The sequence below is a fragment of the Mustela erminea genome, chromosome 1 (assembly GCF_009829155.1).
Source record: "Mustela erminea isolate mMusErm1 chromosome 1, mMusErm1.Pri, whole genome shotgun sequence".
NCBI classification, from domain to species: domain Eukaryota; kingdom Metazoa; phylum Chordata; class Mammalia; order Carnivora; family Mustelidae; genus Mustela; species Mustela erminea.
In genome coordinates this window covers 216,572,673-216,694,568 of record NC_045614.1, presented here as the reverse complement: position 1 = coordinate 216,694,568, position 121,896 = coordinate 216,572,673, and the positions used below count along the sequence as shown (strand labels likewise).

The 121,896-nt window shown below is 59.0% G+C and overlaps 2 protein-coding genes and 1 long non-coding RNA gene across 10 annotated transcripts; 2 read left to right on the top strand and 1 right to left on the bottom strand.

Annotated features, from left to right (window-relative positions):
* Nucleotides 1-307: 307 nt before the first annotated feature.
* Nucleotides 308-61,356, top strand: PRDM15 (PR/SET domain 15). 7 transcript variants are annotated; one of them, XM_032355728.1, is made up of 25 exons: nt 308-388; nt 14,207-14,440; nt 20,660-20,702; nt 21,249-21,342; nt 23,394-23,547; nt 25,261-25,513; nt 30,832-30,933; nt 32,289-32,513; nt 33,907-34,036; nt 35,342-35,523; nt 35,659-35,753; nt 36,125-36,212; nt 38,922-39,089; nt 41,385-41,479; nt 44,225-44,356; nt 45,916-46,050; nt 46,612-46,775; nt 47,591-47,670; nt 48,002-48,121; nt 52,689-52,820; nt 53,760-53,843; nt 54,212-54,387; nt 56,250-56,330; nt 57,590-57,799; nt 58,743-61,356. In XM_032355728.1, the coding sequence occupies exons 2-25, from the start codon at nt 14,261-14,263 to the stop codon at nt 59,220-59,222; spliced, it is 3,603 nt and encodes a 1,200-aa protein (XP_032211619.1). In that variant the 5' UTR covers nt 308-388; nt 14,207-14,260; the 3' UTR covers nt 59,223-61,356. The 7 variants fall into 7 exon arrangements, with proteins under 7 accessions (XP_032211619.1, XP_032211629.1, XP_032211647.1 ...); XM_032355738.1 differs by having other exon boundaries at nt 32,289-32,498; nt 58,743-59,222; XM_032355756.1 differs by having other exon boundaries at nt 326-384; nt 58,743-59,222.
* Nucleotides 61,357-79,119: 17,763 nt separating this feature from the next.
* LOC116597677 lies at nt 79,120-80,799 on the bottom strand. Its single transcript, XR_004288736.1, has 2 exons — nt 80,373-80,799; nt 79,120-79,537 (listed from the first exon to the last, which is right to left on the bottom strand). It is a non-coding gene; the product is annotated as an uncharacterized LOC116597677 (long non-coding RNA).
* A 6,799-nt stretch (nt 80,800-87,598) lies between these two features.
* RIPK4 (receptor interacting serine/threonine kinase 4) lies at nt 87,599-113,397 on the top strand. Of its 2 annotated transcripts, none has more exons than XM_032355700.1 (8): nt 87,599-87,827; nt 97,596-97,887; nt 102,651-102,799; nt 104,456-104,505; nt 106,757-106,915; nt 107,694-107,797; nt 109,128-109,389; nt 111,135-113,397. In XM_032355700.1, exons 1-8 carry the CDS (start codon nt 87,646-87,648, stop codon nt 112,292-112,294), a joined length of 2,358 nt encoding a protein of 785 aa, XP_032211591.1. In that variant the 5' UTR covers nt 87,599-87,645; the 3' UTR covers nt 112,295-113,397. The 2 variants fall into 2 exon arrangements, with proteins under 2 accessions (XP_032211591.1, XP_032211599.1); XM_032355708.1 differs by lacking the exon at nt 87,599-87,827 and adding an exon at nt 87,892-88,318.
* The last annotated feature ends 8,499 nt before the right edge of the window (nt 113,398-121,896 follow it).

Here is a 121,896-nt window from a genome sequence, read left to right as displayed (position 1 = left end):
GCTCCCCGGTCCGCGCGGCTTCTCTCACTCCTCGTCCACACCGCCTGCGACCCGCGGGCCGCCGTGGGTCTACGCCGCCCGCTCCCGGGTCCGCACCCCGCGCCGTTCACTCCCCCGCCGGCGCGGTCCGCTTTCCCACTACCCGTCCACACCGCCGGCGACGCGCTTGCTGCCGTCGGTCCACGCCGTCCGCAGCCGCCGCTCCCGTCCGCGCCGCCGCTCTCCGTCGGCCCCCGTCCGCGCCGCCCGCGCCGGCGCCTCTGCCCCGCGGACTACAACTCCCACAATGCCCCGCCGCCGCCCCCCGGCTTCCGGTGCTGCGCAGTTTCCGGAGCGGATCGCAACCCGGAGTCCGGATCCGAGCCCGCTCTGCACATTCCACAGGCAGGTAAAGCCCGGGGCCCCGCGCCCGCCGCCGCCCCCGCGCGCCGCCCCGGCTCCGCCCGGCCCGCGCCCGCGCCCCGCGCCCCGCGCCCGGCCCGCCGCCCCGGCCCCGCCCGCCCGCCGCCCGCCCCGGTCCAGCCGCCATGCCGACTGTTCTTTGTTACATTCGCCGGCTGCGGGCTCCGTGGGCGATCGGAGTCAAAACCCGGCTGGATTTCGCGGAGCCGCTCCGGGATCGCCCTGCGCGCCGCCCGCCCGCCACCCCGCGGCCCGCGCGCTCCGGGCCCGCCGCTGCCGCCGCCGCCCGCCGCCCGCCGCCGCCGCCGCCGCCGCCGCAGCCGCCCGGCCGCCGTGGGCCGCGCTCGCCCGTGGGTGCGGCGCGGGGGCTCCTCCGCCCCCGGCCCCGGCCCGCGCTCCCCGCCCCCGGGCGCCCTCGCCGCCGACGGCCCGGCGTGATGTCACCGTCCCCGTCGTCGGGCTCGGCCCCGGGGCGCCCCGTCCCGGCGGTTAGGAGCGCCGACCCGGCGGTCCGGGCGGCGGGGCTCCCGCGGCCCCCCGGGGCGCCCCGCCCCCTCTCCTGCACCCCCTGGGCGGCCGGGGAAGGGGGTGGAGCCCGTGCGCGGTGACCCGGGTGGGGGGGCGCGGCTGCGCGGGGAAGGGGCTGCGGGTCGCGCAGGTGAGGCCCGGCCGGCGCGGGCGGAGGCGCTGGCCACGCGGCCTCCGCGACGGGGGCAGGTGCGCGGCGGGGGTCGGGCGTGGGGAGCCAGCGTGGACGCGCGGGGGACGCGCACCTGCCGGTCCCCCAGCCTGGGGCTCGCCTCTGCGACGCTGTTGAAGTCGCGGAGGGGGCTCCTCCCCGCAAAGGCGCGGAAATAGCCCCGACCCCCCCCCCCCACGTTAAAATGGTAGAAACAAGCGTGACATCAGAGACGCTGACCGCGGCGCCCGCACAGAACCACCTTTGCTTAAGCCCCTTGCACGAAGTCCGGACGCACCAGGTCCATCGGGGGCCCCGCGTGGCGCCCCAGCGCGTTTGGGGATGAAAGTAGGGAAGCATCTGGTTTCCCGATAAGCCTTAACAGGCCTGGGGGCGGGGGGAGAACTGCCCCAGAGGTGCCAGGAGGCAGCGGCTGCGGTGACAAGTGCCCCGGCCCCGGGACAGCACCTGGGATACTTTGTTTCCCAGCCGCGGTGACAAGTGTCCCGGTCCCGGGACAGGACCCGGGATACTTTGTTTCCCAGCCGCACCTTCTCCCATTGTCCGCGGCTTCCCCGTCCACGCAGTTTCTCCGAGTTTCCTTGACCTCTGGGCTTTGCGGTGAATGGCTGAGTCGGAGAGCTGGGGTGTGGGTGTGGAAAGGGAGAACCGGCAAAGGCCTCCTTTATGGGGCTCTCCCTGTTGACTTCTCTGATTCATGTTTCTGGCAGAAAAAGTTCCCAACAGAGGGTTTAATGGTATATTCTATTTTGGAAGCAGAAAGGACGGTTATTCTTTCCCAGGAGACAAATAAATAAATTTTAAAAATCAACCCCAATTCCAAGGCTAATACCTTTCCTTGGAGTAATTATAGTTGAGAAAGAGCTCTGTTTGCCTCAGATCAACCTCTCATTATCATTCTTTTGATATCGTTATCCGGGGAGAACGCCAGCAAGAGAACACTCCTCCCATTTTGCAGACTTAAGGGAGATTTAAGGTACTTTTCTGATAACGCGTGATTTCAGAGGGCAGGTTGGTTCCGCAAGGGCTTCCGTGCTTTCCCAATCTCCTCGTCGGGTTTGGAAGGGGAGGCTGGCACCGGCCCCCGCCCACCTCCAGCAGTTCACGCCGTGCATTTTCGTCCCTTTGGCCATTCGTTCCACAAATATTTGTTCGGTGTGGGCCTGTCATATGCTGGGCACTGCAGAGAACAGGGGAGAAGGCCCTGTCTCTTGGGTCTGATATTCTGGTGGGAGGGCAGCATTGACTGAAACAGTCGAATCTGAACTTGGTCAGGTGGACCACAGTTAGAGCACGTAGGGGACAGGAGGCAGATGGACGCTGGGTGTGGGTGGGGGTAGCCACACATGCCGTCCGAGCAGGGGACACCGGGGCTGAGATCAGTGCCGCAAGGCCCTCCTAGAGGTCTGGGGTGAGAGTGTCGTGGGTAGGGGAGTGGCAGGTGCAGAGGCCTGGGAGGGAACGAGCTTTGTGTGCCCAAGGGTGAGCCGGTCAGTGTGACCGAGGGGAGAAAGCACAGGAGGGCCACACGGGCTATCCACTGTTCAGTGTGTATCCCCAGTGCCCAGCGGATGCCACCGACGGTCTTTGGGCAGGAGTGGGACAGGATCTGTGTCTTTTTCTCGATGACCCCGTCCTTGCCCCGTGGGGAATCCGGGCCTGACAATTACAAACAGGGTGGAAGCAGGAGGCAGAGGAGGAACCAGGACAGAGTTACATCCAGAGCCAGGAGGCCGTGCTGTGGGTTTGGTTGGGAAATGTGGTGGGTGACTGGAGGGGCCGCTGCGGAGCTGCAGGCGGCAGGTGGGGAGGATGGGGTGCTGATGGGGGGGAATCGGCCCCGCAGACAGCAGCATCTTCTAACCACCCCTCTGGGGTGAGAGAGACCCTTGCTCAGGGCCTAGAGTCTGGGTCCTCACCTCCCCGACGCACTCTGATCCCAAGGAACGACCTTCCACTCAGAGTCCGGGAGACTCTGAGACAGGCAACCCCATCTCCGTTCTTGGGCTGGGCCGCGGCCCCAGGTGCAGAATCCTCAGGAAACAACGGATGTGTGGGTGTGGGGGCTGTGGCTTCACTGTGGGTAAGAGACCTCAGGCTTTCAGCAGATGTGGAGCTGGTGGGGACCTGTGGAGGGTCACAGCGGTCGTTGCCAAGTGGCTGCCTTAGACGCTGCGGTAACAGCTGTTACCTCCCTCCTGGTCACTCGTTTGCGGAACAAGGCTCCCGGCGCTCACGTTGACAGCAGCGGAGAGTGGGAACAGCTGCGAGCGCGTGTCCGTGACAGGTGAGCCGCTGGGGAGGGCCTCAGCCTCATCAAGGCCGTTAGAGGACAGTTGATCGAACGTGTGCTGTCATTGCTCGGTCCGCGGGGTTCCAGTGACTGCAGTGCCAACTCCACCCGGAGGAAAGGATCCCACGCTCTGGTCCTGAGGATCAACGCCGATTTGATTTATGTGCATAAACGGATTCGCATACTGGCAGGGTGGGCTTCGGCAGGAAGATGGAGCAGGGGTTTGGCGTCTGCAGGGAGGGGCGTGGAGATCCCAGACGAGGAAGGGCCGTGAACTTCCCGACTGCGGAGGGAGAGCTCGTGCCCGTGCCTTGAGACAGATGGCTGCGCATGTCACACTGTGGCGCTTGATTCCAATAGACGTGTTTAGAAGAGTGACCTAACGGTTTTATTTTAAGAAGCCAATATTTATAATATGCTGGAAATTATGTCCCTTGCAGCTGTTAAAACTAGGGGCGAGCCGTTCAAGCCGTCAGCTCCCGCGTAGGGCGTGTCGGCAGAGAGGTGGGCGGTGCCTGGAACCAGGCATCAGGTGGGGTCCCCGGCCGAGGGTGGCCCGAGTCTGGACTGGGGACGCGGGCCTGGGAGGCGGTGTGGGGTAGGTGCTGGGTCTGGAGGGAGAGGGGACTCGGGGGTAGCCTGGGTTCCCCCCACACCACCGCCACGGGGGCTGGATTTAGACGGAAGACAGGAAGGGAGGGAGCTCGGGAACGTGCCCCCAGAGAAACGAAGGGGGAGTGGGAGTTTCCAGAGGGAGGGCTCCAGAGCCATGGGGGAGCTGACGTGAGGAAAGCGTTTTTGAGTGAGCTCTGGTTGAGGCTGGTGTGGACGGTCCGGGGCCCTAACTTGCTGCAGAGAGAGGTATGTGCTGAGGAGGGCGCCGGTGGCCTTGGGTCTCTCAGGGGAAAGGGGGCGTGGCCGGCCTCTTGGGGGGGGCAGGAGGGGTGTGGCCAGGAGGGCGCCCCCAAGGGGGGGCCCTTTGGATGACGTCCTCCAGATCAGGTAGGCTTTGACAGAAGGAGTTTCTGGAACAGGAAGCAAGGGTCGCAGAGGCTGCAAGCTGGCCGTGGAGAATTTGGGGTGTTGAGGAGCCCTTGGAGTGGTGCAGGGGGGCAGCTCTGGGTCACAATTGGGGGCCCAGCTGAGGCCTCTCACCCTCCTAAAATCCACAGAATCCCAACCCTGGGCCCTCCCCCAAGCCTTCTGGGGCCCGCGGGGTCTCAGTTCCACGAACTCCCATCAAAATGAAACTTGGATTTCTCCGAGATGATGCCTTTCTTTGCTTGGTCTGTGCCGGGGGACACCAGCTTGTTTGGTTGATTTTTGGTGTTTCACGTGATCGGCGTCCCCAGCTCACAGCTGTGAGCCTTGATGGGTCACTTGCGTCCGCGGAACTCCGCTGTCCGACGGCCGTCTGCCCTTGATGCGGTGGGAGGCACCGTCCCCGTGAGTCGGGGGTCCTCCTGTCGTGGTCTGCGCGGGGCTGGTGCTCGGGATAACGGAGCAGGACCGTACTGTCCACTCACGCTCTGGGGACAGGACAACAAGGAGTCCCCTTGGGACTGTCCCTGCAGGACAAGGACTCTTACAGGAGGAGCGGGCCACGTGTGTCGCCTTGCGTAAGGCTAGAGCACGCAGAGTACTCAGAGTACATTTGCATCTCCTTGTGACCCAAAACACAGGAGTGACTTCAGCACCACGTCAGTCCCGAGGCTGGCAGAGGCCTGGTTCTGAGCCGGCCGCGTCCGTCCCGCTCACTGATTCTGTGTTCTCAGTCTCCGCGCGTCCCGGGGGCCCCTCGCCCTGGCACGCCTGACCTCCCGGACCCGCGCTGTGGCCCCAGAGCTCCCCAACCTCCTGCTGAGAATGCCCGAGGGTCTTTTCATCACCAGAGCTCCCAAGGGGGCCCAGTTGGAAAGCGTCAGCCGCCCGCATAGAAACGTGCGTGTGCAGAAAGACCACTGTGGGGGGGCTCTGATCGGCACAAGAAAGGCCATCCTTCCTTGGTTTACATTTTGGGGGGGCAGAGTGCAGACCTCTGTCTCCTCTCGTTGCTCAGAAATCCTCCTAAAGAACCAGATGCACATGCCAGAGATCCAGACGTTGTCTCCGATGAAACGAAGGGGCTCAGGGCGAGAAACAGGAGAAACTGTAAAAGAAGGAACACGGGAAAATCTGCAGGCTGGCGGCGGGGCGGGGGGGGGGGCGGACCAGCGCTCAGCCCTGAAGCAGGCTGGGATGCGCAAGGGCAGTGGAGGGAGGCAGAAGGTCTGAAAGTTTCTGGGGGCAGAGGCTGGCCAGCGGGGACAGTGTCCCCCCTCCCCTGTGACGCTGGACGTCCCGCCTTCCCGGCCTGCGTGTATAGGACCACGGGCCCCGCAGACCAGCTGTCGTCAGAGGCATGAATGAAGACATCTGCAGACACGGCAAGTCTTCTCAAAAGATGGGCCTCCGGCGCAGCCCTCCGAGGAGACCACAGGGACGCGCGCCCCAGACGGAGAGAGGGGACCTGAGGGTGGAGACAAGGGCGCCCAGGAGTCCGGAGCTGCTCACCACCCAAGCCCGGGCACCGCGGAGGGACGCGCCTGGTCCCAGCCTGTGTCCAGCCTCCGGGGCGGGTGGGCCCCCTGCACCCTGGCCAGGGCTTAACCCCAGGGCGGACAGACAGACAGCGCAGGGAGGAGTGGTTGCAGGACACGGGGGTGTGGCCAAGGGCACCTGGCCCCAGCGCCGTCGCCACCAGCAGCGTCCGCACACGTACACACGCTGTGGGACCACCACGCGGCACGAGCCCCACACGACACGTCTACACACAGATGACACGAGGTCTACACACCAGCACGCACAACCAGATCTGCGCACAGCACAAGGCCTGCCGACAACAGCAAAACACAACACCTACAGAGACAAGACCCCCGCCCTCCACACACAACCAGAGCTACACGTAACACGGGACCGACACACCAGCACACACAACACCCACGTGAACCAGTGCACCAGGTCCTCACGCACAATGTGACCGACACAGAACAACAAAGTCTAACCTACGTACCCAGTGACCGAGTGTGTGCAGATAATAAGAACTAAGGAGATATGAAAAAGTAAATCATTACCTGCCTACAGGTCACCCTGCAAGTGTGTGAATAATAAATGTGCTCGAGCAAGCAGTCGGTGCAGTCGCTGGTGTTTCAGATCATTCATGTCATGATGTTACACACTGATTTCACCAAAATGACGTCGGGGGTGCTGGGGGGGGACAGAGTGGGCCGCCGTGAGAACTCAGGGTGCAGCCCCCAGAGGGAGCCGTCCGGGATTTCAGCGAAGCCCGTCCTTCCCAGACGCGGAGGCCGATGTGGCAGAAAGACAGGAGACAGGCCGGCCTGGGAGGCACCGTAGGAAACCAGGCAGAGCAGTTGTCTCTTGGCTTCCATGGTGTGTGTATGGTTTGTAGCTGTTCACTTTTCCTTTTTTTTTTTTTAAGATTTATTTATGAGAGAGAGAGAGAGAGCGTGCGCACAAGCAAGCGGGAGGGGGCGGAGGGGCGAGACAATCTCTAGCAGATTCCTGCCTGAGCGCAGAGCCCAACGCAGGGCTCAATCCCACGACCCTGAGATGGGGAGCTGAGCCGAGATGAAGAGTCAGACGCCACCGACCGAGCCCCCCCAGGCGTCCTGTAACTGTTCACTTTAATAGAGGGGAAAGTGACCTAGGATGAGAACAAGAGGAAGACGTGGGAGTGAGAGGTCTGGGTGCTCCATCATCTAAGGGCCCCGCCCTGAGAGGCGGCTTGAGCTAGGTGGGGGACAGTTTTCTTCCCGCAGGTCACCTGGGTATGTGCCATGCCCCCCCGGGGGGTGCCCTCCTGTTCCCACATTCCTGGTCCCGGATCTGGAGACACTGTACCTGTTGGGGGACAGGGGCCACCCGAAGTCAGGAAGCTGCTGATAAGGTCCTGTGGCCACAGCAGAGGCCCGTGTTCCGTGTCCATCCCACATAGACACACAGAGAGGGACTGGCCTCCCACGTCTGCTTTCGAGAGCCCCTGTCAGCCTGCAGATTCCGGAGCGGGAACCAGCGGGCGGGTGAAGCGGTTCTCGGGAGTTAGTCTCCAGGCAGTGAAACACTCCCCGAGTGGTCACGGAGCCCCGGGCGGCACGCAGCTGTCCAGTGGCCTGTGGCAGTCAAACTCGGTCCTCCTGGTGGCGTCATGGTGGTGGCAGAAAGGGGCATGGGCATGCACAGTGGCTACCTGGGGCTTTAAAAGCGGTGCCTGCCCAGAGAGAGCACGCACGCCACACCGGAGGGAGGGGGAGATGCACCGAGAGGAGGCAGAGGCGAGGCAGTGGGGCTGGCGGGAGGGCGGGTGAGGGAGGCTCTGGGAAGGTCCCGAAATGAAAACTCTGGGGCGTGGGCCGTCACGTCACTGGGCCGGAGCGGAGGCACGTGTGATGGGAGACAAGGTTGGAAAGCACTGGAGACTGTAACCGGTGCACAGAATCGTCGATGTCAAGTTCACGGGTTTGAACTAAGCAACCAGGCGTGACTGCTGTATGGTGCTGCTTCTCTCTGACACCGCAGGCTTGTTTCCAAAAAACAGATGCAGGCAGGGTCATGGGGGGCGTGGGGTTGTGCTGTGGAAAGTGCTAGGGAGCCACTGTCTTACGGGATTGTCACGATGAGCTAGAATTTCAAAGCCGTACCTGTGCGGGTTGGCAGGGGCTCCTTGTGCAAAGGAGGAAATGGAGGCCCCCGGAGAGGAAATAGCTAATACGGAGGTGTCTGACGTCCAGAACAGGGCAGAGCCAGACTCACACCCTGGTCCCTGGTGCCTGTGCCCTGCAGCAGGACCAGCCCCTTCCCTTGCACTGGCACACCCAGTCTGTGCTTTGGGCTGCGGTTCTCTAGCACATGAAACAGTGTGTGCACAAGTGTACCAGATAAGCTCAGACCCTGCTGGGCTAAACACTTTCCAGCAGATTTTTTATTACAGGACTTCTCAGGGCCTTTACTGTGCCATTGTGAATCAGGACTCCAGATTGGGAATCTGCAGTGTCTCACCAATTTACTGGCCACACAATTCCTCTCTACCCACCTGCTACTTCCCGGGGGTCCACACCCCACCCAAGACCCGTCTTTCAGGAACATTCTGCAGCACGCGTTTGTCAAGATGGCTCGTTTGTTTGCTTTTCTCTTTTCATCATTTTTTCCTTAAAGCTGTTAATATTTTATGGCACATGGGCCCAGTGGAAAACATCCTTCTTGCTTAAAAAATGTTCCCTGAGCCTCTAGACCAGGGCTGAGCACTTGAAATGGCTGATCTGAGTGAAGATAGGGTATACGTATGAAAAACATCATTAATTATTCTTATATTAATTACACGTTGAAATGATAACATCTTGGTTATATTCTGTTAACTAAAACGTTACCAAAATTACCTGTGTGAATTCCAGCAAGACTTGATGTAGGTAAAGGTACGGTTGTTCTAAAAGTTTGTATAGAAGGTCAAGGGATGAGCATGGCTTAAACCATCTCGAAGGAGAATAAAGTGAGAGGAAACAGTCTACCACGTTGTAGGACTTTTTCCAAAACCGTGGTCCTTCCGCCAGCATTGCCTGCTGTCTGCCAAGCATGGTGCTGGCCGGGGACAGACACCGCGGCGGGCGTTGGAACAGGAGAGAGAAGGCAGACGTCCAGCCGCACGAGTAGGGACAGCTGGTTCTGGGCAGAGGCGCAGAAGCGTTTCCGTGGTACCGGCCCACTGCTCGTCTGTGGGCAGAATGACCCTCGGCATCCCGTCCTACACAGACATTAACTCAAATGGGAGAATGCAGCTTAACGTGTGAAAGCGGAACGCTCTCCCAAGAAAGCTCGGAGGAAATCTGGGGAGCCAGGGCTCAGCGCACGGGTCGTAGCCAGGACACCAGAAACACAATCCACAGAAGCGAAGATCGGTGAGTGGGGCTTGATCACGTGAGAAACCTTTGTTCGGCCACGCCCCCGTTGGGAGGATCCCAAGCAGAGCTGTAGGGAGGGAGAAATTGCCTGGGAGCCACGTTTCTGACGAAGGGGCTAGATACGTGGGGACCCTCGAGATACAACAGGGAAAACCCCAGGCGGTCTGAGGGGACACTCAGCGATGAGGTGATATACACGGCAGAGTGGCCGCGAGAAGGTGTCCAGTGACCTTCGCCATTCGGGACATGCGAAGGGAAGCCCCCGGGAGATGCCGGGTCCATCTGTGACGGCGGCTCCAGTCAGACCCGGTGGCGACCCCAGACGCTGGCGAGGACGCCGAGACACTGGGCCTCTCAAACACTGTGACAGCTTCTTAGTCAATGAAGCGTGCACTTGTCGGCGACCTGGCCTGACCCCTCGTACTCCAGGGCATGGATCCCAGGGAGGTGACAGCCGTGTCCACACAAAGCCATGCACGCTTGTTCACAGCTTCGTTACAAGCAAAAGCCTCAAGTGGGGGAAAGCCCGGGGTCCCCCGGCACGGGAACGGTTAAACCAACCGTTTCACACCCATGCCTCTGAGTGTTACAGCTCCACACAGGGATGCCCCGTCCTGGTGACAACCTGATGGACCTCTGGGGCATTTTGCTGAGTGAAAAAAAGCCAGCGTCTGAAGGTGTCGTCGTCATGCACGATTCTGTCCGTATGATCCCCTTGAAACGACAGTGTGTCAGAGACGGAGACTGGCTTCGAGGTGGCAGGCGGTCAGGGGTGGCTGGAGGGGGCGTGACATTGAGGGGGCCCATTGGCAAGGTCTTCTCCAGATGGAGCAGTCCTCCTGCATCTGGATGGTGGGGGAGGCCACCCAGAGCTGCAGCTGTGGTGCTGGTGCACGGAGCGACAGGGACACACTCCGCGCGGTGGCCTCGTGGGAACCGTGCCGTCCCCCATAGTTACGTAAGGCAGACCGTCGGGGAAGCGCGCGTGGAGGGTGCTTGGGGCCTCTCTGTGCTCTTTTGGAAATTTCCTGTGATTCTATAATTATTTCAGAATGTAACACAAACAGCTCCCAGCGTGGAGCGTGTGGCTCACCCGAGACTTGCGTTGGAGAGCGAGGCCGGCTGGATCCAGTCCGTCGTCCCAGCCGGGAACGGACTCGCGGTGTGCCATCGCCTCACTTCCGGAACCCTCCCCCAACACCTGTCACATAGATGGTCCCGGGAGGGGCAGGGAAGGCCCCGCCAGGCCAAGAAACCAGAGAGAATCTTCATTTCACACTTACGTCACCGGCGGCCCTGAAAACGCCTCTTCTCGGAGTTATTTTTAGCTGCCTGCGTTCTAAGGTTGTGATGTGTTCATTGTGCAACACTTCCACCCGGGTTGCTTTTTCTGAATCGGGGCTTTTGCAGGTCCCACTAAAAGATGGTCTTTCTCCACCTCCCACCCACCAGGATGGTGACTACAAAAACAAAGGAGCAGAACAGCAGGCGTGGGGGGGCGCGGGGCAGCAGGAAGCCTCGGGCACTGAGGGCGGGACGGACGGTGACCCAGCCGCTGTGGGCGCCGTATGGCGAGTCCTCAGCCCATGAGACAGAGTCCCCTGCGATCCAGACTTCCGTGTCCAGGTCCACACCCGGACGGGTGGAAGCGAGGACTCCGAGAGCTGCTTGTACCCTGCGTTCACGGCAGCAGGATTCGCGATAGCCGAGGGGTGGAAACAGCCCTGTGTCCGACGGCGGGTGAAGGGCTACGCACGGTGTGGCCGGTCTGCGCAGGGGAGGGGTGTCCAGGCCGCAGGAGGAGGGGCACTCTAACCCCCACTGCCCTGCTGGGGGGCTTGGAGGACATCGAGCCTAGTGACACAGGCCAGACACAAAAGGACCTGTTCTGTCGGATCCCACCGGCGAGAGGAGCCTCCAGTAGTCAGACTCGCACAGAGCAATCTTCGTAAAAAGCGTCCACACCTGTCCTCCTGAGGGAATTTGAGTTGTGTGGCCTGTGCTGCTTCTCCCCTCTCCAGGCCGGTGTTTCCCTAAGGGTGGGCTGTAGAAGCTTCTGGACGGCAGGGGTTCTGTAGAGCCGTGCTGTGTCCTTATAGAACATTCCTGCAAATCTCAGAGTAGCCCGATGAGGCGTCTGGGCTTTCTGAGTGGAGGGCAGTGGTGGGACGTCTTCCCCGCATGTCAGAGTTCTGGCCGTGAACACTTGTCACCACGGAAATGAACTCTGGTCCCCTCCCCACCTTCCCGAGGCAGCCAGGCTCAGGCCCCGCGGGAGACCAGTGGCCATCACTGGGGAGATGTGGCTGGCTTGGTGCCCTCCTGCAGCCGGGCTTGGGTCCCAGACGGATTGTGACCTTGTGATTGACCTTGGTGGCGGAGAGCTGCCTGGTCACTCAGACCTTTCCCCCTTCGTACTGAGGAAGGCGTATGCGGGGCTTCCCTGGGGGCCGGAGCACCCTCCCCGGAAGCGGAGGGTGAGGAGCCGTTGGTTTGGCCAAGCCCGGGTCCCACACGCGGCCCTTCCAGGCTTCCTCCCAGCGGGCTACGGGGGGCACCTGCCGGGTCGTATGTGGTGGCAGGGGAGAAGGCTCGTACCTGTTCTGCTGCCTCAGACAAAGCAGAGCTTCACCATGCGGCGCCGGCGGTGCCTGTGGATACTGGGGCAAGGGACGGATGTGGCCCCGTCTGAGCCGCTGGAATGTTCTCACGGGCACCAGCTGCCGTCCTGAAAAGCCTCCATTTCCTGTGACGGCATCATAGTTTGCAAGCTTTCTTCGCTAACGCAGATTATCTGTTCAGACTTTCTTTCAAGTGCATGGAGCTGGAAACCCTACAGAGAGGGTCCGCGTCCGAGGGAGAGGGAAGGGGCAAGGCAGGAGCCCCGGGAAAGCAAGGCCAGGCCCGCACCGCCCCCCAGACGGCGCAGGGGAAGGGCCTCGTGGCGGCCTGTGTGGGGGGACGGAGCAGGCGGGCCCTGGGTCCTGGCTGGTGGGTGGCTGAGGCTGGCAGGAGCAGGTGCTCTGAAACACAGAGGAAGTGGGATGAGCATTGGATGGGAACGCGGGGAGTCTCTTCCGGTCTCCCCACTAATCTACCCCAATTTCTGAAGTTCCCGTCCTAAATTTGACAAATGAGGCACCTGAAGCTTTCCGACCAACTCTGAATTATCTGGCGGCACCGAGGAGCCCAGGGGAAAGACACGGAGACTTACTGTTGGTGGGGCGGGCGCACCAGGGACCTGAGGGTTTGGAAAGGGAGAGAGTAGGAAGATCGTGGTTCTGTTGGGAATCTGGGTGAAAAACAAACAGACAGCCCACAGACACTGGCCACGATCTATGACAACCTGAGACAACTGTTTAATAAGAAGGTCAACCTCGCGTTGGGATTCGGCGGGGAGAGGAGTTGATGGGGGGGGAGGGGTCTGGAGGGTGAGCCTGGGCTCTGTGGAAGGAGCCGGGGGGCTTGCACGGGGTGGGGGGTCTCCAGGGGAAGCAAACGACGGAGGCAGCACGATCCCCTGGAGGGGACCTCGGTCCCCAGCGGGGGGGGGGGGGGGTACGTGCAGGGACATTCGTGGAGGAGCAGATGGCTCCGTCAGCATTGCCACCCCTCCCTGGGCCTGGCCTGCACGGGCCCCAACACGGCCGATCGGTGGCTCTTGCCCTGTGGATCCTGTAGGGTCACCGGATAAGCGAAACACAGCAGTGATCACCTCTGTAAGGTCAAAGTCGCGGCGAGGGAGAATCGCAGGTGCTGTTAGAACGGTTACGAGGCCTTAGTTTGGACCGGCGGACCAGGAAACCCGTCCCCGGAGATGTGCCAGTTACCTCAGACGTGAAGAATGAGTAGGAGTGAGCCCACGGCAGAGCCCGGGGGGGCCCCAGGCGCAGGGAGGAGCCTGTGGGAGGCCGGGGCAGGAAGGCGCTGGGTGCTTCTGGGAACTAGTGGGAGGCCACAGAGGCCTGAGAGGTCAGCGAGGGGGAGGTGGACAGAGGAGCCGCTGGGCTTGCTTTCGTCCCGGGGACAGCGGGAGGCCATCGGCCTTCAGGGTGACCGACGATATGATTGGGTCCCAGTTCTCCATGAAGCTCCCTCTGCAGCGTGGGACGTGGAGGCCGGCCGCGGGGGAGCAGGAAGAGTCTTCGGGGGCCCTCGCCGCCTTCCAGGAGGGAGGAGGGGGGGTGTGTGGGGCTGCTGGCCCCCGGGCGGGACGAGCGCGTCTCTGACCACCGTGTTCTGAGATGTGGGAGGCCCAGGAGGGCCCCGTTGGGCAGGGAAGCCAGGAATGGCCCGGCGCTCGCTTCTGGCATGTCCGGCTGCTTGTGGCCTCCAGGCGAAGGTGTGGGGGCAGCTGGACATCCACATCGGACTCCTCGGAGCAGTACCAGCCGCCGATGGTCTGCACGTAGGCGTGGAAGCAGGTGTGGCTGCCCGGGGAGGGGTCCTCCGGAGGAGCGGTGAGAAGGGGCGCGGGCTGTGCCCCAGGAGAGCCCAGACTAGATGGAGAGGAGGAGGACCCCCCCCCCCGCAGGGGAGTGGCTGGGGAGGACAGTGGCTGGCCGAGTCCCAGGTGACCAGCCAGGTGAGGTGAAGAAAAGATGCCTGTCCACGGCCAGAGCAAGTGGAAGAGGAGGCACGGGACGAGCGCGCATGGGCGCCATTTACGGGTAACCTTATCATGAGGAAATTGAGCACCCCAAACGGTGCTCAGGCCGGCTGGCAGGCCCCGGCCCCCGCGGACCCATCACCCGGCTGATCTGCCCCATGTCCCCATCCGGGAATCCCCACGGGTAGTGCACGGAAACAGAAGGGGCCAGGCTCCGGCCCCAGGGCTGAGTGTGTTTCGGTCCGCAGCTCTACAGAAGGAGCCTCACGGGAGCCACGATCCCAGCCCCCTGGGAACCTCTCATGCTGGTCCCTCAGTGTGCTCGGAGACCAGAGTTCCGGTTTCCAGCTGCCCAGCGAAAGCCACACACGCTGTTTTCATTGGAATCTGGCCCCAACCCGCACACTGTGCTTAATGTCGCTTCTACGGGGCTCCTAGAGGGGCTCAGTCGGCTAAGCGTCCAACTCCTGAATTCAGCTCAGGTCATGATCCAGGGTCCTGGGATCAAGCCCTGCATCAGGGCTCCCTGCTCAGTGGGGAGCCTGCTTCCCTCTCTCCTTCAGCCACTCCCGCTGCTTGTGCACTTTCTTTTTTTTTTTTTTAAGATTTTGTTTACTTATTTGACAGAGGTCACAAGGAAGCAGTGAGGCAGGCAGAGAGAGAGGAGGAAGCAGGCTCCCCGCTAAGCAGAGAGCCAGATGCAGGGCTCGATCCCAGGACCCTGGGATCGTGACCTGAGCGGAAGGCAGAGACCTGAACCCACTGAGCCACCCAGGAGCCCCTCCGTGTCTTTTCTTAATTGAACTTTCAATTTTGAGGTAACTGTAGATTCCCGTGCAGTCGTAGGAAAGACTGCACCGTGATCCCCCGTGCCCTTTGCCCAGGTCCCTACCGTGACACCCTGCAGGCGTCCAGTGCGGGGTCACGTCCAGGACGGCGGCAGTGACACAGCGCAGTACAGAGCATCCCACCCCCCACAGGTGTCCCCCCTGCCCCTTTACAGCTTCACCCGCTGTCTTCCCCACACCCCGCCAGCCACGACTCTAGGCCCCATCCATGTGTCGCGACATGTCAGGGAGGTTACGTGAATGGAGTCAGACAGTAGGTGACGTTTTGGGACTGGCGTTCTTAGCACCACTCTGGAGAGTTCCCCAGAGCCCAAGCGTATCAGTGGTTCACTCCTTTCATCGTGAATGAGCCTTCCAGGTGTGGGTCCCTCTGGACCACGGACCGGGATCACCCGTTGGGGGCCAGCCGTCTGGCCTGTTGTGACTAGAGCTGCTCCGAACAGGTGTGCGGGTTTTCGTGTGGGCGCAAGTGTTCATTTCTCTGGGGCAGGCGCCCCCGACTGCAGCGGTGGGGTCATAGGCCATGTGCTTGCAGGTCACAAGAGACACCACCCTGGTCTCCGCTCCGCCAGCCGCCCACGCGTGCCCGGGGTTTCCTGCGCTACTCGGACGGGAGCGCGCCGTGTCCTGGTGCCGTGCTGACCACGTTTCCCTGGCGGAGGCTGACAGTAGCCACCTTTTCCTGCGCTGGTCAGTTGTATATTCTCTTGGCTGAAATGTCTTTCGGGTCTTTTGCCCATTTACTGATTGTCTGGTTTGTGTTTTACTGTTGGGTTGTGAGAGTTCTCTGCACGTTCAAGGTTTGGGTGTGTGGTTTGCAAAGATGCCTCCCGGTCCGTAGCCCGTCTTCTTGCCCTCCTCACCGGGGCTTTTGTAGAGCAAAATTTTTGAATTTTGATAAAGTCTAATTAAATTTCTGTTTCTAGAGGATTCTTGTGGTGACAAGTCCAAAAACTGCCTACCCTAGATCCCAACGATTTTCTCCTATATTTTTCTAAAAAATGTTACTATCCTATGTTTGAAGTCTAGGACCCATTCGGAGTTAATTTTGTGTGAGATGTGACGTCACGCACAGCTCACTGACCCGTCCCCTCGTCCACTTGCCCCAGCACTACTCCTTCACGAGCTGCTTTTACGTGCCCCGCGAAAGCCCGCTGAGCCTATCTGCGTGGTCTGTTTCTCAGCTTCCGCTGACCTGTGGGTCTGTCCCCCTCACCACCGGCAGCGTCGGGGTGGACTGGGTCCTCCCGGAACTCTTCCTTTTCAGGGTTGAGTCATCCCTGGGGCCTGCCTGTGAGCTCCAGTCCCCACAGAGAGTGTCTGTCCAGAACGGCCCTCGCCCCACCGCCCCCCAGCTGCCAGGTCCTGGTCTGAGCCCAGCTGCCGTTCGTGGAGATTTGGTTCCCGAGGCTATTGGTGTGCTCCCCCGTGACCCCGGCCGTGGCTCGTCGGCTCCGGTCGCTGTGCCAGACAGATGTGCGGGTCGGCAGCGGCGCTCAGACGTGGGGTTCAGCAGAACGACCTGGGGTTTGGGAGGGCGGCATGCAAGGACCTGTCCCAGAGGGTCTGCTCCAGCAGGTCTGGGAAGGGGCCCGAGAATCTGCATTCCCGAGAAATTCTCAGGTGCTGCCGGTGCTGGTGCAGGGACCACCCTTGCAGAACCCATGGCCTAAGGTGACTTTTCCCAGGACGGGGGTTCAAATGGCCACATCTCTCGCTTACGGGCTTTTGGGTTCTTCTCCCTAAAACACTACTTATAATCCGTCATCCTGGGATTTCTTGCGTGCTGCGAATGTCCAGAGGACGGGCGTCCCTGTGCAGAGGGACCGTCGGAGCACTAAGGGGATTTTGCGAGCCCAGCACAGACGTCAAGCCGCCCCCTTCCTTCAGGCCTCACTTGCTGTGTGGGGGTGGCTGTGATCTCTTTTCCTGGCTTCAGAGAGCCGTTTTAGGGGACGGGTCTCGGGGATCAGATGCTACTAAGGAGGGACGTTCGTTCCCGGCATGCGTGTGTCTCAGTATATCCACTGCGCGGGCGGTAGAAGGCTAAACGCCCGTTGTTTCCTGCCCCTCCTGTTTCCCTCTTGTGGCCGCGGCTCAGCGAGTCGGCCGGGTTTCCCAGCTTTGTGCTTGGAGGAGTCACTTCTCTGGGGACGCTCAAGGGGCAGGAGACGGTCAGCTTTGCCTCCCTGGAGGGGTGCAGAACAGAGGCAGCCCCCCGGGGCTCCGTGGGCCCAGCCAGGCTTCTGCAAGTCCTGCCCGAGCCAGTCGCCCTCGTCTGCGCTCGCCCATTCCAACAGGTTCTGGGGACCCCATGTCCTTTGGGCAGCTTCTGGAGAGCCTGCCCCTGGGGCACCCGGAGGCTCAGTCAGCTAAGCATCCGACTCCTGACTTCGGCTCAGGTCATGATCTCAGGGTCCTGGGATCGAGCCCTACATCAGGCCCACACTCAGCGGGGAGTCTGCTTGAGGATTCCCTCTGTCTCTGCCCCTCCCCCTAAAATGAATCAGTTAATCTAAAAAATTTCAAAAAAAAAAAAAAAAGACCTGCTCTCGCCTTTGCAGAACTTCCTCCACTGGGAGCCAGTGCCAGCTGGGGAAGGTCCCAGTGGCAGGTAGACCTCGGGGCCCGACAGCCACGCCCTAGAGAGGGTTTCCCCATGTGTGTCTTCTGTCGCTTTGTCCCTCTCCACCTCCTGCTCAGTGACCCGAGGCTGTCCCCATTCCAGACCGGCTCCTGACCACAGCCGCGGTACCCATCCTGGCTGACCACAGCCGCGGTACCCATCCTGGCTGACCACAGCCGCGGTACCCATCCTGGCTGACCACAGCCGCGGTACCCATCCTGGCTGACCACAGCCGCGGTACCCATCCTGGCTGACCACAGCCGCGGTACCCATCCTGGCTGACCACAGCCGCGGTACCCATCCTGGCTGACCACAGCCGCGGTACCCATCCTGGCTGACCACAGCCGCGGTACCCATCCTGGCTGACCACAGCCGCGGTACCCATCCACCAGGAAGCCCCACGTGAAACTTGCGAGGGCCACGTGAGATGCCTTTTAGCTTCAGTGGGTGTTCCAGGAGCATGCTGCGCTGTGTTTGGGAAAATAAACAGCCTGGTTATTGATCCTGGCACTTTGTTTTGGGTTTTGTTTTTTTTAAGAGGGGTCAGGGGAAGGCAGAGGGAGAGAGAGAGAAGGAGAAACTTGGGCTCTGTGCCCGATGCGGGGCTCCATCCCAGGATCCCAAGGTCATGACCTGAGCGGATACACACGTAAAAACGTATATACCACATCTTCACCCACCCCTCAGCTGATGGACACTGGGGTTCTCCCCATGTCTTGGCTATCGTAGATAATGCAACTGGACTGCGCGTGTTCCTTTGAATTAGTGTTTTGTGTTCTTTGGGTCAGTATCCAGTAGTGGAATTACTGAATCGTATGGTAATTCTGTAATTCTGCTTCTAGCTTGAGGACCCTCTGTACTGTGTTCCAGAGCGGCTGCCCCAAGCTTGCGTTCCCACCAGCAGGGCGCGAGGCTCCCCGTTCTCCGCATCCTCGCCGACACCTGTCATTTCTCAAGCTGCTGATTTCAGCCGTCCTGACAGGTGGCAGGTGACTTGCGGACGATGAGCAATGGGGAGCGTCTCCCTGTGCGTCTGTTGGCCGTCTGCGTGTCCTCTTAGAGGAATGTCTGTTCAGATCTTCTGCCCATGTTTTAATTGGACCATTTTGGTTTTTTGGGTGTTGAGTCGCATCCGTTCTTCCGGATGCTAAGCCTTCATTGGAAAGGTCATTTGCGAGTGTCTTCTCCCGCTCCGTAGGTTGCCTTTTGGTTGTGTTGATTCTCTCGCTTTGCAGAAGCTTTTCATTTTGGTGTAGTCCCAGTAGTTCATTTTTGCTTTTATTTCCCTTGCTTTACGAGACCGTCACCACGGCCCATGTCAGAGAAAGTTCTGCCTGGGCTGACTTCCAGAATTTTTATGATGTCAGGTCCCCCCATTTAGGCCTTTCATCCCTTTTGAGTTTATTTTTGTGTTTGGTGTAAGAAAGTGGCCCAGTTTCATTCTCTTGCACGAGAGGACAGTTTCCACAACACCGTCCCCTTCCTCTTGCCTGTTCTTGCCTCCTTTGTTGAAGAGGAGTTGACTGTACAACTGTGGGCTAATTTCTCGGTTCTCTGTTCCGTTCCATGACCTGTGTCTGGTTCTGTGCAGGTCCTGGACTGCTCCGATCGTGACCGCTCGTAGTGTATCTTGCAATCTGGGATCGCAGTTCCTCCAGTTTTGTTTTTCTTTTTTCTTTCTTTTTCTTTTTTTTTTTTTTTTTAAAGATTATCTATTTATTTATTTGACAGACAGAGATCACAAGTAGGCAGAGAGGCAGGCAGAGAGGGGGGAAAGCAGGCTCCCTGCTGAGCAGAGAGCCCGATGTGGGGCTCGATCCTAGGACGCTGAGATCATGACCTGAGCCAAAGGCAGACACTTTAGCCCACTGAGCCACCCAGGCGCCCCAAGTTTTGTTTTTCATTTCACTATTACTTTGACTGTTTGGGGGTTCTGTGGATCCACACGTTTTAGGATTGTTTGTTCTAGTTCTGTGAAAAATGCTGTTGGTACTTTAACAGGGACGGCACTGAATCCGTAGATTGCTTTGGGTAGTACGGACGCTGTACTGATGTGTGCTCTTCCGCTCCGTGAGCGCGGGGTGCCGTTCCTTCTGTGTTCTCTTCAGTGTTTCCGCGGGGTTTTCTAGTTTTCGGAGTCCCGGTCTTTCATGTGGGCGAGCATCTTTATTTCCATGTTGTAGGTAAAAGAATCGAGGCCCCGGAATGACTGTACCCGGATCATCTCTCCAGTAGGTGGGGTCCTGCCTCACGAGATGAACAGAACACAGAAGTGACTGACCCAATCAGAGTTTTGCGAGGTGAGCAGGGCGCTGTCCTCCACAACGCTGTGTGCTGCTCTGGTCTCCAGGAGACGTGGGTGTGCGCTGGGTGTTGGGCCTAGGGTAGCCGCTGAATGAAGACCGAGGTCGTACTAAGACATGAGTTCCCTTGAGGAGCTGACAGTCCAGTGACAGAGGAAAGAGAGCCAGAGGTGACAGTGTGAAACCAGCTTTTAGAAATGGTGACATATTTGCTTTACAGGTGGAAACTGGTGGCTCATATAAAAGATGAAAGTCTGAGTTCATCAGGACTTTCTAATCCAGAGGACATTCAAATCAGTTGCTTTTAATTAAAAAAAAAAAAAAAACTCAAAGCTCCCAGCCTCCTCACAGTAAAGGGGACCCCACTGCTAGGTACCTTTAAGACCCCCAGGTAACATCCCCACACGAGCTCAAGGAACCTTTAACAGGACTTCTCTTTAAAAATTGCTCTGTGGGCCGCTGGGGTGGCTCAGTCATTAAGCCTCTGCCTTCGGCTCAGGTCATGATCCTAGGATCCTGGCATCGAGCCCCACATCAGGCTCCCTGCTCAGCAGGAAGCCTGCTTCTCCCTCTCCCACTCCCCCTGCTCAGGTGGTCTCTCTTGCCGTGTCTCTCTCTGTCAAATAAATAAATAAAATCTTTTAAAAAATTGCTTTGGGGGGCACCTGGGTGGTCAGTTGGTGAAGTGTCGGTCTTCAGCTCGGTCGTGATCCCGGGGTCCTGGAGTCCTGCATCGGGCTCCCTGCTCAGCGGGGGTCTGCTTCTCCCTCTGCCCCCTCCCCTGCTCTTGATCACTTTCTCTATGTCTCTCAAATAAATAAAAGCTTAAAAAAAAGAGAAATAAAATCCAGTTCTTTGGTAAATAAATAAATACCGCGTTTGCAAGAAGCTCGGCATTCACAGCAGACCCTTGTCTCCCGACAGGTGTCCGCAATGGCTGAAGACGGGAGTGAGATCATGTTCATCTGTAAGTAGCTCCGGCCCGACCTCAGGGGCCCGCGGGCGCAGCGCTCGCCGTCCCAGCAAAGCCCCATCTGTGTCGTGTTTCCACGTGCCAGAAAAGCTGCTGCTTTTTGCGTTGAAACGGCTCGTCCGGCTCTAGGAAGCGCGTTCATTGCGCGCGCAGCGCTGCAGGGCTGTGGTTTTAAAAAAGGATCGTCTTTCTCAGGACGCTGGGCCAAGGGCGCTTTGCGGGAGGGCCCTGGATTCAGAGCAGTAAGCCCCGGGGGTTGACAAGGAGGTTTATGAAATGTTCGATTTATGGTAAACAGGTTAAATGCGTGAGTTTTAGTGTGTCCTCGGGAAGATCTTGTTCTTTTCAGCGTGGAGTCACTGCGCACTCTGAAATGGGCCGCAGGTGGACGTCTCTCCCTGGGGGCCACGTGCTGTGCCTGCCCCGTGTCCGTGTGTGTGGGGAGCACCGTGGGTCACCCCCGTCGGGCACGGAGCCTGCGAGGTCCGGGGGACCCCCTCCCAGCGCTGCGTCCCCCTGACGCTGTCCCGTCTGTTGCAGGGTGTGAGGACTGCGGTCAGTACCACGACTCCGAGTGTCCCGAGCTGGGCCCCGTGGTCATGGTCAAGGACTCCTTTGTGTTAAGCAGGGCACGGTGAGTGGCCGCCTGGAGCCGGTGTTGGTCCTTCCCGTCCAGCGGGGCTGTCTGAACGTGCATCCTGCATCGGCAGGAAGGGGAGGTCTTTTACAGTCCCTGGCCCAGTTCCCACATGGGGGTTCCCCACACATGAATCCGACACCCCCAGGACTAACGTGAAGAGTGAGGTCCCAGGAAAGGGCAAGGCGCTTCCCTGCCCTCCCCCTGCACCCCACACCTCCACATGTTCACCGGCCGAGAAGCTCCCTGCCTGGTCCTTCTGGGTTTAGGAGTCTTCGTTAGGGAGGCATGACCGACCGAGTGGTCCGCGGTCGGCTGACCCAGCCTCCAGCCCCTCTCCCGCCCCGGCTGTGGGTGTGGGGACAGGATTGGAGGTTTCCACCCTCTACCCAGGTGGCTGGTCCTCCCAGTAGGGTCTGCAAGTCGCCTTTGTTAGTGACAAGACACCCGTTTCGCCTTTACGGCCCTGACGGGTTTTCAGGAACTGTGGACCGAGCGCTTACGGTCTGGGCAATGGATTTCGACATCGGAGTGACCAAGGGCATGTTTCTTGTAAGTCGTGCCATCACAGCAGGAAACTGCAGACAGAGAAGGCAGGACTCGGAGCACGCCGGTCCTCAGGGTGCGGAGGGCGTCCGTGAGTCCGTCCCACGGTGGACGGGGCAGCCTGCCGCCAGGACGAGCCGGGGCACGTGCTGAGGGTCCCAGGGAGGGTCTCGCTCCAGTTCAGGGCTCCTAGGGGCCGAGCACGGCAGCCGTGGAGGAGCCCATGGGCCTAGGCTGCCGGACTGCTGGTTCGCTTTTCCCCGTGGCCGGAACCCGGGCCTGCCGTCCGGCAGATGCCCGCCGCGGGCTGCGTGGGACCCGGGGCAGCGAGCACGGGTCGCCAGGCCAAGCCGTCCCTGGTCCTGGAGAAGCACCGGCAGTTGTAACCAGGAGGCTGGGTAGCTTTGCCGTTCCCCTTCTGGGCACCTGGGGGGCCGGGGCACCTGGAGCGGCCGTGGCCAGGCCTCTGAGGGACGGTCTGTCCACAGCCCGGGTCAGCCACGTGGTCAGCTTTTGGGACTGGGGCGAGGCAGTCTGTGTCCCTCCCTCGCTGCCTGGCGCGCAGAGTGGGGACAGCAGCCTGTCCCCCCAACGGTTGTGCTCAGTATTGTGTCATGCAGAGCACCTGCCACATGGTGGCGCCGTTGCTATCATCATGCTCTTTCTAGAAGCTTCCCCGCTGGTGTTCCCGGCCTCTATTTAGTGCCTTTTTCTCACGGTGACTTACCTTCTTACAAGACTGTTTTTGCCTGAAGCAGTGATCTCATCAGCTCCCCCCAAAACCTCCACTGGCTGCCGGTTGCCCACGGTGGCAGGTGTCGGTCCCGGGGCAGGAGCCCCTCCACTCGGCTCTGGGAGGGGGCTGCGCCCCAGGCCCGCTGGTGTCTGACCCACTCGTGGATGTGGGTTGGGCTTGCCCAAGCCTTGGGTCATGCTGGGGTTCCAGCCCGTGGGCCTTCCGCTTCCAGCGCCCCATCCTTGACACTCAGCATTTAGGTAAATGGACCGGCTCATTCAGCTAGCTGGGAACCCTTTTCTGCCCCCGGGAATGCCGTGGCCCTTTCCCCTTTCTGGTGGTGCTTTGAGCACGGCTTCTCGTCATGGAGCCCCCCCCCCTTTCTGGGCTCTGCGGCTCTGGGGGTGAGAGCTTAGTCCCGTTCGTGTCCACTGGCCCGTTGCGCCCCACACCTGCGACGTCTCCTGGGTGGGGATGTCAAACACATCCTTTAGTAAATGGCCCTTCCCTCTGTGTGTGATCTGGGTGAGTCGTGCTAGGGCCCTGGGGCCAGTCTCCTTTGGCTCAGGCTGGTAAGGAGCTGGGTGTGCCCAGGCCACTGGGCCCTCACCCCCTCACTCCTCAGTGGGAAGCTCTTTCTCACCCTCGAGGATGGTGTTTCAGTGACAGTGAGCTTCTGGGCCCCCTTACGCACCTGTCCCCGGGGTGAGTGGCTGTCCTCAGTCAGCGGCGCTCAGGGGCTGCGCGGCTGCCGTTCCATTTCCAGGTCCTCCCTCCCTTCCAACCTGGAGATCCGGCGGCTGGAAGACGGGGCCGAAGGAGTGTTTGCCGTGACTCAGCTCGTCAAGAGAACACAGTTCGGTCCGTTCGAGTCGAGGAGAGTGGCCAAATGGGAGAAGGAATCCGCGTTTCCCCTGAAGGTACGGGCCGGGGCCAGCATTGGGAGCGGACCCCAGCGAGGGGAGCTGCGCCTTCCGCTGATGGATGGTGTCTTCCGCGCTTCAGAGATCCGGGGTCCGCCTGGTTCTCCTTTATCCCCGATTGCTCTTCCGTCCCAAAGCTTCAGCCCCGAGCTAGTATTTTGAACTTTTCAGCTTTGCCGGCCCCTGGAGGGGGGATGGGGAACGCAGACCCGCCAGGCTGTCCTCGCCTCTCTCAGCCTCTCTCACGACCTGCGCTGGCGTGCGACCTCCCGGGCGCTGCTTTCCGCGCTTCCCGGAGCCACGGGGACTTGGTGGAGCTCTTGTGAAAGGAAGGGGTTTCGTTCAGGTGGCGATGGGACACGGTGCAGGGTTTAGCGGCTCCAAAAAGTGCATCAGACCAAGGAAAGAAACGGAACAAAACAGAATGGATGTCAGTTGCAGACAAGGCTCTAAGTTCTCGGAGGAAGGTGTGGACGTGCCACGAGGCCGGATATCCGGGGTCTGTCCCCAGGCCCAGCACGTGCCCCATCCACATGCGCCTCCAGAAACGTCTGACGGGAGCAGTGAGGATCAGGGGGCTGGTCTTGCTGTGGGGACCCACAGAGCGAGCTTTGCCTAGAGGCCCTCAGCAGAGACCCGCGGGGTCAGGACAGGTGTGAGGTGGCTAGTCTTGGCGGTTCTTGGAAAAGTTGAGCTCACAGGGCAGAACTCAGCAAAATGGGGAGGAAGGAAAGGTATTTGCCTTGTTTCCCAAGAGGAATGAAAAAAAAGGCTGTTTTATATAAAGGAGTAAAGATGCTGGAGGCCAAGCCCCACGAGGGCCATCGGCTGCCGTCCTTTCGGGCCCCGGGGCCCTTGGGTGCACATAGTTGCTGTGGGCACGTGGTCGGGCTGAGGCCCCCTTGAAAAAGTCCTCTGTGCCTGTTTTGGCTTCCTTCTGTGACTCGGGGCTCAGGGTCTGTGTCTGACACAGTTTTCGGTGCGGCCTCCGCCGCGAGCACCTGTGTCAGGGGGGCGGCTCTCTGCCCACCACAGCGAGGACGGAGGCTCACTGGAGCGTGTCCCCACACTGGCTGGGGCCCTGGGCACCCGAGGCCCCCTCTGTCTCCGAGGGCTTCGTCCTCAGAGGGGTCCCCAGTTCCTTAGCAGTGGGGAGCCCCTACGGGAAAAGCTTGGGAGAGGGGAGAGCAAGGAGGCAGTGACGGCATCGAACGGAGAGCCGGCCCGTCCTCTACTCCTGCGGTGACTTTGACCTTCAGAATACGGGCGGTTCTCCTGTTGCCACCCGCCGGACACTCAGGCTGCGGGAAGGTGTCACAGGCGAGGGCGCAGCCTGTCGGGACTGACGGGCGTTGGTGGACACGCCTGTGCGAGCAGGTGTCCCCGTGCCCGCCTGGGGTGGGGGGCGCTCAGGTGTCCAGTGATGCCTAGAGCAGATGTCACTACGCCCACTGGAACCTGATTAGACCCCGAGCGTCCAGCCTCTGGCCCCGGACCAGGACTAGGCCTGAGGTGTCCCAGTGCCCACCTGGGCTGCGCACAGAACTCGGGGGCCCCGATGAGCCCGGAAACGGGTTCTGTGGAGCCTGACCTGCCCTGCGATGCGGCCCTGTCTGGACCGGCTGCCCCCTCTGCCGGCACACACGCCGCCCCGCTGACGGGCGGGTAACCGGCTCCTTCCCCGGCCCCTTGGCGGCCGTGCCCCCGCAGGTGTTCCAGAAGGACGGGCACCCCGTGTGCTTCGACACCTCCAACGAGGACGACTGCAACTGGATGATGCTGGTGCGTCCGGCGGCGGGGCCCGAGCACCAAAACCTGACGGCCTTCCAGCACGGCAACGACGTCTACTTCACCACGTCGCGGGACATCCCGCCGGGCGCCGAGCTGCGTGTGTGGTACGCCGCCTTCTACGCCAAGAAGATGGACAAGCCCATGCTGAAGCAGGCCTGCCCCGGGGCCCACGGTACGCGCGGCCCGGCCACCCGGCAGCGGGGGGGCAGCTGTGCCGGCGAGCCGGTGCGGTGTCGGGCGGGACGGGCTGCTCTTCCCCCGGGCCTGGCTCTGCCGTTGCTTGTGCAGTGTCAGGGCTCGCCCCTGAGCCGGACGCCGGCGGGGAAGTCGGGTGCTGGAGCACGACCGGCTGATCCGCAGCCCCGTCCTCCGGGCTCTGGGTGCGGTGACCCCTCCCCGCCCACTGTCCTGTGAAGGGGGTTGGTGATCCGCTGTGTTTCGGGCAGAGGAGACGGAGCACAGAGAGGCTGGCGAACCCGCCCTGGGTCATGGTGCCTGAGATGCAGGAGTCGGGTTCAACCCTGGTCTCCTCCAGGACTGGGGGTGTGCGCAAGAGCGGGGGGTGCGTGCACGTGTGGTCATGTGTGCATGTGTGTGCATGCATGTGCATTCGCATGTGCGCGTGTGTGTGTGCGCATGTGCATACGTGTTCCAGGAAAGACCGGGCAAAGGCCGTGTGTGTGATTTGCCTAAATCCAGCATTCTTGTTGGAAAAGCAACCCAGACTGTGTGTCCTGCTGCCCCGGGGTGTGGGGCAGCACAGTGTGAAGGGGCCCATGGCGCTTCAGACCCCCCTGCCCGGTCGTGAGGCTCTGTGCATAGCCCGAGGCCACGTCCTGCCACACCACGTCTGTGGCCATTAAGCCCCCCATTCCCATCCATGCCTGATGCTGCCCCGGGCAGACGCCCCGTTGTTCCCCCAGGGACTTGTTCTGGGGGAGACGTGACCCTCTGTCCTCTGACCGCCCCCCGCGCTGCAGGTTCCTGACAAGAAGACAGTTTCCTTTCTCTTACGATCACGGTGGGCTACAAAGCGGGTCCTGACGTATTTGTGAGGCTCTGGTGTGTCCCGCGTGGTTGCGACCTTGTGACCCATCCCCCCCTCCTCGGAGCCTTCCTGGTCGTGCCTGCGCCAGCGTGTGACGAGAAGTGTCCGCAAGGCCGCCCACACCAAGCCCCCCACGACGGGGCTGCCTACATCCCTGGAGCCTGAAGGCCAGGACCCGGTGTTGGCGGAGCTGGTTCCTTCTGGAGGCCTCTCCCGGCTTTGGGTGTGGCCAGCAGCCCGTGGCGTTCCGTGGCTGGTAGATGGTGTCAGCCCAATCCCTGCCCCTGCCCTTGCGTGGCCTTCTCTCAATGACGTCTGCCAAGGTCCCATCCAGAGACTGTGGGCAGATGTGAATCCCGGGGGCCACTCTTCCGCACACTGCAGGCTGGGTGGCCATGGGGGGAGTGTGGAGCCACTGAGGGTGCCCTTGGGGAACGTTGGTGGGAGCCGATGGCCAGACGGCCTGCATGCCGGCTCTGGTGGTGTGGAGGGCTGGCTGCCTTCCCAGAGATATTTGCAGAGTAAGTCCAGGAGCCTTATGGGGTGGACTTTATTGTGGAGGGGAAGGCCACAGGAAGCGTTTGGAGAGATCCACAGCTTTTCACTCAGCTGCTCCCAAGCCCACCCTTTAGGATTTGCTGAAACCAGGTGCCTGACTTGGCCCTGGGGAGGCACTGATGTGTCCCGCTGGGCCAGGTGTCCCCTCGGAGTGTGGCGCGGCCGGGTGGTGCAGCTGGCCTCACCGGGGCCATGCAGGTGCTCCAGGATCGTCCTGATCTGGCTTTCTCTCGTTCTGGATTCCTTCCGGCCTCAGCAGCTGATGTGCGTGTCCCGGCCCTGGGACCAGCCAGCTGCACATTGGGTTTGTGTTATTAGAGGCTGACCTTGTCTGCTGTGTCCTGCACGGTGTCTTCCCCTGTCACGACTCTCAGGTCACAGTCAGAGCAAGGTTGCCGCCCCCTCCCAGAGCTGGGGTTCTGCTTGCTTTCCGTCCGGGACAGCTCTTTAAGCCAGAGCTGCATTTGCAAGGGAGGTTCTAATGGAATTAGTCTAGACTGTGTCGACCTGGACTGCCACTTCCTTATTTTCCCACAGGCACCGTCCTGGGGAGCCCTGGGGATCCCTGAGCTGTCTGTCCTTCGTTCTCCTGTGTGTTCCTTCTGAGAACACGGCACACGGTGGGCCATGACATCCCCATCCGCCGGAAGGCACAACCCCCCTAAATGAGTATTGAATCAGGAAAGCAAATAAGCGATAGAAATAACTTTTCATGGTTTTTCACTCTCTTTTGGGGGAAACGGCAAAAAAGTAGCTCGTAGAAATGTAGTAGAAGTTGTCGACTACTGTTGACTAGTGGGCTTCTGGGGTTCCTCACTTCTTACACCTGCTGAATGATGGCTTAGCTCGGGTGGTGCTGGGAACTCCCCAAAGGACACATGACGTCCACCGCGCATCACTCCAGGCCGTTGCTCCCTGCCTCCGCTGCTCTGTTCTCCTGCCCAGCCCCCTCCCAAAGCCCTGCCGCCCCCTCCCAGGGCCCACCCCCCGGCCCAATGAAGCCTCTGGAACCCCGCTCCAGCCCTGCCCGCCCTGAGTGGCTGGGGCCCCGCCGAGCAGTATTGGGGGCTCACCTGGCTGAAGCGTTTTTATGGGAGCCCACCAGGCCCGTGTCTTGGACACTGGAGGAGGGGCCAAGACCTGCAAAGAAGGGCCTGGGCGAGCCAGAGAGCCACACTCACGTCTATGTGACTGTGAGTCCCCAGCTCCAGGAGGTCGGGGGACGGGCTTAACCTCTCCTTCCCAGCGACCCGGCCTCCGGCCTGCACGCCCTTGGGACCCCTGCAGTGGAACGGAGTGGGGGCCCTTTGGGGGCCATCACTGTGCACTGGGCCCCATGGCAGAGGGGCGGAGCAAGCTGAGGGGCCTTAGCGAGCACCACCATATTCTAGAAGAATCATACTGGGGGCCAGCGGGCAAGGAGCTGTCTTCCCATAAGTTACTCAGAGTCTTTCTTGGTGAGCATCAGAACTGGGGAGACTCCTTCATTTCATTCTGTCTCTTTTTCCCATTTGCTTCAGAATACATCTTTGTTCTAGAAATCTAGAAATCAGTTTGCAGATGGCAGACCCAACTTCTCAACATAGCAGAGTTGGAGGAACAGACACATCCTCAAAAAAAATAACTTCTGTTTTTTTCTGGGTAGGAGATTGACTTTTCACCTTTTTTCTTGGTTTGACATTGAAGTTGGTTTCCTTTCTGTGCACGCGCAGGCCTGCCGACCCGCAGGAGGGACCCGGGACGCCTGGTCTGGACGGGCGGGCGCGAGGGCTCAGGTCGGCGGCTGTCCTCAGATGTCATCCGATTTTCCAAAACTACTTCTCTAATGAGAAGGATAAAACTCACACACATCTATAACATTCGGAAAACGATTTTCAATCCCCGTTTGAATAACTCTTGGCCTTTTTGACTAGTGTTTTACAGTATATTTTAAAAATCGGCGCAGTTGACAGACAGTCTGTGCACGAGAAGACTCGGCAGTTCTCGGCTCGCCACTCAGTTTCGATGGAGGCATCCGGTGGCCACAGCCGAGAGAGAGAACATCTCCTCGGCCCGAGGGATCTCACGGTTCCCTAGTGTGGCTTTGCGCTCAGTGCCCCGCAGGCTGCCTTCTGTCCTGCGGCCGAGCTGTGTCCCTCCTGGTCTCCAGGAAAGCCCCGCGTTTCCCCGCAGGCGAGGTCTCCCTCCGTGGACCCTTCTCTTACTTCTGTTTCCGGGCGTACTTGGAACTCACCGTCCCTCCCCAAGTATCCACGCCCCGTGGCTCCCTCTGTGGCTTCTCCTGGGGCCTTGTGGCATTACTGTCACCTTGATGCGTCTCTCGTGTTGGACATTTAGGTGACGGGCCATCAAGAACCGCCTTCTGATGGTTGGTTCATTTTTGTTCTTAAAAATTCTGATCTTTTAGCAACAATTTTTGGAAAAGGAGAGTTCTTCCCTTGATGCGGGGACGGGTCACGACTCGCTGGCCCTCCTGACTGGCCTCAGAGCCTCGTTGAGGAGAAGGGCTTCTTGTGTCCCGTTAGTGTGAATCCCACTCGCGGGGGTAGGGACCTTCCTGCTGGACGTGGCAGCCCCTTGGGACCAGGGGAAGTGGCCCGGGTTCACCGGTCCTTCCAGTAACCCCTCGTCATCCCTGCCTGAACCCGTCCCGTGCCGGTGTCTCCTCCCCTCCGTCGAGCCACGTCCGCTTGAGAAGGTGCGGGGGAAGCGGGAATTCGGCTCCGGCTCCGGTTCCTCCCTGACCTCGCGCCGACGGTCTTCAGGCGGTGGACTCGGCCGGCGGCGAGGGAGAGCAGAGGGCTGGCTGGGCAGTTCCCATCACAAATGTCCCCCTCACCGGCTGAGGAGGACTCAGGAGACGGACACAAACAGTTCTGCCTCTCTCCCTTTGAGTCTTTGCAAACTTGCTGCTCGCTGTGGATACAGAAAGAGGCGTGCTTGGTCCCCGCTCAGAACACACGCACAGCTGTGACTCGGGGTGATTTTTTTAAGAATGCAGGAGTTTGCTGAATGCGTGTCCCCCGGAGCGTTGGGTGACGGTCGTGAGTGCCAGCACAGGCCGTGCGGCAGTTGGGTGGGAGCGGTGGCGAGGGCGTGTGGGGCCACCCGACGGGGCCTGGAGAGATGGGCTGGGCCAGGAGGTCATGACCTGAGTCACGTTGAGAATGTCCCCAGTTTTTAGGTCCCACGGGAGCCTTAATAATATTCTTGGGAAAGGAGGCTGCTGGTCCCCTCTGCACAGCCAGTATCTCCCCCGTCCCAGGAACCCTGCCGCTTGTCTTTGGGGAGTGAGGAAGGGGACTGAGGGGCATCACAGAGCCCACCTGCCTGGGGTCCCCACTTAAATTCAAATGCAAAGTAAACAGAACTTAAACCTCGGCTCAGCTCCTCGGCTCCTCAAGTGGCTGCTACCCCAGACAGCCTGAGTGTTCAAGGCCATCGTGTCATCCCAGAAAGTTCTGGGGGATGACGCTGGCTGGGAGCCGCAGCCACACCAGGCCCAGGGCCCGCTGACGGCCGGTCTCTCGTACAAGCCAGAGAGAGACTGAGGAACTCATTCTGCTCCGTAGGGTGTTTTCTTCTCGAAGTCCTGGGAAGGCCCTGCTTTGGGAGGGAGGGAGGGGTCGCGTTCCTGTGACTGGGACAGACCCCGCAGCGGGGCGGCTCCAGTGCACCTGTCTGTGCTCAGTCTCCTCGCCTGTGAAACGGGGGAGTCCCTGGGGACCGAAGGTGTCCGCGCGTGAAGCCCCGGGAGCAGGGCTGAGAGGGGGAGCTGTGCTTCCCGCCTGGACGGCGCCGGCCCCGGGTGGACAGGCGCGTCCCTGGGGCGCGGGCTTCAGGGTCGCGCCCTGTGCATCACGCTTCCCTCCGCTCCTGTGAAGCTGCAGGCACCCCGGAGAGCAGCGCCGCGGTGGAGTCCGAGCCCAGCCAGTGGGTGTGCAAAGTGTGTTCCGCCAGCTTCCTGGAGCTGCAGCTGCTGAACGGTGAGCCTGCGGACGGGGCGGGGTGCGCCGGGGCATTGGGGGGGGCGGGCTCCGGGGGGCGCTGTCGCTTCCTTGTCCTTCTGGACCGGTGGCCTCCAGGGCCAGCCAGGAGGGCGTTCCCTGGCCTCGTGTGAGCAGCTCCCTCCCGGGCCACTACATAGACCCCACCCGTGTCTCCAGAGCCGCACGCACGGGAGCAGCCCAGGCCCTCCGGCAGCTGGTGCCGGGACCCCTGGCCTGGAACAAGGCTCCTGCGGGCCTGGCACCAGGGCTCTCGTCTTCTTGCCCTCTGGCTCTGTGCTGGCTCCCGTCTTTCCAGTGTGTTCAGCCGGGAGGGCTCGTCACTGGCGGTTCTGCTGTGTGGCCGACCTGCCGAGCCCTTCCTGTGACACACGTCACGTTCTGTTCGCAAACACGTGTTTGCTTTTTCATTTTCTTTCCCTCCCTGGACCCAGCTCCTCGAGGGCACTCGCCCAGCTCGACGGTCCCACGTGTGGAACCAGCAGAAGTCACAGCCCCTTCATGCTGGAGGCCTGGGCTGTGGTGGGGGGCAGAGCCCGGTCCCCGGCCCGATTGTGTGCACAGGCGCCGTCTGTCAGTTCCGGGTCGGTCTCCCTGTCTCGTGGGTCATTTCCCCTACCTTGCCCTTGAGCTGAGGTCCAGCCGGTCCAGGCCTTCATTGAGGGGAGCCTGTCTGCTCTTAGCTCTGTACGCACCCCTGCCTTTCTCCTGGGGCTCTGTGGTCTTTCCTTGGGAGACCTTGGAGGGCTTTCTTGACTTGAAAATAAAGAATTTTTGCTTTTGTGCAGCATTTTTTTAGATAAATTCATTTATCGTGAGTTGACTATTTCCCAGAGTTTCTCTTCAGAGGCTCCGTTCCTGAGTGTAGCATGACTTCATCATGAACGCTGGAAACCATGAGAGTAGGGAAGGAAAGGGGCCCGGCCCGCAGCGCCCCGTCCGGAGAGGGCCACAGGGCTGTGCCGGGAAACCATGAGAGTAGGGAAGGAAAGGGGCCTGGCCCGCAGCGCCCCGTCCGGAGAGGACCACGGGGCTGTGCGGGGCCAGCTTCTGTGTCTTCCTTGCACATACTTGTGTGCGCGCTTGTACTTCCTGTAAAACCCTGTGCCTGGGGAACGTGCCTGGCTTCTTCGCCTAATTTACCTTTGAAAATAGTAGTCCTGTTTGGTGCAGTGAAAACGCTTATATTTTCAAAAGCAGCAGAAATAAATTTTTATTTGCCCACGAAAGGGCCCACTCTCAGCAGATGAAGGTAAAAACAAAATGGGGGCAGGGCGCAGCCGCCGGGACGGGCCTTCTCACTGTCCTTGCGCATTTGCTTCCCTTCCCCGCAGAACACCTGTTGGGACACTTGGAACAAGCCAAGAGCCTGCCCCCGGCCAGCCAGCACGAAGCAGCGCCCGAGAAGGAACCAGATGTGCCCCGGGGGGAGCCTCCTGCGGTTCCCAAGAGTGTCAGTGCCACCAAAGAGCAGAAGAAAAAGCCTCGAAGGGGAAGAAAACCCAAAGCATCAAAACCTGAGCAGCCTCTAGACATCATAGAAGGCAAGGAGCCGCCAGGTGAGGGAGGTCCTGGGGGAGGAGCCACCAGGGGAGGGAGGACCTAGGGGAGGAGCCGGCAGGGGGGGGAGGTCCTGGGGGAGGAGCCGGCAGGGGAGGGAGGACCTAGGGGAGGAGCCGGAGGGGAGGGAGGTACTGGGGGAGGAGCCGCCAGGTGAGGGAGGGCCTGGGGGAGGAGCCGGCAGGGGAGGGAGGTCCTGGGGGAGGAGCCGGCAGGGGAGGGAGGTCCTGGGGGAGGAGCCGGCAGGGGAGGGAGGTCCTGGGGGAGGGGCCGGCAGGGGAGGGAGGACCTAGGGGAGGAGCCGGAGGGGAGGGAGGTCCTGGGGGAGGAGCCACCAGGGGAGGGAGGGCCTGGGGGAGGGGCCGGCAGGGGAGGGAGGTCCTGGGGGAGGAGCCGCCAAGTGGGGGCTGGTCCTGGGGGATGATCTGGCAGGTGCAGGTGGTCCTAGAGGAGCAGCTGGCAGATGGGGGCTGGTTCTGGGGGAGGAGCCTGTAGGGGAGATCCTGGGGGAGGAGCCACCAAGTGAGGGAGGTCCTGGGGGAGGACCCGACAGGGGAGGGTGGTCCTAGGGGAGGAGCAGGCGGGGAGCTGGTCCTGCGCTGAAAGCCTCAGCTGGGGGGAAACTCGGTGTAGAGAGGCCAGGTCTGGGAGGAAGCCAGCCTTCCCTTCCCCCCGAATCTGCTCTCTAGACCACGAATCCCTGTAACACAGTGGGCGCTGCAAAGCGTGCAGGTTGTGAACAGTGGCCAGGGTTCCACCTGTCACCAGCGCCCCATCAGGACAGGGACGTGGCCATCTCCCCAGACTTACCCTCCTTGGCTTGCAGGAGTCAGCCTTGCCCCTCCCGGGGTTTCGCGCGCATCCGTCTCTCCATGTCCAGGGTCCTGCTCGCGGCACGGAGAGCGAGACTCACCCAAGCCGGGTTTCTGGCTGCTCCTCCTTTGCTGCAGAGCCGGGTCATTGCTGGTGGGAATGTCCCGCCCTCCGCTCCCGCAGCACCCATATCACCGTGCACAGGCTTGTAGCTGGCTTCCGGGCCGCGACCAGGCTCATTCTCTGTGATGGTTTCCTCAGTTGCGTTTGGAGGGACCCTGGCCCACTTTCTTGGGTGTGCAGAGCCCGTGGCCCCTCCGTCCTCGCGTGGCCTCTGCCAGCAGCACCTGGTACCAGCAGACTCCCGGCGGGGGGAGTCTCTCGTATTGGGACCAGATAGGATGATGAGCCCTGGGTCCCTTCGCTAGTTTTTCCTCTTTCTCCCTGTGTGTGTGGTTCTTGCGATCCGTGCCTACAACCCTGGCCTGGCCGCGGTCTGCTCTGGCGTGTCCTCTGGGGTTGGTTGTGGTCAGTCCCCTGCCCTGGCAGTGACATGGCCTGTCCCACTCGTTCACACAGAGCCAGTGGCCGAGATCGTTACCGAGGTCCCGCCGGACGAGCCCGTGGCCGCGGCACCAGACGACCGCATCATGGAGCTGGTCCTGGGGAAGCTGGCCGCCAGCCCCAGCGACACCGGCTCCGTGCCCAAGTAAGTCCTGTCGTGGTGCTCAGGGTGCCAGTGTGGACAGCGCACCGCCCGACGGGAAGGCACCCCCGGCAGGGAGACTGGCTCCCTCCTTGTGGGGGGACACGGGTGTGCTTGGGAACAGCAGGATTGTTCCCAAACTCAGGACCAGAGTTGTATGTTCTCTGTGAAAATGGTTAAAAGCAAAAAAAAAAATTTTTTTATCCTAGTGAAACCTGCATCACCTAAAATTTTCCATCTTAACCACTTTTAAGTGCCCAGTCCTGCCGCATTAAGTCCTTGCACGTTGCTCTGTGCCTTTCACCCCGTCCATCTTCCCAGATGGAAACTCTGCCTTCCCCGACACCCCTGCGACCTCTGTCTCTGCGAAGACAGAGTGCCTTATAGGAGGTCGCTGGGTCCCTAGGTTCCTCGTACGAGGACAGCTGCCTGGTGTCTGTCCTTTTGCGACCGGCTCTCTCACTCAGCTGTCAGACTGCCCCCCCCCGGGAAGGCCGGACGTTATTGCGTCACAGAGACCTACGTAGGGGCCCTATCTTGTTACCTGTCCCTCCGGCGACGGACACTTGGTTTCCTCTCACGTGTTGGCTGTTGTGAGCAGTGATGCTCACGGCATTTTGTTTTATAAAACAAAAACGGGCTGTGTTTGAATCTCTGTCACTTTCACAATTTGTTCTGTGTTTTTCCTTTCATTTTTGTGAATAAGGAAAATACTTCAGATTCCAGAGCTTATTTTTGGGTACAACTTTGCTGTGATGCTGAATAAGCCAGTGGTAAATTTTCTTTTCTTTTTTGGCCTTTTTTGGCGTGCCTCTTGTAGTTCTCACCACTTGCCTGGTCCCGTTGCTTCTGGAACCCGTGCAGATACAGTGGGGACCAGTGTGCTGTCAGACACGGGCCCCTGTTCTCTGTCCGCCCCCTTTTAGCCATTTCTGTGGCTGACTGTCGGATGGACCTTTCATAGGGAGCAGAAGTCAGAGAAAAAATCAGGGTCAAAGAAAGGATAAAGCAGGGTAGAGGCCAGACCCCGTGAGAAAAACCGCACAGCTGGGGTTATTCTGGGCGCAGACCGAGCCGTGAGCTTCCTGGCGGCCAGAGTGAAGATGCAGAGTCACCGAGTGGCCTCCCAGACCACACGGACGCCGTTGTACACACACGGTGTCTGTCTCGTCTGGATGCCCGGAGGCGGACACGGCACCCGAGTACCTTCCCTCCCGTCTCGTGTCGCGCGAGGAAGTTTTGGCAGGAGCTCTTTCCGAGATGACGGTGACCTGGGACTTCCTCTCCCGGGGTGCGGTCTGTCCGCAGGTTCCCGCACCATCAGAGCACCACCATCACCCTCAAGAGGAGCCTGATTCTGTCGAGCCGGCACGGCATCCGGAGGAAGCTCGTCAGGCAGCTGGGCGAGCACAGGCGGGTCTACCAGTGCAGCATCTGCAGCAAGGTCTTCCAGAACAGCAGCAACCTGAGCAGGCACGTGCGCTCGCATGGTGAGTCCCGCACGGCCGCGGCTCGCAGACACGCGCTCGTGGACGGGCCGGGGGTGGGGCTGCCGAGGACCCCCCAGACGTGTCCCAGGGACACAGCTGGAGTTGCGACCCGGCTCCGTGTTGGTCTGCTCGCAGGCGACAAGCTGTTTAAGTGTGAGGAATGTGCCAAGCTGTTCAGCCGCAAGGAGAGCCTGAAGCAGCACGTCTCCTACAAGCACAGCAGGAACGAGGTGGGTGGGGCCGGCTTCTGGGGCTGGCGAGGGGCGGGCATGCAGGAGGGGGGGGGCAGGCTGCCGGGAGGAGGAGGAGGCGGGGAGGGCCTGGGGCAGCAGTGGGCAGTGGGCCCCGGGGAGGAGGCGGCAGGGCCCCCAGGCTGGCGTTGGCCCTGCGCTCCCGGAATGGGGCGCTCTTCCTGGGCGCCTGGACGGCAAGAGCGGAAACGGCTCGAGTCCCTAAACCACGTGGGAGAGAAGCGGACAGCGGCGCAGACCGCAGGCTCGGGGAAGGTGCCGGCGTGGGGGGCAGGGGGCACCTGTCGAGGTGGCCCGCCCCCCCTCCCCCTCCCCCGCCCCTCCCGCGCTGACGGTGCTGCTGTCGCCAGGTGGACGGCGAGTACAGGTACCGGTGCGGCACCTGTGAGAAGACCTTCCGCATCGAGAGCGCGCTGGAGTTCCACAACTGCAGGACAGGTGAGCGGGTCCTCCTGGGGCCGCGCGGCCACCGCGGCAGGTAGGACACGCCACCTCGCGTCTGCCGTCTCCCTCTACTGCACTTGCTTCAGAATAGCTGCTCCTTGTCCCGAAGGAGACCCGGCTGGAAACTTGCCGTGGGAAGGGGGACGCGCGCCTGCCGCCCTCTCAGTCCCCCCGGGCGGCCGTGTGTGCCCCCACCCAAGGCTGGCATGAGGTCGGGAGCGAGCAGAGGTGTGTGAGTGTCCTAGGACCCCGGGATTAGGACCTGTAGGGGGAGGTTCGGAAGGAGAGCTCTGCCGCCCTGCCGCCTTCACTGTCTGCTCTCCGTTAGCCGCGATGCCTGGTGGTGGTCCCGACAGCCCAAGGTGGCCGCCCGGCACAGACCAGCTGTGCTGGGAGCCCACTTCTGTCCCCCATTTGGAGCCTCACTCGCTCGTGTGCTTGGACAGCCTGTGGCTGGTGGCCTCTGTGGGCCGGGCGAGCATGTCAGGCCCTGTCTGCTTGTGGTCCCACTCCGTCCGGAGAGGCTGGGCCCGGTGGCAGTGGGCATAGAGACCCACCGGCTTGGCCCTCGGTCCCGAACTCCAGTCCTGTTGAGCCGTCTGTGTTGGTTCTTGGCCCCTCGTCTCTCAGAGACCCCACGGGCAGCCGGCACCTGCTCCCGGCATCCGCGGCTCCCTGGGTGTGCTCGGGTCTGGGGACTCCTGACGGTCTCACGGCTTGTCTCTTCGCCGTTCCTTGCTCCCGTGATGGGGCTTCTGTGCGGGGCGGGCGCGTCCCGTTTCCCCTGAGCTCCCTGCCTGCGCGTCCGTCTCTGTGCCGTCCCCACGCCGTCCCCACGCCGTCCCCACGCCGTCCCCCCGCCGTCCCCCTCCAGCGTCCGTGCCCTCGGCCACCGGGGGAGGAAGACCCACCAGTCCTCTTTGATCTCAGATTCTCTGGGCGCAGAATGAGCGGAGCAGAAGTAGTAAAAGAAGTCAGAGCCGCCACTTGTGCCCGCCAGCTTCTGGTCCTGTTAACCGGGCGTGTACCTGTTTTTCGTTATATGGAAATAGCGGAGCTGCAGTGAGTTACTCTCCAGGGTTAGGAGTTTCAGACGGAAAACAGAATAAACCAGGAAACCGAGGTCCTTTCTGTAACACATCATCTGCAGCCTCACACTTTTCCTCCGCACTCATGTTAAGGGAACGTGTCCTCCGTAGACTGTCAAACCGCGGATTTCTGTGATGCAGGCAGGAGCTTTTGGAGATGTGTAGACGGATGGGTTCTGCTCAGGCATGTGCTCAGCGGGACCTGTCCCGGAGCTCATCTCGGCGGTCCTCGCGTTGTCCCTGACCGTCTAGGCAGAGCTGGAGAGCAGCACAGGCTCACGCCCAAGCCCTCGGTCACAGCCTGCACCGTCAGCCTCCCGGGCCGCTCGGCTCCCCCAGACACCCACCGCCCCCCTGCAGTCTCCCCACACCCCCACCAGGTCCCCGGTAACAGGCATTTGCTCTTTGTTGCTGCATTTTGTGGAAACACAGGTAGAGACCTCGAGGGCGGGGGTTGCTGGTGGCAGGTTACAGTTGGGACCGGGCACAGGTCTGGCTTCCTGAGTTGGGGACGTGCCCGCCCCACGACAGGGAAGGCCGCCTGCACGGGGCAGACTGGCCTCCGGCCACTGAGCCCTCGGGAACGGCTGCAAGTGGGTTCTCCGCCTGCGCCTGCTGGTGCTCGCGACAGAGAAGGCCAGAGCCCAAGGACAGCACTGCTCCTTCCCCGGCTCGCAGGCCCCGGGATGCGGGCCACCTGCTCAGGGGTGGGGGCTCACCGCGGCTGATAAATGCCCCCCGGGGTTGGGGGGGGCATGTACGCGGGGTGGTGTGCGTGTGTGGTTGTACAGGATCGTGAGTGGGGCTTGAGAGTGTGAGGTGTTTGTCGGGGTGTTGGGAGGGTGAGAGTGTGGGTGTGCGAGTGTGGATGTGTGAGTGTGGGTGTGTGTAAGTGTGGGTGTGTGAGAGTGTGAGGGGGTGACTGTGGGGTGTGTGGGTGAATGTGGGTGTGTGAGAGTATGGAATACGTGAGAGTATAGGTGTGTACCTGTGAGTGTGGGTGTGTGGGTGTGTGTGAGAGTGTGTGTGTCAGGTGTGGGTGAGTGTGGGTGTGTGTCTCTTAAGAGGGACCTAGAAGGCAGTTGTGTGCCCGGTGGGAGAACCTGGGCATCCGTGTGTGTGGACGGGGACAGGTGGCAGGGAAGGGACGGGGCAGGTGGGCCGTGGCGGGGCAGGTGGGGACGGAGCCCAGGGCGGCGGGGGAAGGACACCACCTCCTCTGAGACCAGGGGTCGGGGCCGCAGTCGGGTCGGGTGCAGGGAGAAGGCCAGACCGGTGGTCATTCAGGCCTGGCTCCTCCGGGGACACATCCCCAGATGCCAAGGAGGCGTGTGCGGCAGAGGCGAGGCAGGGCCAGCGGGGGAGCCAGTGTTACTTCCCTCCGCGAGGACCCGCCGGCTCGGGCCCCTAGTGTGCTCCGCGTGTGGTCCCCAGTGCTCGGCCGAGGGTGGTGGCACCTTTCCCGGGGGGCTCGGCCCCCCCCGCAGCTCGGCCCTCCCCCAGCCCCCCGGACCCTGGGCCTCGTCGCCGCTCCGCCCTCACGGCCAGGATGCCGATCCCGTCTTGAGCGCCGTTTACCTAAACGCCGCCATGTGTCTGCTTGCTCTCCCGACAGATGACAAGACGTTCCAGTGTGAGATGTGTTTCAGATTCTTCTCCACCAACAGCAACCTCTCCAAGCACAAGAAGAAGCACGGGGACAAGAAGTTCGCCTGCGAGGTCTGCAGCAAAATGTTCTACCGCAAGGACGTCATGCTGGACCACCAGAGGCGGCACCTGGAAGGTGAGCGCCACCGCGCCGGGGCCTCGGGCGGGGCCGGGGGCTTGGCCTCGTGGGTGCCGCCTGCGATGCCGCTGTCCCTCGGGGTTCGGGGAGGCCCAGCCAGTGCTGGCGGGGGGCCGAACGGTGTCTTCGCGGGAACCCCCAGAAACATCCTGGATGTTCCACGCTGAGAAGAGTTAAGAAATCCGGACTCTATTATTACTATTTTTTTAGAAATCCGGACTCTTTTTTTTTTTTTTTAAAGATTTTATTTATTTATTTGACAGAGAACACAAGTAGGCAGAGAGGCAGGCAGAGAGAGAGTGGGGGAAGCAGGCTCCCTGCTGAGCAGAGAGCCCAATGCGGGACTCGATCCCAGGACCCTGGGATCATGACCTGGGCCGAAGGCAGAGGCTTAATCCACAGAGCCACCCAGGCGCCCCCCCCCCCTTTTTTTTTTTTTTTTTAGGAATCCGGACTCTCTAGGATTGAGGACTGCGCCGTCCTTAAAAGCATTTCTTCAGAGTCTCTCACTCTCTTGAGAAAATGCTTTTGATAGGAGAGAAAGTGGGGAGTAAACAGCGTATGAAATTGGGAGGGGGTGACCTTGCAGCCTCGGGCACAGAGCAGAATGTTCTGGGCAGAAGCCGCAGCTGGGGCCGTATGTAATTTACCCTATGCCCCTCAGGCGCTCTGCGGGCCCCCGATGGCCCCTGCCGTCTGCAGCTGCGGTGCTGGGGAGCCTCCCGTCCGCTGGGGGCTGACAGGAAGCCGGCTGCAGGGGAAGCTGGGGCGGTGGGTTCAGCAGCAGGTGGGGGGAGGGGCCGCACGATGGAGGGGTGAGCTAGGATGGGGCTGGGGGTGGCCGGGCAGGGCAGACGGGAGCCCCGCGTGGGAGGGCGCCCGGGCCGCGGGTGTGAGCCGGGCGTTCCCGCCCAGACTTGCGCGGAGATCTGGCCAGACAGATCCTCTTTGCATCAGCATCTTCGTTGTGGTCGTCCCGGTTAGTCCCCCAAAGCCACGTCCCCCTTGCAGACCAGCCCGCAGTAAGCGGCCCTGGCTGACCACAGCACCTTTCTGTAAAAGCTTGAGAGGAGCCATTTGAGAAAGAATTGCAGATGATGTTCAGGCGTGTTGAAAAAGAGAGCAGAGTCGCGTGCAAGGTGTGCCTGGGGCACGCGGCTGTGTGTAGACGCGTATCCCGCCTCTTCCGAGTAAGACGGGACCATCCTGTAGGAATTTCGCACCCACTTTTCTGCTCGGCTGTTGCCCACGTGGCTTCGGGAAATGCACCTCTTTTCTCTCTGTGACCCTTCGGGTGGGGGGCACCTGGGCCTCTCCTGCTGAACCTGGTGCCCACTTTGTGCCTGCAGGGCCCCGGGCAAGCCCCACTGTGCCTTGGTTCCCCCCAGGCTGGTGGGTGGCTGAGCCAGCCCCTGCTGGTGGAGCCCCAAGCCCCATATGCCACCTGCCAGCGGTCCTGCCGGGGTCAGCATCTCCTGACGGGTGGGCACATGGGCGGCATCTTACAACTGGTTTTCACCACGTTTGACAGCTGACACACGAGGCTGATCCTTTTCTGCGGGACGAATGGACGGGTCTCGTGGTTCCCCTTCCCGTCAGAGCCTAGTCTCAGCCACTGCTTCTGCTCTGGTGCACCTTATGCCGCTGGAAGCCTTTGGGGATGTTGGGTTTTCACGTCCCCTTGACTGGGCGTTCTTAAGTCCGGCCCTGTGTTCCCTCGGTGGGATGCAGGAATGTTCCAGAACGGGTCCACTGGGTGGAAAGGCACTGAGAGCGAATTTCTCTTTTATTGAACGATACCCTGTTCCTGTGAGCTTCTAGAAATCCATTCTGATCCCAGGTATGAACTGTGAGGTCTTCAAACCTTAAGGAGTCCCTTGTCACTTGGTTTTTCTCCCTGATCCTGATTGACTGATTTAATTTGCAAGGATGAATATTGGTATCTTTTTGACCAAAACGGTCATCCCTGAGAATCCTACTTTGGCCTTGGGCGCTGGGATCAAAGGAGACTCCCTTCTTCAGCGTGAGCTGCTCAGTGTAGCTCCTTGACACCGTAAAACTCCGAACCCCCTTGGGTTTTCACACGCTTCGGGAGCATGAGTTGTGCCACGGTTTGCTGGGGCGCGTGCAGCCGCTCTTGCCTGGTGCCCGAAGGAGCGCTGGTTCCCGTGGTGCGTGCTGGGGGCGCCAGCCCTGCCCCCGCCGCCCAGGCAGCCACGCCGGCCGAGCGCAGGTGCCCAGCACGCGCGTGCTCCTGTGTATTCACTCTCTCGCTTGGGGGGGGCATTCCAGGAGTGCGGCGGGTGAAGCGGGAAGACCTGGACGCCGGTGGCGAGAACCTGGTCCGCTACAAGAAGGAGCCCTCAGGATGCCCCGTGTGCGGCAAGGTAACGCTCTCCCTTCTGGAACCGAGCTGGGAGCCCCACGCGGCCTGCAGCTAAGGCCCCGAGCTGCAGGAGAGTTTCTGAGTGCGCAAACAGAGGCACGGGTTGTCGAAAGCGCCAGCGCCTGCGCGTGTCTTACACTATTGTCCTCGCATTCTGCTGAGATGCGTCTCCCGTGAGTGAGCTAAGACGTGTCTTCTCCTCCGAGGCTGGCTTTCCCCCTGAGCCCCTCCTGGAGCTCGCCCTCTCCTCCTCAGCACCCCTGCCACGCGTCCTTGTGGCGGAGGACCTGAGTGCGGGGCCCCGAAGGTGCAGGGAGGCCCGAGGCCTTGCCTTTGTCCAGGCAGAGCCGGTCTAAGTGCCGACCCGCCCCATGGCCGTGGGCGCTCCGGGTGAGCGAGGCGGGACGCCACCCTTAGGGGCAGGTGCCTCCGAGGCGGGCCGTCTGGGCCGTGTCCAGCAGGGTGGCCTTCAGTCAGCTCCGTGCCGGGACCCGGTGCCGGCACTGCCGTCCAGGGTGCGCCAGGTTGCACGTAAAATGGAGCTGTTCTTTGTGAGCGAGTCGAGAGTGTGGCTGCTCCTCCCTCAGACTCGCACCCCAGGACTCAGGAGTCTGCAAAGCTCCTCGGTCCCCAAGGCTGGAGCTCCCATCCGTCCCTTCCGCAGAGCACCTGCTGCCAAGCGGTTCCTGGGGCGCCCACGCGGGCTCCGTGCTGCCACAAGGGGGTGGTGTGTGACCACCAGTGGGCGCGTGGGGGTGGGGTGGGGGAGGGGCACTGTTACCGGCTCAGCCTCCTCCAGTCCTGTCCCCCACCCCAGAGCCCCAGGGGCCGGAGCCCTGAAGCCAGGGTACAGCCCGCTGCCCCCGGGTCTGGACACCAGAGAGGTGAAGGTTACCAGCCCACGGCCAGCCGTGACACGGCCCAGCCCACAGCCACGGGGTGACGTGGCCACCTCTATTGACCTTTTCAAGGGAGAAAATGGAAATCCGTGTTTCCATGTGGAATTTCCTGACTTTTTTCAAACCACAAAGCAAACCAGTCAGCAGGATGGAATGGCCTGGGAGCCCCATGTTGGCATGTGCCCTGGGTGTGGGGGCTGGTGAGGCTAGAGGGAGGGCAAGCTGGTGCCGGGGTCTTCCTGTGAGCCCGGGAGCCAGGCCCAGACGTGCCAGGGGACGGGGGGGGAGCAGACCACCTGCCCCCCGTGTCCGTGACCGTGTGTCCTGCTCACCCTCCCTGCTGTCCGCCGGGACAGAGCCCGTGTCCGTGACCGTGTGTCCTGCTCACCCTCCCTGCTGTCCGCCGGGACAGAGCCCGTGTCCGTGACCGTGTGTCCTGCTCACCCTCCTGCTGTCCGCCGGGACAGAGCCCGTGTCCGTGACCGTGTGTCCTGCTCACCCTCCCTGCTGTCCGCCGGGACAGAGCCCGTGTCCGTGACCGTGTGTCCTGCTCACCCTCCCTGCTGTCCGCCGGGACAGAGCCCGTGTCCGTGACCGTGTGTCCTGCTCACCCTCCTGCTGTCCGCTGGGACAGAGCCCGTGTCCGTGACCGTGTGTCCTGCTCACCCTCCTGCTGTCCACGGAGCCCTTGTCTGTATCCGTGTGTCCTGGTCAACCCGCCCTTAATCACGGACTCTTGGGGAGCACAGGCACCATGTCCCTTCGATGCCCTTGGGAGATCACAGGTGTGAAACCACCTCGCCCTTGACTGGCGTTCAGACACATTTTATTCAGTGACGCGTTCATTGCGTTTGCGTGGAGGGTCTAGACAGGAAGGGAGAGCTCGGACGTTTCTAGCGCTGAAATCTCGGCTGCTCCCAGCGAGTCTTGTCTTTAACTTTGCCGCCTTGAGAAGACAGGGCTGTTGGCGATAGCTGCTGCCTCTGCCCCTCCCCAGGAGGCCTGCCCTGCTGTCCCGCCCTCCCACACAGCGCCCCAGGGCCGTGGTACAGGGTGGTTGGCCCCAAGTACCCTGAAAATCTGGGAAGGAGATGTCCCATGAAGACAGTAGCCTCCTGTGCCTCGTGAATCGTTTCTCTTCATTCATCTCTCGTGTTCTCCTGGAGCGTGTGGGGTCAGGCATCTCCTGGAGCGTGTGGGGTTAGGCATCTCCTGGAGCGTGTGGGGTCAGGCATCTCCTGGAGCATGTGGGGTCGGGCAGGCTGGAGGAGACCTGCTCTCTGGGTTACGTGCCCTTGGGACTAGCCATCCAGACGGGTGCTCTCAGATCAGCAGGGCCTGCAGGTGGCCTCTGCAGCCATTTCATCTCAGGGGCTCTGTGCCAGAGGGCACGGGGTCCCCAGCATCCTAGCCTGGCCCCCAGCATCCCAACTTGGCCCCACTGGGGGTGTATGGGGACGTGTGTGAGCCTCCTCAGCCACTGCACTAGACCAGAGACAGCAGGTTGGGGGAGTTGGCATGAATTGTGCCTGAAGCCCGGTCCCCACCCCAAGGGTGGCACTCTCCCTCGGTACGGACTTTCAGAAGATCCCGGCTGGTTCTGTGATTTTCCGGCTTCTTGAAAGGCCCCGTCCTAGTGAAACATCTAAGTGAGTGAATAAAACAGAGCCAGATCGCACTGCCAGTGGAGACGAGGACAGTTGGTTCCCGGGACAACACAGGCTCATACTGAGACCATCACTGGCTCACGTTCACACGTGACTCCAGCCCCGAGGCGGGTTGCGGGCAGGCGTCCAGTGTGTCCCTGCCCGGTCCCGGTCTGTGAGGTCCTGCCCCTCTGCCCGCAGGTGTTCTCCTGCAGAAGCAACATGAACAAGCACCTGCTGACCCACGGCGACAAGAAGTACACCTGCGAGATCTGCGGCCGCAAGTTCTTCCGCGTGGACGTGCTCAGGGACCACATCCATGTCCACTTCAAGGTGATGCCCGGCGCCGCCCTGGCCCGGGGAGCTCACGTGGCAGCGTGGCAGGCCCTCGTGGTCAGCGTCCCAAAACACCTGTCCACTTGGCCTGTCTTCCGGGGGGCGCTCGTGACCCCCTGCTGCATCTCGGGCCCCCGCGGCGGGGCTCACCTGACCGTTCCTCTGTTCTGGGTACTTCCTGGTGAGGACAGCGAGGAGTCGGGGGACCGCGAGGATTCAGGGTCATGGTTAAGGGCAGAAGGGCCGATCCAGGGAGCAAAGGGGGACATTCCAGGTGGCACCGAGGGCAGATGGAGACGGTGAGCGCGGGCCCCGGAGACGCACCACAGTGCCGGGACCGTTCCTGGCAGTTCCAGCCCCCGGTGCAGGCTGGGGTTTCACTGGGCAGGTGGAAATCCAAGGCAGGGGAGAGGCGAGGCAGGAGTGTGGGAGCCCCCCCCCCCAGTGCAGGCACTGAGCCACGTGGACGAAGCTGGGGCCAGAGAAAGGGCCCAGGAGCATGTGGGGGCCTTGGCCGGGGCTCGGGGCTCGGACTTAGACCTCCGTTTGTCCCTGCCTGAGCCCTGGGAATGGGGGCCCGGAGACCTGCCAGGGAAGGATGGTTTCCTGAGGATTCGATGAGATGCAGCGGAGGCGCAGGGCCTGGCCAGTCTGAGCACCCGCGGGGCACGGCGCCCGGCAGTGCCTGTCCTGGGGCAGCCTTCCTCCGGCAGGTGCTGCTGCTTCTCCGCTAAAGGGAGCCTGAGTAAGAAACACAGCAGTAGGCCCTTGTGAAAACCTCCCCTCTGCCCCGGGAGGGAAGGGGCAGACAGGATGGCGAACTTCCCAAAGGAAGCCTGTCCACCCTGCCCGGAATCCCAAGTCCTGTGTCAGAGGCAGACTGGCCGGCTGTGGTGTGCCCCCTGGCGGCCGTGTCTGGGAAATGGGCCGTGGCAAGGAGGTCCGCTGGGTCCCGGCGGAGGAGACAAGATCCAAGACGGGGAGCCAAGCCCCCCATCCCCCTCCCGCCGCAGGCAAGGCCTCTTCCGCCAGGCCTGTCCGCAGCCCCGCTGTGGGGCCCCTCAGCTGCTCGCAGGAGCTTCTCTGACCTGTGACGGGAAGACTGAAGTGTTCCTCATGGTCTTTTTCAGAGAAGTAATAACTTTTAGCACAATCCCTGCCAGGTCATATGCAAACAGGCCTTAGAGAGGACTGACCCCTTCCCAGGGGGCGAGGTGGGTGACCGGTCCCATCACAGCCGGGGACACTAGCATCCCCAAGACCAGGCAGCCCCAGGCCGGGCTCCCACCCAGGGATGCAGGGCAGAGGCTTGGTGGGCTTGGCTGGCCCCCGGCCGGGAAGGATCATCCGAACTCAGGCAGGAGGCTGGCGGGCTTCCTGCCGGGATGTAGGGTGCACGCAGAGGCCCAGGGAGCCCCAAGGGAGGCGGCAAGCAGGACCCCCACGTGGGACTTACGTGCAGCCGAGAGGCGCTGCTGCCTCCTGTGTGTGGGGCAGCCGCGCTACCGCTGGGGACGCGACTAACCCGCCAGCGCCTCTGCCGCCCTGTGCTGCAGGACATCGCGCTGATGGACGACCACCAGCGGGAGGAGTTTATCGGCAAGATCGGCATCTCCTCGGAAGAGAACGAAGACAACTCAGACACGAGCGCGGACTCGGAGCCTCACAAGTACAGCTGCAAGCGGTGCCAGGTAACCCTGCCCCCGCCCCCGCCCCTCTGCACCTGGCCTTCGTCCTGTAGAGAGGCCTGGGTGGGGGCCGGCCCTGCCACGCGCCTCCTGGGCGGGGCAGGAGTGGTGGCTCTCTTCCTGCGACCACGACCACGGTCTCAGACGGGGGGGGGGGGGGGGCGCTGCTGACCTGCACGCCGCCGAGGGGCTGGACCGGGTCGGGGAGCGGTGGCTGGAGGCCGGGCTGCACGTTTGCGTGGGTGGCCGGTGAGCGCAGATCCCTGTGTGAGGCTTTGGTGGCCGCAGACCAGGCAGCTCTGTGCTCGTCACGGCACCTGGTATGGAGCCATCAGGGCCGGCGGGTGGAGGTCCGCTGGGTGGGGAGCTGAGAGGCCCAGGGGTGGTCCCGTCTGGAGGGCAGGTCGGCGGACGCCTGCCTCCTGCACCCCCGCGCACTCCATACTTGGAGGCATCCCTCTCTGTCCGGCCGGGGCGCCTCGGTGCGTGGCGGGGCCTCGGGAGCTGGGGGCCGGGAGGCCGCTGGTGGGGTGATCTGGGGGTGATGGGTGTGCCCGTTGGCAGCTGACCTTCGGCCGGGGGAAGGAGTACCTGAAGCACATCATGGAGGTCCACAAGGAGAAGGGCTACGGCTGCAGCATCTGCAACCGCCGCTTCGCCCTCAAGGCCACGTACCACGCGCACATGGTCATCCACCGCGAGAACCTGCCGGACCCCAACGTGCAGAAGTGAGGAGGCCGCCCGGGGTGGGGGGCTGCAGGGCTGGCCTCATGCCATGGTGGGGGGCGCGTTCCCCGCGGGGAGGCAGCTGCTCTGACACCGAGTCCGTCTCCCCGGGGAGCCCCGCGGCCGGGCCTGGAGGGAAGCGGGCCGTCCTCGTGGGTCCTGTCTCCCTCGCCCTGCTGGCCTCAGCACAACAGGGTGCTTCCTGGCCTGCCCGCAGAGCCACCAGAAACCCCTTCTCTCCAACAAGGTCAGGCTCCTGGGGTGTAGCCCTGTGGCTGCTGTAGCCCACGCTCAGTGCTGGGTTCAAGAGCGGCGAGCCAGCCGCCCCCGGCAGAGGCTGGAGTAGTAGGCTCGGGCCCTGCCAGGCACAGGGCCCCCGATTCGCCCCAGCAGTGAGGTGCACCGTCTCAGTTCTGGGGGCCGAAGGTCAAGGGGTCGGCGGGGCCTGCTCCTTCTGGAGGGGGCAGCAGTTCTGGGCCTCCCTCCTCGGCGGGCAGACGCCGCCTTCCCGTGACTCACGTGGTCTTCCATCGTGCGTGTCTGGGGCCCAAGGACACCCTGTCCTACCCCGCCCCCATGACCTTGTGTCTCACACGACCTCTGTAAAGACCGTTTCCAAATGCGGTTGGGGTTTGAGGTGCTGAGTATCAGGGCAGCAGCTTGTGCATTTTGAGGGGCACAGTTCAGCCCTGTTGGAGGCGAAAGTCCTCCTGCGTCTTGCTCCGGCAGCGGCTTTGTTGCCTGCCCTGAGCCAAGGCAGGGCAGGGGGCTGGGGTGCTGCGGCCGCCCCTGTGCTGAGGCTCCTGTCCGCCTCCAGGTACATCCACCCGTGTGAGATCTGCGGGCGCATCTTCAACAGCATCGGGAATCTGGAGCGGCACAAACTCATCCACACGGGTAGGGCCCTGCCACGGGGACTGGGCTGGGCTGGGGTGTCCTCGCGCTCCCTGCTCTGGCACCCGCACACCCCTCCTCCGTGCCTTCCTCTGGCTTCTCCCGTCCTGGGGCCTTGTCACCGCTTCTGACCCCGGCTTGGACCCCTGCCCCGTGGCCCTGGGTCCCGGGGACCTTCCCAGCGCCCCGGAGCCCGTGGTAGGCTTCGTGCAGGCCGAGGGAGCGCCTGAGGCAGCGCACCGTGCTCCTGCCACCGCGCTCCTCCTTCGCGGCTCTTGTGCTGTGAGCGCGGATGCGGGCCTGCGGGGTCACGTTCGATGCGCTTGTTGCTCAGGTGTCAAGAGCCACGCGTGCGAGCAGTGCGGGAAGTCCTTCGCGCGGAAGGACATGCTGAAGGAGCACATGCGCGTGCACGACAACATCCGGGAGTACCTGTGTGCCGAGTGCGGGAAAGGTGGGGGCGCGGGGTGCGCGCGGGCGAGGTCCGGGGGCGCGTGGATTGGGTGGGCAAGGGGCACGCACAGGAGAGGTACGGTGTGGGGGCCCGGGGCCCGGCGGGCGCGGGCTGGATGGGCGCGGGGCGCACGTGGGAGAGGTAAAGGGACGTGCGATTGGGTGGGTGCTGGTCGGGCGCGGGTGAGGCACGGGGACGTGGGGCCCAGCAGGCACGGGGCTGGGCCGGCGCGGGCTCACAGGAGAGTTACGGGAACGCGCGATTGGGTGGGTGCCGGGCGGGTGCGGGTGAGGTATGGGGACATGCGGTCAGGCGGGCGCAGGGCACGCACAGGAGAGATGGGGGGGCACGGGCCTGGCGGGTGCAGGGCTGGGTGGGCGCGGGGCACGCACAGGAGAGATGGGGGGGCACGGCCCGGGGGGTGCAGGGCTGGGTGGGCGCGGGGCAGGCGCAGGAGAGGTACAGGGGACAGGAAAGGTAGGGGGGCACGGGGCCGGGCGACCCAGGGAGCGCCTGCCAGGACAGGATTTAAGTGAGAGGTTAGAGGAAAAATAGGACCCAAAGAGAGAACAGGATAAGTTTTCAAGTGGGGAAGCAGCCAGGCCAAGGGCCGTGGGAAGCGCGGAGTAATTCTAAGAATCCCCGGGTGTTCTGCGCACACACGCAGGATCCCCAGCTCTCACCACCTGCTAACCGGAAGCAGCGACGTGTTAAACAATGATTTATTGTGACCAGCGAGACTGTGACCCTCATTTTAGTCAGACGAAATTAGTTGAACAATAATAAACTTAACAAAATATCTCCCATCCCTAAGTAAAATGGGGAGAAAAGGTGATCCTGCTACATGGTAAAGGTTCAGCCCATTTCTGTTCAAACAAAACAAAATCGTGGAGAAGAAAGGGAGCCCGGAGCTTCTCAGGCTGTCACCAGCGGCCACCAGCGCCGTCTGTGGCAGGGCAGCAGGGCCGTCCCCGCAGGGACACGTGGCACATCAGGGCTGTTGGCTTTGCTGTTATATCTTTTAAAAATTGTGCATTTTTATAAAGTCTTTCTTTTTCCTTTACTTGGTTTTTTAAATTAAACGAAAAAAGACTGAAGAGAACACCAGTGTCTTATCATGCGTCTCCCTGGTAAGCCGTTAGCACGTGTAAAATTAGACCAATCCTAGAAGCTCGGAAGAGTGACCTGCCGGGAAAGCAAAACGTCATCCTCCCCCTGCCCCCCGCCCTGCCCTACCCTTGACCCTATCTGCCTCTCCAGAGGTGACAGTTTCTTGTCTGTCCCCCAGGGTCACTTTGTGCAAAGGATGCACAGATTCCTTCCCTGGAAAAGCAGTGCAGGCCCCTAGCCCAAAACAAAGTGGCGCGCAAGGTGAAGTTGTCGCTCCCGCCTCAGACCCTTTACGCTCTGGAGAACCATTGTCACCATTCTGCAGGAACATTCTAGAAGTCTCTGTGCTTCTCGTAGTGATATCCTGGCTCTCCCAGCCCCTTTCCCCACTTGCGGGAAGGGACAGTGTTGAGCACCACAGAGATAGGGAGGGTCAGAGGTAGACCTGGTAGGGATGCCCCCCACCCAGGGGGCAGACGCCACACCTAGGTTCCCCTAGGGGACCTGGAAGAACAGGGGCAGCTGCCCAGGGTGGGCACTGAGGTCAGAGCCACATCTCACAATGTTACATACTTGGTCATATCAGAAGTGTGCTTAAAATTTAGTTCCGTGATTTTGTCCACGAATTCTGAAGACTTTTTATAAATGCTGGTGTTAGTACTTGGACTAACATGTTATCTCACACGAATTAAATCATCGGTGTGGTCAGTTTGCTTTCAGATTAGTTATTGCCATGTACAAGCAAATGCTTGGGTTTATCTGGGGTTTTTTGTCCTTTGTTTTTTTACTTATTTAGAAATTCATTTCAGAGCATTTTCATGTCAGAATGGGTAAAATGGCCTCAATGTGAGTCTCGGAACCTGGATGGGACTCTGTCCTGGAGACTCCTGTAACCAGACCTTTGCTTCTGTATTAAGGGCTTTTTTGTCTTCTTTCATTACAAACAGTGCTGTAGAAGGACTCTTGATTATTGTTTGTTACTTTACTTCTTCTTCCCCAAAATCCGAGGCCTGCCTGGGATTTATTCAGGGGAGAGGCTGTGAGGAGTGACAGGAGTTTCAGCCCCAGCAGCAGGAGGAGTCAGGATACCCAGGAAAATACTGGGTTCCGAATCGCTCGGTGTGCCGTGAATTATTTGGGTCAGGCCCTGGGGAGGCAGCTGTGGGGCCTGCGTGCAGAAAGCCACGGGGATTTAAAGATGCAAAGAGCCCCCCCCGTTCCAGATTTGGGGATTCTACCCATTTAAAACCCCAGCAGCTGGCCCAGAGTAAGTTGAAAATGGGATGCAGAGTGAATCCAGATCCCAACAGAAGGAGGCTTCAGATTTCCACCGCGTGGCAGTCATGCTTATTTTAAAGCTGTTCGCAGATCTTTTTTAAAGTGGAGAGAGAAGTGTGGCTTGTCACTGATGCGGGCTGCGATGGGGGGTCAGAATGGGGAGTCTTTCCTTCTATGCATTTTCTTTTTATGACCGTGTGTTATTTTGTAACGTAGAATCCGTTCATTTTAGATGCATGTGGGGGAGATGCAGGTGTGGGGCAAGACGGCACGGACTGGTTCTCTTCTGTTCATCTTCTCTGCCATGGTCCCGTCAAGGCCAGTGCCAAGATGCCCCAGTGCCTGGCACAGCCTGGGGGCAGCCGGTGCAGGGAAGGGAAGGAGGCAGGCGGACTCGTGGACCTTGGGTGGGAGCGTACATTGCTACAGTTGGGCTGAGCTGTTGGGCACTCTTAGCTGCAGTTAGAAATGGATCTTGCTTATTTGGGGTACAAAGATCTATTTGCGGCTTAAACGTAATGTAGCACTGTTTGTAACAGAGAATGTAACAGGCTTGAAACGTGGGTGGCTATTTCCATTGGCCTCAGGGCCCTTGCACTGGCTGTTTCCTCCACCAGAAATGCTGTTCCCCCAAATAGCTAGAATTCAGTCCCTCCCACACTCCTTCCGGACCACTGTTTAGATGTGTTCTCTAAGGGGACCCCCGTCTGTCCCCCAGCATGAGCTAGCTTCTGGGACAGTCACTCAGACTCCTGCCTGTCTGCTGGCTCGGGCGGGGGGCGCAGTTCTTGTGGTTTCTCGCAGGCTGGGGTCGGTCAGGGACCTGGGCTGGCTGAGACCCAGCCCCACCTCCCTGGCACAGGCAGTCTTCCGGGAACCTGGTGGGGACTCTGGTCAGGCACTGCGATCTGCCACGGCTGTCACCGAGGACAGTCCTGGATGTGGGCTGCATCTGCCCCGCTCCGGTGCCCCTTTGGTCATCTGTGTGTGGTTCCAAGTCTGCTGCCCACTGCTCACTGACCCTGCCTGGTTCAGTTTGCGGCCAGCGGGACTGGACACTGCTGGCTTTGTGCATGGGAGCCACCGCCTACCTGCTCCGCGGCCCCCTTAGCACTCCCCACACAGCCCTGCCCACCTAGTGGGCATCCTGGACTGGGACGCCCACCGCGGACTCCCACCCATAGGGGACCAGCCCACCCCGCCTCTGACTCCCACACCATACCGGGCCCCCCGCCGCTGACTCACACCGTGTACCAGGGACATCCCTTCTCGACTGGCCTAAGTTGGTGAGGCTGTAATTTGTTGCCCGTCCTTTAGCAAAGGGGCGTTGGGCTAGAGGCGGAGGGAAGGTTGGAGCCCGCACCTTTCCGCACTGGCGGTCGGCGGTCCGGAGCACTGACTTCTCATCACAGTGTCGGCGCCGTCGGGATCCACAGCTGCTGGGGCAGGCTGACCCCCTCCCCCACCCTCAGATAACTGGGCTGTGTCACACAGGTCACATTCACGCCGTCTTGCTGTGAGCGCTGACCCTTAGGTCTGCGCAGGCCCCGGAGAAGGTGAGCTTCTCCACAGGGACAGTAAATCCCTAAGGGCCTCTGAGGGCGTCAGTTCCGTCTCGCCCCTGGTGGAGGGGGTCCTCTAGGAGAGACACCTCCACGCCCTGACCCCCACTTATCTTGTTCTATCCCCACCGAGACCTATGCCTGCCCGAGGGTCCAGGTCAGGCGGGATCCTCTGGGGGGTTCAGGCAGTGTGTGGAGTGGGGTGTGGACACTGTGGGGCGGGGTCTAGGTGTGCGGTGGGGGTGTGGGCACTGGGGGTGGGGTCCTGGCCCAGGGTTGGGGGGCAGGCACTGTTGCAGGCCTGCATCATGGGCCGTGTAGGGGTATGGGGTGCGAGCACTGTGAGGGGTCCTGGAAGCAAGCGCCGTGGGGGGCGCCTGGGGGTGCCGCGTGAGTGGTGGGTGGAGGCATGGGGGGCCGCGTGGGAGGCACAGGCGCTGTGGGGGGCGCATGGCAGGGCATGGGTGCCACAGCAGGGAACACGTGGGGACGTGGGCACGGGGCAGGGATGCGAGCTCCGTGGACGGGGTGCAGGCGTGGTGGGGGTGTGGGGGGGCACAGGTGCCGCAGGGGCGTGGTGTGGCGGGCGGCCGGCTCAGTGCGCGCGTCCGCGGCAGGCATGAAGACCAAGCACGCTCTGCGTCACCACATGAAGCTGCACAAGGGCATCAAGGAGTATGAGTGCAAGGAGTGCCACCGCAAGTTTGCGCAGAAGGTCAACATGCTGAAGCACTACAAGCGGCACACGGGTGAGTCCGCAGCGCGGCCGGGCCGGGCGGGGTGGGAGCTGCCCCAGCTTCTGCTCCTTGTAGCTGGGCTCTCAGGGGCTGCCTCGGCCGGCGACCGTCTCCTCCCAGGGGGCACCCCATCTGCACGTTGCCGCCCACGTGCCCCCACGGTCACCATCCACGCGTTTGCTGAGCTCTCCCAGGGCTGCCCTGCTCGTGCCTTGCACACAGCCGTGTGCCCGAGCGGGTGCCCACGAACTGACTGCACAGGCTTGGCTGTCCACCACCGCTCTGTCTGGGGTGGGAGACACTGGAACGTCCCAAGTGTCTGTACGTCCCCGAGAAGGAAGAGCGCACCTGTTAAAAGTTGCCGTATGCATTAATTTACTTAGAGGTTTGTGATGCGGCAGGGAAAAGACAGCCTGTGTATCAATTACGAGTTCCTTCTCAGGAGAGACGGGCGTGTGGATGAGCACGTGTGAGAGAGAAGCAGGGGACACGGGGACTGAGGCGGGAACCCTGCTGACCGGCTGTGTCTGTGTGAAACTTCTTTCCCGTGGTTCCCTGTGTCCCCTGCAAACTGGGTTTCGAGCATTGCCCTGTCTGGTCCAGCTTCCCTGCTCGCCCACCCCCCTCATGGCCCCCCTGGGAGACGGATGAGCTCTTGGGTCTGGGGCGAAACACATGGAATCCCAGAAAACTTCAGAAATGTGGTGCCGAGTGAGGCTGACCGCACTGGTTCTGCTGGTGCAGAGCGGACGGAGGGCCCGGGGCCTGGTGGCCTCACCAGCCCCACCGAGCGAGGCGCTGCTGAGCCGCCCAACTGTCCGGTTGAGTGCTCTGGGGTCCCCTGGCCCTCCCCTTGCTGCACCACGGCCTCTGCGCACACAGAGACCCTTGGCCAAGGGGTCCGGTTAAAACCCCGTGGGAGCCTCTGAGGTCAGCGCGCCTCTCCTGCAGGGATTAAAGATTTCATGTGTGAGCTGTGCGGGAAGACCTTCAGCGAGAGGAACACGATGGAGACCCACAAGCTCATCCACACAGGTAAGCAGGGCGGCGGGCCTGGCGCTCGGCCCCTCGCCCCGGTCCCCGGTGCGCCCCTCCCACCCCCGCGTGTGTAGGGCGGGGATAGTTGTCCACCTGCTCTTCAGGGCAGGCCTTTTTCAGTGTTTGGTCTGTCCTGCCTTTGTGGGTGGCCCCTTACCCCCTAAAGGTCAGCCCACCTGGACTCTCCAATGTCCACTCCCGAATTTTCCAACGCTGGAGCAGCATCCCACGCCATGCTCCGGGAGGAAGGCCACCGTCCTGCTCATCTTGGCCCGGGCCACCTGTCCCCCCGCCTGTCCTGTGGGTCGCGGGCCGACCCCGCTAGTGACCCGGGCTTGTGTCTTCCTCCCCGTGTGCGTGGGCAGTGGGCAAGCAGTGGACGTGCTCCGTGTGCGACAAGAAGTACGTCACCGAGTATATGCTGCAGAAGCACGTGCAGCTCACGCACGACAAAGTGGAGGCGCAGAGCTGCCAGCTGTGCGGGACCAAGGTGTCCACCAGGGCCTCCATGAGCAGACACATCCGGCGCAAACACCCGGAGGTGAGCCGGGGCGGGCACACGCGCTCCCTCCCCACCCCCGCCCTGCGCTCGCAGACCACATCACACTGGGTCGCGGGTCCCCCCTGCAGACCCAGGACTCCTAGGGACGGGTCCCGGCCCTTATGTTCCCTCTGCCTCTGGGAGGCGCCAAGCGAATGAATGAGTGAGTGAATGAATGAAGGGAGAGCCTCCCACACAGTTTTCGCTGAGGTCGTGGGTTATGGTCTCACTAGAATCACAGCAGGACAGAAGCTCGACCTCGGGCCCTCCCTCCGCCCTTCCCGTCAGGGTGGCTGACACGGCGCAGAACGGGGCCTCCCTGTGGCAGGGGGCCGAGGCTGGTCCCAGCACCGGCAGGAACAGTCACACAGGGAAGCCGACTCTGCCCACCTGGGCGCAGGCTCCAGAGGAAGATCTGGGGCATCAAATAATTCACGTGCTTTAAAGAGAAGCAAACAAAAACACAGATAGAAAAAAGCGCAGGTCAGCAGCTGTCCGATGACTCTGGGGGAAGGAGTCACGCATGAGAACATCCGTCGATCTGACGGGCCGGGCACCCCCGACTCGGGATGCCGTCGGTCCGGCCCAGGAGCAGGAGGCAGCCCGGGGGCAGGTGACTGGCGTTCCCGTCAGCAGCCGCTCTGAGCTGCTGGCAAGGGACGGCTGTTTGAGGAGGACACTGGAAGACTCGAGTGTGCGCACACGTGGAGAGGAAGCGCATGAGGCTAAAACTCAGAAAAGAACCTTCAACCTCACCAAATCCCAGAAACGGGAATGTTCGCTGAAGATGCCGTCCTTCGTCTGTTGGCTCAGCGGGGGAACTTGAGATTGGAAGTGACCGTGCTGGGCTGGCTCGAGGCGGGCACCCTGGTCATGGCCGTCCTCCTGGGGGCAGCGTGGCCGTACTAGATCCCTCCTCCCAGTGGGAGCCCTGCGGCTCAAGTCCTGACAGCGTAGCCGTGTGCTTGGAATCAGATACACAGTTGCGAGTGGCCACAGTTACACGTCCTACAGGCTGCATGTGCACGTGTGTGTGTGTGTGTGTGTGTGTGTGTGTGTGTGTGTGTGTGTGTGTGTGCAGTGCTCACAGGAGGGACAGAAGACGGCGTTGTACGGGGTCCTGGTGTTGAAATTGTCCGCCACAAGCAGCCAGCCGGGGTTTCGGCCTCTCCGAGTGTCCACCTGGTGGACCGCTGTCAGCCAGCTGTGGCACTGGGTCTCCGGGCCCAGGGCAGGTGCCGCAGGCTCTCCACATGGTGACTCTGCAGTCCGTGCGAGTTCTCTGTTGCTGTGTGGGTTTCTGTAGTTACCCGTGTTCACAAGGAGCCCGGGAGTCGGTCTCTGCAGACCGGAAGCATGCTGCTGGGTGCGGAGAGAGGCCGCAGCCGGCGCGGAGGGGCCCAGCGAGCCCTTTTCTCCAGCGAGTCCTTTCACCAGGATCGGAGATCACTCCCTAGCGGACTGATCACTCTGCAAGGTCCCCTTTCCATGCCTGCTTCTCCAGCGGGGGCGGCGTTCGCCACAACCCGCCTGAGCACGCCCACACTGGGCAGGGGTGGTGGGCAGGGAGGGGTAGGCTGTCGGACGAGGGGCAGAGGACGCTTGTCCGTGCCTTTTCTCAGCTTTGGTTTCCCAAGGCTCTGGGGCCATTCCTTGGGATCTTTTCACCCTTGTTTCATTCTGTGTTGTTCAGACGTGCACACACGAAGCTGCCGCTGGTGGGGAGCCCACTGTCCAGGATGCATCTTGCCCTCCTGGACTTGACAGTCCTGGACTCGAGCTGAGCTGGGTCGGGAGCAGGGGGATGCCTGTGAGGCATGCAGGTATCGCGTCCCGGGCTTATCACCTGTGCTCACCTGTAGGTCCTGGCCGTGAGAATCGACGACCTGGACCCCCTGCCGGAGACCACCACCGTCGACGCCTCCTCCATTGGCATCGTCCAGGTCGGCACTGAGCAGGCCCGCGGGCTGGGGCGGGGGGTCTCGGACAGGAGCTGTGCACAGCTGGAAGCAGAATTGCCTCTTCTTCAGGGACCTTGCACTTTACTCTGATGGCCTTCAACTGATTGGATGAGGCCCACCCACAATAGGGAGGGTTATCTGCTTTCCTCAGAGTCCACTGATATAATGTTAATCTCATCTAAAAGAATACTTTCTTAGCATCTTTGCTGCACAGCGAAACACGTGGGTGCCCCAGCCCAGCCATGCTGACATGTGAAATTAACTATCCCAGTTAGAGTCCATAAAAACTCAGCATAATGAGATTACTGTAACTAAAATAACTTTATGAAGTGAACTTAGTTTTTAAAGATATTTTAAGCCACTGTGTTCATCAAACTAGTGTTTTATTATAACGGGAATATGCCATGGTCTTGGTTGCTTTAAAATCATGGGCCACACCTCTGTTTGTAACAGCTCTTTGAACAGAGTACTCAGGTGCTGGGTCGCAGTGGTGAGCTCGAGAAGGCCTGTCCCTGCCTCTCTGCAGCACCCCAGAGGCCCATGGCCCACGTCCTGCCTCGATGAGGGCAATCCGATGATGGCCTTGCCCTGGCGGGCTTCCACTGGGTCTCTCTGCCGCTGGGTGAGATTTCAGCACGTGGGATGGCGTAGGAGGCCCAGGAGGCGTGGTCGGTGACCAGGATGGCCTCTTGGACACCCAAGCCAGTCACGGCGTCAGCCTGGTTCTGAAAATTGGTCAGTCTGCAGCAGTGCACCCTGGACGGACCAAGAAGCGTGCAGTGTGCCTGTCTGGGGTCACCACACGGCTGGCACGGTAGCCGTCCCCAGAGGAGACCATGTAATGTTCTCACGGCCAAACCCGTTCTGATCCAAGGTCATTTCTGTCGGAAGTTTGCTTCTGCCTGGGGATGAGAGCACGGGCATGATTGGATTTTCAGCCTCAGGTAGAGCTCAGCAGAGCTGAAACGGGCATTAAAAACTTGTCTTTAGAGATGCTCACGTTCCAGCACTAATTGTGGCTTTTAAAAACAGGACATGCGTGTAATTTCCTTCACTTTTTAAGAGAAAGTGAACGCAATGGGGACACGACCCATCTCTGGGAGCACAGGAGCAGCCATTGCCGTGGTTGTTCTGTCCCCGGGGCCACCTGGGGGCATGTCCTGGGACTGCACTGGGACCTCTGTGCCACCGTGGGGACACAGTCCTGGGACCCGGATGTTGCTAAACGTTGTGTTCTGCAGCCTGAACTGAGTCTGGAGCAGGAGGAGCTGGCCGAGGGGAAGCACGGGAAAGCCGCCAGGAGAGCCCACAAGAGGAAGCAGAAGCTGGAGGCAGAGGCGGCGGGCGCCCCGGGGCCAGAGGAGGCCACCTTCAGCGAGTACACGGAGAAGGAGCCCGTGCTGTCGGGCGTGGGGGACGAAACGGACTCCGCGGTACAGAGTATCCAGCAGGTTGGTTCCTTCCTGCGGGGGCGGGGCATCCCCAGGAGCAGTTGCGGGGCGCGGGGACACTGCCTGTGCCCTGCAAACGTGCTGATGCTGGCCCAGGCCCCGCGGTGGCAGGCGCTGTATGGGGCACTGCTCCCATCAGCCAGCATCAGCACCGTCCTTCCCGGCTCAGACCTAGAGGTCACAGCTGTCACCGGGACTAGCGGCTTGACCGTGGTGCATGTGTGGGGTAGGTACCTCCCACCGCTTGGGAATCAGGAGCTTTCTGGGAGGCTATAAGTGGCCCCTGTGTGTCTCCTTACCGTGAGAGTGGGACCCGCTGCGTCTGCCCCTGTGAGGTCACACCCAAGGTCCCCGGAGCATTGGCGGAGGCAGAGATGCCGGTCGTCTGCTGCTTTTAATGGAAGCCTCCGATACGCTTTGGTTCTGAGGCTCGCAGACCTCTCGCCGACGTGTCTCGTGCCTGGTTTGGGGCACTGACAGTCACGGCGTGTACTTGGCCGTCCGTTCCTCTCCGTGGAGCAGATGCTGCCTCTCTGTGCCTTCTCACTCCGGAGCTACAGATGTGTGTGTTGCTCTTTTCAGCGTGATCGTTGGGGTTTTGTTCAGCGATGGCAAAGCGGTGCGAGCAGCGAGCACAGAGAGCTCCTTCCCTCTCGTTGTTCCTTCCCTCTGCTCTTTTGCTGGCCCAAGAGATTGTTTGATTTGGGTTCTAGCCGGAGCTCTGTGGTTCCGTCCCTGTCTTACTGCTCTGTTACGCTGGCTTTATTTTCTGGGACCAAACTAAGTTGGTTTAATTCTTCACCAAAGGTCGTTTTCCTTTCTTCCTCCGGGCCAGGGGTGGGGGGTGCCGGGCGGTGGCGGGCGTGGGGCTCCTGCAGCAGAAGGCTTTGCCGTTGGCCATTCTGCAGACTGTTAACCGGCCTGCGTTGTGTGACCCTTGCAGGTGGTCGTGACCCTGGGGGATCCGAATGTGACCACCCCGTCGAGCTCAGTGGGCCTGACCAACATCACCGTGACCCCCATCACCACTGCCGCCGGGACTCAGTTCACCAGCCTCCAGCCCGTGGCCGTCGGGCACCTGACCACCCCGGAGCGCCAGCTGCAGCTGGACAACTCAATCCTGACCGTGACCTTTGACACCGTCAGTGGCTCTGCCATGCTGCACAACCGGCAGAACGACATCCAGATCCACCCCCAGCCCGAGGCCACGAACCCGCAGTCGGTGGCGCACTTCATCAATCTGACCACGCTGGTCAACTCCATCACGCCCCTGGGCAGCCAGCTCGGTGACCAGCACCCGCTGACGTGGCGGGCGGTGCCGCAGACGGACGTGCTGCCGCCCCCCCAGCCGCAGGCGCCTCCCCCACAGGCGCCGCCGCCGCAGGTGCCGGCCGAGCCCCAGCCGCAGATGTACAGCTACTGAGCCGCGCGGCCGAGAGCGCAGACGGAGACCCACATTCGGGTGTCCTTTCTCGTTTTGAGATTCATTTGCTGGATACCAAACCGAGGGGAAAAAAAGTTATTACCACAGCGTCCATAAGGTTGACTTAGCTTTGCAGCATTCTCTCCAGACCCCCTCCCAGCATCGCGGTCTGGGGGCGCGCCTCGAGTGCCCCCGGCAGGTGGCCACGTGCGCCTGGCAGAGCTCGGTGTGGGGACACGCGGGGTCCGGGGGAGGGGGCAGGTGGGAGCAGACAGGCGAGCGAAGTGTCAGGAGGGGCACAGGGGCCCATCTGCCTCCTTCAGGGCGGGGTTCCCACCTGGGGGCTCGGGGCGGAGTCCCACGGGACGGGGGTGGAGAGGAGGCTCCCACTTCTCGCTTCTGGGTGTTTTTGATGAATGAGCAGTTAGACGTTAAAGTGACGTTTATTTTCTTTAATTGGAGTCGAGTTGAATTTGTGACCCACCTCTGGGCTAAAGGCGCCCCGTGGCCTCCGCTGACGCTCTGGGCGCATCGGCCCGGGCTGGGGGTTCCCAGACATCGCTGACTCGGGCCTCAGAGGCCTCTTTGTAACATAATGTGGATCGATTTTTCATTTTTTTTTTTTTTTACTGTGTGTCGAGCCCATGTTACGTATTCAGGACTGTCCCAGCCACGTTGTTTTCCATCTTGAACGCGCTCGAGTCGTTTGCACTGTAGGAGCGTCGGTCTGCATGCAGCTCTGCGCGGCTGCCCGGGCGCGAGGGACACGCCACCGTGGGCAACACGGCCGCTGCATGCGTCCCTCCCCGGGGCTCCTGCACGGCTGCCCGGGGACCCTTGGCCAAATATATTTATCACGGTGAGGCTCAGCCGATCCCAGCGAAAGACATGGAAGAAACCGTGCGTTCTTTCTGCTTGAACCGAATTCCAAAGACTGATGTGTTTCAAGACCAATGTTCTAGAAAAATGTCGAGCGAGCATGGCTCTCCCAGCGGCAAAGTACACGTGTCTCCGAAATCCAGAGGGGCCGCCTTCTCCTGCCAGGCGGCGACAGAAGCAGAAGAGGTTCGCTCACAAGCAGAAGCGTGAATGGCCTTCGTGAACGAACGTGCCAAGTTACAGCCGCGCCGCGTCCCTGGGATACGCACTTCCACGCGCGGGCGCGCCCGTCAGCGGCCTGGGGCCTGGCCCGCGCCCGTCAGCGGCTCAGCCAGGGACACAGCGGCGCCGCGTTCAGCGTCCTGATCCCCGTAACGCTGTCCGAACCACATCCTAACGTGCCCTTATACTGGCCTTGCTCCCTCCTTACCGTGCGTCCTGTCTTCTTGGGACACCCACGCGGGAGGACGAGCAAGGCGTCCGTAGTGAATACGCCCGAGGAATCTTGTGCCGTCGCTGAGGCCGAGGACGATTCGTTCTGCAAAATCCAAGTTTCCCAGCACTTCACCTGGTTCCTAGCAGGAGTCTGAGGACAGGGCTAGGATTTGTTTCGTGCAATGCTCGCCTCCAGAACCGCGGGGAGGCCCACGCCCGCCGTACGCAAGCGTGTCTCCGGACGCGGCTCCGTGACACTCCCGTCGCCTGCCTGGCGGTTGAATTCACAGTGGGAGATTATTTGATTTTTTAATTTATGATAATTATTTTTATGTTATTTATGTATATAATTAACTGCTTTCTACACAAAAGTTCCATCAAATGAACTTGGGCTGGGAGTGATATATTTTCTAAATACCATCTTTGTTCTCCAAATATAAGGGGGCCGGGTACCCACGGGATCAAGAACACCAAGATTCCTAACGTATTTAAAAAAAGAAATCACTGACAATTTTTTTTTTTTTGCTCTCGCAGCATAGAAAGGGTGAATGAATAAAAATACGAACACGATTAACCCTCTGTTCGCCTTTATCTCTTACTCCTCTTCCCGGTGTAATAAAGGCCTTTTAAATTACAGTTTTATTTTTTTAAAGACTTTGTTTGTGTGCCTGGAGTAAGGGGGCCTCCGATGTTTCTAAAGCACCTCGTGTCGGCCGCGCGGCCTGGCTGGCCTCCTGCTTCCTTCACACCCACGCCTGTGGAAAGACCCTCCGTGTAACCCTCAGTTAGAACTCTGAATAAAAATCTGATTCACTCCTGAGTTTCCTGTAGACGCACTTGGTCTTAATAGGGTCACTATTGGGTGCAGAATGGGTCTGTGGGGTCTTAAAACCGATGCTGAGAATTTGCACACGAGAGACGGAGTGAAGGAAAAAGTGCCGCCCAGCCAGAGTCCTTGACCGGAGATGCTTCTGCGCCAAGGTCACGGCGGACTGATAGGACGCGCGGAGACTGGCAGCCGACCCCGGGTGCAGCCGATCCCAGCTGTGTCCGTGGGAGCCACCGCGGGCCCCGTCGCAGCCCCCGGGCTCTGTGCGTCTGGGCTGCTTACTCTAACCTAAGGCACCACGGGAGCTTACCTGTGGCCTGTGCATCTGTAAAGTCGGGCCGCTCTGTGCCGCAGTCATGGTAAGACTCTCCCAGAGCTGGTGTGCCGAGGAGGGGGCTGGGCGTCCGGAGCGATGCCGGAGGGGGACACGTCGCCTGTGCCGGCCGCCACCTCACCGTACCCAGCGGGAAATCCCGGGTGTGGGGGGCAGAGTCACGGACCTCACATGTTCTTTCCAGCCACGGCGTCCGCAGGTGTGGCACTTACGGCTCCTCCGCTCAAGACGGTGTCCTTGGTGACGTCCCTTCGCATTTGTGAAAGGCACTGAGACTGTTTCAAGAAGTTGCGTGTATTTTGTGTCCCGTCAGTTTGCAGAATGACAAATAAAAGTGCGGTGACCTGTGTTTTTCAATTGCTGGCCCTCGGCCCCGAGGGCCCATTCTGCGTCTTCCACACACTGGCGTCCTCTGAGAGCGGTTGTGGTTCCAGCTGCCAGCCCCGTCGTGACTCCTGCCCAACCCAGAGCCCACACAGTGTTTGGGGTATTTGAAATGTTCCCAGAGATCCCAAGGCATCAGAAGCTTCCCAGGGGGCTGGAAAGCGGCAACGAAGAAGGTGCATGGGGGCGTTTCTTGCAAAGCTTGACCAGGGGAGAATGGAACAGAAAGAAGGGGCAGCCAGAGAGGGGAAACCGAGAAGCGGGCATGTCTTTGGCCAGGGGGCCTGGAACCATCCCTTCCATTAGCAAACGTTCAACAATAAGTTCGATTTGTTAGGAGCAGTCATTGTTAAGTTAGGACGCGCCCCAGGAGCCATCCACTCTTCTAGGGACCTGAGCCCTGGGAGTCTGTCTTCCATCCTTTCTTGTATTTTTCGTAGCTTCGGGGGGCGGCTCCCTGATCCGCCATCCAGCACCAGGGGAGCCCCAGCCGGTGCGTGCCAGGCCTCCGGGCCTCCCTGGGCACAGAGGCAACCTTCCAGAACACTTCAAGGGAAGAGGTGGCAGTGTTGCCCAGACACACTTGCGTTCTCTGTGAAGTACAGATCCCGAGAAGCCATTTCCTCCGCAACGGCCACATGGTGGGACCGAAACTAACAGCAGCAACCTGGGAAGTCTTCCTGCGCCCACGCACGGAAAACAAAGTCCTGTAGAAAGGGGGGACCTGAGTGCACTGACAGCCAAGGGCCCCGGTTCAGGAACGATGGGGCGCACGATCTGGGCAGGTACGGCAGGCAGAATAATCCAGACGGGGCCCTCCATGGCTCGGACAAAGCTGCCCCTCCCCTGCACACTCTGCTCCACACGATCTCTGGCGCAGGGGGGACCCCAAGCAGTCTCCTGTCTCCCCTCTGGCAGGGTCACCTGCCCACATCCGCCCCAGGAGGAGGGAGCCCTGCAGGGTGAGGTGCTCCTTGCGGGGTATAGACCTGCCCTATGTCCCCCCAGAGAGCCCGGCCCAGCACGCTTTCCTGGGTGTGCGTGCCACGTGCCGACTGTTGCGCACACGGGAGCTCAACCCCAGCATGTGGCTGCGTCACCTCCTGCGAGACCCTCCGGAGCCCGGCCGAGCTCTGCAACTTCTTTCCGCTCCTGAGCACGAGCCCCAAAGACCCGGAAGGGGAGGGGACTCTGTCTAGAGCAGCAAGTCAGTGGGTGCTTATCCGCCCCAGCCCTGCTGTGGGGAGCAGGGAGGGGGATGCTGGCGGCGTCCTTGGCATCGAGCTCCACACGTTCAAGCCGTGGGATTTACAAACGCCGGCCCCAAAGCTGGCCCCCTCGCCCTGCGCCCATGCAAGCCAACAGCCCTGTCACCCGTCTCCTCACCCCGAGCTAACCCAGACGTGTCCCCGTGTCCCGCATTGACGTCTGAGTGGTTAGGGACCCATCAGGTTTCACCATATCCATGACTGTCCCCCACCCCAGCTGTCCAGCCGACGGCCCCAGCACCCCACTCCCGTGCCCAGGTATCTGTTCTCCGTGCCACCTTGATGGCCCTGGTGAGGGCGCCTCCCATGGTGCCATCCGTGCACCGAGTCCGGTGTCCTGCGGTGGATTCTGAGGGCTCTGGACGCAAGCGGCTCCTTTCTGTGGCTCGAGGCCCGTGGGGCTGGCCCTTCCTCTCTCCCGCCGCTCTCCTCGGGGATCTCCGCACCTGGTCAGTGCCTGCCTGTCCACATCTTTGCTCAAACGTCCCTTCTTTAAAGAAGCCTTCCCGAATCCTCCAGAAGCTAGCGTTTCAGAGCGAGCCCTGCTCTCTGCTGGCTCTCACCAGCCAGCCATGACATATTCACCAGGGAGCCCTTTTGTCCCCATCCACGCTTCCCTGCTCTTCAGTCAAGCTCCAGAAGGAAGGGACTGTGCTGCTTTCTTCATTGTGCTGTCACGTTCCCGAGTCTGCCCAGGACGGTGAAGCCAGAGGCACAGCCAAGAGAGCTAACGACTGTGGCGTGGACGGCTGTCTCCTGCTGGTTTGCGCGGCTTCACAGGACTTTCTGCGGACCGAGTGCTGTTCCCCGTTCCCGTCCCGTGCTCTGTATCCATCACATACGATGTCCTCCCTATATGGTCCGTCTCTGATAGTACTTACAAAGCCCTGTTTGGTCAGAATGGGCTGTCTTATGGGGCAGTAATGAACAACCCTAAAATCTTAGTAGCTTGAAACAGCGACTATCCTTACTGCTAAAGGCTCCTTCCTCAGTCACTCAGCAAACAGCCCCCGCTGCCCCTGCCAGCCCATGGGCTGCTCGTTGTCCTTGCAAATGGAAAATCCACATGCAATTCTCTGATCAGAGCACTCCTGCCTCTGGCCCAGGGGGACTACGAACTGGGTTTACCCTCCTCTGTGAAAACTAAAAAGCCAGGCAAAACACAGGACACCAAGGAACTCGAGCCCTTGGCACCAGGAGTGAAGGATGCCTCCCCCTACCCCCCCCCGCCCCCGGAGAGATCAAAGACCAGCAGGGCAAGTCCTGTGACTGTCCAGCTTTTAGCTGGGGGAGTTTCCAGGCTGCAGCAAGAGGGAACCCAGGCAGAGGACAGCCGTCTCTGAACCGATGGAATGGACCTGGCAGTCCAGGAAGGCCAAGGGAGCTGAAGCTTCCTAGGCAGAGGAGCCGAGATGAGAGAGCTGTACAGAGAGAAAATTCCAGAGCTCAGAACATCCCCCTTGCACCTTGAACTGAGCGCTGTTGGGGCATGCCTGTGAGGAAGGTAACTTCCCAGTGTGCAGAGCAAGAAGCCTCATAACCTGGGGCCCTTGGGGCAGAGTTCGCAGACACATTTTGTGTAAACGTCATGGGAAAGCGACCCTAAGCTCTGCCCGGGTCCCGCCCAACAAAGCTTAAAAGCAAAACATGAAACCTTAAAAGTGAAACAGCTTAAAAACCAAGTCAGACTGTTTCCAAGATCCTTAACTGACTCCCAGAACAAGGCTGAAGCATTTTAAGTTTTTATTTATTTGAGAGGAAGAGAGAGAGGTGGGGAGCATGAGCAGGGGGAGAGCCAGAACGGCGGTGGGGGGGGGGGGAGAAGCAGACTCCACATTGAGTGTGGAGCCTGACATGGGGCTTGATCCCAGGACCTCGAAACCATGACCTGAGCTGAAGTCAGATGCTTAATGGACTGAGCCACCCAGGCGCCCCCGAAGCATATTTTTATAGGAACATAAAAATATCCATCCCTCCAGTGATGTAACATTCCTGGGGGGGCAGCCGATCAAAAATTACCAGACCACAAGGAATCAGGAAAATAGGACCTATGATGAGGAGCACAATTAACTATAAGACCCAGCTCAGAAATGATAGTATGACGAGACAGGGATATTAAAAGAGTGAATTTAACTGTTTTCCATGTGTTCAAAAAGGTAGAGGGAGACTTACTCATGTTAGAGGCACGGAAGATATGTTTTTAAAAACAGATGCGATTGAACTTCTGGAAGCTAAACTTCAGCGATGATATAAAAAGTATGCCCGATAGTGTTAACGGAAGGTCAGTCTCAGCAGTAGAAAGGATTGGTGAACTTACAGCAATAAAATCTGTCCAAAATGAAATATGCAAAAAAGGCGCTTGGGGGGAAACCGAGCAAGCACCAGTGAGCTTTGGGATGACTTCGAGCAGCCCAGTATATGAGACATTCGGGTCCCTGAAGAGTCCTCAGAGTGGGGTTGGAAGAGACTGGAAAACACCTGAAGAAATCGTGACCCTATTTTTTCCAAATTGGAGGAAAACTGTAAACCCACAGATTCAAGAAGTTCAGTGAATCCCAACCACAAGATCATGAAGAAAACTACATCAAGGCATTTGATAAGCAAATTGCTTAAGACCAATGATAAGGAAAAAAACCTAAGAGCATCAGAAGAAAAAGACTCGTGACATCCAGCAAACAAGGACCATGTTGACCAACCACTCAGGAACGTAGTGCCAGCCAGAAGTGAGGCAAGCAGCATCCTTGAAGTGTTGAAGGAACTGCTCAACATAAACTCTTTTTTTTTTTTTTTAAGATTTATTTATTTATTTCAGAGAGCTGGAGCATGAGCAGGGGGAGGGGCAGAAGAGGGGGAGAAGCAGACTCCCTGCTGAGCACGGAGCCCAACGGGGGGCTTGATCTCACGACCCTGAGATCAGAACCGGAGCCAAAACCCAAGAGTGGCCTGCTTAAACGACAGAGCCACCCAGGCGCCCCCCTTCAACATAAATTTTATACCCAGCAAAAATATCTTCCAAAAACTAATTAATAAAGGTGGCTAAAGAAAGACTTTTCCAAACACAGAAAGGATGAAAGAGTGAGGCACAGCCGACCGGCACCACAGCAATCCTAAAGGAAGCCCTTCCGGCCGTGGGAAGACTCCAGTGGACAAGAGAGCTTCGTTATGATAAAAGATCACATAATAGAAATGCAAAAAGTAATAATATTTATGGGACACAATTATGTAAGTCTAACGTCTGAAGCTGCAATACATTTTTGAAGACCCTGGGGGTACACATCACTGTTGAGGAAGGATTCGGTCAAAAAAAAAATCCTATTTCCTGGACGGCCTCGGCACATCCCAGTCACCGCCGTTCAGCTTTCTAGCACCCTCCCTGTCATGGGCTTGGAGACTCCTGATGGGTGAAATGAAAGAAAACGAAAGCTTCCTGTAAAGACCATAGTGAAAAAAATACCCAGCCATGCCTCTTATTAGTCTTGTTCTTTGTGTCTGGGCATCCCAAGTAAAGACCTTTCTCTGCAGCAGGTTATCTTTGGTAGCCGGCACACGGATTTTTCTACTTCTTTAGCAACAGCTGAAATTAGAAATAGCTGTCACTAGATTTTTGGTTTTTACATACAGCTTATAAGCATCAGGAAAAATATGTAACTGAAAAGAATTGTACTTAAATATCCAGCGGACCAGTTTGGGACAGGAGGAGTAGCCTGTTGACGCTTGCTTGGGCAGGGGCTCTGCAAACACGAGCTCACTTAACCCCTCAGTGACCTTCTGAGATGGCTGTCATCTCGTCATGAGGATATGGGGTTTCTCAGCTGTGGGGTTCACTTCTTTGCCAGTGAACTATCATTAGAACCTTTGCTTAATGTGTCTGCAATTGGCATATTTGTGGGATCGGGTTTCTTTCTCTGTCTTTAGAACAGTGTCAGGACTTTGGAGAAATTGTGGCTTGGGAAGCTGCTAGCCCCCAACTTGGGCCAGATAATTTTAGGACAAGAACCTGGTTGGTGGAGAAAACCACACACACTAGGAGGTCGTTCCTCAGCTCCTGATGAAGAGCGACCCACCAGGATTTATCCCGAAATCACCAGCATCTTGATGTGACACCGAATAGCGCAGAGACTTTTCCATTTCTTTTTCCTTTTTAAGGTAAAAGGCTACAACAACAACAAAATTAAATGACTTTACTGGCTCCCATCATCAGCAAGCTTTCCCGCTCTGGTTATAATTAACCCTCCACCCCACCCCTGCCTCCAAGTGGAGTCAAAGCCTGAATATTTGAACTGACTCCTCAGCGGCACCGGCAGACGTCTGATTCTCCAGGGCTTGCCGGCACCTCCCGTGTGCAGTACAAATTGCTGTGAGAACTTCCGTGTGGTGGACAGCTCAGCCCTGTTTCCAGTGACTCAGGGTTGAGCCAAGCGTCTTTCTCCTCAGCTGGGACCAGCTCAAGTTTTATAGCCCTGAGCTGCAATTTGGCACCACAATCTCCAACCAAGACCAGAAAGGTGGCTGAACTACCCCGGATGTGATGTGTTTTTATTAACGAAGCGAGTGGAAGAGATTGCACAATGTCACACAACCATGTGAGTATTCCTGTCCCCAAATGTCTTCATGTCGGATGACGGAGGGTGCGTCCTCTACTGAAGGTCAAGAGAGCAAAGTAGGGGCGCCTGGGTAGCTCAGTGGGTTGAGCCACTGCCTTTGGCTCAGGTCGTGATCTCAGGGTCCTGGGATCGAGCCCCGCATCGGGCTCTCTGCTCAGCAGGGAGCCTGCTTCCCCCCACCCTCCGCCTGCCTCTCTGCCTACTTGTGATCTCTGTCTGTAAATAAATAAATAAAATATTAAAAAAAAAAAAAGAAGAGCCAAGTAGAGTCAATGTCCCATAACCTCTCATTTTGTCCACCCACCAACGAACGCCCCAACCAGCCCTGGTCCTTCTGTGTTTTCTCCAGACATGCTCCCCTCTGAACCTTTGGAGGTTCCAAATACTGACTGTAAACTCTAAGCTTTACTTATTGTAGGGAAGGGTCTTCCTGACGAGGGCCGCGTGGGCTGGTGAAGTCTGGTGACTTAGGAACTCGGAACCATTTCACTGAAGTTAAACGTGACAAGTGCACGGAGAGTTTCTAGAACATACTGACTCTCGTCCTGCCTCTGGCAGTAAAGGTCACCATCCCTCTCTGAGAGGGTAATGTTTTTAAAATCCTTGCTCTCCCGAGTCCCACGAGAGTCTGCGCCACCTTTCTGCATTCTGTCGAAGGGAAACTGAGTGTGTGTGAACCACGGTGGCGGCAGAAGTCCGCGTGCGGGCCAGAAGGAGGCATGGCGGCCCCGAGACACTGATGCAGAGTCCTGACCCACACCTGCATGCCGCTGTGATGGCAGGCTGAGGAGGAACGGCCTGTTGCTCACCACAGGTCCTGTTTTTGCCTGTGCACAGATAATAAGCTCGTTTCTTTGTAGGCTAAACGCCATCTCTTTTTCTTACAAGCAAACGGTTCATCGTCGTGCGTATCTGCGACTTACTTTCCTCTCTAGGCCTGTAACCTACCTCCCTACACCTTTGAACTCGAATTCTTTGCTGATCGGTTTTCCAGGGGAATTTAAATGTCTGACCCATCCGGCCTCCGAAGCACTGTGGTACATCAGAGCTGAATGTGTTTGCAGACCTCGGATATTAAGTCTGTAAGGAGGCTAAAGTCCATCACGGCCCCATGAGGCCCGCAGGGGGCACACAGCTTCCCGGCTCTCTAGCTCACGCGCTGCTCTGTTTCTAGAACGATTTACACTCGCCTTCCCCTCGCCTTGCTGTGCACGGAGACAAAGGCTGCCAACACTGCTTGCGATACTAATCTTTCTTTCACTTTCAGGATGCCTTGCGAAGAGTGATGGTCCCTCACTCACAGCCAGGGACTCATCAGCCGGTCAAGGAGCTCCTTTTATAATGCACAAGGCAGGCCTTGAGGGTGAGAAACAGGCCCTCAGGAGAACGTTCCTGCTCTCCCTCGGGTCCAGGAATGTTTGCCGAAATGGTTAAGCGCTGGAGAAACAAGAGATTCCAGAACACAGTAGAGTCCATTGCTTTTTTTTTTTTTTTTCCTTGTCAACAAATGAAATACCCTTGTAAAGTACTTTTTTCTGCAATCCGGATTTAATTAGGACATTCAAAGTGTGAAGTTTGGAAGGTTCCAGAACCACAGTGCTCTGCTTTGAGGCGCTCCTCCTTTTGAATCTGAGGGCGGGGGATGACGGTGTCGCACCCACAGCTGTTCTGGACAGATCGGCCTGTGACTCCTAATTAATCGCCGCCGTGCAGGAAGCGTGAGTAATTTCCAGAGTCCAACCGAAGGCGTGAGGCTGTGACGTCAGCGTGACGTCATTACTCTACAGGGACGCGTCCAGCGCGGAGTGAGCGCCGCACGGGAAGGGCTAGGAAGGCGGAGGTGGGTGGGTGACGGGAGGAGAGGGGGTCGCGGCGGGGGAAGCCCCTCGAGGCCACCTTCACAGCCTCGCCTTCCCCCCAGCTGCCCCCGGGAAGACACTGTGTGCCAGTCTGGCAGGAATCCTTTTTCCCGTTAATTATACTTTGATGTGAAGTTCTCTTGAGAAAGGTCTGGAAAAGGCATTGCTTGCTGCTGAGATGCGGGGGGAATGGAAGCTCAGAAACTAGAAGTTTTAGGAAGGTTTAGAGGTGTTAAGCAAGTGGCGTATTTTATTAGAGTTACTGTTCTCATTCGTTTCAAGGAATCGGTCTTTTTTTCTCTCTAGAGGTCAAGTGCGTGTGCTTTGGGATATCCGTCCGGAGAATAGCTTCCTCCTTGCTTGGAGAGCCCTTGACATTGTCATGTCACCGCAGAACCGCTCCCGGATGTTAGCTTAAGGAAAGCCATTTATCAAAAAGCTACAGTACCTCGAAAGGTCCTCCCATCTTACAATTTGGGGTGACTCTTGTGGGCCTGACAGATTTGGGGCAGCCTCAGACCATGTGCAGAATCAGGCTGATCTTGGTCTCCAAGGACGGCAGCAACGGGAGAACTTAGCCGCCTTCTTCTTTCTAGGAACCTCCCTAATTCTGTACTGATGTGGGGAGTGGCAGGTCCTCGTCCACTCACGGACCACTTAGGTCTGAGCATCTGTGACGAGTCAGAACCGTCAGAAAGTCCCTGACCCTCGATCACCCCACTTCCGAAAGGGGAGCACACATGTGGGCACATTCTGAGATCAGGCAGCACGTGGCTGGCTCGAGTGACCCGTGATAAAATCTGCGGTTGGCCTAAAGATGGTTCCCACCTTCGAGCCCTGTTCACAGCAATTTTTCTCATGGCAAATGTCGGCTGAAAGAAAACATTTTCTTCCGTGCACTCTCTCAAACACACACACAAACACACATATGCGCATTCACAAAACACACACACACACGCATTCACAAGTTCAACTCAAGTTCCAAGATGTTTAGCTAGCATTTTATTTTATTTTTTTCAAATCTTATTTTATTCATGTTTGTATTGTAAGTAATCTCCGTGCTCAGTGTGGGGCTTGAATTCATGACCCCGAAATCAAGAGTCCTGTGCTCTGTGAACGGAGCCAGCCAGGTGCCCCTTGATTAGCATTTTAGGATAGATTTTTAAATATTCATTGAGTTTGTCTTTGCAAATGACTGTTAAACAGGAGGAAATTAGGGTATGGGTAGAAACGCCTTTTGAAATATCTGGGTCTGCTGATCTATGATTGCAAGTTTATATCCAAACAAATTTTTAATTGTAATATTATTTTTTAAAAGCTAGTTTAAGTTTGTTGGCCTATTTGTTATTGTTGTTATTTTAAGTTTATTTAGTTCTTTATTTCTGTAAGCTCTACACCCAGCACAGGGCTCGAACTCACAGCCCCGAGATCGCATCACGAGGCCCAGTGACAAGGCTAGACAGACACCCCTGCAATGTTTTTTTTATCGAAATCATTTCTGTCTGTGCAACAGTTTCTGTTTCTATGGAACCTTGACTGATACGTCTACGTTGTATAGATTTTCAGGGACACATAGGAATGACCGTCTTTTAAAATCTTCTATTAAATTATCCCCCTGTGATGAGTTCAGGTTGAAGATTAGAGCGTGCGTTCATGAGTAGGGGGCAAACGCTTGCCTGGGAAGGAACTCCTGGAGCCAGGAGCCAACAGATGGTGAGAGAGGGGTCGTTGCACTTTTCCTAGAGGCACAGATCAGCTTTGCGGGGATTTTTAGCTTGGAACATGATGAGACTAGAGCAGCCCACTGTGAAGACGCTGGGAAGGCCGATTTTAAAATGTGATTAACTAGGGACGCCTGGGTGGCTCAGTTGGTTAAGCAGCTGCCTTCGGCTCAGGTCATGATCCCGGCGTCCTGGGATCGAGCCCCACATCGGGCTCCTTGCTCGGAGGGGAGCCTGCTTCTCCCTCTGCCTCTCCAGGCCTCTCTGCCTGTGCTCGCTCTCGCTCGCTCTCTCTCTGACAAATAAATAAATAAAATCTTAAAAAAAATTTTTTTAAATGTGATTAATTAGAGTCTACCGAAGCCACGGAAAGAACTAAGATGACTCCCCAGAGAAAGTGAACGCTTTATTTTTAAAAACACTTTATTTTTTAAGACAGTGACGGTCTATCCTGAATTTCCCTGTAATGAGGGGTTTTATGGGGCTGTTCCTTGGCTCTCAGCCCACGATTGGATGCTGAGTCGTTCAGTGTAGAGACATGTACAGTTTGCGCAGCAATTACTCTCTCTCTCTCTCTCAATTCCTGCCCAATGGCTGTATGCAAGCTTTTGTGCCCATCTGCCGTGTGGGGGCGCCCCGATCCCCCTGTGTGGGTGTGTGTGTGTGGTGGGGGGCTTGCCTGGGGCACGGGGAGGGGCTGCGCCGCTCACCCCTGCGTGTTTTTGGAGAGTCAGTCCTGGAAATACGGGCCCATCTGGACTGTAAGCTAAAATATTTAAAACGACTGCCTTAAAATATGCCAGATGTACCCGGCAAGTAGTTGGAAACAGAATACTACATTTATTCAAAACAGTGGCTGTTACTTTAGAAATCTTGGATACTAATTAGTCTTTTCTTTAAAATATTTATTTATTTATTTTAAAGATTTTTATTTATTTATTTGACAGAGATACAGTGAGAGAGGGAACACAAGCAGAGGGGGTGGGAGAGAGAGAAGCAGGCTCCCCGCTGAGCAGAGAGCCTGATGCGGGGCTTGAACCCAAGACTCTGGGATCCTGACCTGAGCCGAAAGCAGACACTTAGCCACTGAGCCACCCAGGCGTCCCTAAAGTAGGAGTTTTATTTTAAAAATGATTTTATTTATTTATTTAAAGTGGGGAGGAGCAGAGGGAGACAGTCAAACAGGATCCCCTGAGCACGGAGCCGCATGCCGGGCTCGATCTCACGGAGAGTATGACTTGAGCTGAAACCCAGAGTCAGAAGCTTAACCAACTGAGCCCCCCCCCAGGGGCCCCTAAAGCAGGCTTTTTAAAATTTTTATTTTATTTATTTATTTGAGAGAGATTGAGAGACAGAGCATGAGAGGAAGAAGGTCAGAGGGAGAAGCAGACTCCCGGCTGAGCGGGGAGCCCGAGGTGGGACTCGAGTCCGGGACTCCAGAATCAGGACCAGAGCCAAGGCAGTTGCCCAACCAATGGAGCCATCCGGGCGCCCCAAGGAGGCTTTTTGAGCAGTAATACAGATGTCATGCCGGATGCTTTTGTTTGCAAATTGTCTTCATGTTTCCCTCCATTTCTTCCTCATTCGTCCCTGGAGCGTGGCGCCCTGTGCCGCTGAGATGAGTGGCCCTTGCGCAGCGGTTTCTGTGATAACCGGGGAGCGTCAAGGGCAGGTCAGAAGACAGGGCACCTGCCAGGCTATGGTTCAGGGGACGCTGGTGGCCAGGCTGCAGAATGTCCGTGGGGGACGAGTCTTCTCATTGTCACGCAGGAAAGTAAACAGGTGGGATTTTTACACAAGAATCCAGAGAATCTGCAAGCAGGGGTCGGACTCGAGTCCTGGGTCTCTACCTCAGGCCTGCGTCCCAGCTCCCGGGCTCACACCTGCCTGGCCGGCCAGCGCCCTAGGCACCGGCCCTAGTGGTGTGGGCGGAGCCTCCCTCTCCTGGCCACGCCTGTCCCCTTTCCTGTGCTTGTCCGTGGACACTTGCTAGTTGTGGGAAAATTCTCTCCACGGAAAGTGATAGTATTTCAACACCGATCTACACGTGCGGAAAAATGGGAGCCTTTTACAAAGTTACTCACTTGTTTAAATGTTTAGTTAGGGGGCGCCTGGGGGGCTCCGTGGGTTAAGCGTCTACCTTCGGCTCAGGTCATGATCTCAGGGTCCCAGCACTGAACCCCGCGTCGGGCTCCTTCTCAGTAGGAAGCCTGCTTTTCCCTCTGTCTCTGCTGCTCTCTCCCTTTCTCTGTCAAATAAAACTTTTAAAAAATAATAAATAAAATGTTTAGTTAATTTAAACATTCGTTAAGAATTATTAGTTAATGATCATTTATCAATACTGCTTCATAAACGGTGATAAGGTACCTGCATGAACACCAGATGCCAGGAATGAAGGAAGCTGGCGGGAGGGTAGGGGGGCAGGAAAGACGGTCCGCAGGGATCCTGTGCCTTCCGCGCGGATCCTGTGCCTTCCGCGCAGAAACCTCAGACTGCTCTGAGAAATGAAGCGAAATGAAGTGTGTTAACAGGACCCTGCTGGCCAGGAACCGCCTGGCGCTCCTCCCGTGATGGTTGCCCGCCGACCGTCTTCCCTGCTCTCCCTCTGGGGTTCCTCGTCGTTGGGGGTCGGCCTCGTGCTGATGTGCTCTGCGTCTCCATAGGAGGTTTATCCCCTGGCCTCGGGCCGCACTCTCCGCGATTCTGCCTTGGCCTCGAAAACGTTTTAGTGTTGACCATCGTGTGTAGGCCTCCAGTTCTTTCTGGTCAAACCTCCATCGTGTGTAGACCTCCAGTTCTTTCTGGTGTCTGGATTCTCTCTCTTCCCACCGCTGTTTGAATGTCACAGGTGCGACCTGTCCCCGGGAGGTCTCTCACGGAGGTCACGGGTCTCCTGCCGTCAGTGCCCGCGCCCTCCAGCCCGCGTCCGCCCTGCGTCCTCCGGCTTCTGCTGTCATCATTGTTTCTCCGTCCCACACCGGAGGTGCTCCCCAGACCTCCCCAAATCTCCGGCAGCCCTCAAGGTTCTTGGGGGACAGGAAAGCCCCATGTGCTCCGGCCGTCACCGTTCCTGAGGGCGCCCAGTTGCCGGATGTGGACTGTGAGGGGCTCTGTGTGTGGGCGGTGGGTGCGGGGTGCTTCTGGCTATGTTCTGGGCTGGGGGGGTCTGGTGTGGCTGAGTGGGGACTCTCTGGCTCAGGCTTGCACATGCACACACACATGTACACACACGAACCCACTTACACACGCTCACAAACTCTGCAAACTCAGGGCTCCTTAACTTCCATTCTCTCATAGCGAACGTCTCCTGTCCCCGTGACACGGGTGCCCTTCGTTTTCTCCCTCAACACGAACACCCGCCCGGGACGGAAACACATGTACACACGAACCCACGTACACACGCTCACATGCACACACACGTACACACACTAACCCACGTACACACGCTCACATGCACACACGTGCACACATTTACCCACTTATACACGCTCACATGCACACACACACACACGTAGACACACTAACCCACGTACACACGCTCACATGCATACACGTGCACACATTTACCCACTTATACACGCTCACACGCACACACACGTATACGCACTAACCCACTTACACACGCTCACATGCACACACGTGCACACATTTACCCACTTATACAGGCTCACATGCACACACACGTATACGCACTAACCCACTTACACACGCTCACATGTACACACGTGCACACTCACAAACGCACACACACGTGTGTGCACACGCACTCGAGCACAGACTTACCAATCCACACACACACTGACACACACAGGATAAAGTCCCTCGGACCTTAGGAGGGAGGCTGTCCAGAGATCAAGTTTTATGGAAGTTAGTATTTTTCGTGCATTCTACGTCGTTCCTGTGATCTCTTCCCTCTTCCAATGAGATAGGTTTCAGGTCTGAGCCATTTTCTTGAAAAATAAATGCTGACTTTGCTCTCAACAAATTCAAAAATGAACATTTAATTAATGCGCCACTTGCTGAGGCTTTAAAGCCCACATGAAACCTGCCGTCATAAAGCAGGGCTGTGTTGGAAAATAATTTCAAGATGATGTAATTCAAGTCGCTCTCCTCCAAGCTCCCTCCAGCCACAGAACCTCGCCGGCTCTGGTCGGAGAGCGTGTCCAGACGGCGCACGGCCCACCCCCGGGGCGGGATGGCTGCGCGGGTGCGCTCGCACCTTCCAGAACTTCCGATTGGGGTCGGACCGGGAATCGGTCTCGGAAAGCAGGCAGAGCCTGATTTCTGCAGGGCCCGTTCCGCAGCGTTGGGCGTGTAACTCAGACCCACTGTCGTCCCGTAACTTTCAGGTGACAGATTGTTACAGGAGAGTGCATACGCCTTCTCTGAGCTCTCCAATTAGTAGGCAGAAATAAAATGCGACCATCTCCCCGGGGCTTAGGGCTGGAAGGAACCGAGATGGTGGGCGGAGCCGGTGAGCGGCCCGAGTCTCCTTCTCCCTCTGCTATTTGGAGGGCCTCAAGGTTCACTCGGCAGAGCACGGCGCAGCTCATTTCGGTGGAAGCGGGGTTCATGTTTCTATAAAGTGAGCTGGCGGGAGGGGCGAGGAGGAAGAGGGAAGGGCGCTGGCGGCCGCGACCTCTGCAGAAAGACTCCCGTTACGGTGGATAATTGGCCCAATTCACAGCACGTTGGCATGGCCAGGTTTTTAAATTAATTTTGCTTGTTATTCTGTGCTATTTCCCTTGCACACTCAGGGCTCCTTAATTTCCATTCTCTCACAGCAAGCGTCTCCTGTCCCCGTGACACCGGTGCCCTTCGTTTTCTCCCTCAACACGGACACCCGCCCCGGACGGAAACACCCACCCGGAACTATTAGGGAAGGCCCGAGGCGGGTCTTTCTTTTCCCGAGTTCTTTTGTGTTCGTCGTGTCTTTTCCTAGAAGAACCTTCCCATTCCCACGCTGGCGCCCCACCGGTTGGCCAGGCCAACCACTGCACGAATCCACACTTGGTTCATCTTCTCCTATTTTTGGTATATTCTGATATGCCTTTGACATAGTTGTTCTATTTTTGCTTTTTGAAAGTTAATTTTGAAAGCCACTGGGTGGCTCAGTGGGTTAAGCGTCTGCCTTCAGCTCAGGTCATGATCCCAGGGTCCTGGGATCGAGCCCCACATCAGGCTCCCTGCTCAGCGGGGGGTCTGCTTCTCTCTCTCTCACTCCCTCTCCCCCGGCTCATGCTCTCTCTCTATATCTAGTTCAAATGAACAAATAAAATCTTTAAAAATAAGTAAATAAAAGTTAATTTGGTTTTGTAAGCGTGAGCGCTATTGACTTGGGTCCCAAGCCCAATCTGTAAGAGAAGGTCGGTGCAAAGTTGTGTCTCCATCCTATACCCTTCAAAAGCATGGATTATTCTCCCCCTGCTTATTTTTAAAATAGAAGCAAACTGGGAGGTGATAGATACATAGCTAGACAGAAGATAGATGAGCGAGGGTAGACAGAGAGTTGAGAGGTAGAGAGGTAGAGAGAGACTGATGGAGATCGGGCTGCTTTCCTGCCTCCCCCGCACCCCCGCTCCGTCTTGGATAAAGGGCAGCGCACATCTCACGCTTTCCTCTGCTTGCTCTGTTCACAGAGATCTCTGCCATCTCTCCAGAGCTGGGGGCCAAGACGGCCCTTCCCCCTCTTCGTGTCTGTGTGTGGGTGAGTGAGGGTCCCCCACGATGGGGCTCTGGGTGGCCCCTGACCTTTTGCTTTTACAAAGTATGTGATACGGTAACAGAAATGGGTCACACGGAACAGATACGGGAAGCGGCTGCAGCTTGCTCCCTCACTGACTGTACTGTGATGTGATTCTATGCGGCCGCGGCTATGGGGTGTGTGGAAGCTGGGACGGCCTAGGAGGGAAGACGGTCAGAGGCCGCTGTGGTGCAGGCACAGGACATGCACTGTTCTGGGGACACATTCACTTATGAATCCCCCCCGTTCTGTGAGTAGGGACCCTTAGTGTCACCTTCTCATTCTACAGAGGGAGAAACTGAGGCAAGAGAGCCTGGGGTGCCGCTGGGAGGTGGCGGGGCAGAGCTGGAGCGACATCAGTAGCTCACAGTGCTGCCTCCTTCAGGCAGGATGCCTGGGATTTCACCCAGACCCGGACTGAGCGACCCGGGAGGGCAGAGCCAGCCCACTGCCCCCCTCCCAGCAGCCACGGCCCACAGCAGGTGCGCCAAAAATACTCATGGAGTGAATGAAAGCTCTGTGGTCTGGAGTCGGGCTGACTCCTCCTCCGAGGGGCCCTCCGGATTCCTCAGCCCCACGGCTGCAGTTCCCACGCTCCGTCCACAGATGGCAGGTGGCCACCTTATGGAAACGCTCCCTTGAGAATCTGGCACAGCCGCCAGGGTGTGTGTGAGAAACAGTACCCGGGGAGCATTCCTTTCCAAATAGATGTCTTGGGGAGAAGAGTCTTGGCTGGGGACGTCTGATCGTCTGCCGCGATAGGAGAGACCCCGTTGGCAGAGCCAAGGCCCTGGGGTGGGCGTGACCCATGGTGGATGGTGGGGGGGGCAGCCCCATCCTGGGCCCCGGCGGTGGGAAAGCTCAGCCCCCCGCAGTGGCCGGCAGGGCTGGGAGGCCGTCGGCCGGCAGACGCCTGTCTCAGGATCCTCACGGTCCAGCCGGCTTGCGGCAGAAACACAGCACCCGGCTTCTCTGCCTCTTTTTGTCAGAGGACCTGTCCTGACAAGCGGAGTCTCCCGCCCTGACTGCTCACTTCACGGCCTTGAACAGTAGCATCAAGCTTTCCTGCCTTGGCTTAGAAATGGCTTAAAAAAAAAAAAAAACAAAATACGGGCGCCTTGGGGGGCTCAGTCAATGAAGTGTCTGACTCTAGCTTTTGGCTCAGGGCATGATCTCAGGGTCCAGAGATCAAGCCCCGCCGCGGGCTCTGCACGGAGGGGGGTCTGCTTGGGGTCCTCCCTCTCCCTGCGCCCCTCCCCCTGCTCTATCTCCCCCTCTCAAATACAAAAAATCTTTAAAAAAATATAAAATGCCAAACAGCCTGCAAAGACGCTGCCGTTTGTGCCAGGAAGACCGGCCTGGCTTCAGCAAACAGTATTGAAGCTGAGCAGGAGCCCTGACAGCCCCGCCTGAGCCAGGCCACAGGGCCTTCCTTACATATCGATTTATCATTAGGAAGTGGCTGACATGACTTTGGAGGTTAACAAGCCCCAAGATCTGCGGGTGATTGGGCAAGCTCGAGCCCCGGGGAGAGTCGCTATTTCAGTTTAAAGGCCATCAGGTGGCGGCGGGAGGCACTTACTTCCTCCAGACCTTCAACTGATTGAACGAGGCTCACCCACGTTCGTGGGGCCGGTAATCTGCTCTCCTCAGCCCACTGATTCCAATGTTAGTCTTACTGAAGACAGCTCACAGACACACCCAGTACGTCTGGCCAAATATCCGGGCGCCCTGTGGGCCGGTCAGGATGACATGTCAAGTTAACGTCACAAACCCCCACCCCCCACCCCCGATGACTTATTGACCAGCTCCCATCAGCCCAGAGTGCACACAGAGAAATTCAGTATCTCCTGTTTTTGGACAAAATAAGGATCCTTAGAACTAGGAAAAAGACACTGATCTAGTGTCTGAGGTTGGTTAGTGTCCCGAGGCTGTCGTATGAAGCACCACGAACTGGGGGCTCAACCCAACGGAAAGTTGTTCTCTCCCAGAAGTCCGAGATGCAGGCGTCGGCAGGGCCAGGCTCCCCCTGATGGCGCTGCGGGGTGGGGGGCGTCCTTCCTGCCCCCTCCAGCTCCTGGCCTTTGCCAGCCGTTGTTGGCTTGTGGAAACTTCTCTGAGGTCACATGGCCACCGTCCCCTCTGCGTCTTTATGTCATCTCTCCTTTGTACACATCGGTCTAAATATCCCCTTTTTGTAGGGACACCTACACTGCAGAAGGCCCCCCCCTCCCAGTGAGCTCTTCTTAACTTGATTACCTGCAAAGACCCCATTTAAAAATAATGTCAGCTTGGGCCACCTGGGTGGCTCAGTCAGTTAAACCTCTGCCTTCAGCTCAGGCAGATCCCGGGGTCCTGGGATCGAGTCCCAGTTCAAGCTCCCTGCTCAGTGAGGAGTCTGCTCCTCTCTCTCCCCTCCCCCTCCTCTCTATCACTCATGCCCTCTCTCTCAAATAAATAAACCCATCTTTAAAAAAATGTCACCTCTACAGATACTAGGGTTTAAGAATACAACATGTCTTCTTGGAGTGGGGGAGGGGCACAGTTCAGCCTCAAACAGTGGATCTCACCAGGCCCTGTGGGCACCCAGCCCCCAAGTTCTGCCCCTGCTACTCCCGGGGTTGTGGGAGGCTCTTGGGGTTTGGGCCTCGCCCCTGACACGGCCGTTTCCTTTCCTCTGCCGTCGGGTCCCTGCAGACTTGCCCGCTTGGTTGGGCTGCCTAGATCCTTCATACAGCTCTGAAGACCCCACGGGCAGCCCCCAGCTTTAAGACGGTCCTGACAAAACGCAGAGCGCTCCCCTCCAGGAGTGAGTGGAACATTCTGGTCAATGTCGCTGCCCCATTGTTTTCAGCTGCCTGTGCCCTGGGCCCAGGAATTGGTCTGGGGGACCGGCTCCCCACGCCTTGCCGGAACCTCTGTGCTCTACTCCCCACTGTCCCGATCACCTAGGGCCTGGGGCCCCACAGGTAGGCCCTGCCCAGCAGGGCCCTTCCCTCCAGGCCTGCCTGGTTTATCATCCGTGATCACCTCCTCCCCAAGGCTAGGAGCTCAGCAAGGGAGGCCCTCCAGGTCTTCCTGGCGGCTGCTTTACCTCAGCCGATCTCCCCCGTTGTCCAGTAAACGTAGATCAGGCGCTGCTGGTAACCGTCTGGTCCCACTCCGCTGCTGGGGTCTGCTGACCTGCTTTTTGAAGTCACCTCTGCCTTTGCAAAATGGCTCGAAATAGGCATCAAGTTGCTGGAAAGGGCCACTTGGCTGTGTTTCTGGACCACCCCGGGCCCACCGCCTGCCGTAGGTAAGAAGGGTCCAGTCCCCGCTCTGCCGCTGAGATCACCATTACAGACCCAAGATCGGGTCCTGATCTTGACAGCGCAGAGGAGTCGGCGCTACCGCCAGCTCTCGGCTCCTGGCCCCTGCTCACCTGGGAGATGGAAGGCTTTGCGGACATGGCGGCGGGCGCGAGGGTGGCGGCGGGCGCGAGGGTGGCGACCCCCTTCCTCCCACGGTGTGTGTTTACCACAAGCTCTCACCCCTCCCTCCACCCAGGGACACTTGGGCTGTTTGTTCCGACCATTTGCTCTCGTGAACGATGCAGCTAGGAACGCCTGTGTACACATTTTTGTTGGAATTCCTGTTTTCACGTCTCCTGGGTAGACACCAGGTGAAATTGGGTCGTGTGATCATTTTATGCTTTACTTGTTAAGAAACTGCCATACTGTTTTCCGGTAAATACTTCCCAGGTTGTTTGATCCTAACTAGCTAAAAAATGAAGTGCTGGGCCTCTCTTTGTCCCCCAGGACAAGGGATTCTGTCTGCAGAGGAAGCTTGAGAGCCTTGGGCTCAGGGAGTATATCCTGCGGGCTGGGCTCTGGAGCCCTCTCCGGGAGGCAAGCACATGGGACTCACCCCTGAGTAACCGAACCCACCATGCATTTCAGGAGGCGTGTTAACAGAGAGGTCCTACCCCCCACTCCAGCCTCCCTGAGCGGCTCTCAGGGGGGCGGCATCAAGCTGTTTTGGATGGGTCACCTGGGAAGGCCTTGGGGAGGTGGTGACATTGAACAAAAGAGGAAAAGGCAGGTGAGGCCGGCTGGGGTGAGCACCAGCCTGTCCCCCCCCCCCCCCCGCCCCCGAGCTGCACCTGCAGAGGTTTAAGGCAGGCGCTCAGATTGTAGAAGAACAGAAAGGCCAGGGTGGCCAGGACAGGGAAGCGTGGTGGTGAGTGATGAACCTGGACAGGGGGCAAGGGGGGTGTCTCCCAGAGGAGCAGCCCAGAGTAGAGGAAAGAGGCATTCACCAGCAGGCCCTAATAAACAATGCCCCGTGTGCTGGTCCCAGGAAACTGAGTCTGGGACGTAGGGAAAGACAGAGAGGTGGGCGGAGTGGGAGTAAAGCAGGCATCAGAAGAACTTTCCTGACTGACAGCACAGCTGGTGCAAAGTCCCCGTGGAGCCTCAGGCAGAGGACTTGGGGTAGGGGTGCAGGGGGAGAGGGGACTGAGACCAGAGACTTGAGGGTGAGGCTAGAGAGGGGGTTCCATTTGCATCCTAAAACAATGAAGTCAGATTTGCATTTTCACAACCTCCCTGAAGAACCCCTGGGCAGGGCTACCAGGGACCCAGACAGGAAATGACCCTGACAGGCCCAGGGGCTGGCCTGGGGGTAGTAATTCCATCAAGAGATGCTTAGGAGGTGATTTGGTGTTTTGTTTCTGGTGTTCTGGAGATCAGACTCTGATGACATTTTTGCCAGAGGAAGGATACCATTAAGGCCAATGTGCCAGTGTGTCTAAATGGTCGAAAATCCTAGATCCAGAAAATTCTAGGTCAGGTCTATTTCCTTTGACCCTTTGCCCCAGCCTGCTCATTTGCATGCTCTTTCTCAAAAACAAAAACAAACAAAAGAAACACAAAATGGATTAAAGACCTTAATGTGAGACCTAAAAAAAATCCTAGAAAAGAGCACAGGCAGTAATTTCTCTGACATTGACCACAGCAACATTTTTCTAGATATGCCTCCTGAGGCAAGGGAAACAGACAAAAATGAACTATTGGACTCCATCAAGACAAAAGCTTCTGGAAAATCAACAAAACAAAACAAAAAAACCTATGAAATGGGAGAAGATACTTGGAAATGACATATCCAATAAAGAGGTAGTATCCAACATATATAAAGAACTGATACAACTCAATACCAAAAAACCCAAATAATCCAATTTAAAAATGGGCAGAAGACATGAACAGACATTTCTCCCAAGAAGACATCCAGATGGTCAACAGACAACATGAAAAAGTGCTCAACATCACTCATCATCAGGGAAATGCAAATCCAAAGGACAATGAGATATCCCCTCACACCTGTCAAAATGGCTAAAATCAACAGCACAAGCAACATTAAGTGCTGGTGAAGATGTGGAGAAAAGGGCACCCTCTTTGTACTGCTGGTGGGAACGCAAACTGGTGTAGCCAATGTGGAAAATAGTAGCAAAGGTCCCCAAAAAGTTAAAAATAGAATTACCCACAATCCGGTAATTCCACTACTGGGCATTTACCCCCAAAATACAAAAACACCAATTTGAAGGCATGGATGCCCCCCCCCCGTTTATTCCAGCATTATTAACAACAGGCAAGATATGGAAGCAATCCCAGCATCCACGGGGAGATGAACGGACAAAGAAATGCTATACATGTACAATGGAATATTACTCAGCCATAAAAAAGAATGAGATCTTGCCATTTGTGACAATATGGATGGACCTAGAGAGTATTAAGTCAGACCAAGAAAGACAAATATCATATGATTTCACTTATACATGGGATCTAAAAAAAAAAAAAACAAAAACCCAAATAAGCAAGCAAGCAGAAAGCAGAAAAAGAGGGACACCTGGGTGGCTCAGGTCATGAGGCTCAGGTCAGGATCCCGGAGTCCCGAATTGGGTGCCCCGCTCCATGGGGAGGCTGTTTCTCCCTCTGACCTTCTCCCCTCTCATGCTCTCTCTTTCTCAAATAAATAAACAAAATCTTAAAAAAAAAAAAAAAAAAAAAAAAGCAGAGAAAGAGCCCTAAACACAGAACAAACTGGGGTGGGGGGCATTAGTGGAAGGGGGCTGGGGGTTGGGGGGAAGGAGGGAGCAGGAGGCAGAGGCTTCCAGGTGGGGAGTGAGTCAGGGCGTGAAAGGCACAGCACCGGGAACAGAGCTCATGGTAGGGACAAGGCGCGGTGCGGGGACAGCCGGTGGCTGTCCTCGGGCTCAGCGCAGCGTGACGGAGAGATGCTGAATCACTGCGTTGTGGGCCTGAGACCGGTGGAACGTGTGTGTCACGACCCTTCAAGGAAAGGAAGGGAAGATACCGGCTTGCTGAGAGCTAGGAGTTAGAAGTCGGTCCCTCTCCCCTCTCTTCCCCGCAAACCCCGGGCGGCAGAATCTTGCTCTGCGGGCCGTTCGGGGCTCGGGAGTGCAGAATCGCAGCGGGGACCAAGTTCTGCTCTTCAGCAAGTAACACTCCAGTCGTGCAGGGAATTCTCAGGAACAGCGAGCAAGTTGCAGCAGGAGGAGAGCGAAGGCACCTTCCTGGGGCGGAGCCCGCGCGGCAGGAGGGGGCTGGACCAGGGGGCGCCTCCGGGAGGGAGGGGCGGGGGAGGGGACAGGGCGCGGGCGGGGCCAGGGAGAGGTGGGGAGCGGGGAGGGGACGACCCGGCGCGGCCCGGAGGAGGCTCCCAGGGCTCCGCTGCTCTTCCCCGGGGGCGGTCCCGCAGGGGATTCTGGTGCCGCTGGGTCATTCTGGGCCCCGGGCTTGGTGGCCCCAGGCTGGCTCCAGGACTAAGGGAGCCGGTGGCCTAGGAGGGCCGTGTCAGGGCGGCGCGCCGCTCCGGGGACCTCCGGGAGGGCAGACGCTCCCGGCAGAAGTGACACACACCCGCACTGTTCATCCAGCACCTGGCCACGCCGCGCCTACCGGCCCCCTGAAGCCCCCCGGCCGTCCTGAGGCAGGGACCCCTCTCCCCGGGTTCCAGGGCCCGCAAAGTCACCCGCGGTCCCGGCGCGGGGACCCTGCCGCGGGAGAGCCCCGCATCCGCCTGCTCCCGGGCCTCCGGCTCGGTGGGTTCCCCGCGGCGTATGCAGGGGTAGCGCGCGGAGAGAGGGACATCCCCGCCCAGCGGGGCACACTGGACCGGGAGGACCCTGGGCTGGGTGGGGGGCGTCGGCGGAACAGCGCTGGCCAGGCCCCCGCGTAGGAGGACACGGACTTGGCACTTCTTTCGCGAAGGGCGGCAGAGTCCCCGGGGGCTTGCCCTGCCTTCCCCCGTGCTCTGCTTTCCCCACCCGCGCTCCGGGACAGGTCGACCGTCACTTCATCGAGCGTCTTGCCCTCGGGGCTCACCCCTCCCGATAGCCTCTGCCTCGAGCCCCTGGAGGTGCCCACTGAGGCGCGGAGTTCCGTGCGCCGGGGCCACCCCTGGGGCGGTGCACAGAGGCGGTCACTAATCTTCCAGGCGGTCACTAATGTTCACGACGGCCACTTCCGGAGGCTGAGATGCAAAACTTGAACCAAGAGTTTTCTTTAAGTCAGTCCACTTTTGTTTTTACTTGAAATACCTTAAAACTGAAACTTCATGTTTCGATGAAAGGTTTTCAATGGCAGAAATTATTGACACTGTAATGGGTTCAGTCATTTCCCGTAACACGAGTGCTTATAAAATTATGGATGAGTTTTTCTATTTATTAAGAAAATTGCTTCAGCTCATTAAATGGAATATTCAATTTAACATACATTTTTTATTTAATGTTCCAATAACTTACTGTATTTTAAAGCTAACATTAAAAGCTTCAAATTTCAATTTGTATATGCATAATCTCAAACATAAAATGATATGCTAGTATTAATTTTTTTAAAGCTTACAAGTGATAAAACAGTTACAGGTAAAAAAAAAAAATGACAGTCTTTATGTTCTGTGCCCTTCCGGTGATTTAAAGCAATTCAACAAATTGATTTGCCGTGTTCATTTTAAATCTTTTCACCTGTCACTCGTACTTGCTATGTATTTATGCTAAGTATTTGCACAACAAAATAAAACAGTAAATGTTTTATACATACCTCAATATAATATCAAGTTTTTTTCTGTCAAAAACGGTAAGGTGTCTTCTACATTTCAGCGATCTTTGGGGTTTCTTGGATGGTCCACAGCGTAGCCACAAAGGCTTGGCCCCTCGCATTATAAAATAAACAACAGTCAAATAATCACTAAAGTATTGAGACTGTAAGTCACTTTTACACTTAAGGGTTCCAGGCTTTCGTAGGACCAGTGACCGTTAGCATAAACAACAGTGCCCTCCTTTAACCTCACAGGGTCTGCAGCCTGGGTTCCGTTCTTGACTCCTGCAGGGGACTTTGTTGTCATTTTACAGATGAAAAAAACGGAACTTCAGAGTGGGTTGGGTAGCCCGCACCAGGAACCCAGCCAAGTCCAAGAAGAGCCTTGCCGGTTTACCCAACCCTGGCCTTGATCTTTGCCCCCGTGTGCTTGCCCTTGGGGACTGTCTATGGAGGCGGCTGTGGGCTCTGGTTGTGGGCTCAGGAACCCCACGCTGAGCCTGCAGCAGACACTCCATAAATATTTGTTGAGTGAAACACCAGATAATTAAATAAATGGAATTGCTGTATTTTATTACTAGACCAGTGTGGGCTGTTAGTCACTCATGTTGCTGAGCCTGGTACAGTAAGATTCGGGAGCAGAGAAGTGTGGAGAAAGGTGCCTCTTGCTGAGTCCCGGAAACAGCGTCCCACAAGTGACTCACTTTCTAGTCGATTCATTGTTTTTCAGCAGCAAAACAGCCACTGTATTTACTTCTAAGTTATCTTTGTATCTTTAAAATCTCAATTATTTTTTGAAGGTTCGTGTAAGTGTTAGTTATCGTTGCTACAATCAATAACCATTTGCCACTCCAGGCTCCACCAGATCAGTTCTGGGTTCAAGGTTATGTGGCCAAGGAGGAGTCTGCAGTGGTCTTCCTGCCCAAGAGGCCCAAGGGCAAGGGGTGGGGGCTGGGGGTGAGCACTGGCCAAAGAGTAGCCCTGTGGGGGAGGGGACAGTAGGTGGCTTCCAAAGCAGCACTAAGGCTCTGTTACAGGGAATAATATAGAATTATCATATGCCCACTGGAAGGTAAAGCCTGTGTAAGTCTGAGGCTTCCACAAGCCAGCTAGGATCAGCATCTCCTTCTTTGGGTAACAGAAAAATACAGTCAGAGTCCCGCTCCCTCCTAGGTCCCCTGTCCCCCACCCCCATCCTTCCTCCACAATCTCTCTCCTATGGCCCAGAAGAAACCTTCCCTCACTGTATAGTCCCACAGGGCTAAGTGGTGTTTAGGCATTGAAGTTTGCAATCATACTTCTCGACCTCTGACTCAGACATCTTTCCAAGATCTGAGCTCATTCAAGGCTGGGGATTTTTCCCCAAGGGTGGAAAAGCTTTTCTCCCCAGTTTGTTCTAGGCATACAAAAGATATTGCTCTCTAGGACAGGATGGAGGTAACTTCCTGCCTTTAAACGTAAGATTTGCTGTTGGGGTGATTTAAAAAAAGAAAGAAAGAAAGAAAGAAAGAAAGAAAGAAAGAAAGAAAGAAAGAAAGAAAGAAAAAGAAACTTAATTCCAAAGTGGAAACTTCAGTGCAGAAAAGCGAGACACTAATTTCCAGGGAATTACTCCCAGTGGTGGTGGGGGAGGGGGGATTCCAAAAGATCTCACACGAGGTCATTCCTGGGTGCAAACATAACATATTTGCAAATAACACAATTTTTGAAATAGAGGTAAGACTCGTGGCGGGCACGGTTTGGGGGTTCGGTTCTGAAAAGGGGCGCGGGGGGTCCTTCCGTGGTGGTTTGCTCTAGATCTTGACAGCAGTGGTAGATCCACGAGCTCACACGGTGATAACGTTGTACAGACCTTCGTGCACGCCAACGAGGACACCTAAAATGGGGCAAGTCTGCCCAAGATCCGCGGTTTGCACGAAAGCCCACCCCCCGGTCGTTGGATCCCTTTGTCCTTTTTTGGCAAAGCGCTGCCGAGTGGCAGCGCCGGGAAACCTGGGAAAACCTGCAGTCGCGGCTTTCCGACGGCCGCGCGGAGAATCGGATCGACTCGGATCCAAGCGCCCGCACCCACGCCCCCGGGCGGGCAGCCGCGCGCGGCGGAGGACGCGGGGACCCCGCACTCGCCTCCGTGGGTCTGCGGGGCCTCGGCGCCCCGGGACGGGGGGCGGGGCCGGCGGCGGAGGAAGTGACGTCAGCGGGCGGGGCGCGCACCTGGGCACCTGGGCGGCCGGGGCGGCCGCGGCGGCGCGGGGTGGCGGCCAGACGCGCGCGATGGCGGGCGGCGGCGGGAGCCCGTGGGCCCTGGGTCTGCTGCGCACGTTCGACGCGGGCGAGTTCGCGGGCTGGGAGAAGGTCGGCTCGGGCGGCTTCGGGCAGGTGTACAAGGTGCGCCACGTCCACTGGAAGACTTGGCTCGCGCTGAAGTGCCCGCCCAGCCTGCACGTCGACGACAGGTCAGCCGCCCGGGCGGGGGCGCCGGGGCGGGTGGCGCGGCCGGGGCGGGCGCCGCGGTGCCGGGGGCTCGGGTCGCCGCCGGAGCGCTCGGGAGGGACCAGCCGGCGCCGGGCGAGGCCGTGAGCCCCGGCGGTGTCCGCGCCGCCCGCCCGGCCCGAGGGACGCGGAGGCCGGGGGGCGAGCTCCACCGTCCCGTTGCGCACTCCGGGCCCCGCTGCGGCTCCTCCGAGGCACATCGGGGGGCCGCGTTGGGTGGAAGCGCTGTGAGGCGCCCGGGGTGCTCCCGGGCCTTGCGGGAAGCCTCGGATTCTCGGGGCTTTGGACCCGCGCCCCTCGGAGGCGCGTCCGGCCCGCCCGGGACCCGCCTGGGCGCTGCGGTCTGCGCCCGGCTTAGAGAAATTGCCGTGTGGGGATCCGGGCTTTGTGAGTTAGCTGCACTCCGTTCGCCTCACTTAGTAATTTACGCTGGAGCACAAATTGGTCTAAGACGGTAATTATTTCGGTCGGAAGTACTGGCTTGGCTTGGCCAGGCTTCCTCCGGGCTGCGGGGCTCCGGCTCGGCCTTGGGGTCCCGCAAGTGGCCCTGGGGGTCGTGTTTCTCGCAGCACTTACTCGAGGCAAACTCTAGTTTTGGCGACTTTATTTCTACACCCAGCCTCTGGGAAGGGGTCTTTACACTGACCTGCTTTGTGTCCGAGTCAGAGCTCCCTCCCTCCTTGCAAACCCCGGGCCCCCACGCTCCAGTCCAAAAGCCAGGACGGTGGGAACCTGCCTGTCCCGGCCTAGCAGGGGTGTTCAAGTTAATGACGATTGGAAAGGACACAGGGCCACCCCAGTTAAACACAGTTGCTGGACGGTGATCTGTGCATCGTTTTGGGGGTGGGGGTGGGAGAGGGGGGTGTGGAGAAGCTCCTTTTACATGTGCATTTTAGGAGTTTATAGCTAAGCATCGATTGGACACATTTTAAAGATCACTTAGTGAAAGTTTGCATTCTGCATGAAAGTTGTGTTTGTATTCTGTGTGGAGATCTGCCTTACAAAGGCAGTCCCGGACACACACAGACTAGGGAAAACAGCTCGGTTTTAAACCCCACATAGCCTCTGCTGCCTCAAATGCCTGGTTTGTAATCCTTGGCTTCTGGGAGGTGGGATGGTGGCGATGGCCTTCGCAGGGGCTGTCTGAGTCCCCAGGCCTGAGGTACAAGGATTGCCGTGCCCTCAGCCCCGTGTGCTCCCCGCGTCATGTTTTCTTCTGGGCCTAGGAGATGAGATGGTACTGCTCTCGGAGGCTCCTCGTTCTAAGCCTCAAACCCAGTGTTTCTTGGAAACTTCGGCAGAGTGGTGGCAGGTGTCATAAAGATCGCACCAGCAGCGGTGAGATGCTGTGCAAGCCCTCCCCTCCCCGCACCAGATCCTGGTAACTTCTCAGGCCGGGAGGGGCGCTGTGGTTTTTTGATAAAATCCAAACTGCTTTGAATACCAGCTAGTGCTTAGATTCAGAAAGGCAAGACCCTGGCCCTAGCAGCTTTCTCGGGGTCTGGGGGACAGGTGTCGGATGGAGTCTGGGTCAAAGTGAGCTTTCTTCATCAGCAACTTTTGTCATGCCAATTTTTTGGTGTCAGAGCAAGCCAAGTGCAGGCTCTTCCCCAGGCTGACACCTCCTCCTGCATCCCCCGACTCTGTGATTTCCAGCCGCTGGGCCCTCGTTTCTTGGGTGGCCCAGACAGAGCTAGGGTTTCTCCACACAAGGCAGATCACTGAGGATGTTGCGTAGCCTGGGTGAAAAGTATTTTGTCCTTTAACTGGAAGCCTTTCCTGCCCTGCCCCAAGCAGGCAGGCGCTGGCATGTCCTGGGCGGCCAGGCCGAGGTCAGCATCACCCAACAGGAAGAGGTTCACCTCTTACACTTGGCCGGCCCGGTAGGGCAGGCTGGAGTTCTGCATGTGCCGCGGTGGCTGATTTCTCTGCTCTTGGAGGAGCCAGCTCTGCTCGGCTGATGGCTGACGGTGTTCGGTTCCAGGTGCTGCCCGGTAGCCCAGTACGGGCTGGTGGCACTGCAGGCCTGCGAGCTTCTGGCTAGACCTCGCAGTGTGGTTTTGCTACCTGTCTTGCCAAATTGGTGGTCTCCCTGCCCCACCGTTTGCAAGATGTTCCCTGAAATGGGAAAGAGGATCTTTGTGGGGTTCTGGGAGCAGCCCCTGCCCGCGACCCCCAGACCCCTCCCCAGGCCCCTCGGAGCAGCCGTGGCCTCCGGCTTGTGTGCAGGGGAGGCAGGGGCTGCCCAACCCCAGGCAGTCCTGGAGGATCCCCAGGATGGTGGCGGGGTCGGGGGCAGAGAAGCCCCTGCCCAGGGAGCTTCCAAGGGGGTCTTCAGGGATTTCAGGGATCGATCTGTGTTTCCCACTCCTTATGGGCAGGTCTGGTGGCTTTGGGGAGGCGAGCGGCCTCCCTGGTGAACCTTGATGAGGGGGTCACGAGGGCCAGGGTGGAGTCTAGGGTTGGGCGTGTTTCCATTTCAGCAAGCATAGTGACCCCAAAGGCCCCATTCCTGAGGCCGCCGCCCCTCCCCGGGGCTAGGAGGAAGCCCTGAATAACAGAGCACCAGGCCCACAGCCACTGCGTCCCAGGCCCCCGGGCCCCGGCTAGTCCGGACGAGCCTGAGCAAACCCCACGTTTGCAGCTACAGAGCTGACAATCTGACAAGCCCGTTTCTTGTCAGGTTTAAAAATAGCAGTGTGGGAACCCTCGGAGGCTCCCTGGGTGCGCACTGGGATGGCTGTGCGGTGAGAAGGCCGGGCCCAGAGGCCGCAGCTCGCACGTGACTCAACTTTTCTCCGCTGCCTTTCCCAAAGCCGGTTCCTGGGCCCCCCTCCCAGGAGCTCTCGGTTCCTCCTCTCCTTCGCCACATCCGACCCCCCCCCACACCCCGCATTGTCCTGCGCCTCCGCCACCGCCGTTTCATCCTGTTCTTTCCCCCTTTCCACCCTGAATTCCTCCAGAGAGGGAACCCTTGGTGTCCCTCTCCGTCGGCCTCTGGGGTTTCTGAAGTTTCTGAGCGAGTGGTGAGGAGAGCCCGCTGCGCCTTAGAAACGGTCTGTCTGGTGAATTTCTGGTTATTTCCCTCGCACCTGCCCTCCCCGGGAGGGAGAGAGTGAGTAGCTTCGGCCAGTCCTAAGTGAGCAAAAAATTGAGTTACTGTAAGTGCTGTTGAGAAGGAGCACGGGACCAGGAGCCCCACCTCAGTCCTGTTAACGCTCAGAGATTTTTCCATCTGGGACCAAGAGAGGAGGTGCTGGGCCTGGGGCGCTCTGTCGGTTCTGCTGGGAAACAGAATTCATAAGCCTTCCCCAGAAGGAGCTGCTTTTGAAATGGTCCCCGGAGAGAAATGTGACACCGGTCCTGCCGAAATGTGCCCGATTTTAGATACTCTGTAGGCCCGTCACGACTTTTAGGGTGCTTTGACTAAGACTGAGGTCAGTGGATTCGGGTGGCCACGAGCTTGACTCCTCTAACAGCAAAGAGAGGGGTTTGGTCATGCGGACCCTGTTGGGGCTGGAGCTCCGTGCGCTGGGGTCCTCCAGGAGCCCTGGGTCTAGTTTCTTCTCTGTCGTCTGCCTGGAGGGGAAGTATATGGAAAAAAAGTAATTGCTGTTGACAAGAAAACAATCGGCGGTTTCTTTTCGCTCAGGGAGCGCTTTTCAGTCCCGCTGGGTGGCTCCCTGCGAGGGCTCATTCCAGGCCCATTGAATTGCAGATGCCTCCTGTGGGGGCGTAGGTGTTGGGGGGGGTCCCTGGGGCAATTAAAGAAAAGCCGAGGGGTGGGGTCATTTGGATTTCGGCCGGGTGGGGTCCCAAAATTGTTGTGCCCACCCCTTCTGAACAAAAACAATGCTAGCGCTTTGGGGGCCCAGGTCAACCCCCTCCCCAGGCCCTTGTGAGGCGTCTCTCCGTGTCCCCCAAGACCTCCCCGAGGTTTCCCTGGGACCCCCTTCCTTGCCCTGGGGAGCTGTGGCGGCGGGTGGGGTCCACTGTGCTCCAGGGCATTCTGCCGGAGTTGCCAGAAGACCATGTTCCAAGCTGGCTGGTTTTCCCCAGTGAAATGTCCTTACACGAGTGGTCGGTTGTGCAAAGCCTGCCTGGCATTCTTCCCAAGAGGGCACGGGGCTCTCAGGACACCAGCACGGGGGCCTGGTGGTGGGGAGGCAGAGGGAGGCCTTTCTGAGTTTTTGAACCAAGGCATATTGGGTCGAGTGCAAAGGGCCTGGGGCTGGGGGAGCGGGGGTGAGGGGCGTGTTGCCAGTGGGGCTGTTCCGCCACTGATGAGCTTGGCGAGGGATCAGAAGTCACCCTGGTTTTAGGGGATCAGAAGTCACCCTGGTTTTAGGTGCTGCGCCCTTGGGGCAAAGGGAAGAAAACCCTTTATTTGCAAAGTAGCCCAGAGCTGGGGTAATGAGAAATTCCACCTCAGTGTCGCTGACTTTGTTCTCAGAATCCGATTGGTTATCAGTCAGGCTTGGAGGGCTCATCTCTGGATGCCCTGCATGGGCAGTGACCCTCCCTGGTCACTGTCCAGCCGGTAACACCCGAGCCATCGGGCCTGTGGGCCGGGAGGGGCACCCTGCACTGCTTTCCCATGGCAGGTGGGTCTCTGGGCAGGACAGAAGGACGCGGGGCCCCACAGACACACAGTGGGAGGGGAGGGGAGGCAAGCCAGAAGAAAACAAAAGCAATAGCATCAGACAAGTTCTAACTCCGATTCCTAACCAACTGGGAAACAAGCTGCGCTGTTACATCCCCGGGCAGCAACTGGGTTAGAGTTAGGGTTAGGGCTAGGGTTACTGGGGCGTGAGTGCTGGTCGTAGTGGTAGGCAGTGGGAGTAGTGGGCGCTGGGAGGTCGTTGTCCTGTTCAGTGCAGGTGACTGGGTCTTCCCAGGAGGAGGATGGAAGAGATGGGCCCGGGGTATCACTTTGCTCTCTCCTTAAATGACCAGCCTTTCCTCGGGGCTTGATGCTGGCACCCAGCCCCTCCCTCCTTGATGCCTGTGGAGCCCGGGGCAGGGTTGGGGTCTGCCTCTGTGTGCGAGGGGCTGGTGGACCTTCTGAGTTTCCTCAGGAGGGTGCAAGCGGCTCTTCAACCCTGCACGGGGACCCCCTCCTTACCCCCCCGCCCGCCGCCATAGGCAGCATTGCCCTCCTGTGGGCATTCGGCTCTCCGTTCATTGGCCATTTAACAGCGTGCTGCGCAAGCAAGCTGCGCTAAACGCAGTTTTGTGCTACAGTAGTCTCCTCACCATTCCCCATCTGTGGGTCCCTGGTTCCTGCGGCCACGGGGAGTCTTTGCTCCTTGAGTGTGTTCCAAAGCAGATTCTCCACCTCCTCCGGGGTGCTCCCCAGCATCGGTGAGGGCCCCCCCACTGACCCCCAGGAGAGAGCGAGGGCATCCTTGCTGGCCGTCCCCTCCATTCCCATCCCTCAGGTCTCCTCGCCGGTTCTCTCTCTCTCTCGGCCCGGAGCTGCGGTGACCATGGTGAGCGCAGGTGCTCCGGGCAGGTGGACCTCGGGTGCTGCTGTCTTTGCCGTGTGATCTGGGTGCCTTCTCGCAGCGGGCCCTCCTCCCTGGGAAGGGTTTTCCTAAGTGTGTGATACCCGGTAGCTTATAGTCTCAGAGAGGAGGTCCGTCCGACGTGGCCTCATGGGATTAGGACAGCGTGGGACTCTCCATCGGGCTGGCACACGAGGGCAGGTGGGGAGGGCGGCAGGACCAGGTGCGTCTGGGCCCTGGAAGAGCCCCTGTGGTGGATTCTGGGCTGCTTGTGCCAGAACCTGCACTTTGGGGGTGTCCCTGAGGCCACCCTGGCCTACTGCATGCGTGGCCGTGTGCCAGTGTTGGACCTGCTCAGTTCCCAAGATGCAAGAGGGCGCGTCTGGCATGTGGTTCTGGACCATTCCTTTAGGAGCTGATTAGAAAGCACGTTCCCCAGCACATACCTGCGACCCATTGTCCAGGACAAACAGATTCGCTTCTTTTCATCAGGTGCATTTGACATTGTGTAAATTTAAGGTGAAGACTGTGGAACACTGATACATTGATACATTCACATAGCTCCGAGCGGAGCGATGTTTACCATATTACATACTTACTGTCCCTGTGCAACAGACTGTGTTTGTTCACCTGTACGTGGCTGTTTTCACACTGGGGACAAGTCTGTGCCCTTAAACACCCTCCGTGTTGACCCCCCACCCTTTTGCCCCTGGTCACCGCCACTTTATTCCTTCTTAGATTCCACATGTCAGTGACATCACGCAGAACTTTATCCATCGGGCTCACCTTGCCGCAGGTAATGTGCTCAAGGTCCGTCTCATGCAGATGTGGGGAGAGCCTGCCTTCTCGTGGCTGAGAAACTGCGCACGGTGTGTGTGCACCACAGCTTGCTTTTTACCCCTTCGTCCCCTGATGGGCGTTTGGGTTGTTTCTGTATCCTGGCTGTTGTAAATAATGCTGTGGTGAACGTGGGTGTGCGGATCTCTTGTGGAAATTTGTTTTCATTGCCTTTGGGTTCCCTCCCAGAGGCCTTGTGTGACAGTTCTGGTTTTTTTTTTTTTTTCCCCTTTTAATTTCTTTTCAGTGTAACAGAATTCATTGTTTTTGCATCACACCCAGTGCTCCATGCAATCTGTGCCCTCTCTAATACCCACCACCTGGTACCCCAACCTCCCACCCCCCCCCACCCCTTCAAACCCCTCAGATTGTTTTTCAGAGTCCATAGTCTCTCATGGTTCACCTCCCCTTCCAATTTCCCCCAACTCCCTTCTCCTCTCCATCTCCCCATGTCCTCCGTGTTATTCCTTATGCTCCACAAATAAGTGAAACCATATGATAATTGACTCTCTCTGCTTGGCTTATTTCACTCAGCATCATCTCTTCCAGTCCCGTCCAGGTTGCTACAAAAGTTGGGTATTCATCCTTTCTGATGGAGGCATCATACTCCATAGTGTATATGGACCACATCTTCCTTATCCACTCGTCCGTTGAAGGGCATCTTGGTTCTTTCCACAGTTTGGCGACCGTGGCCATTGCTGCTATGAACACTGGGGTACAGATGGTTCTTCTTTTCATTACATTGACAGTTTTGTTCTAACTCTTTGGAGGAACCTTCATCATGTCGTCCGCAGTGATTGAGTCAGTGTGCATTCCCACCAGGAGTGTGTAAGGAGTGTGTAAGGACCCCCTTTCCTCCACGTCCTCTGCAGCACTTGTTCCTCCGCGTCCGTGACGTGAGCCCTCCTGATGGGTGTGAGGCGCTCACTGTGGGTTTGATTCACACTTTGCTGATGGTTGGCGATACCCAGCATGTTCCCATGGGCCTGTTGGCCGTTGTGATGTCCTCTTTGGAGAAATGTCTGTTTAGTTCTTCTTCCCATTTTAAAATCACATTTTTTCTTTAAGTTGTGTTTATTTGTTACCTATTGCGGGTATTAACTTCCTATCCATTAGGTGGTTTGCAGGATTTTTCTCCCAACTTGGAGGCCTTCATTTTGTTCCTTGTTTCTTTGGCTGCCCAGAAGCTTCTGAGTTGGATGCAGTCCCATTTGCTGACTTTTGCTTTTGTGCTTTGCTTAGGGTATCATGTCCAAAGAGCTCATTGCCAGGAGGGATGCTTCTTAATGTTTTCTGCTAGTTTCACCATGGCCAACCTTGCTTTTAGGCTTTTGACCTACGTTGAGTTCCGTGAGTGGTGACACCAGGGCACCATGGTGTCCATGCACATGCACATGTCCACATGCACATGTTCCTCAGCTTCCCGAGCACCACATGTCAAGAAGATGCCCTGGTCCCTGCTGAGTGTTCATGGCTCCCTCGTTGAGTATGAGCTGCCCGTGGAAACAGTGAAGTTAGAGTGAATGCTGGGGGTGCTTACGTGGGCGGCTCCGGTCTGGGATGGTTTATTTTAAAGTTGGCCGAGGCGCACCGAAGCTGGGTCTGCACTGAGGGCTCTCAGGCTTGGCGCGGTTTTTGGGTCGCTCTGCGTTGGGAGCTCTCTTACACACCACGGGTCGCCGAGCCGCGTCTCTGGCTCCCGCCCACTGGATGCCAGTGGCAGCCCTGAGCCATGACATCCAAAATGTCCCAGACTTTGTTCCGTTTCCCTGGGCGGGGGCAGAGCCGCGGGTACGCGAGCATCCCTGATCGACACTCAGGGATCCTCTCCCCGCGACGCCCGCTGTACAGATTCTTGGCGGATGCTCATGAGACCCGCCGCAGCGGTGGGGTGTGTGGGCCGAGGGGCTGAGATCCCACCCCAGCACCCTGGGGCTGGGAAGTCTCGGCTTGGCCAGCTTGCAGGGTGCGTTTGATGGTGTCCCGTTTTGACCACCGCTGACCTCGATGGCATGTGACCAAGCCGCCTCCTGTGATTCAGCCCTTTCTCCTGCGTGCACCCGGGGACTTTTGCTCCATTTTGCTGACACAGACCAGGATACGGGGACTCCAGGCTGTGAGTTTGCGGCTGCACCAGGTGTGACCCTGGACCCTGGGCCGACACACTGTGGGGGGCCTGGGAGCAAACGTCCAGAGCTCTGCACCCACAGCCGCCGGTCTGCACCGCGAGTGGAAAGTGGCACGGCCGTGTGGCTTGAACGGGGGAGACTCTCTTCCCATCAGAACCGAGGGCAGGCTGTGCGCAGCGCTTGGGGGTTCCTGAAAAGGTTTGGCATAGATGGCCCAGCCGTCCTACTCCTGGGTGTGGAGCCCAAAGGCTTGGAAACAGGGACGCAGGCGGATACTTGTGCACCAGCGTGTGCAGCATACAGCTTTAGTCACAGTAACCTGACGTGGGAAACCACCTACATGTCCACCGTCAGACGAGTGGGTATGTGAGGGTGACATGTTCCTACGGTGGAACATTATTCAGCCCGGAAAAGGAATGGGGCTTGGACGCACACTGCGGCACAGCTGACGCACGAGCACGCTGTGCTGAGATGCTGAGTCACAGGAGGACAGGCACTGTGGGACTGCACGTCCGTGAGACGCGTGGATGAGTCCGTCCAGGCAGGAGGTAGCCCGGGGTGAGCGGGGCCCACAGGACGGGGCTCCTGCTGAGTGGACGCGGAGTTCTTGTTGGGTCGATGAACGAGGTTTGGGTGTGGGGCGTGGTGATGGGTGTGGGGCGTGGTGATGGGTGTGGGGCGTGGTGATGGGTGTGGGGCGTGGTGATGGGTGTGGGGCGTGGTGATGGGTGTGGGGCGTGGTGATGGTTGCACAGCCCGTGAGTGTATGTGATGCCTGCGAACTGTGCACTTAGCGTGGTTAAGACAAAAACTCCATTACCTATATGTTACTTTAACCGAAACAATGGTTTTAGAAGAAGGTGGCTTCGCCGGCTGACATGCCACTGACGTGAGTGTGGGGTTGGATTCAGGGGACCCTGGGCCAGACGGAGTGCTGGGCTTCACAAGTGACTGGGGGTCTTGGGACGGATGCATTGTCTCAAGGAAACTCCTCTTCCGTCGTCCCAGGGGACGGGAGCGCCGGCATTGGCCGTCTCGCTCGGTGACCCCTGGGTTTTCAGATAATAATCAGTGTTACGTTCCCCCGTGCCCAGAAGTGCCTGGATAGCTCTAAGACGTGTGACCTTGGGAGGCTCCGAGTGGGATCATGGGACATACGTGGGGGTCATTTTCTCCGCTCGCGGAGCTGGTGGTCTCCGGGCCTCCGTGTCAGTGGCTGGGGAGCCCCGTGCATGTCTCACGTCTTCGACTTTTCCAGGGAGCGTGGGGAGCTTCTGGAAGAAGCCAGGAAGATGGAGATGGCCAAGTTCCGCTACATCCTGCCCGTGTACGGCATATGCCAGGAGCCCGTGGGCCTGGTCATGGAGTACATGGAGATGGGCTCGCTGGAGAAGCTGCTGGCGGCCGAGCCGCTGCCGTGGGATCTGCGCTTCCGCATCATCCACGAGACGGCCGTGGGCATGAACTTCCTGCACTGCATGGCGCCGCCCCTCCTGCACCTGGACCTCAAGCCCGCCAACATCTTGCTGGACGCCCACTACCATGTCAAGGTAGGACGCACCTGGCACCATGGGCAGGGCCCTGGCGGCCGGGGCAGTAAGGGCGGAGAGGGTACAGTGCGCGGGGGGCCCTCGAAGCAAAGGCCTCCGTCAGCAGAAGGACTCCAGCGACCCCCGTCTTGTCGTGGGCAGTGTGAGCCCCTCAACGCGTAGCCGGGGAATGGTCCCTTCGGCACCCGGGTTGCTCCCCTAGATCCTGGAGCAGGAGCCTGAATTCTGGGCACCCTGGAAAAAGAGGCTTCCGGGGTACCCGACACGGGTCTTACTTAGATCTTACTGAAATCCGGCTGGGAGTCCGCCCCTGGGTGCGCTGTGCATGGGCTGTCTCCGTGGGCCCGCGGGCTCTGTGGTGACGGCTGCACCCCCTTCCGTGGTCTCCGGATGGCGGTGGTGGGATTTGGGGGTGTTCTGAAACGGAGGCTCCATAGGAACAGCTCCGGAGGGGGCTCATTCTCGTGATGCCAGGCCCCTGAGGTCTGCTCCTGGTTTTTGTTTTTTCGGGGTAAGTTTATGAAACAGAAAAGTGTGAGGGATCATAGAGCTAAAACCAGGCACTGGCCACCTGGAATTGCAGTTCGTAACGTCGTCGGGTTTGTGCTCTTTGACTCAGGCTGTCCTCTGCAGGGCCTTCGTGTCCGGGGTCCTGTTGTGGACACCAGGGTGACACGCGTCATGCATCTTCTCCGTGGGGTGACGCTGGCTCGCTTGGCAGGCCCGGGGCTGTCTGCCTGCCTGCAGGGTGCACTCGCCACCGCGCTTTCCCTGCACGGGCCCGGGAGCGCGCCAGAGGGAGCCAAGGCCTGAGCCCCTTTCTGTTCCCTGTGGGAACCGTTCCTGGAAGACACTCATCTGCGGACACTTGCTCTCCCTGCCCGGTCGCCCCACACTCGCCGGACCCCCTCCCGTGCTCGCCCGAGGGCTCGGAGAGACCCGGGTGCAGTCTGGCCCTGCCCCTGGGCTCTGTCGGAAGGAGGCGCGTGACTAGGCGGCAACCAGGCGGTCTGCTCCTGCGGCTGCTCAGGCCCCTCTGTGCACCAAGGCCAACGGGGAGATCACCGTCCACTGCGAGCTGCCCCTTGAATGGGTGTCGCCCGGAAATCAGACAGTAGCCGGCAGGTGGAGGTACCCTCCTGCTAACAAGTGGTCGGGCGTGAATGGGTGCCACGGCGGTTCCCGGCTTTGCTGGAGCCGTTTCCTTCTGGCCGGCGTGCTGGCTTCCCGCGGGACCTTCTGCCCCCTCTGACATCACAGGGCTGTGTCAGGGAGCGTGCGGTCCTCTGGGCACCCGGGGAGGAGCACCGCTTTCGACCTCAGTCTTGCGTACACGCGAGCCCGAGGAGGCAGTGGCAGACCGTGGGGTGAGCCAGGGGTCCCTCCCACAGGCCAGGTGCCCTGGGTAGGGGCCCGGGTCCTGCTAAGCTGCGGCTCAGGGGTTCGTCCGCTGTCCACCATCAGTGGCAGTAGCCACTGGGTCTGTGCCTGTACGAGGTTCACACAAACTGAGCGTGGGGCACAGCGGTGTCCCACCAGGGCCGGACAGGTCCCAGGTGGCAGGTGCCCCACAGGTCGCCCACCGGGTAGGGGAGGCATTACTCAGGGGACTCCAGCTGGGAGTGGGGGTTCTACCGGGGTGGGATACGGGGTCTGCAGGGAGGATCAGACTTCCTGCTGCAGGAGGCAGGGGCATAGGCAGAAAAGTCATGGAAAATTCTAGGTTTCTTAGCTGGAGGCTAAGTTAGATTAGGGGAGGGGCTGCTGGGTGCTCACCAGCTAAGCAGATCCTAGGGGTGCAGTCCCCACCCCCAGCTGTCACCTGGGGGTGGGGGTCCCCCTCTGTGTTGTAGTGAGAGTCAGAGGTGACGATGGGCTGACCCAGCGCCTGGCCCGCGGATGTGCGTGGTGAGGGCGCTGCTGTTGGCGCCGTGGGCATGGGTGGGCAGACAGTCCTGTTTGCCCCCGGGGATGCCGACTCCGTCCGGGGTGCGTCTCCAGTGCTGGGTGCACAGTGCGCACTTAATGCTTGCTCGGTAGGGAGACGAGCGTGGTTCTCCACGCCGGGTGCTGGGGCTTGCGTTCCTGGTAGGTCGTCCTGCATCAGCCGCCAGCTTCCTCTGTTTGAACATGGTTTTCTCCCGCTCATGCGCGTGCTGGCTGGGCAGCCTGGTGCTGGTGGCCGTTTCATGAAACAGGTGAAGCTCCTCGAAGAACCCAGTGGGTCCCAAGGAGCGGGGGGTGACTGAGGCCGGGCCCCTCCCCCATCAGCCCGGAAGGCCCCGGGGCCGGGGGCTGCTCTTCTGGGACCACTGCTCAGCCCAACAGACAGATGACGTATTTGCATCACATGTTTCCCGAGTCCCCGAGGTGCGGCGTGGAGGGAAGTGTCTGAGCTGCTGTATCGAGGGACGGGGCCCCAGATTTCGGGGCAGCCTGTGGTCTGGGATGATCTGGATGATAAGACTTGAATCTGGAATCCTGAAATGAGATCAAGTCGTCAGCCTCCCTCCTCCCCTTGGGCCCCTCAAGACTGCCTTTCTGTACTCAGCAGGGGTGGCTGGAGGTCACGGTTTCGGAGCAAATGCCTACTTTGCAGAGTGCGGTACAGAGACTTAATGTTAACTCTACATGTACGTATTGTGAACTGTGTGAAATACCAGGGGAGCAAGCCCATCTCAAGCGGAAAAGAAAAAGCTTCGTTTATTGTTACTGTATTTTCTCTCTTTTTAAAACAGGCTCCACACCCAGTGTGGGGCTTGAACTCATGGTGGGGATCCAGAGCCCCGTACCACACCCGCTCAGCTGGCCAGGCGGCCCCTGGAATGGTTTAGTTTAAGGCTTCTGTGGTCCATTCGGCCCAGACCAGACCGTGTGCAGGGGGACCCTGAGGGTCCGTGCTCCTGTGGCTCCGTAAGCCAGCACAGCCCTGACCAGGCCCTTCCTTGGTCTCGTCCAGCTGGGCCCGGAGGGAGCAGGGCCCACGTCCCGGTGGCATCTCTGAGCACCGAGCAGTACTGAGGCGGGTGCTGGATGTGAAAGTTTGTTTGCAAATTATAGGGCACCTGCTGTATACACGATAGACACTGGGATGGCCCGGGCCCCGGTGTCCGGGATCAGACAGACGGGCCCTGGGCAGGACAGGGCAGGGAGGGGGCGAGGAGATACCCAGTGGAGGGTGGGGGCAGGTGGCGCGGAGGGTCAGGGGAGAGAATTTGGATTTCTGATCTGCATTTCGTTGCTGTGGCTTTTACGTGAAATTTATAGTTATTTTCTCACACCGAGGACATTCTGAGGTGGACAGCGGAAATGCAGAAACGAAGGGGAAGGGCTTGAGCGGGGCGGGAGGCACGGGGTCGGACCCCGGACCCCAGTGGGTCTCCACTTCCGAACTTGAAGGGCTGAAGCGGCTGAGAGTTCGAACTGAGACATCCGCACTGTGGACTTGGAGAGGTCCCGGGCCGGCTCTGTCTCCGCCCTGAGCAGCTCTGTGGACGTGCAGGGCAGGGTGGTGCACGGGAGTTTTCTGGGAGGCCGACATGGGCAGCCGGGGCCCAGCAACAGCCAGGCGGACCCTCCGGGCATGGCCCCATGCGGTCCCGGCTGGGTCCCGTCCTGCTCCCGTTCTGTCCAGCCGCTCCCGGCAGGTGTGGTCCCAGCGCCCTTGCGGATCCGGGTGACCGGGGGTGCGTTCTTCCTGTGTTCAGTGGTGCTGACGCCAGGCCGTGGGCTTCCCCCCAGGGCACGCGCACCCAGAAGTCAGGCCAGCTCAGCCCCATTCCCTCCCTCCCTCTGCGTGTTTGAGGTGGGGCCCTGGACTTCACTGGAACGCGTCACAACAGTTCGTAAGCCTTGGAAGAGACCACGAAGGGACAGTTTTCCACGTGGACCTCCAGTCCCTTCGTGTCAGGGAGTGTGGCCTGAGCCCACGCACACAGCTTCAGCCGGCGTCCGGGGGGCCCGACGCACGCAAGCGGGGGCTGAGCTGCGGGGAGCCGGTGACGCCTTCCCTCTCGCCGTGGGGTCCCCCGAGCTTCCTGAGCTCTCCGGACACCTGGTCCCAAAGGAGAGGAGAAGGCGGAGGTGTGGGGCCTGCGTAGCTGGGGTCCGGGCGCTCCCTCAGCTGGGCGGGTGGCGCACGGGGAGGAGAGGTGCGTCACGCCTTCTACGTGGATGCCTTGCTCGGGGAAGGAGACAGCAAGTGTCTGTTGTTCGCCTCCGGGTGGAGGGCAGAATGCCTCCTCGAGGCTGCATGGTGTGTGTCTTGTTTGCTTTAAAGGGCGTCTGAAGGCCCAGTTCCCTTTAAAGATCATGCTGTGGCCTGCCCGGCCCCCCCCAGCCGGACTGCGGCATGACCGGCGGCTGCGGCAGGACTCCCGGCCCTGCTCTCACGTGTCATCTGAAACCCCGACAACCCCAGGGTCGCTCTTCTCCTTTAGGCCGACTTGGGCCGTGCCCGGTGGCAGGCGTAAGATTGTAATCTCCCAGAGTTCTCCCTCTCAGTGAATTCTTTCCTTAAAGTGTAATCTCTTCCCTGCACGTCGAGCTCCCAGTGGCCGGGACACGGTTCCTCCAAAGCCGTCTGTGCCTTCCCTGGAGGAGCCGGAGGCCGGTGCTCCACGGCAGGCTCCCGACCGCGCTGACATGGGAGTGTGGGGACGGAGCCGTGTGGCCCGGCAGAGGGGAGGGGTTGGGAGAACCCCAGCACCTCCCCGGGGGCCCCATGAAGCTCGCTGATCGCTGGTTTCTTCGCTCTGTTGCAGATTTCTGATTTTGGGCTGGCCAAGTGCAACGGACTGTCCCACTCCCACGACCTCAGCATGGACGGCCTGTTTGGCACCATCGCCTACCTCCCTCCGGAGCGCATCCGGGAGAAGAGCCGGCTCTTCGACACCAAGCACGACGTGTACAGGTGCGTGACAGACGTGCGAGTGGCCCCAGCTGGGGCTCCGCACCTCGATTCCTCGGTTCGGGGTTTTTCACTGGGGGTCCAGGCTACCCCAGACGTGCAGCACCTCTGTCCCCTGCAGGTGCTGCCAGCGGGGGTGGGGAGTGCTCGCGCTTGGTGCCAGTTAGAGACCCGAGCAACCAGACGGGCTCCCGCACTGGGAGAGCGCTGGTGTTCTCGTGAAGCGCGGGTTCCTCTCGCCGGTGTGTCCTCGGTGCTCCGTGGGTCCCTGCGTGCGAGGACATGGGTTCCTGTCCGGGCCCCTCCCTCCGGCCCAGCAGCTTACACTTCTCATGTCACTTAGCTTTGACGGAGGAACGCAGGCTTGCTGGGGTTGTCCACAAACCAGCGTCCGCGGGATGGAGGTCCTCGAGCGTAATCCCCACGCCGGCGGTGCCTGCCTTTTCCACATTGCAGAGGTCTTACTCACCCAGACCTGTTGGAGGGCACGCCCAAGCCCCTCAGCACGGGCCTTCCCGTGCGGACCGTGGCCCTGCGCCCTCGAGCACGAAGCTTTGCCTTCGCGAGTGGCCTGCGCCTGGGGTCCCGGCAGACTGGTTTGGCCGTCGCCCTTGGGTGCGTGCTCTGCCGGGCTCTGGGCTGTCCGCCTGTTGTCGGTGGCACGGTGGGGACCTGTCCCAGCTCGTCGAGTTTGGGGACGATAAGGTTCCGGGTTTGTTTTGGAGGTGAGCGTTTCAACTTTTGAACTTGGAGACTTCGGTTACTTTTCCGTGGAGAATTCTCGGCTTCCCTGTCGGTAGCCGCTCTCCGCTCGGGGCAGGGTGCTCGCTCGGTGTCTGGGCTCCTTGTTTTATTTATTTATTTAATTTTTAATGTACTAGACTGCGCTTGTTGGGGGGTATAGAGTAATTTTTTTAAAAGATTTTATTTATTTATTTGACAGAAATCACAGTAGGCAGAGAGACAGGCGGGGGAGGGGTGGAAGCCGGCTCCCCGCTGAGCAGAGAGCCCGATGCGGGGCTTGATCCCAGAACCCTGAGATCATGACCTGAGCCGAAGGCTGAGGCTTAACCCGCTGAGCCACCCAGGCGCCCCAAGTCAGAGTAATTTTGTACACTGTATGTATCCAGAGAGTGAGTGAGTGTGGATATGATTTCCACCAACCAAGAAAGGGCCCCAGCAAGGTCAGCTGGCCCGGCTCTCGTGTTCCCCGCTCTCTGCCTAGCCCCGTGTGACGTCTCAGCGAGCAGGCTCCTCGCCCTGTCCGGAGCTGGCGTCAGCGCTTCGTGCCCGGAGCCTGCCGGAAGACGGAGGGCGACTAAGCAGACACAGGCCCTTCTCCCCGGAGCCCACTGTCCAGCCGCAGAGCGGCGTTCCTTTCCTTTGGCCACCCCACCCCCACCCCAGGCACACTGTTGGGGCAGCAGGAGGTCACGTGTGTCCGTCAGGCAGCATCTGACATCGGAGCCACCACCCCGACGCGCTCCATGGGGAGAGCCCCCGTTCCACAAGCGGGTGGGAAACGTCTCGGTGTCATTTCTCCCCCTCGCCTCTCCCACTGCCTCGCTCTTGAAGGCGCTGGAGCGCTTTCCTTCCGGCCCGTGCCATGTGGGTGAGCCCCTGGCCCGCAGAGACTGACCTGGCCGATTTTCCTTCCAGCTTCGCCATCGTGGTCTGGGGTGTGCTGACGCAGAAGAAGCCCTTCGCAGGTGAGTGGCGCGCCGTGTGTGGTCCTGTCTCCGTTGAAGCTGTGCCTGTGACCCGCGCTCCCAGGGGATGGGGGGTGGCTCTGGGCCACGAGGCCAGCGGGACCGTCCCGGGGGCACCGTGGGGGCGCTGGTCCATCCTACCCAGCGTGTCCTGCACAGCCCCACCGCCCGCGCTGCAGGCCTCTGTGTGGAGACGAGCACAGTCACAGCGCGGTTCGAGGGCCGGGGAAGGTGGCCGCCCGAACGGTTCTGAACACCGAACCTGCTCTGTTCAGCAGGTTTCTGTCTGTACCAGCTCGTTCCTCTGTGTGTGTGTGTGTGTACGCGTGTGCGTGTGCATGTGACGTGATACACGGGACACAAACAGCCTTTTATCCCTTTAAAGTGTCTGATTCGGGGACATCAAGTGCATTTGCCGCTGCATAGACGCCCCCACAGCCTAGAACTAGAACATTCTCACCCCCCTGAAGGGACCCTCCCCCACCCCCAGTCCAGGCCACAGGCCACCCACCCCCAGCCCCTGACAACTGCCCGACGGCCTTCTGTCTCTCTGGATTTGCCAGCTGTGGATATTTCCAGCCAGTTCTTTTCTTTAATTTAAACATGGCAAAATACATGTAAATACGTGTAAACTCTACCACCTTAGCCACCTGTAAGTGTGTCATCGGCGGGTGTGAGGCGGGGCAGCTGGGTGGATTTCGCACCGATGGGCGCACCCAGGTCCCTGACGTCCCCCTTGAGGGCTGCGACATCTCGTCCCCCTTGAGGGCTGCGACATCTCGTCCCCCTTCAGGCAGCCCCTCCGATGTCTGTCCTCCGGGTGCTCGTGCCTTGATACGTTAGAAAAATCGAGGACGTTTTACCCTCATCGTGTTCCTCTACAGGTGTACGTGGGTCATTCGTGCTACTTTGCACTTGGATGGGAAAGATCAGGAAATTCAGAGCAGCGTCAGTGTGAGGCCCCCAGGTCCGGGAGTCCCGTCCTGGTGGGGGTTTGTGTCCTTGTTGTCGTCTGCCTCCCTGCCCCTCCTCCTCCGCGGCCGCCGTGGAGTGAGTCCGTGTGGTCTGGCGGCACGCCCCTGGCCCGGGACCGTCTGACACACGCCCTCCAAGGCCAGGTACATGACATGAAGGTCAGGAGCCAAAGCCTGTGTGCTTTATTGCTTGGGACGTAGGGGAGTTCGCGGTACGGAAGTGAAAGGCGTTTCTGGAACTTTCCGTCCGTTTGGCAGCAGAAAGTCTTCCAGGTGTTCACGTTGGTTTTGTCTGGAGGCCCTGCAGGGTTTGGCGGGTGCATCGTGGAAATGATGCGCAGCTGCCAGAGAGCTGTTGTACGAGATTCAACTGGAAGGCGGCCCCGGGGGTCAGAGTGGGACCCTGGCCGGCGGCGGGGACTTGGGGCCAGATTTCCACACCTGCCAACACACGTCTGCTGCCTGGGCAGGGCTCCCTGCAGCAGGTGTGCTGGGAACTGTGCGGGGAAAAGGGGGCGCTGGGAACAGGGAGCTTGGGGTCCCGTCTGATGGGCGTTGTGATTTTAGGCTGAGCAGAGAGAGGTGTCTGGCTCACTGAGGGTCACTTTGGGCTCCCTGGTCTGTGACCAAGGGGATGGTGATAGTGACGAGTCCGCCGTGCTCAGGAAGGTTGCAGAGGACAGGTGGGCCCCACGTGACGTACTGTGGGCAGAGGGCCCTGTTCACACTCCCCAGACCCGAGCGTGCTTGGAGGAGGGCAGGCGTCCCGGCCAGTGTCGCTGTGGCCGGCTCCCTGCACGGGCCCCCCCGGGGCCTGCACTTTGGGGTAGAAATCAGAGTTTAGGAAGGGTGTTGCATCATCACAGGGAGATCCGGGTTTACGTGGAGGTTGGACCACGTGACTTCATGACTTGTGAGCGTTCCCTCCCTTTGGCAGGCACGGGCCACTTTGGAACACGTCTCATCAGATAGTTTTCTTCTTTGAACCCCGTTTTCCTTTGAGCTGGTTGCCCAGGCAGATGTTCCCTGTGATACGGGCCCTGGGTCCACCTGGAACATCGTACGGAATTTCTAAAACCTGGAAGGGGGAGTGCAGACCCGCGCTGGGGTGCGAGGAGTCGCGAGCTCTCTGTGCTTTGCAAAGGAAATGAAGTGGCCTCCGGGTGCCGTCGTGGGGACGGCGGATGGTGTGGGTGACGCACGTCCCTCCTCCTGAAGGGGAAGCCCACGGCCCCCGGCCCCGGAGCTGCCCTGACTTGCCCGCTTCTCCTTTGCAGACGAGAAGAACATTCTGCACATCATGGTGAAAGTGGTGAAGGGCCACCGCCCGGAGCTGCCGCCCGTGTGCAGAGCCCGGCCGCGGGCCTGCAGGGCCCTCCTGCGCCTCATGGAGAGGTGCTGGCACGGGGACCCCCGCGAGCGGCCCACCTTCCAGGGTGAGTGCCCCGGGGCTCCCTGGGACCTGCCCCTGATGGCTGTGCTGGGGTCCTGGGAGGGAGGAAGTAGGCAGGGGAGGGGGGGATCAGACACAGGTACGTGGACAGGCTGGCCACTGGCTCGGGGCCCTGCAGCACCTGGGGCTGGGTCGGGGCGTCGGGCACTGGGGACGGTCCTGGCCGTCCACCCCTGCTCCAGCCCCTGGCTGGTTTGCTGCCCAGAGGGGCCGGCGCTCGGTGCTGTACGTTCAGGTGTGGCGGCGCGTCTTAGGGGACCGGCGAGACCCCTCACCTGGGGCTTTCTTTGCCTTTGTCCTGGGGTCTTGGGCCCCTGGAATGGGTGTATTTTTGCGGTTGGAAAGTGATTCTTATGTAATTTGGGTTGGTCGTTACATTGGGAACACGGAGGGTGGGGATGATAGGCTGCCCTGGTCTTCGTGGGCATGTGGGCTGCTGGCTCTGGTAGACGGGGTTATCCCGGGGCAAGCCTTGGGACCCGCAGGGAACCTGGAACGCCGTGGGTCCTACTTAGAGTCTGGCAGACCCTGTTGGTAACGGCTAATGGGAGGCCTCAAAGGGGCCCATGCAGAGGGTGTGGGGGCTCGCTTGGGAGGTCCGCCGGGCCAGTGGCCTGGGAAGCTGGGGTGCCTACCAGTCCCCGGGGGTGCCGTGTCCCAGCTGTCACCTCTTCTGTCCCCATCCGAAGTCACACATTTCTGTAGCGAATGTGGAAGCCATTGTCCGAGTGACACGCCCGGTTTTCTTTTCTCCCCAATAGAAATCACTTGTGAAACCGAGGAGCTGTGTGAGAAGCCGGACGGGGCCGTGAAGGAGCCGGCCCAGGGTCTGGACACGAAGCAGCCGCTGGAGCCCGAGAGCCCGGTAATGGCCCCCTTCCTGGACGTCATTTCTCAGGGCCCCCCCTCCTTTCTGCAGGCTTCCCTGCCGGCCTGGACTGGTCCCCCAGCTCACCCGGCACCTGGGGTCCCACATTCGGGAGCAGGACGGCGGTCTCCTGGCCGGCCTGGCAGCCCCGGGGGCCGTTCCTGCCGAGCTGTGCCCCACCCCTGCCTCCTGTCTGAAACCCCTGCCTCCTGTCTGTGGTTCAGAGTGGACAGTGAGTGGACAGTGTGGGTCGCTTTTGACACTGGAGGCTACGGGCCGGATGCTCTTTGAGCCGGGGAACAGAAGACCCGTGTAGGCCCCATTGGGGTAGGGGGTCTGGGCTCTGCGGTCTCCGCCCCCTGGCTTGGAACTCTGGCCCCGTTGTGTCTGCTGCTCGGAACTGGCTTGTTGTCAGAGAGCCACGTGGGTTAAGCGAGGTGCTGTGACGACGGTAAAGGCTAGACGCACTGGGCCCGGGGTGGCAGGCCACGGGAGACGTCGGGGGAAGCCTGATGTGTTACCTGGTGTCGGGCAGTGTAGGCCAGGCTGTCCGTGTAAGGCCGGGAGATAAGCGTTCAAGGCGTGCCTGTTGTCTTAACATAAAGGGGCGTGTGTGAGGTTGGGGAGCAAAGGTGCCTGGGGGTGGCGACCTCGCCACTGATAAGGAAGAAGGAGGCCCCCAGCTCGAGGGCGCGGCCACGCACTGAGCCAGTGGGTCAGAGTGGACCTGCGGGTCCCAAGGAGCGGGAGGACCGGGGACCGGTGGGCTTGAACCGGGAGGGGTCGGAAGCCGCCCTTGGGCTTAATCCCTCCCCAGAAGTCTGCCTTTCTGGAGGCCCGGTGGGGACGCCCTCAAAAAGGCCCCGTTGGTGCGTGTGGACTAGATTGGCCCTGCTGGTGCTGGAGCCGGGCCTGCCCCGTGCACTTGCCCCCACGCCGCCCCCCAGCCCTACTCGCGGGGCTCAGAGGAGGGGGCACGGGTGGTTGTCAGTGAGGGGCTCCCAGCCCCTGTCCCGAGTCCTTCCTTCCTTACCCACGCTGGCCGGCCAGGTGGGCACGGCCCAGCACTCGGGCTTCCCACGCTCCGGGCGCATCACGCCCTGCCCAGTTCGAGGGGCTTCCCGCGTCCGTCCAGTCTGTCTGGGCTCTCAGCGTGTCTGTGCCTGGCAGGCCCTGCGCACGGTGCTCGGGCTTCCCTGCGGCTGCGCACGTGGCCACAGGCAGAGCGCCCTGTGTGGCTGCCCAGGGACCCAGGGCCCCTTCCCTCTCCGTGGCACTGCCTGTGTCCTGGGTGGCTCTCATCCAGCCCCCTCTGCCTGGTTCACAGAAGCCCGTGTGCACCCCTCTCAAGCGAGCGTCCGCGCCGACCTTCGACAGCGACTACAGCCTGTCTGAGCTCCTGTCCCAGCTGGACTCCGGCACCTCTCAGACCCTCGACGGCCCGGAGGAGCTCAGCCGCAGCTGCTCCGAGTCCCGCCTGCCGTCGGCCAGCAGCGGCAAGAGGCTCTCGGGGGTGTCTTCCGTCGACTCTGCCTTCTCCTCCAGAGGGTCCCTGTCCTTGTCGTTTGAGCGGGAGCCTTCAGCGGGCGGTAAGTGAAAACCTCGTTTCCTGGGAAGTAACGCACAGAGTGATGGGGCCGCGGGCAGGCCGTGTGTGTAGGAGCCCGTGTGCCGCTGGAAGCTCGGGCAGCAGCTTCTGGAGCCGCTGTCCATGTCTGTATCCGTGACCGACTGCCGGGGGCGGCGCGTAGCTAGCTCGCCGAGCCCAAATCCGGAGAGGCCGTGCTGGTGAGCGGCGGGCCGAGCGGCTCTGCGGGCTGTCACTTAGAGCAGAGGGAGCGGGCCGTCCCCTGGGCTGTGCAGGAGGTCTTACCTGTGCCAACTCCAGGTGTAGGGTCTGACCTTGGCTTGGCAGAACCCCGAGTCCTGTCAAGTGAGGCCAGCGCAGAAAGGAAACGCGCACCCGGAGAGCTCTCTCGCAGAGGGCAGCCTTGTCCCCCCTTTTCCTGAAACCCCTTTGCTTTCTTATTTGTGAGGCCCCCGTTCATTTTAACCATGTGTTAGGATGGGTGAGTCGCTCCTGGAGGTGTTGATTCCGTCCTATACTACCTGTTGGGATAGGGTCCTTCCCGGTGACGTCACCTTATATTTTTATGTTAATTCTGATGGGTTTTTCCTTCAGAAGGGGGTTTTTCCCTGCCTCTGGCCCAAATGCTGGTCCTTGGGCGCAGGGGCTGGCTCCCCCCACATGGGGAGGGGAAGACGCAGCCCCGTCCTGCCCTCAGGGTGCTGCGGCCCCGCCAGGCAAATATGGACTATGGCCTGTCGGGGGGACAGTGGTGTGGGGGCAGCCAAGTGGCTGGGGGCCGTGGGGAGGGTGCGGAGCCCGGCGGGAGGGGGAGTCTGTTTCTCCTGGTGGATCAAGGCCTTCCTGGAAGGAAGGGCTTTTCCCGCGTGCCGGGAGCCTTCTGCGATCTTTAGAGTGGACTCTGGGGAAAAAGAGGGCATTTTGGGTTGAGGAAAAGCCTTACAGAGACACATCTGTGGGCAGGGCCCAGCCAGACAGCTTGACTGGGTGAGAAGAGACGGAACGGGCAAGAGACCCCCCGCCTCGGGGGGAGACACGTGTCCTAGAGCTCTCGCTGGGTCCCATGCTCTTGGAGGATCCGTTCCCGGCTGGACTCGGAAGCCGGTGCAGAGACGCTAGTCCAGACGTGGCGGACTGTGCGGGCTGTGTTTTCTTGAATTCCAGCCTGTACGTCGCACCGCCAGCCCCTGCCCCCTGCAGGTCCGCCGGAGAGTAGGGGAGGGGATGTCGCTCTGCACTAACAGGAACGCAGACGCTGGTAGGACTAACCTTTTCCTCATGAATAACGGTTCTTCCGGAATGGGAGGTCGCAGTCCTTGACGGATTCTTTCAGGAAACCTTCCGACGTCTCCTGGGTGAGACGCTGCATTAGGAGGCCGGGTCGGGGAGCCGCGGGCGGCCTGGGAAGGGTGCCCCCGGCCTCGGAGCCGTCAGCTCTCCAGGAGACTCGGGGCACATGTCCTTTCTTTCCCCTTTTCTCTTCCCAGTGAAGTAAGCGTAGCGATCACGGCCGTTCTGAGCACACAGAGGCCGAGGCTTGCGTCCTTATCAGACAATAACCGTGTAGGTCTGTAGCATGACTTTCACTTTGCAAATGTGTCTCCCTGCTGCATCTGAAACCTAGTAACACGGCCGTGTGGGCTCTTGAGTGAGTCCAGCCTCACGGCGACCCGGGGGCCACGTCCGGGCACCAGCCAGGCCCCGGGAGTGGCTGGTGGCCTGAGCCTCGCCTCTCTCTCCCCGCAGATCTCGGCACGACCGACGTCCAGAAGAGGAAGCTGGTGGAAGCCGTCGTGAGCGGGGACACCAGCAGGCTGATGAAGATCCTGCAGCCCCAGGACGTGGACCTGGTGCTGGACGGCGGCGCCAGCCTGCTGCACCTGGCCGTGGAGGCCGGGCAGGAGGAGTGCGTCAAGTGGCTTCTGCTCAGTAACGCCAACCCCAACCTGACCAACAGGAAGGGCTCCACCCCGCTGCATGTGGCCGTGGAGAAGAGGGTGCGCGGGGTCGTGGAGCTCCTGCTGGCGCGTAAGATCAGCGTCAACGCCGCGGACGAGGACCAGTGGACGGCGCTGCACTTCGCGGCCCAGAACGGGGACGAGGGCAGCACTCGGCTGCTGCTGGAGAAGAACGCGTCCGTCCACGAGGTAGACTGCGAGGGCCGGACGCCCATGCACGTGGCCTGCCAGCACGGCCAGGAGAGCATCGTGCGCATCCTGCTGCGCCGAGGCGTCGACGTGAGTCTGCCGGGGAAGGACGCATGGGTGCCGCTGCACTACGCCGCCTGGCAGGGCCACCTGCCCATCGTCAAGCTGCTGGCCAGGCAGCCAGGCGTGAGCGTGAACGCGCAGACGCTGGACGGGAGGACGCCGCTGCACCTGGCTGCCCAGCGAGGCCACTACCGCGTGGCCCGCGTCCTCATCGACCTGCACTCCGACGTCAATGTCCGCAGCGTGCTGTCGCAGACGCCCCTGCACGTCGCCGCTGAGACGGGCCACACCAGCACCGCCCGGCTGCTCCTGCACCGGGGGGCCGACAAGGAGGCGGCCACGGCGGAGGGCTGCACCGCCCTGCACCTGGCCGCCCGGCACGGGCACCTGGCCACCGTCAAGCTGCTCGTGGAGGAGAAAGCGGATGTGCTGGCCCGGGGGCCCCGCCACCAGACAGCGCTGCACCTGGCCGCCGCCGCCGGGCACACGGAGGTGGTGGAGGAGCTGGTGAGCGCGGACGTGCTCAACCTGGCCGACGCGCAGGGGCTGAGCGCGCTGCACCTGGCCGCCCAGGGCAGACACGCCAAGACGGTGGAGACGCTGCTGAAGCACGGCGCGCTGGTCAACCTGCAGAGCCTCAAGTTCCAGGGCGGCCGCGGCCCCACTGCCACACTCCTCCGGCGGAGCAAGACCTAGCCTGCCGCCCTGGACGCCGGGACCCCCGTGGGCTTCCTGTCCCACTGCCGTGTTCACTGTGGGGACGGAAGGACGCTGTGCCGGTCGGCGCTGCCCGCCACGTCTGCGGCCCGGCAGAACCCTGACCGGGAGGGCCAGCGAGAGGCAGGTGGCTGCCGACTCCGGGTTCGCGAGGGACATCCGCTCGGGCGCGTCCCCCTCTGAGGGCTGTCGGCTGGAGCGCGCTGGGCTGCCGACCCCTCCCCTGATCGCACGCCCGCTATCAGATGGACGATGGGTCGGAATCATTTCTCTGCTCCTCGCTCCCTGCGGGGGCCCCGGGGTGGCCGAGCCATGGCCGGAGCCGGTGCGAGAGGAGCTGTGTCTTGGATCTGCAGACCCCGCAGCAGGCACTAAAGCCTGTTTCAGGGAGTTTTAGTGGAATCCTTGTCTTACAGACTGTGTTCAAGAAACAGACATGGTGTAACTATCGCCTTAAACTTGTTAAAAACGCTCACGTCCATGGGCTGTCTGGTCCGTGAAGGATGTAATGTAATAAGGTTGGTTTTTAAATGCGAGCCAGCGGTCACGTGGCCTGCTCGTTTCCATCTAAATGTGTCAGTCCTCGTGGGCGGCCGCACATGTCCCTGATGGTGCGATTTGCTCTGCTTGTTGTGGGTTGCCTAGAGCGCCACCATTTTGGCTTGGGACCACTGTCGGGCTGACCAGCTAAATGGGCCACCAGCTTGCTGATGTCTGGTGCGGTGGCGGTTTGTGTGGACTGCTACCGTCTTGGGGCCTCGTGGGGCGTGGGAGCCGCTGGACGAAGGCCTAGGCCGTGCCGGAGCCTCGGCTTTCTGGCCGGAAGCCCAGAGGTTGGCTGCGGATGTGGCCCTGTGCTCAGACGCGCCCCGTGGCCTGGGATGCAGTACGGATGGATGTTAGTGTACTGTGTGTGTTAATGTGAACCTGTATGCGGGGTGCTTTTCTGTGACGGGAAACATCCGCTGCCTAGAGCGGGCTGTGTTTTAGTACACCTCACGCTTTCATGACAGTGCACTACAGTGGGATGTGGGACGTGCGGACGACACACTGTTCGGCAATAAAACGAAACGATCTTCTAATTGTTCTGGCGTCTGTGAGACTTCTTCCTCTTATAAATGAGTGTGAATCATCTGATCTCTGAAAACCGGAGATTTCAGGCAGTCCTGTGGTTGGAGGTGGCCTTCTAGAAGGGTAGTCTGGGTGCACTGAATCAGCCTGTGACGGGAAGGGGGAGGGGGCCCCAGGCTTCCTGCTCCTCAGCTAGGCCCATCCTCTTGGGCGACCCAGCAGAGAGATGCTCTGACCTTAGCAGAGGAAGCTCCTCACACCAGCGTTTTGATGTCTTTATAAGTGTTTACAATTCTTATTTTTGTCAAATTTATATTTTGAAATAGTTTCAGGTTACAGGAAAGTTAGATCTGTAGAACTCTGGTGGCACCTGACACCTGGAGTCCCGTCCGTTTACGTTTCCCTCATTAGCCCCATTGTTCTCTTTGCTTTCTCGTCTCCTCACCCACCCGTGCACCTGTTGCTCCATCCGTCCGTCCATCCTTCCGCCTACCCATCCACCTGCCCATTCACCTGCCCGTTGACCCGTCCGCGCACCCGTTGACTTGCCCGTGCATGCATCCGTCCATGCATCCATCCGTCCATCCACCCATCCATCCATCCATCCACCTGCCCATCCAACCAACCATCCGTCCGTCCGCCCAACCATCCATCTATCCATCTGTCTAAGGTTGCAAAGAGTGTGTCCCATCACCCATAAATACTTCAATATGTATTTTCCAAAAAGAAGGACTTTCTACTACATAGCCACAGTGTACCCACCAAAAGCAGGAAATCAACATTGATAACGATACCATCTCATCCATAAATCCCTTTCAGATTTTGTTGACGGTCTCAAAATGTTTTCCGTAGGGAAAACAAACAGTGGGAACAACCAGCAAATCTTCCTTCTCCCTTTCTGGCTCAGGACCCCACCATACTTGGTGGTCCTGACCGCCCCCCACCGCCCGAGGGTTCAGGCCTCTGCTCCCCAGTCTTCCCTTCACTTTTACAACTTGGCCTGTTTGGGGGATTAGTTAGTTGTTTTGTAGACTGTCCTCAATATAGGTTTGTCTTAATTTTCACCATTTGCTTTCCTTAAGTATTTTTGGCACAGACACCACGGATGTGATACGGTCACAAAGCACAGCGTTCCCTTCTCCCTTTTCAATACTTGATTTGTGTGGGTCTGCAGTTGTGGATTCCCGTTTAGTCAGTGGGCTCTACTCCATTATTGTCTTTGATTTTCATGTTCAAGTTATCCCTAATTTGGCCAATTCCAGTGTCTTCATGCCAACGCTCATGTCCCTTTGATGTGTCCCTGTCATTCTTCAAGCACTCCTCACTTCCTGACACAAGGGGAGTTCAGACTCGTCTCGTCCTTCCTTCACCCAGCCTCAGATACCCCGAGTTCTCTAAGGAAAGAGGTTTCTTTTTGTGAGGAATGGTATTTAGACACCAAGATCTGTGGCTTAGATGTGCTCGCTGTCCCAGGGTGTCATTCCCTCCAGGCTTCAGCTAGCTGACAGACCTGCAAGACATCCATGTAGTTGACATGAAATACACATGCAGATCTCTGTATCTTATCAGGAAGCATAGTACACCAGTGCCCTCCATTTCAGTCCAACACCCTGGGGTTTCATCTGGCGTGTCCGTATTTGTGTCTACTTCCTCTGGCAGTGAGGTTAGTCCCCATCTTCCCGAATATAAGTGCACCTTTGCTCAGCCCCTACGTGTGTGACAGACCTCCCTGCCATGCTGGCTGCTGCCTCAGCCTGTGTCCCTTCACACGGGCTGAGCCAGCCAGGGTTCGCTTAGCCTCGTGCTCCTTTGTGCACCAGCCAAGTCCCCCAGCCCTGCGGAATGAGGATTCCTTTTAGAAGCATTTGACACCAGGATAAAGAGGTGTGAACCTTTTCTTACTAAGACTCTGCTGCTTGGCTTAACTTTCTTTCTTTTCTTTTTTTTTCTTTCTTTGCACTAGGTACCCACCTCATTTCACTTCCTGTCTTGAGGTAGCGATCGTTTAACCTTACGTTGCTCCTTCACTTCTCAGAAAACTTGGGCATCTCCCCCTCTTTTCCCTCTGATCCCCATTCCATGCTTTTGTGTTTTAGAAGCATCTTTGATTTGAGGACTTCATGAGCTTTTCTCTTAGACCCTCTGCTCTTTGATCCTTTGTCCCTGGGAGGAAACAAAAGCGAGTCTTACATTTCATGTGTCGCGCTGTTGTTCTAGGGCGGAGGGTCCCTTAGGTCACCCCCAGCTCGTCCCTCCTGGGCCCTACCCTTGAGCAGCAGCAGAGAGGCATACCAGCCCTTCGTCAGCAGCTCTGGGATGTGGAGATGGTAGGTTCTAGGAAAGAAGTGGTTCCTCCCTGGCCGGAGCAGGTTAAGAGCAACGCCCTCCTGCTCCAGCATGTAGGGTCATGGACTGCCGCCCACAGCGGCCCAGGATGACGTCAGAACCAGGAGGGGACACGGCACCAAACATTTTCTTGTTAATGACCACGATGTCCAATTTGGGGACCACTTGGCCGGTGGCCAAGGTCTCAACCCCAGCCTCTGGTTCAGATCGGCCACGGTTTACACTCCACAGAGCTGGGCGTGGAGGATCCAAGTCTGAGCACTGCTTTCTTCTGATGCCCATCCCTGCTTACCTCCATCGCAGTGAGAGATGCGGGCCCCGGGCTCAGGTGCGTCGTGGCTCTACAGGCAGTATGTCCCCTTCCTAGATGTACACCTGAAGCCAGAGAGAGCCTGGCTACCTGTCTTCCTTAGCAGACAACTGGTTCACCACCTGACTCCCCCACTCCGAGCTCTGATGAGCCAAGAGTCACCATCTTTATCCAGGTCATTGAACCTCAATCCAGTTCTTCGGGACTCTGCTGGACGCACTTCACAGTGCTGAGTCCTCTAGCTGCTTATTTCAAAAGTGTGGGTGTGGCGGGCCGTGAATTTAAGGCCTCCTGTTGACCCTGCAGCTGAAAGGGAGCAGGCATTTGTAGAAGTTGACGTTCAGAGAGAGAATACCTGCCCCTAAGGTCACACTTCGGTGGTTCTATCTCGGAAACAGACTCTTAACCCTGGATGAGTTTGCCTCCCCTCCCCCTCCTTCCTTCCTTCCCTTTATTATTGATTATCCTGTGAAATGGCCCCGCGCTGGATGCATGGGCCCTGTGCTAGACACTCCTTGGGGGAGAGCTCTAGGCCTCCTGCCGTGCCCGTGCCCTAATATCTGAGATCAGGCGGCACAGGCATCCACAGCAATTTTTACACGGGGAAAGGCACTGGATGGGCAGTCTCTTCCATGAAATAGTGCTAGTCAGTGATTTAGGTGCATTGACAAAGACGGTGTACTACCTCATGAAGGCCAGTGTCAGGAATGGCTGGATCCAGCCATTTTCCCAAACCCCAAGTTAAACATAATTCATAGATTCTCAGACCCCCTTCCCCTGCCACCCTCATGTTTCAACAGCTGTGAGAGAGTTTATGGCATCTTACAAGTGAAATTCCCAGCATATTTTCTCCTTGGTGGTGCTTAAGATAATGGTACATTTTACAGTCCATGGTATCTCAGGAGTTTTGCAATATGGTGGCCCCTCTGCCTGGCTGTGCTCATCCCTGAAACCCATCACGGCAGCCAGAGGAAGAGGATATTCTGGTCAACCAGTCTGGGTCAGGCTAATTGATCTCACCTCTGAATGTGGGGCTGGTAGTTTCCTAAAGGAAAATCTGAATGTTCTTACTGGAAAAGGTGGACCAGGGGCTGCGTGTGGTGATGGCCACAGGTGTCCTCATACAGGGGACTCTCTGTGGAGAGCCCACAGAGCACTTGGAGCCCTCTGTGAGTGACTTGGAGCTGGGCGGATGGTGTGTCTTTGCATTTTCTCAGGAAAACAGACAGTAGGCTCCTGTTCTCCCAGATGCCCTGGGAGAAGGGCATCGCGCATGTTCTGGAAAGCTGTTGCTAGAAGCCCAACAGCAGAGACATTACCCAGTGGCTTTGAAAGTGAAGCAAGTAGGACAGAAAGATATGTGGGGACTACCTCCTGGAAGCATCAGAGGTAGGGAGGAGCCCCCAAACAACGTCTAGAATGAGGAGGAGAGTTATCCTCAGCCACAGAGCTCTGCCTGGACGGGAAGGCACGGGGTGGGCATCTTTGCTCGGGGGCCATGTTCCTAACCCCAGCGGCACCTGAGAGACCACCCACCTAAGTGAGGGGACGAAGGTACGGACTAAGGGGGAGAGGCTGTAGGAACAGCTGCCTTGCTCGGGGTAGCCACTCTGTTGTGTGCAGGAGGGAAAGAACGTTCTGGAGCCTCCCAGGTGGGTAGCTGCTGTGGGCCATGATGATGAAGAGCCTAACACAGAGGAAGTTGTGTTTCTGGCCGAACCCAAGTGCCAAGATAGAGATGAAAAATATTTGCACTAAAAGAAGGGCGCTCAGATTTGGGGAGTGTGTTTCGATGCTGGGTGAGGAAGACAGAATGCCCTGGGGACGGGGGACAGCAGGCTGCTCTCCGCTCACTACTCCCCACGCAGGGCAAGGCGCAGTTAAAACAACACATGCAGTTTGTGTCGTCTTTCCCCAAGTGTGAGTGGTGCCGCCCCAGAGACTGGGGACCCAGGGTGCACCCCCGCTTTTTATATGACAGCATCTGGGTCAGACCCTGCTGCTTGGAACAGAGCCCAGAGGTTGCACCAAGCCTGTCCCTCTGGCAACTAACAAGAATGAGGTCTCCCCGCAGGTGACTGTCTTCCTCCTGGACCAGCTGTGCTGCTAGAAAAACAAAAGCAGGGGAGGTGGCAGGTGGAGGAAACCGAGTGGGGTCGGCCGGGGTGGGGGGGGCCCTCGGGCAGAGAGTGGATCACAGGGGTGGCTGTGGCCACGGGACCTCGATTTTCTGTCTTTCCTGGGTGGCTGGGGGAAGAGGCTGGTGAATGGTGAAAGCCCAGGCAGGTCCCCAGGAGAGAATTCCCCTGCCTCTGTCTCCCCACTGCCTCCCAGGAACAAAGCCGGGGGGGGGGGGGGGAGAAGGCTCTTTGTGAGGGTCGCCAGGCTCTGCCCTTGGGAGGGCTCAGAGCAGCAGGAGACCCCCTCCCCCGCCCTGCCCTCAAGGTAGTGGAAATGGGGAAAGGAGAGGTGGGGGGGGTGCTGATGCAGAGTCGTGGAGGGCAGTGTGGCCCCCAGACTCTGGCTCTGTGAGCTCAGAGCAGGGAGACAGGAGCTGGCTGAGCTGGTCTTTCCAGGGTGGAGGGAAGGGGCGGACAGAGGAGCAGAGCCCTTCCTTCTGAGGGAAGGATCTGGAAGGCATCGATAGACCCATCTCAAGAGAGGAGCCTGCAAACACAGGTTGTGTTTTCAAGACCAAACAGACACCTGTGTGTCTCGAGGAGCCCGCCTGGTCCACCTGGGGAAGCGAGTCCCAGCCTTGTCTGGGCCGCCATGGGCTGATTCAGGTGCACTGACAAAGACGGTGTACTACCTCATGAAGGCCAGTGTCAGGAATGGCTGGATCCAGCCATTTTCCCAAACCCCAAGTTAAACATAACCGGAGATGGCGGGAATCGGGCTGCCTGCCGGTTGCGTGGTCTGTGAACTCCTCCTTCCCGCTCCACGGAGAGAGAAGCCCAGAGCCCGAGAACGAGCGTTTAGAAAACGTAGCGCCCTCTGACAGAGTCACGTCATGACCGCTGAATCCGGCGAGAACACTGTCAGCCGTCGGGGGTGAAGCCGCAGCCTCCAGAGGGCGAGGAGAAGCATGGGGCGGAGGTGGGGACCGCCGACGGGGTTTCCCGGAGCAGTTAGCCCACGGCTCTCCCCACCCTGCCCTGCACCGCCGCAGGCTCTCTCCCTACCCCGCTCCAAAGACAGGACCAGCTTGACTTGGGTGTCCCTGGGCCCCGTGACTCTGGCACAGGGGGAGTGGGGCTGGGGAAGGGGCTCCGTGGAGGAGATCCAGTTGAGTCCACGTCTTTGAGGGTGAGGACCGGGCCAGCCCTGCTCTCCAGCCCTCACCCCTGTCTCAGCACCCAGCTCCTCTCGGGGGAGGAGATCTACTGCCCTGACAGGCAGAGCCCCACCCACCCCCATCATCCCGGGGAGACCCTCCCCTGCCAATCAGCACCCCAGGCACACGGGGTCTGCAAACATCAGTTACTAACTCGTGTCTGGAAGGGGACCAGGGAGCCCACCAGACTCCCTGTGAGGGGGCAGAGACAGCACCCCAACCCCCCAGCAAGCAGGGAACAAAGAGAAAGTGGGGAAGAAGGGTCCTGAGAAAAGATTTTATAATCTGCAACTCTTTCAGGGAGAAACAGGACATTTTAAATAAAAGGCAAGCGGTACGGGAGTGTGTACGTGTGCGTGTATGTGTGTGAACATTTAGAGAATAGAAATGGAAAACTTTGTAAGTGTAATGAAATAAACCTCTTTTTTTAAAAAGATTATGTATTTATTTACATGAAAGACAGAGAGAGAGAGAGGCACAAGTAGGCCCAGAGGCAGGCAGAGGGAGAGGGAGAAGCAGCTCCCCGCTGAGCAGGGAGCCCGATGTGGGGCTTGAGCCTGGGACCCTGGGATTATGACCTGAGCAGAAGGCAGGTGCTTCACCGACTGGGCCACCCAGACGCCCTGAGAAATAAAACTCTTAAAAGAAGAATGGTAAGAACATTCCAGGTGGGGCAGCCACCCCATGGCAGGGGTCCTGGCAACGGAGGGAAAAGGAGGCATCCCCGCGCCGAAGGACAGGGGCCTGTGGTGGAGGCGGCAGCGCGTGCACAGACGCAGTGCCCTGGAACAGCAGGACAGGGCTCAGAGGCTGTCCTGAGAGCTCCCAGGGCTGGGGGAGTCATCCACAGCCTCAGACTTTGAGACAGCAAAGGAGAAGCTGAAGGACAGACAACAGCGCCACGGACATGCTGAGGAAAGTGCTCTGATGTTCTCCTTCAGTGTCCGCGTCCTGCCCTGGCTCCCATCTCCCCATGCTACTCCCTGCACCACTGGCTGCCACGCAGGAGCCAGAGCATCTCGCTGCTGCCGAGTGGAGCTGACCCAGCCGCCAGGAGCCTGCATCCCGTCTGAAGTTAGCCCGTCCATGGGCGTGTTTCCCTCAGTCGCTGTGTTTCGTTTCCAAAAGTTCTACTTCATTCCTTCCAAAATGCCTTGCTTTCCTGGAAGGGTCTTGTGTTCAGTTCCGTGTTTCGCATCTGGAGTAACTGTCGGTGCGTTTGCCGGAAGCCATTATCCGAGCATCTTACTACCTGAGATTCTCCGGCATCTCATTTCTGTCTTTGTCGGGTCTGCCGCTGAATTGTCTTCCTTGCGCGTCATAATTTTGGATTGCGAGCTAATGTTCAGTGGGGCCGTGCCCGTGAGAGTCTGTTGCGCTTGGGCTGGGGATTCGTGGTGCTCAGACTTGGGGTTGCCCTGCCAGCCTGTGATCACCCCGTGCGGATTCCAGGGCCGAGGAGGAGCCAACACTACCACTTCCCAAGGGCCATGTTTTTTCCCATCCACAGCACAGGCCGAGATCCCCATGCTTTTGGGTGTTTTCCCTTTGCTGGAGGCCGGCATGGTTCCTTGGGGCCCCTTCAAGGGTATCACATAAGCCTCCGAGTGTGGAGACAGTGCTGGCCTTTATGTCTCTTGTCTCTTTTGGCCACTGGAGGTTTCACCCCTTTACTTTAGCTGGTTGTTTAAGAGGAGTCCCACATTTTATCTGACCTTCCTGGCTGTGCGGTAGGGAAGTTCTCATCTGAGCCCGTACAGGCAAGGGGCGGGTCTCATCCTATTGACCATCACTGGGGTGTAGAAACAGTGTAAGCGGTGGCATGACTCACTGAGTGGCTATGGGCGTGGGCAGGGTTGTTGTGAACAAGCTGAATCTTCATCTTCCATAGCTGGAAATTAATACCTAAAATACCAAACAGAAGAGGTAAACAAGTGGTGGGTAAGCGTGTGATGGGCAAGTGTGAGAAGAAAGGGTGACAAGATTTGAACATGGGCTGCCTGCCTGGGAGAGTGAACCCAGGGTGGGCCAGCCGTGAGCAGGGGACACCTTCTTCCTGTGGCATGCTGAAGTACCCAGGTCAAGGGGATCTGCTTTCAGTTTTTAGGGCAGCTGCCGTGACTTTCACCATCCACACAACAAACTTTCTTCAGCATCTCCCGTGGCTGGTGACTGGGGTGGGTATGGAGAGTTTGGGGACTCTCACACAGGGGAAGGGAGGGTGCGTAGCAGTGATGTCCCTGTTGTACATCCCGGCTGACCCCAAGAGCTGCCCCACTGATTTAGACCGGGTCGCCCGGCTTTGTGATTAGTCCACGGCAGCTTTCCCTCCCTGCAGAGACACCTCAAAGGCTTGCGGTGGCTTCTTGGGAAGGCAACATGACCAGGGAGCTTTCCTTCTCATCCCTTTTGCCCCGGGTGGGAATCACAGATGTTTACTTGGCTCTGAGTAACTGGGTGGGGCTTCCCTTCCGAGCTCGTTCCTCCTGCTCTACCCCCTCCGCCCAGACTCCAGAT

What these genes read in the sequence shown, in the direction of transcription:
- RIPK4 (XM_032355700.1), top strand. Translation starts at nt 87,646, where the DNA reads ATGGCGGGCGGCGGCGGGAGCCCGTGGGCCCTGGGTCTGCTGCGCACG. An exon ending in ACGCCCACTACCATGTCAAG is followed by an intron (nt 97,888 to 102,650) that starts GTAGGACGCACC and finishes GCTCTGTTGCAG; the next exon opens with ATTTCTGATTTTGGGCTGGC. An exon ending in CGCTGGAGCCCGAGAGCCCG is followed by an intron (nt 107,798 to 109,127) that starts GTAATGGCCCCC and finishes CCTGGTTCACAG; the next exon opens with AAGCCCGTGTGCACCCCTCT.
- PRDM15 (XM_032355745.1), top strand. Translation starts at nt 13,951, where the DNA reads ATGCCTGTCCACGGCCAGAGCAAGTGGAAGAGGAGGCACGGGACGAGC. An exon ending in CGCATGGGCGCCATTTACGG is followed by an intron (nt 14,020 to 14,206) that starts GTAACCTTATCA and finishes TTCGGTCCGCAG; the next exon opens with CTCTACAGAAGGAGCCTCAC. An exon ending in GTTCCACAACTGCAGGACAG is followed by an intron (nt 36,213 to 38,921) that starts GTGAGCGGGTCC and finishes CTCTCCCGACAG; the next exon opens with ATGACAAGACGTTCCAGTGT.